This window comes from Alligator mississippiensis, chromosome 1 (assembly GCF_030867095.1).
Source record: "Alligator mississippiensis isolate rAllMis1 chromosome 1, rAllMis1, whole genome shotgun sequence".
Taxonomy (NCBI): Eukaryota; Metazoa; Chordata; order Crocodylia; family Alligatoridae; genus Alligator; species Alligator mississippiensis.
Window position 1 is genome coordinate 470,252,805 of NC_081824.1, and position 143,560 is coordinate 470,396,364.

The 143,560-nt window shown below is 48.2% G+C and overlaps 1 protein-coding gene, 2 long non-coding RNA genes and 1 other non-coding gene across 8 annotated transcripts; 2 read left to right on the plus strand and 2 right to left on the minus strand.

Annotated features, from left to right (window-relative positions):
- Positions 1-28,017: 28,017 nt before the first annotated feature.
- LOC109281105 (uncharacterized) lies at positions 28,018-36,316 on the minus strand. Of its 2 annotated transcripts, XR_002087655.2 has the most exons (4): positions 33,007-36,316; positions 31,695-31,821; positions 30,935-31,058; positions 28,018-29,382 (listed from the first exon to the last, which is right to left on the minus strand). It is a non-coding gene; the product is annotated as an uncharacterized LOC109281105 (long non-coding RNA). The 2 variants fall into 2 exon arrangements; XR_002087653.2 differs by having other exon boundaries at positions 31,695-36,316.
- Positions 36,317-57,537: 21,221 nt separating this feature from the next.
- Positions 57,538-85,872, plus strand: TSKU (tsukushi, small leucine rich proteoglycan). Of its 4 annotated transcripts, none has more exons than XM_014601499.3 (4): positions 57,538-57,644; positions 76,066-76,196; positions 80,375-80,530; positions 81,673-85,872. In XM_014601499.3, the coding sequence occupies exon 4, from the start codon at positions 81,681-81,683 to the stop codon at positions 82,737-82,739; it is 1,059 nt and encodes a 352-aa protein (XP_014456985.1). In that variant the 5' UTR covers positions 57,538-57,644; positions 76,066-76,196; positions 80,375-80,530; positions 81,673-81,680; the 3' UTR covers positions 82,740-85,872. The 4 variants fall into 4 exon arrangements, with proteins under 4 accessions (XP_014456985.1, XP_014456989.1, XP_014456988.1 ...); XM_014601502.3 differs by lacking the exon at positions 57,538-57,644 and adding an exon at positions 57,729-57,834; XM_014601501.3 differs by lacking the exon at positions 57,538-57,644 and adding an exon at positions 73,707-75,121.
- Positions 85,777-95,693, minus strand: LOC109281110 (uncharacterized). Its single transcript, XR_002087664.2, has 2 exons — positions 87,323-95,693; positions 85,777-86,067 (listed from the first exon to the last, which is right to left on the minus strand). It is a non-coding gene; the product is annotated as an uncharacterized LOC109281110 (long non-coding RNA).
- Positions 95,694-122,976: 27,283 nt separating this feature from the next.
- TRNAP-CGG (transfer RNA proline (anticodon CGG)) lies at positions 122,977-123,048 on the plus strand. Its single transcript has one exon. It is a non-coding gene; the product is annotated as a tRNA-Pro (tRNA).
- The last annotated feature ends 20,512 nt before the right edge of the window (positions 123,049-143,560 follow it).

The following is a 143,560-nucleotide window of genomic DNA, read 5'->3' on the forward strand; positions in this document are numbered from 1 at the left end:
CGGAGCCATGTGGCTAGGCGGCAGGCAGGAGTCTGGCCCCTTGCTGCCTGGGCTAACCAGGCACAATTTACGCCCGTGGACACTGTTCACATGTGTATTTTCTCACAGTTAATTACTCCACCATAAGACAGTACTGTCTTTGACCTCAAAATGGATCCCACGTCAAAAACAAATAGCTCCAATGTCAGTTGTGCAGTCTTTGCAGTGACCTGCGCTGCATGGAGTGGATGGCTATCAAGAGGGAGGAAAATAGATAATCATTAGATGCTTTAAAAAAAGGAAGACCCACAGACACCAAAAGGCAGAGCAGAAATTACTCCAAAGACAAAATAATTCCCTACCACTCCTCTGTCCCATCAGCAGTGAGATGACAGTGTTAAGGACACACTATGCATGAACTAGGCATTGGCAGTAGTGGCCTCAGGGGAGGGCAAACCAGGTGACTGCCCGGGCCCCACACTTTAGGGGGCCCCAAAATTTTGCAATAAATGTTCAACTTGCTTATAGGTCATCAAAATTAAGCCTCTAAGGGACCCCAAATGACTCTCTTGCCCAGGGCCCCAACAACCCTAAGGCCACCACTGGACTAGGGACAACTGCAATTCCTCCCCTGGAGGAAGTCCAAGGACTACTTTCAGGGCAGGAAGGGGAATAAAGTTCCCGAAGGAAGGAGGAGAAAAGGCTGGGAGGTGTCTCAATTTAGGCTTAAAATGTTTCAATCCAGGGCAATGAAGTCCAGACTCGGGACAAGAACGCCTGGGCTTTACCACAATGTGAATATTAAATAATAGTGCTGCACTGAGAGAGTGTAAGCTTCTAAAGGACAGGAAAGGGCTGTTGAGGTATAGAAAAGGCCATTTTTTCTCAGTGAATTGAGCACAGGCATGTAAATGGGACCCCCTGGGAGACAAGAAGCACAGAGCCCCTTGCTGCCATTTCAAAGAGTCATTTTTCAATGCCAGAGCCATCGCAAGGGTGGAAAGAGAGAGACAGAAAAGACAGAGCAAGACATTATTTGTGAAAAGGATGACTTGACTGTGTAGCAGGGGGGCTCCCTGGTCAGGAGGCCTGCGAACATGCCTCGTCCCCAGGGAGAGCTACTTCTGACAGGCCTTTCTGTAGAGTGGAGGCTTCACTTTTAAGACTAAAAGGACATGACGGCAAAAAAAAAAGCCAACCCTCCCCCATGAGTTTCCTGTCATGGGCAGAAATATCGTAATAAACATTTCAGTCTTTCTACCTCTTTGAAGTCTGACCATGCCTAGATTTTCTAGTTATTTTTGCAAGCATTCTGCAACCACTGCCATACGCTGCCCATATGGTTTCAATGTCTTTTTACCTAGTGCTGTATCTACCCACCAGCCACATTTCCTTGAGGATGGGCTGTCTAACAAGAACCTCAAACAGAAACAGACCCCAGTAAAAAGCACGTTCACCAGATCTTTCATTATTAGCCTTTTTTTCTAATGTGTGGTCCCTGGCTTGTTCAAGTGAGGCAAGATTTGAATGGGAAATGTTGTGTATTTTCCCAGATGCCCTCATGAAAAATGACTCAGGAGAAATTACGAGGTATCATGGGACCATCCAACCCTCACGTGAGTCACTTGGTCTAGATTATATTAGTCTTGCACAGATAAAGTGCTGTTATGGCTGGTATAACAGCAAATGTCGAGAGGCCCAGATCAAGGTCATGACTCCATCGCGCTAAGCACTGTAGACACACGGGGTGATTAGCAGTTCCTGTCCCACAGCTCTTGCAGTCTGAATAGGCTTGAAAAACAAAGGACTGTAAAGGGACATATCGTAATGTCTCTTGTACAGATTGGGAAAATCAAAGCCCCAAAACATGAAGTGATATGGCCAAGGTCACATGGGAAGTCCACAGCAACCCTAGGAACTGAACTCCGATCTGCTGATGGGGACAGGCTGTGACCTGATGTGGTAAAACCCATAGCAGAGAGCTAAGCTCCTTTAATGGCATCTCCTCCGTGTTTTTCCATCAAGGAGAGGGATAAAACTACAAGATCTCACAGAACAACCATCCAACTGGATCTCAGACCCCTGAAGTCTCCCTGGGATCTGTATAGCTCTCTGGTTCTCTAGTGCTCTCCCTAATCACCTAGGGCAGTGATTTTTAACTTGTGGTCCACAGACCCCTGCGGGTCTATACACTATGTCTAAGGGGTCTGCAAAAGATGACTATGATCAATCAAAAGTATGTGAAATACCACACTTACAATTCAAAGGGGTCCGTACCTCCATTCAAAATTTCCAAAGGGGTCTGCACCTCCATTCAAAAATTTTTAGGGGTCTGCAGATGAAAAAAGGTTGAAAACCACTGTCCTAGGAAATATGATAGGATTGCCTAGAACAGAGGAATTTAGCCCCACGTATTTGAATAGGAGCACAAGAATTACATACCACAGGAGACCAATGGTCCATCTAGTCTGTTATCCTATGTGCTCTGCAGTGGCTGGTATGACATGCTTTAAAAGAAAGTATAAGAATCCCTATTGTGTGTAATTACATGACATCTTGCCCACTGAGTAGTTTCTTTTGAACCCAGGACATTTAGAGGTTGGCTTAGACCTTCAGCACTCATATTCCATATAGACTTTGATTGTATTGTATGTCCATGTGGATTTTGCTATGGTATTTCTATAATCATCCATACTGTTTTCATTCTCCTAAGCTGACTTTATGCTGTAGCTAACGTGAAGTGGACCCAGGTTGTGCAGATTTACATTGGTATCAATCATTCCACTCCAGGGTAAAGATACCCCTCGGAGGGTGCATCTACACATGCACTTCACTGCCGAGTAGACTAATTAGCTCCGCAGTAAATCATCACCATCTACACGTGTGCCAGTATTAGGGTGCTGTAAATTAATGAACTCCACCATAAGATAGTACTGCCAAGGGCTTCCTAGCTGCTAGTTGTGGACTCTCTCTTTCCCTTACCGACAGAGGCTATCAAGGAAAGATTGTTATATCTTCAAAAACAATTTATTTGGAGGTATGTTACATGTGGGAAAAGGTGATAATCATGGAAGACAGGATATAGCCTTCCTTACAGAACAGGAAGGAAAAAGGGATGGGATACTGAGAATACTTCCTAGGGTGGCAGTAATTGAAGCAGCCAGGTTTGCTGAGGGCGTGCAAATCTAGCACTGTAAGGTCAGTCTTAGAAGAGAGAAGACAGAGGGTTAAACAATAATACACTAGGCTCCATCAACTGGTCCATTTGCTGTTCCTGAGCTGCATTCATTCCCATGGGAGTTTTGATTTCTACTATGAGGCCTATTGCTTTGGGTACCAACAGGCCAATAAACCCTTTGCTCTGCTCATTATCTAGTTGCCAACTGGAATTAAATGATTCTTTTCAACTGGAATATCTGCTTTGGCTCAGGGATTCCCTCATTAAGTTGGTAATGACCATAGATTCAACTTCCGTCAGCTTTTAGTTAGTTCACGCTATTGCCTTATGCACAGGATATACTCAAATGACTTATAGGACATTTAGGACCTCCGAGTTACTCCAGGTTAAAACAGGAGTGACCCTGTCATGAACGGTGGGTTTCCACCCATGTAAAACTGAGACAAGTGAGGGGACAATGAGGCCCAGAGTGTTTTAATGGTGCCTCTCCTTTTCAAAGAGTTTGCCAGGTATTAGTCAATTGGTCCTTACAAAACCAGCAACATGGTTTAAGTGAGTACTGTTACACTAAGAGGATCTCTGTCATTTACTGAAGAAGAGGAGAATCAATTCACAACAGCAGGAATAAGGTTTTTATGAAAACATTTTTTTGATAAGTCCAGTTATTGCCTGTTGTCATGCAATCATATTTGGGGCTGGATTCATCTTTCCCTTATTCCTGCCTGACTCCAATGAAAACAGTGCGGCTGCACTGGGATAACAGGAGTGAGGAACACTGGTCATTGGGTCTGTGTATCAGATACATGGGACTTCAGGAAGAAACACTAGGAAGTTTATAAAAGTAAAGCCCAATTACTGTGACAACTGAACTCCTCCATCCCTGATTTCTGAAATGAATTCAGTGTTCAGATGGAGAGCATTGATTGGAAAGCCACAGGGTTTGTGGCATCAATAAGAATAAGGCCTGCAGAAGGTCAGAAGTAAAGGAAAGGGTTACCAGTTGGTTTTCATATTGAAAACATTTATTATAAGCCTCCTAATTAGGAAGAGGAGGTGGATGGGGCACTCTTCAAGCAGGTGAACAAATCTATCCAAAAGCTATGGGATGGGACGGATGGGAAACTTCAATTTTCCAAACATCTGCTGGAAGAACAATGCAGCCAAACATAAAATGTCAAGTCGGTTCCTAATTTGTGTGCAGGACAACTGTCTCTTCCCAAAAGTGGAGGATACAGATAGGGGATCATCTTGGATCTTGTCCTGATCAAAAGGGAAGGTGATGGATAACTTGGGAGGAAGCAATCGCAACACGCCAGAATACCAGATCCGGAGACAGGGAAAGCATGAAGCCAGCAAAATTAGGGTGCTAGATTTCAACAACATGGACTTCATCCAACTCAAGGAGCTAATAGGCACGGGGTCATGGGAGGATAGACTGAAGGATAAAGGCACCCAGGAGAGCTGGGAGCTTCTAAGGGAAGTATTGGAAACCCAACAAGAAACAGTCCTGGCACAATAAAAGCACAAGGAGAATGGCAAGAGACCTGTGTGGCTGCATAAGGAGCTTCTAAAATGCTTCAAATACACAAGGAAAGCATACGAGCAATGGGAGAATGGGCGGTCATCAAGGACGCGAACCAGGAAATAGCAAGACCTGCAGGGACAAAATCAGGAAGGCAAAGATAAAGGAGCTGCACCTGGCAAAGGAGGTTAAGGACAAGAAGAAGGTTTTGTACGCGTGTTGGCCAGAAAAGCAGCACCGAGGAAGCTGTGAGTCCTCTGTTAACAATCCAGGGGCAACTCCTAACCAAAGATACAATGAAGGCGGATCTACTCGACAGCTACTTTGCCTCAGTCTTCACCAAAATATTAACCCACTAGACACCTAATAGTGATTATTTGAAAAGAGAAGGGGGCAGACTGAGGGAGGAAATAATAAAAAAGGCGGTCAGAGAGCTTTTTTGTTGGGTGTCAATGAATTCAAGTCAGCAGGGCCGAATAAACATCATCCCAGAGTCCTAAAAGAACTGGCCAAGGACATCTCAGAGTACTTGGCAATGATCTTCATGAAGTTATGAAAGATGGGGTAGGTGCCAGAGGACTGGAAAAGGGCCAATATAGTGCCCGTCCTTAAAACAGACAAGAAGGAGGACTTCGGAAACTACAAACCAGTTAGCCTCACCTCAATACCTAGGAAGTTACTGGAGCATCTCCTAAGAAAGGCCGTTTGCAAACATCTAGAGGAGGAAAAGCTGATCACAAACAGCCAGCATGGATTTATGAGAAAAATCCTGCCAGGCAAACCTGATCTCCTTCTTTAGCAAAGTAACCACTTGGGTGGATGAAGGGAATGCTGTGGGTATCGTATATCTGGATTTCAAGGCTTTTGAAAAGGTCCAGCACAACCTTCTCATAGGCAAATTGGAGAAATGTGGGCTGTATAAAACTACTACAGTGGAGATAGATAGCTGGCTCAGTAGCTGCTTTGCAAGGGGTAATTTTTAGCAGGTCCATGTGAAAATGGTAGGAGGTTCCTAGTGGAGTCCCACAGAGGTGTATCCTTCTGTTCATCATGTTTATTAACTATTTAGATGCTGACATAGGAAGCTTTTTGAGCAAGTTTGCAGGCAGCACAAAATTGGGACAGATTGTGGATACGTTGGAGGGTACGAGCGCAATTCAGAAGGATCTTGACAGACTGGAAAGTTGGGCTGTAGCTAACAGGATGAAATTCAATGTGGAAAATACAAGGTGCTCACCTCGGGAGGGATAATCAAAAACACACGCAAAAAAATGGGGACACCGGTTTGGATGGCGGCTCTTTAGAAAAGTACTCGGGAGTCTTGGAAGACCACGGAGTCAATATAAATCTGCAATGTGATGCAGGCTGACGTGGTTTTGGGCTGCATCAGTAGAAGTATTAGGTGCAAGGCTCGGGAAGTGTTAGTGCCTCTACTGGTTAGGTCTCATAGTTTCATAGTTTCATAGTTGGTAGGGTCAGAAGGGACCTGAGCAGATCATCAAGTCTGACCCCCAAAGTACTCATCTAGTAGTACTGTGTTTTATAAAGGACATTTTATAAAGGACGTGGAGAAGTCAGAGAGGGTCCAGAGGTGAGGAACAAAGATGATCAAGGGCTTGGAAAGCAAGTCATGCGAGGCGAGGCTGAAGGAGCTAGGCATGTTCAGCTTGTGGAAAAGGCACTTAAAAGGGGACATGACAGCTGCCTTCAAATACCTAAAGAGCTGCCCTAAAGAAGAGGGAAAGCACCTTTTCCCTCTTGTGCAGAGAGGAGGACGTGGACCAATGGCTTGAAGTTGCAACAAAGTAAATTCAGATTGGCTATCCGGACCAATTTCTTTGCTGTGAGAATAGTGAGACAGTGGGATGGACACCAAGGGAAGGTGTGAACTCTCAGTTACTGGAGGCGTTCAAGAAGAGGTTGGACAGCCATTGGTCAGGGATGATCTAGGCACAGCTATGTTGCACTTAGAAACCGAATTTCTAACCTAGTGCTTTATGACTTGACACAACACTCGGTTGATGAATAGCAGAAAGGCTTGCTTTAATAACTACCAACAAGTTACAAAACAAAATGACAGAAAAAAAGATTTGTTCCCAACATAAAATAAGCTATTAGTCCTTAGTATTACCTTAGCTGCACAGAGATTTTTACCCAACGCGGGCAGGAAGCAGTTCTTGTATAGCCTAACAGCATGAATCCTTCACTTTTGGCTGGGTGGCACAGGATAGCTTCTTGATCTTCCCTGGACTGCACCAACACCTTGCTGACAGTCCTTGTCTTGCTTTTTAGCCTGTTTTAATTGTATAGCTTCAAAGCATTCCTTCTTGATAGTTGGTTAATCAGAGGCCAAACAAAGCAGGCAAGGCCAGAATTAACCTATTCCAATTATAACTTGCTTGTGTCTGTGTTTGTGAAGTTTGCCAGCTTTTGATCAGTTTGGAATCAAATAGGATGGGTATTGATTGAATAAGAGACCTTCAGAACGTTGCTCACAGAATACTATTTTTCAGTAGCTATTTTAACAAGGGAGCCTAATAAATAGCTGCATCCAATGGCTCATGGAGATAGTGAAGATCAGAGACCACTGGAGACAACAGGTGTGCGTTTCAGGAGAATACACGCTGGTTTAGCACAGTAAGAATTTAGGGACTGACTGCATAGTCTCAGAAATATGCCTTAATTCATACATGCAAATGCGAGGTAGTGAGGATCAAAGGCCACTGGGGGCAATAAGTGTGAGTTAGGTTAGATGCAGTCACATATTATTATTTTGCTGGGATCCTTTGACCCCAGCTGACTTCCTGCCCCGATGATCTTACGAGGTCCCTTCCAGCCCTAATGTCTATGAATCGATGAATATTTATAGTCATGTTTTCAATGCACCTTGGCTTTTCTTGTCTCTTCCAGACTTTGCCTTGAAGTGGATATTTTAGTTCTTTTGTTTTCTCGAGTGACAGTGAGCTCAGTTGAGATGTAGACGTAGTTTGTAGGTTTTTCTGAGCCCTGCTACATCTATGTAATAAGTGTGCTAGGCCTTGGCCAGTATTTTTAATCACCACTTCTCAGGTGTGGTAGGAGGTTGAGGACTGTTATTATGACTGTTATTATCTTACGTTATGGGTCTGGTACGGGGTACTGCAAGCACTCCACTCTCTCTTATGTCTAATGGGTTGCAAGCCATTAGTGGAGTTTGATTTTCTTGGGGCAGTCTTGTTACCTCAACCCAGCCTTGCCCTAGCCACTGTCCTGCATTTTTGTGCCAAGCGTTCACAGTTTTCATACACAGAAGTTATGCCTATTTTCTACCATGGGTTTTTCCCATGCTTCTGGGCTTGCTGGTTGCTCCCACTCCCCTCCACCCCCACTTTTCTGCTACATGTGTCAGGATGTTTTTAAGCCTCCCCAGAGGCATTGGGTATTGGCTACAGCCAAGGTTGGGGACTTCACCTGGGGTATGCCGAATCTCCTGGTAGGATCAAAGCCAGAGGTTCCTGGCTAACGGGTCTTGCCTCTCTGCCCAGGGTCAGACCGATCCCTATATTTGGGGTCAGGAAGGCATTTTAGCCCATGGTCAGATTGGTATGAACCATATGGGTTTTGCCTTCCCATGTCATGGGGAGTGTGGCCCTCTGCCCAGGACCTCTTGAGCATATATTGACAACATTTTATAGAAGCAGGACGTTGGCTGCCGTGGGTCCCCTGCTTTACCTGTGGCAGGTCTGTGTTGTGCCAGGGGTCACTGTGATTTTGCTAAGAGGTTAGACATTGGATGTGTTTGGGATGGTTTGGATAGGGCTGATCCTGCCTCAGGCAGGGGGTTGGACTGGAGGTCCCTTCCAGCCCCACTTCTCTATGGACTATGCAGGGAGAGGGGTCTGCTGGAGGTGTTTTTAATTCATAATCAATATATTCCTGAGCCCCCTCTCTTAGTGAGTAGTTAATAAATGTCCCCACTAAGTTTGCTGGGAGGCACACAGACAAGGCAGTGTATTAAACCTCTGGAGATGATATGGATCATTGGAGAAACTGGTTTAACCAGAATGATACAATATAATGACTGTAATTGTACTGCTTCCTCCTCCCACTCACTCCCAGCCCTCCAAGATGCTCAGGGAACCCTAGGGCCAATTACATGTGCTATAAAACTGCACTTAGATGATTAAAGGTTGGTGAGGTGCCCAATTGGAAAGTCAAATACTGAGAAGAGAGTCCTAGTGGCCTTGTTAGGGGAAAAAAAGGGTGGCTGTGAAGGTTAGCCTGTGTATTTATGTAGAAGAGCCTCCGCTTCCTGCAGCTGTGATGCTCCAAAGGCCCGTTCAGCTGGAGGGAGGCAGACAGGAGAAGCTTGGAGGAAGCCCTCCAGATTGGGGGGCTCCCTATCCTCTGGCTGGAGGGTAGGGATGGCCCTCCAGATTGGGGGGTGCAGGCTACAGGAGGAAACTCATGGTGTAGCTGGGGTAGAGCAGGCTGAGCTCTTGGCTCTGGAGGGGCAGATCTTACTCAAGAGCAGCGCCTCTTTTGCACCTTCACCTCCTCGTGGCTGCATTTGGCAAGTGTCGAGCAGGAGCGTTGAGAGCTGCACCCTTGGGAGCGGTGGAAAACTACCCTGTAAGCAAGAGAGTTTATATTATGGCTCGACCCTGACCTTGACCTGAGTGCTGCATTCGGCTCTAGCACTACCGACTGTCACGTGTCATCCCAGGTCTCTCAATGCATGAGATTTTGCTGAAAGCCCCAGCTCCTGGACTCCCGTGATTCTGTGCAAGTCTCTACTTCCATTTACAACAAGAGCCTTAAATCATCCTGTGCCCCAGGCCTGATCCAGGCCACGGGGCTCTTCACAGGGCTCTTCACTCTGCAAGTGGGAGCAGCAGCAGCCACCTGCCACCGAAGGCCTTCCCCATCAGAGCCTTGTTGCCCCGAACTATAGGGCAGGCCTTATCCCATCTGCTTACCTCACCCCCCCAAATTCCCAGTCCCTGTGGGAACCCAGCGGGCAGAAGGAAATGGCTCCTTGGACCAGATCCATCCTACAAGCCATAGGTTTGACACCCTTGATTAAAGAGAGACGGTAAATTTCTAGCCTTGGCAGTGCAGATAAAAGCCCCAGGATGTCATCTGAGCGCTTCCTGAAGGCTGAAAAAAATGCCAGGAAAATGCATTATTTATTAAAATGTGATTTTTATGCTGATCTCTTGATTCTGCAGGGGCCTATCTCTGAATTGTGGCCGTGCAGGGGGTGGCGGCTCCGCAGGTCCAGAGACAGCAGAAGGGGTTCGAGTGCTTGCAGCCGAAGCAAGGCAAAGTCTTGAGATTGTGCCGTGCAAAAATATTGGAGAATTATCGAGTGCATTTGACCCGTAGGAATAACACCTCCGGGCAGATAACGCTGTATAATTACTTCACAGGGAGAGCCACAAGTGAAGGCAGAAGGCTGTTCATGCTAGTCTCTGTTGATAAAACAAGGAAGGAGGATTAAATTTAGCCTGGCTATTAGGAACAATTTCCTGAGAGGGAGGACAATCAGGCAGTGGAACTGTTTTGCCTGGTGAGGTAATTACTGCACAAACATTAGATGGGTTTAAGCCAAGATTAGATAAGTATAGTGGAAAATGTACTACAAGGTCTATTCAGATGGGCCCAGGGGCCTGGTTTTGATGGCAAAGAGCCCACTCTTGCAGTGTGTGGCTGGGTAAAACTTTTGCTGGAAACTTTTGCAGCTCGAGGACAGCAGAAGCTTTGCCTGGTTGGGGATTGTGGGGTCTGAGTCTATTTACCTGTCCTTTTAACGGTGGTGACAGTCACTAAGCCACATACGTCAGCAAAGTTAACTAAAGAGCCGCAACAACAGTTTAAGAGAAATATTGCTTGCTTAACCACTCTTACTACAATGGCTAGAGACAGATAGCTCAGGTGTTGCATTATTCATGAGTGCAGAAAAGATGTGCCCAATGAATACAATTTAAAAAAAAAGCTCTGTGATAACATTTTCTGTGAAGAGCTATGGGGGATAAGTGACAGGGACGCTTGTGGTTTCGGAGCTGTGCTCTGAATATCACTGGAAAGGTTAGGGCAGACATCATGCTTAGATTTATCTGAAGCACCTAAATCCCAGTAGGTCCTCAGATGCTTCAGTGCTTTGGAAACTTTTACACAAGATCTTGCCTGCATTCCCGATAAAGCATCTGAAATGTTTGCAGGGTTTCCAAAGGGCCGAGTTCTCATTTAGGCACCTGAATAAGTGGGCAAAAGAGCTCCTGAGGTTGTGTGCTGACCCCTTGAGACTCTGGCCCGCTCTGAATGCTTCGGAAAGGAAGAAGGCAAGTAACTTTTGCAGGAGCTGGCTCAGATGCTTTCCTTTGCAAGTATCCAAGCAATAAAAAAAAGCAAAGGACTGAGGCTCAGAGGATGCTCATACCCATCACCGTGCCAGGCTCTGACCTCTCTCCCAGACAGCCTCCCTAACACACTGCCATGTCTGACAAAATGCCATCACCCCCAGCACACGGTGCAAGGCTAGAAATCACTCAGCGGCATCCTGTGCCGTCTCCTCTGACTTCCCCAACCTCCATGATGACAGGGCCTCTTAGAAATCGGACATCGGAAGCTTTCTGGATGGAAAGTATTTTTGACAACAGGAACATTTTGATGGGAATGCGAAAGCCTGAAAGCCCGGGGATTGCCACTGCAGCTCAGACCCTGCTCCATGCCAGCTGCCTTTGGAGCCAGGAGCATCGTGGCTGCGTTCACAAGCGGATTGAACATGACTACGCTGCTTCCAGCTGGGGAGCAGTCAGTGGCAGGACTAAAGGTGGGAATGAGCCCTGGGCACTGAATTTGCATGGGTGCAAGAACGGCAAGTGCCACCGTTGCCAGTTTAACCCCTTCAGCTGCTGCCCCAGCCACTACTGATGCCCCTCTGCTACCCAGGGCCCATAACCTATGTGTTGTGCCTCTGAGCAGAGGGGTGCATCGAGGACGCTGCTGTTTGCAGTGGAAACAAGCCTTTTATTGACACACCCAGGGTCAGGGCTTCTGTTGGGAAAATGTCTCTCTTTATTTACCTTTGTCTTTAAACAGAGACATCTCCTGCAGGGATAAAGCATCCCCTGGCCCTGTTTTTCTTTTGCAGGGGAGTTCCTTTGGCTGTGGAAAAAGTCACAGCTGAGAAAACATGATGGACAGTGAGGAGGAGTGCAGAACTCAGAGAGAGAGAAAATCAGGCTGGGTTACAGTCCTTGCCTTATCCATCCGCCCAGGAGCTGGGAGTCAGGCCTATTTGCTACTTCCAAGGAATGGGCCAATGCCCACGAAGAAAAACTGTGATTCTGGGGCACATGAATTATGGAGAGAGGTGGAGGGAACTGGGCTTATTTAGTCTGGAAAAGACATGACTAAGAGGGGCTTTGATAGCAGCCTTCAACTCCCTGCAGGGGGTTGCAAAGAGGATGGAGCTGGGCTGGTCTCAGTGGTGGCAGTGAGAGAACCAGGAGCAATGGGCTCAAGTTGCAACAAGGAAAGTTTAGGTTAGATATTAGGAATTTTTTTTTATCACTAGGAGGGTAAAGCATTGGAACAGGTTATCCAGAGAGGTAGTGCAATCTCTATCCTTGGAGGTTTTTAAGGCCCTGCTAGACAAAGCACTTGGCTGGGATGATGTAGTTGGGGCTGGTCCTGCTTGGAGCAGGAGGTTGGAGTAGATGTGACCTCCTGAGGTCCCTTCTAACCCTCATTTTCTATGATTCGGTGATAAGCCTCCCTTAAAAAGGGAGGCCACTGAGAAGTAACAACTACTTTCTTGGGAACAAATGAAAAAGAAAGCAGGGAAAGGAATAAGGGCACAGAAAATAAGGGATCCAGAAGGGGACACTTACAGAGCACACTGGCCAGCTCCCACTGCCCCCCTGAAAGAGTCGAGGGAGCCTGTGGACTCCGACCAGCTTGGAGATGTGAATGAAGGAGTTGCAAAAAGACAGCCTCACACTCGCCCGGGTTTCCCTTGGCCAGAGTCTCCTTCTTGGTCTTATAGATGGCCACCTTGAGCAGGGCCAGGTGGAGATTGTCCAGCAGGTCCTGGGGGTTGGTGAGGCCACACCTGGGATGTGCATAAGAAAAAAAGGTGCAGGGGATCTGGAGGAGGCCGAAGAAGGGCTGCAACCTGGCACACTCCAGGCAGGTGTGCGCCAGGGTCTCAAACGATCAAACGATCCCAGCAAGGCGTCTGTCCAGTGTCCTCTTGAAGATGTCCAACGTGCCTCATGCATTGTTGGGAGACACTTACACATGCATGCCAAACCCTGCAACGTGGCAGGGAGGCCATCCTAACAGGCATTACTATGGCACCTCGTGCACCCCCGGTATCTAGCAGGTTGCCCCGGCAGCTTCAAAGCCACATTTGGCACGTGCGAGCAGAAGCAGGTGTGCAGGGTGTGCATGGGAGCACTCTTCCTCCAGAGCACCAAGACTGTGGTGTAGGCATGGCCTGAGCACCTTCCAGTGCCACGTGAAGTGACATCACTGGCATCTGTCACCCGTGGCTCAGGCTCTTGCTGTGCCCCCTCATGGGAAGGACTGTGCAGGCAGGGAGGTGCTGGGAGCACATAATGCCTCAATCGAACCAGCCTGAAGACCTCTCCATCTCCAGGGAGGGACCAGGGCCACCATCCTGGACAGAGGGCTGGGCAGGGCTCCTCTCCTTCAAGGGAGCACAGGAGAGACTGAATAAACACCTCTATTAGGAGGATTCAATCTCTGAAGTCTAGACTGTGATGTCTCCTGCTCTGACCAAAACCCTATAATGAGGTGCCTGATCCTCCTCTTGCTAGGTCTTACACTGGGAAAATCCCAAGTGTCTCCATTAGGCTCAGTGGAGTTACACCACCGTGCAGAAACAGCATGCAATCAAAACTAAACCACCTCCCCCACTACTTCTAACTGAAACCATCTTGAAATAAATTGCAGGCCAAACTCTGTTCCCAATTACTACGTTGCACTAATGGAGCGACTCCATGGCAGTACTTTTTTTCCATGGTGTTATTCTGGACTTGCGTCAATAGAGCAAATTCCAACCCCTTGGATGGAAATTGCACATAACAAAAACTGAGACTAGTTTTGTCATCCCAAAAGCTCACACTGTACAAGGTTCATCCGTTCTAGCAGCGCACGTTCAGATGGGGACTGACTGTGCTGTCAAGAGTTATCCTGGAGGAAAAGTCGCTCCTTTTCTCTAAAACCTGGGTTTAGACGGCAGTTTTGCCACAGCCTGCCCTGCAATCAGAGCTGTGAAAATTGCACAATACCAATTCTGCTGTGTATGCCGGCTACTCTGATCTGATGCACGCTAACAGACCTAAGAGATGCTGTCTTAAGTAACTGTTTACTTTATGCTGTATTGCTCTAGGAATGCAACCCTGCATCATGTCTGCTGTCTCTTTTACCCAAGCTATGGGCTGTTCAAACATTTCAGGGATGTTTTTACCATGATCCCAAATTCCTTTCCTGGCTAGCTGACCACTGCTGAGCTCTGTCATGTAGAACAGTTTCCGTCCTCTATGGGCTTTAATGGTCTCTTCCCCAGTCTTTATTCCCATCCATATACAATGGGCTTGAATGGTCTCTTCCCCAGTCTTTATTCCCATCCATATACAATGGACTTTAGTGATCTCTTACCCTGGGTACAAACTGGTGCAAATGGATGGATATGCATGGGATCACTGCCAATATCCATCCAACAATGGATGGATATTGATGGGATCATTGATGGGATTGCTGCCCAATAAAGCGTTGCAAGCCTTGTATTTTCATTTAGCTCAACCCTTGTGTTTTATTACATCTGGGAATGCAGGGGTGAGCAATTTGGGGGAGCTTGGGGCTGCTTTAATGAACTTAGCTCCAAGCCTGGGCCACTTCCAACCTGGTCCACAATGACACCACTACAGCTGTAGTCATCACTTCTCCCCCTGCCAAAACACCACAGAGGTCTCTGCAGGGTGTAGGCTCCTGATCCCTGGGCTACAGCATGTTTCATAAGCAATAAGGTGTTGTTGGCCTCATGTACACGATGACTACAGTATATCATGACCCATGGAAAGTTCACTGCTAAGGCTGCCCTGGATTGATCCCTCATGGCCTCTCAAGTGCACCAAAGACCAAGGCAGACAAGGATCCTTGGGTGAATTTGATATCTTTGAGAGTGGCCAGAGAGGTTGCCACGGTGTAGACAAGCTCATAGAGACTTACCCATCACATATACATCAAGGTTGCATCACCACTAAAATGCAGCTGTCTCTGGGGTGAAACCAAACCGCTGTTCAATAGCACACAGCAATACTAACAAAGTAGGATGAGCTGAGAAGAATGTACAAGCTTGCAACAGTGGCAAGTCACCTTAAAGCCATTTACAGGTGTAAGAAAAAAAATGCCAGCTCATCAGTAATCGATGATCCCAGCTTTGGTCACCTTTCACCAAGTGAAACTGTTGCACAGTTAATCTCTTTCTTTTTGCCATTCGCTAATTTTCAACCCAGGAAGCCAGGAGGGTGAGTAAGTTCATGATGTGAAGGGTCGCCTAAGTCAATACAGGCTGTAATGAATAATTAACAGAAGTTGTCATGTCGAACTGTCTAACGGGTGGAAGAGGGGAGAAAAAGAAAGCACCAGGCTAATAGAAAAGGAATGGTGTTCTGACCTTTACACCAAGTCAGAGCTTTGCCAGTCCCGTTTAGATGATGAGAATTGGTCGTGCGCAGAGTAAGGCGATGTTTGATCAGAAGCTGACAGCAATGTATTTCTACTTGGCATGCTTGCAAGGGGACCTGTCCTCTCTGCAGCTTTCTAGCACTTCTATGGCAAGATGTCTGGGGTGGGATTTCAAAACTGCTGAAGGGCGCCGGGTACCCAAATCCCATTGGCTCGCGTCTAAGACGGCTAAATCAGAATCCCACCCTGGATTCAGCGTGGCACGCGGAAGTGAACTTTAAAGCTAGTGCAGCCCTTGAGTTGGTACCAGTTGTGCTAGCCATTTCATTTGGAGCCCTTGAGTTTTCCCATGTTTTTTGTATCCCACTGATTCAGAAATGTCTATTCAGCACCAAATTTACTGCTGCTCCTGCAGAAATGGTTTGTAACCGTCATGGAGGAGACTCACGGCACGTGACGACCTGCCAGGAAAGCATCTCTTGGCTTCTTGCATCCTCTCTATCCCTGTGCTCGCCTCGTGACAGTCGCAGACACCCTTTCCCTCCGTGGAAGTCTCCCAGGGTTGCCCCGTCTAGTCTAGAAGACCTATGCAATTCCCTTCACTAAAGACTGCTGTTTCCTCCCGTGCATCCTCTTCAACTAGCTGAGCAGAGCAGACAAGCACTGACTCAAGAGCACCCTGAAATTCTGGTTTATCAAACCTGAAGCACCCCTTGTTCAACCCATGTGGAGGCAGCGATCCAGAAGATGTGTTTTAGTGACCCCCTTAAATGAGTGACCCTCTTAAATGTTAGAAGCTGATCCAAAGAGACCAACAGCCATGCTTTCCTAATTTCCTTAAAGGTCACTATAAATAGCTATCAATTAATCAGATAAGGTTCTTTGGGTACATCTGATATCTTTTATTAGATATCTTTAATTGATAGGGGCGTAGGTTATAGCCGTTTTGGTCTAAGGACATAGGCAGACAAGCTCGACCAATTTGAGTTGGTCTAATAAAATAATAATAATATTTGAGGTGGTGTAATAAAAGATATCAGATGTACCCAAAGAAGCTTAGATATCTTTAATTGATATGACCCATGGTAGGTTATAGCCGTGTTGGTCTAAGGACATAAGCAGACAAGCTCGACCAATTTGAGTTGGTCTAATAAAATAATAATAATATTTGAGTTGGTGTAATAAAAGATATCAGATGTACCCAAAGAAGCTTGTCTGCCTATGTCCTCAGATCAACATGTCTACAACCTACGCCGCTATCAATTAGTCAGACGTTGGTGACAAGTCATCAACTGCTTTCGCTTTGCTTGTATGCAAGGAAAAATATGGAGCTGTCAAAAAGGCCGCATAGAAAAATATCAGATCTGGGAATTAGGGACCGTGCAACTCCAGAATGATATTGGCTTCAGTTTTCTGTGTACAACACCAGGACTGTACCTAGACTTCCAAATGAAGGCAGGACTGTACCTAGACTCCTCACGGCCCTGGGCGAACCTTTAGTATTGGGCCCCCTTTGCCAGACATAATGCTAATAATAATCAGAAAAGAGGAAAAAAATACCATTTTTGGGCCCCCTTTCTGCCTGGGCCCCAGGCAGCTGCCTGGTTCACCCATGCCTGTGTCCAGCTCTACATGAAGGCCTAAGAACAGGGCAGTCTTTTTGTTTCTAGCTTGCTGCAACCTGTTCTGGAAGAGGGGTACACACGATCCTCCTGTGGTTCCTTCTTGCTCATTTTCCTATCATTTTCAATAAAAGGTGAACATTTTGTTCCATATGTGTGGCAGCATAATGTTGCAGGAGCCCAGTCTTCTTATAAGGAGCTTCACACGCTCTGCCCCTGGACCCATTATTTTGCAGAGACCGTGACGGCTGCAGCCAAGAGGATAAAGCAAACCACATGAGGGAGGGAAAGGCTGCCAAGCCGAATGGCTCTGGAGACCGTAAGAGCTTAAGGAGATGGACAGACCGGGAGGGTGGATGCTGTTGGAGGAAAGGACATGGCTCATTTCCCAGCTGGAAGCATGTGCTCTGTCATGAGCATCACATACAATGCCATTCCAGTACCAGGACGCAGCGCGTTTGCCAAGAGGATGAGCAAAGTGCTCTCCACACTGTGTTGAACCAACCCCATGGTTGGCTATCCCATCCTGGGCTGGCAAAATTCCCGGTTCCTGGGTTGCTTTTACTGCCGGCGTCTCGGCTCCCGTTCACCACCCACTCTTTACAGCACAAACCAGATGGCTGCTTCCAGGCACTGGCACTGCAGGACCAGCTGGCTCCCACCCACCCGCTCTCCTGTCTCTTTGCATGGTTGGCCAACGTCATGGACTTTTTCACCTCTTGAGAAGACTTCCTTGTGTCCATTGATGAGTGTTAGAAGCCAATCCAAAGGTACCAACAGTCATGCATTTGGTTTCAATCGGAGATGGTGGTTTTCTTTCCAGTGAGGTATCACTGGTGCCGTTCAGTAACTACCATCACTTTCCCTCCCAAAGCCAACTGGATGTCAGCAGCAGGTGAAGTGATCCTTGAATGTATCTTGCAGATCCAGAGCACCATGTAAATTCAGGATGAGAGGTGCTATCAATGATAATTACTACATGCTTCTCATCATCAACCCACGTGCTGTTTGACTGTTAGATCGTGCCCGGGCAGGGCTATGGGACTATAATGCAGGTGACTGGTCTCAAAATCACACGCCTCTACCAAACAGAACCTGGACTTTTCACTCGGGCTTGGTCTGTTAAAACACGTCTATTCAAGTAATGAGATAGTCTCATTATTCACAGTGTTTGAACACCTGACAGGCATCGTAGAATTTTATCCACGCACCACCGTCAGGCAATTTATAGACGGGAAACTGAGGACACCTATACACATGATGGACCTCTGCTCTGATGCATGCTAATTAGCAGGTGATGGAGCAGACTCAATCAATCAAGTCTATTAATTGAGTCTGCTGAGAGTCTGCTAGAGTGTGCTAATTAGCGCCCTCCAGCAACCTCCGTGTCATGTGTATTTAGCCTCCCCGTTTTTCAAAATGCGGCAGCGGCGCTTTAACTAAAATTCATTGAACAAGCTTTAATTAAAGCGCCCCTGCTGCCATTTTGAAGCGTGGGATGCTGAATACACATAGTGCCGCAGGTGCTATAATTAAAGCACCTCTCAGAGCTGCTCTAATGAAAGCTCCCTGCTCCAGAGCATGTGTATGGATGCCCTATGGTTAGATTTGCAATGAACAAACCTACGCTTATAACTTATCCAAATGCCTCACTGGCAAATGAAGTCTTCGGAAAACATTTCCCTCCTTGCGGGTGCTGAGTTCTGTTGAAAATTTGACTGAAAGGCTCCGATTCTCCAAGTTTATTAGGCACAATACCCACATTGATTTCACTGTGTGTTGGGCGCCTAGCTACCTTTGAGGACTTGGGCATAAATGCTGTGTAGAGAAAAGGAATCGGCTGGCATTTAGCACCTATACATTTGCCCGATGCCTGCTCCATCGCGTTTTAATTACAACTTTCCATGGGCCATGTGTACAGTCATGTGTATTCAGCATTGAATGAGTTTTAGTTAAAGTGCCCCCACTGCCATTTTAAAGCAGGGGATGCTGAATACACGAGAAGCTGCAGGCGTTTTAATTAGAGCGGACGTGGGATATGCCCATATCTGGTGCTGAAGATGAATCTCATTGCTCATTGCTGATGCCAGAGCCTGTATCGAATGCCACCTACATGTGGTGCCTTTTTAAGCATGTCTTTGTCCCTGTTTTGCTCCCTCTCGTGACTTCTGTAATCCTCATGTGGCTTGTGTTTAAGATACCGTGTGCCTCCTGGTTGGTATCTGGGAAAACACTGGAATACCCTTCCTCCAGGTTGAGGGCTACTGTGAGCCTGATTGACTCTCCTCTTTCTAATTCCCATGATCCTTGGATCCATAGGAAGTGAGGACACCTTGGCCAGATAAATCATGGCAGCAGTAATAAAAACAAGGACGATACATGGGATGGAAAGCTGGACCATTGAGGAGAAAGGAAGAAAAGTGAGGCAAGGCGGTTGAGATGGCTTCTGGGGCACAGCCTGAAGGACCAGGTAAAGAAAGACAGCATCAGGACACACTTGGGAGTTGTACAAAAAATCATTGATAAAGTCAGAGAAACTGGATTGAGATGGGTTGACCCTATGATTCGGCAGGACCACTGCGTGTGATTCACCTGTGAGATGGTCTCCATTGGCAGTAGGCCAAGAGGATGGCCAAGACTGAGATGAAAAGGTATGAGAGATGTGAGCATCTAACTAGAGGATGCAGCAGATAGCAACAAGTGGAGAACAATGGTCTGAACAGCTGACCCTATCCCTGAACCAGAGCCATGAAAAAGAAGAAGGAAGATGAAAACAGTCTATTCAGCATAGCTGATCTCTGAGCCAGCAGTCATATGTCCTGCTCTTGTCCTTCAGCTGACACTCAGCCTTTGCTGCATGAGATTTAAGCAATAAATTAGGCATCATCCAAACAATAACATGGGTGTGGATTTTCTTCCTAGGGTTGCTATGTAAGCAGTAGTGTGTGTGTGTATACTTTTTCTTGATCGTTGGGAGGTCTGAGTAATACCACGAGTGTCATTTTTCCTACTGAGGACATAATTGAGGGTTGAGCCGTACAGTGCAATAATATAGATGAAGTTTTTCTCTGTGGGGAGTGAGCTTTGGGTGTAATATAGGGGATGCCGTGGGTTAGGCCTTGCCTGCTAAGGCTATACCCAGGGTGCTGTTTGAGCAAGGATGTGTGCATGTGTTTCCTCCTGCAGTATGAGGACTTCTGTGAGACTTGCTCCCCTGCTAGAGGAGAGGTGTGAAGAAAACTTTGGGTGAGACTTCTTGCTGACCCCCAGGGCCAAGGCTCACCACTTAGGAAGGCTTGCCTTTACTGGCAGTAGGGTGACTTATTCCCGTGTCCCTGTGACCAGGCTGGCTAACCCATCACTGGTTCCCCTGGTCTATGCCACACAGCTGGACTTGTAGGAAAACAGGAGACGTCTGCTCCACATTTCCTGTCCTTGAGTTGGTGATGAAAACACTGTGCCTGGCACATCGTGCCTAGTCTTGATGGTGTGGGGCAAAGTTTTAATCACTATTATGGGTGTGTTTTGACCAACCAGAGAGTGCAGCTGAGGGTGGGGTTTATCCTCTCCTTTGTATGTGGTTTGAGCAATACTGTGAGAGGAGATTTCCTATGAGAAGCGAGATTTGAGCAATATTGTGGGGCCACTCGGGCTTTGGCCTCACTTCTGCATCAGGAGCCAGCTGTGGGGATGGTCATGATGCACTTCCCTATCAGCCTGAATCACACACTTGGCACTGGATCATTTCATCTACTGTAGGTTGCTGAACAACCGTCTGAAAATTACAGTCATTGCTCACCACCAACCGAGACTGTGCGTGTACCGGCAGTCCCGAAGTGGCAGGCTGCATCACTCGTTACTGTAGACTTCCAGCAGAAATACTCCTCTAGTGGAGTAGTGTGGGAGAGGCCATGTATTGAATGAAAATAGAAAATGAGTTGGTGTTTCATGCCAGGGCATTCATTCAGTGAAGAATCAAGGAGTTGTTTGGAGCCGTGCGGGGGAAACGCAGAGTTGAATGAGCATGGACAGTCTCAGTGTGCTGTCACTTGGAGGGGAGTTAAAGTGCATGGGTGAAGCAGCTGAGACGCCTCTTCCTGCTCCTTGAACTGGAGGCTAAATTTCCCTTTTGCTTGGAAGGAGGATGATCCCGTCAGCTCAGCATCGAGCACAATGAAGAAGCCCCCTATGCCGCCGCTGCAGTCCTTCCACATTTCTAAACCCTGCATTGATCATGAAAAGTGAACCAAGCAGGCGAATTTTGAATACCGTATCGTCTCACTTATAACATGCCCTCAAATGAAACACTCTCCATGCTTTTGAAAGGCAGAATGTGGAAAAAATACATATTTTTCCAGAGTCGTGGCCAAACAGGTGACATTGTATATGTCCTCCCAGGAACAGAGAGTTGTAACATCAGGAAGTTCCTGCTGCAGCCAACTATCTCCTGTGATGCCACACTTTCATGGACACCCTGTGTTCCCAGGATGATTTGCTCTGTGCCGCACAAGGCTAGGCACCAGCCCCTTGCAAAGGGCAGTAGCAAGACTGTTAGTTCTTTACTATACGTAGCTATTTATATAAGTTCCTGCAAATAAAGTCAGGTATCCCTGCTGTGGCCATAGTGATCTAGAGGCAAAAGCAATCAGCACTTGTGGTAGAGATGACATCTTTTCTCTGAGCCTAATCTGCATAAAATTAGCTTTTCCAAACAGGAGATTTTACCCCAACTTCGACCCTCCTATGAAATATGAACTTTCATGTCTACCTAGGAGATCTTTTACAGTCTTTTCTCCTGTGCCTGAAGAAAGGTGCCTGTTGCCTGAAAGCTTGCAAATAAAGAATGTATTTATTTATTTGCAAAAATCGAGTTGGTCTAATAATAGATATCACCTCTACCACGAGGTCTGATTCCTTGTAAACAGAGCAGACACAAGCGGCAGTCACCTTGGAAGCTGTTTAGTGTAGGCAATGCTTCTTTTCCAGCAGAGAAAACAGCTTCCCTGCTTAAAACATACTCACAAATTTGGGGCAGGGTGATTTGAGGGCCGGAAGGTGCACGTCGTATCTAAGGAAATACGGCATGTGTATAGTCTCAGCTGTACTCGGGGTGCGGTTTTCCTGCTAAAGCTGGGCCTGGAGCAATATCTTAAAGTACCTCAAGGAGATAAGGATTCAAAAATGCCATGGATGCAGCTTGAGCAACAGTTTGGGTGCCTTCTTCCCTTCTAGCGATGTGGGTTGAGCCGTGTCATAGGTGCAGCTGGAGCAAGACTGGGGGGGTGGTTTCTTCTGCAAGGCAAGGAGTCTGAGCAGTGCTGTGGGTGAGGTTTTCCTGTAAGGCTTGAGGTTGGGGAATACCATGTGCATGGCTTGAGTGATCCCACGATGGAGTTCAAACAATCACATGGGTGTAGATTTTCCTCCTAGCAATACAGCAATACAGTAGAAATGATCTCTTATTGCTATGAGCAGTACCAAAGTCACAGTTTCGGCAATTCCTAGGGTGCATTGAAGCAACACTGGGAGGGGGGCAATTTCTCTTGTAAGAGTGAGGTTTGAGGAATACTGTAAGAGGTGGTTGTGGGTGCCAAAGGCAAAGCATCCCTGCTAGCTGTATGGTTTGAGCAGTCCTGATGGGAGCCTGAGAAATCAGTAGGTGCAATCTTATCTATCTTGTGTGTAGGGGTCAAGCAATACCTGAGCTGAGGCTTCCCCAGAAAAGAGTGATACTTGGGCAATACAGTGGGTGAATTTTAGATAATGCCATGGATAACCACGGTCCAGCGTGTGAGCAGTGGTTAGAGCAGCGCTGCCCATTGGGAAGCTGAACCAGAATTGGAGTCATAAGGATGAGCCACTATGAGGAACCACTGATCTGCACCAGAGTCAGGGACCTGCGAGGAAGTAGGACGGGCCAAGGGGTGAGCCTGGAGCAGGAGGTCAGCCAAGGGGTGAGCAAACAGGCCGGGCTCAAAGGGTGAGCCTGGAGCAGGAGTCTAGGCAGGCAGGGACTAGAGGCAAAGCTGGGCTGCTCAAGGTCTGGAGAAGATGTGCTGAGCAGGAACTTGCCAGCGGTCTTCACAGCCCTTTTGGATGAGTCTGAGAAGGGAGGGCATGGCGTTTACCCATGGGTGTGGTTTTCCCTGCAAGGCTCAAGCTTGGAGCCATACTGTGGCTGAGGTTTCTTCTGCGAGGAGTCTAGACCTGGACTGCCCAAGCCGCAGCCTGCAGAGCCACTGACTTCAGCCCGCAGGGCTCCCCATGGGTCCAAAATTTTGACAGCAGGGCAGTGATGCCAGCGGTCATAGAAAAGGAGGGCTGGAAGGGACCTCAGGAGGTCACATCTAGTCCAACCCCCTGCTCAAAGCAGGACCAGCCCCAGCTACATCATCCCAGCCAAGGCTTTGTGTAGCCACAGCTTAAAAACTCCAAGCATGGAGACTCCACAGCTTCTCTGGGTAACCTGTCCCAGTGCTTCACCACCCTCCCAGTGAGAAAGTTTTTCCTAATATGCAACCTAAACTTCCCTTGCTGCAACTTGAAATCATTGCTGCTTGTTCTGTCATTTGTCACCACTGAGAAAAGCCCTGCTCCATCCTCTTTGCAACCCCCCTGCAGGGAGTTGAAGACTGCTATTAAATCCCAGCCCCAGTCCTCTCTTCTTCAGACTAAATAAGCCCAGTTTCCTCAGCCTCTCCTCACAAGTCATGTGCCGCAGCCCCCGAACCATTTTTGTTGCCCTCTGCTCCATGAACTTGCTTAGGGTCAACCGACCATCTTCCAGATGCATTAGTTGGCTGCTCCCCTGCCGCCAATTTTCCAGACCATGGGTATCCCATGGACCAGATAAAGAGGGCCTGTGTGCTAGGTCAGGGATGCTGGAGGCAGCACTGGGCCTGATTCAAGGTCTATGGAAGTCTCTCCTTTGACTTCAGAGGTATTTTGATCTGAGCCATAAAAAAGGTTTCAACGAGGGAAGGAGCAATGGGCTCATGAACTGATCTGGATTCAGTTCCTACCCTGTCACAGGGACTTTAGGATGTCACGTAGACCTGGGTTCACCCATTGAGTTCAGTGGTAAATGAGGTACCTAAATAGGACCCAGCAGCACGGGAACCAGGTGGCTCAGACCCAATCTAGTGGCATGGGCCCAATCCAGGCAGGGTGCGGACAAACGGAGGTAGCGTGAGCCCGGTTTGGCCTGAGGACCTGCCCTGCACCACTCATCCAGGCCACAGGATCAACAAGTGAGCACCCCAGTCTAGACAGAGCAGTGCCTGGCATACAATAGGAACAAAACCATAGGTGACAGCTTCTGCCTTCCTGTGAGAGGAGCAACCCTCGGCATATTGTCACAGGGTGGTCCCAGGAGGCTCTCCCACTGGCAGGAATGGGAGGAGAGGACACGCCGTGACTTTGGAGCTTGTTTCTCCCCTTCAGTTTAGCAGGATGCATCAGCTAACCTTCAGCACGAGCTGAGACTCAGCTCCATTTCCCTCGAGCATTGGTCACAGAGGTAGAAGGAAGATGGATCCTAGGAAAGTCGGAGGGAGCCAGGAGCTTTCTCATATTTATTCATAGACTTTCAGGCCATGGGGACCACTGTGATAACTTCATCTGACCTCCTGTATAATGCAGGTCACAGAACATCACCAGAGATTCTTCCAGGGAGAGGAATTAATGCTGATAATAACCCCGTGACATTTCCACATACAAATACATTATAAATAGAGCTTGGAATAGAAAGGGAAAACGAACCGTCACCCAAGCCCCTCAAGCGCGTTTGCAAATAAATACAACAGCATCTGTGTTTCGAAACCCAACACTTCTGGGAGTGCCTTAGGCCCCTGCTTGCACAGGGTGGGGTGACGAGTGTTAATGAGCTCATGTTTGCAAAATGCTATGAGAAGGAAAAGTGCAGGGCAAGTTTCTATGGAAACTTCTTCACAGAGAAGTGTCCGTAGAAAGCCAGGCCCAAGCAGATCCGTAGAAGTGTCAGATCCTCAATGGATGAGAGCTCCCTCCATTTTGGAGTTTCATACTAGCCATACCAATACAGAACAAGGAGTTGGGGGATTTAGACAGTCCCTCCAATGAGATAAGGATGTATTTGAAGTCAGGCCTCCCTTCCTAGAGACGGTCTGACTCCCTTTGGCAGCAAGATGCACAGCAGGTTGCTTTGTGCGTGCTGCTTTATTGAACTGAGTCACGACGAGGTTTTCCTTAGGAGGAAGAAGACCTTGGGCCCACCTTCTGGCTGCTGGTCTGGATTCGCACCTGCGTGACTCACACCAGGGACAAGACCTTGGTATTAGAGAGCGGGGACTAAGCAAGCCAGAAATAGACCCACCTGGTCCTATAGATCCAGAAATGGGTTGGCAACGAAGGCGTTTGGACAGAGTCTGCGCCTTTCATTAGATCCCTCAGTGTTACGTATTAACCCATCTCCATTACCGCAGCCTATGGCCACCTGCAACACACTTCACTATTGTAACGTACCTCACTATGCCCTAAGAGTTACAGCAGTATTATTATACCCATTTTACAGGTGCTGAGGAAGAAAGGGACGAAGAACCAGAATCACAGCAGTTTTAGGCGCCTTGATCCTATTTAGGTACCTCATTTACCATTGAAATCAATGGGTGAACCAAGATCTATATGACTTCCTAAAGTCCCTGTGGCAGAGTAGGAGTTGAATCCACAACATTTCATGAGCCCGTTGCTTCTTCCCTTGTTGAAACCTTTTCTATGGCTCGGATCAAAATACCTCTGAAGTCAAAGGAAAGACGTCCATGGACCTTGAACCAGGTCCTTCTGCTACCCACCCTCATTTTGGAGGGAATAAAAATCTTAAAGGAAAAAAAGTCCTTTTAATAAGGCTGGTTTCTCAATTTTGGCCTGCTGCTATTACCAGAACTGTACTAAACTCCATCTGCAATAGCGATTTGGGTGATTTTTCTTTCCCTACATCTGCAAGGAGAGGTGTCTGTGAGCCAAATGATTGTTCTTGGTATAATAAAAACTTGCAGCTGGAAAGAAGAGCCTGACTGACTCAGACAATAAAAACCCTGGAAGGACATAAGAAAATAAGAGACTGCCACAGCAGGCAGGGCTTCAAAATCTCTCTGGAGCTTTGGCTCATGATAAGCCACTTCTCCAGAATTAACACAAGTGCTTCCCTGCTGGATAGTAATTAAAAAACCCCACCAAGCTCATGGAAGCAAAACTGTACCTGAAATAATACAGGTGCCTTCAGAGCAATGAGGAAGCACATAGCACTGAGTGCACTTCCCCCCGGGAACCCATCTGTTGAGGGCAGAGAAAGAGAAAAAAAAACCCCCACAGCCCCATACCGTACAGCAAACTAAGGGATCTCTAGTGAATATTGATGCCTTGGTGTGCTTGAAGGCTTTGTTGCACTACACTAATCATTTGCTTGGGTGTGTAACCACGGCCCCTTCCACCCTGTTACTTGAGAGGAAGGGAAAGCAGAGGGGATGCAGCCTGCAAAGACCCCAGCTGAGAAGACTGCAAGGCTCAGCCTGTAGCTTGCAGACAGATGAACACTTGGCTGCTGAATAGGGGATGAGCGGCACCTGGGCCCCATTAACAACAAGGCAGGCCAGGTAACTGGATAAGAGAGGAGCAAGGGCCATATAAGTCTGAGCCTGGAGGCCAAGGGTTAAGTGGGCTTAGCCCCTCACTGTAGAAGGGGCTTGAGGGTTGGCTTATGTAAGTGTGAGCTCTGTTCTACATTTTGCAGAAGATTTGAACCAAGGACTGGAGAGAAGGGGTCATAGAGGCACTCTGTATTGTAAGGAGCCAAGGCCCAGACAGAGCCCTGCCGGGGTTAGGGACCTGGTGAGCAGCGAGAGCTAAAGCCCAGAGGGAGAGATGGGGTCAGGGGAGCATAGGTGAGTGAGAGAGCCTGTCATAATTAGGGATGAGCTGACTGGCCACCTAATGATAAGCAGGACAGGGGAAGGCACTGAAAACCAAACTCTGGACATCTGAAGGCAGCCTCCCTAAATAGATTGATTTGGACATCAAGGCTTGGTTGATGAGAGGAGTTGGCCTGAGAGAGGGGACCAGGTGTAGGGTGGCCCTTTGGGGGGGCTGCAGCCCCCCACCATGTGTCAGTGCTTGCTGCAGGATATCAAATCCTTAAACCAGTGATTCTCGACCAGGGTATGGCTGCACCCTATGTTGCCATGAGATCTTTTTATGGGTGCCATGCAGTGTACAAATGCCCATGCATGATTCACAAGATGAGCCCAGACATTTCAAATAGGAATCCAAAGTGTCAAAACCATGCTGACTTGGTGTGGGCTTCCTGAGCTCTTTGCAAGAGAAGGTTTGCTCGCTTATTTTTCTGTAGTCAAGACATGAATGAAGGTGGAGAACTAGCACTGTCATTAGGGTGCTTTGTATTTAAAGAGGTTGAGAACCACCAACTTAAGCACATACTTAAGTCTCTCCCAATTCAGCAGAGCATGTCAACATGGGCCTATGACTTCAATGACTTGAGAGATCCAGCCTACAGACATGCATATTCAAATCAGTGTAAACTTGAATACTTCCTCTCTGTTTTTTAGCCTAGTAGCAAGCTAGGCAAATAAACCAACAGTAATGTCATATAACTTCCCCATGCACTGTGATGGCAAGCATTAAACCAGAAGGCCACACTGTGAAAAGCTAGTAAATGTAAGAAACTGAAGATGAGACTTAAAGTAGAGAGTTAAAGATGGTATCTATGCCATCTACACATGCACTAATCTGCATTAACTAATCCTGCTTAAATTTTAAGGCGCATTAATGCACCTTAAGGGTCTACATGTAGACCCCTGCATAATGCGCCTTAAGAAGCATTATTTTTAAGGCGTATTAGGCTTAATCTCGCTTAAAACCACATGTATACATGCCCAAAATGGACAAAATAAATGACATCGTCACAGCACTAGAGACTTAGAAACTCTCTACATATATGTAATGCACGTACATGGAGGTTTCGATTCAGTATAGGAGGTTTATTGGTATATATAAGCACAGCTGGTAATGCAATGTATAACTTAACTGCGTGATTGGTTAAGGAGTCCGGGGTTGGGATGATGAATGTAGTGGGTGGACTAGAACTGGCTAGGTGAGAAGACTAGGATTTCAGTGAGGAGCTATGGTGGGATTAAAGAGGAGAGATTAGAATAGGGAGTTAAAGGTGGGAGTGAACCAGGATTAGGACAGGAATGGGTTGGAGGGGATGGGACAGAGGATTCAAGCTTTGGGGTTGTAGGCACATGGCCTGCGTCCACTGCAGCACAGTCCCTTCCAGAACGAGGACATGACTCTAGGATTCCTGTTTGTCGTGCTTCCCCTGCAAATCCCTATGAAAGCCACTAGAAAAGCATATCTGCCTACACAACCAACCTAAGAATTTGTTCCCGTTTGATTTTATGATGATTAGAGCCCCTCTCTCAGTCTGTTGTAATAAGATTGCAGCTGGGTCTAAACTGAGCTCAGAAATTAAGTTGCAATTCGGAATCAAAACCGCAGGGAGAGGTTTGGAAAAAAGGCTCGAAATCCAAGTCTAATGCTGGCATTTCTCCTGCAGTGCACTTCTGAATACGAACTTCACTGGAAAACTGGAATTTTCTGTTGTAGCAAAACTCAAGAATAAGCTTCATCCTAAAGCAATGAGGAACAGTGTTGGGGTGGAAAGTCTTAAGTGAAGGGTTATAAAATTGAGAGACTGAAAGAACAGTTATAAGGCAGAAAATGAGTGAAAATGGAAAGAGAATATAAAGAGGCCCGGAAACTGGAGTGGGAATATATTGCAAGAAATACTGTAACCACAACCCAAAGGAAAACCAGACATTTGGGTTCTATTTTCGGGTCTTCCTGGGGCCTGATGGGGACCTTGGACACAACCTGTCACCTCTGTATGCCTCATTTTCCTGTCTGTAAATGGGGAATCCTGGTAAAAATGCTCAGGTGTCTAGGAATAAAAAATAATGCTGCGTAAGATCTGGGTAGTATTGTCAGCTTGCACAGCGCAAGGGACAGAGTAGAGCTGAGAGAATCCATCACTGAGAATTCATTTGTTTCTTAGGGGTCTGCACAATTTAACCTGACTTTTCTTGTCTTTTTGCTCCCTTCACAAGTCAGCAAAGAAAAACCTTCCAGCCAAAGAGCAGCCTCTCCCCGATCCAGCATTCGAGTGGATATGACTTGGTTTTGGCTCAGATTTTTGGCTGATATTCCACTGTCTAGACAAGGCAGTGCTACTTTCAGCCTGAGGAGTGATTTTCCTGCGTCTTCCTGTGCACGGTGCTTTCTTAACCAGAAGTACTGACATCCATGGCATAGAAACCCAAGAGAAGTATCTGTTATACAAAAGAGAGCAAGTTTACAGCTATCAGCAGGAGGCATGGCTTAACAAGATGCCGGTAGATAAGACATTACCAGCTCTAGATTCATGGAGTCTCATTCTACCGTTCCAGCACCTTTACACTTGTGCAGCCCCGTTGATCTCAGTAATGATTTACTCCAATGCCCACATACAAATCAGCTCAGAATCTGGCTCATGCATCCTGCGACTCAAAGGAACTATCATATCTCCAACTAGGGGCTGCAGATTTCTAGAGGGCCTGCAATGGGACAGCAGAAAACTGCAAAGGGGAAATATAAATGGAGGAAAAAAGCCAGGTACAATTCTAGGTTGTTTGGGGAGGTTGCAGTGTGGTTGCAATGATGACACAAAATCTTACTTTTTTATTATCCGCTAATAAAATCCCCATCATGAATGAAAGAGGCGGGTGGGGGCGGCTGTGGGGATGGAAAACTGTATCTGGCCCTGTGCCCTCCATCTGCTGCCTTGGATCCACCCCTACCCCTCCTGCTGCCACCCTCAGTCCTGCCCTGCTTTACCCATCTCCCACTGCTGCTCTAGTTACAGCCCCACTCTACCCCACTGCCCCACGCAAGGGGGGCATGGCATGCAGCTGAGCGGAGGGGTGGCGTGCAGCCACAGGGCATGGTGCAGGGAGCAGCTACAGCGCAGGCAGCACCCACTGGTTGCACCCGTGTAGCATGGGGATTGGCCCTGGGGTGTGGTGTGGGGCGTGTGGGGGGCATGTTGCATGGCTGCATGGGGGGGTGGTGCACGGCCACAGGGCATGGTGCGGGCAGCAGCCCCAGGGTGTGGTGCTGGGAGGCTACAGGGAGGGGAGCACCTGCTGGCTGTGGCCGCATGGCATGGGGAGTGGCCCTGGGGTATGGCATGGAGCACGTGGGGGGGCATGGCGTATGGGTACGTGCAGAGGTGGGTGGCGCGTGACTGTAGGGAATGGTGTGGGGAGCAGCCATGGGCAGAGGGAGCACCTGCCAGCTGCTGCTGCATGGTGTACGGCACGGCCCTGTGGTGTGGCGTAGAGTGCACTGAGAGCGTGGCACATGGGCAAGGGGGGGCATGGTATGGAAACACGGGGGGGGTCATGGTGTGCAACCGCAGGGTTCTGCACAGGGAGCGGGCACGGGCGGTGCGCCCTGCCCCCCAGTCGTGTGCTGCAGCCAGTGGGCGCTGCCCATGCCCCCTGTGCCCACTCCCCGCATGGCACCTGGGGGCTGCACACCACACTCCACACCCCACACCACAGCCCGGGGCCACTCTGCCTGCCACACCCCACAGTGGGGAGCACAGCCTGGCCCCAACCACCTCCGTCCTCACCTCCGTCTGTGTGTCTCTCCATGTGTAACGCTCCAGACGGTGCATGCACAGTTGGCCCGGAGCATTACGGACAGACAGACACACAAACAGAAGTGGTAAGGCTTTTATGATATTAGAATTATAATGTAGAATCATAGAGGTACAGACCACTATAACAAGCTTAAGAAGGGAGATGCAACCTAAAAGTATCTGAGAACTACTGACCCTACCTCTCTATCCATCTGTCCATCCATCCAGCTTTATGCTGCTGCCCATCAGAATGCTTTCCATGTGAAATCAGTGGCGATAACCAAGTCCCCAGTGGACTTCATGGAGTTGCTGATGCTCCTGTTTCTAGGGTCAAAACGCAACATGGGGAGAGAGAGAGACTTTAGTAGAGAATAGAGGTTGTTTGCTCTCAACAACCTAAGTGGTTTTCAACCACTTTTTTCACTTACAATTTTGAAAGGAGGTGTGGACCGCTTTGAATTGTAAGTGTGGCTATTCACATACTTTTGATTGATCGTCATCATCTTTCATGGACCCTTCGGACATAGTTGGTGGACCCCAAGGGTCCACGGACCACAGGTTGAAAACCACTGACCTAGGTGGATCCAGGGGTGTGTGGGAACAGTGGCTGGCGCTGCAGAGGTCGCTGCATTTCCCATTTCCAGCCTCATCCCACCCCAACCACTCTATAGGGTGAGAATCCCCTGCCCACCCACACTTAACACCCCCTCCCTTCCCATCCATGCTCAGCAGCACCTCCCCTTCCCTCCCGTCCCTTCCCCTCCCCTCCCCTCCCATTTTCTCCCTCTTCTGCCCACCTCTGAGCCTGGCTCCCCATGCAGATCAGTTGGAGCAGGGCAGGAGCACCTCTGGAGCTCCCCCCACTTCTAGGTCATCTACAGACAGTGGGGGAGGGGGGAGGAGGGGAGGGGACATGCCACTGAGCATAGGGGGGAAAGCAGTGAGTGGGCAAATACTTACCTGTTTTGGGGACTTTAAAAAAAGTCCCCATTTGCTGCTCCCGCGACATGGTCCCAAAAGAGGGTGTGACCCCACCGTCGCACCCCTGCTTGGCAAAGAGCACTGCAGAATGATGCATTGGGGTCCTCTGCAATGGAAATGGGAGATGGGGTTTAGTACTGAGTAGCCAGGTGGACACCAAGTCTGAATTTGCCATCTGGGGAGGGGTGTCAGAATAGCTTCCCCCACACAGAGGTGTAGGGCTGTCTTAAAAAGACACTGGTTCCCTGTCTGAATAATTATGAGTTTGAACACCTGGAGACAAACCAAAATGAACCCAGGGTGCTTAGCTCCACCCTGAGAAGTAGACTAAGCTTCCTCCTTGGAGATGACAGAGTCTGGTGGGTAGGAGACTCAGCTCTGACACAGACTTCCTGCATGACCCTGGGTGAATCCCTTTGCCTCTGCCATAGCTCCCTATCTGAAAAGTGAGCATAATAGTTGTCCCCTGTACCATGGAAATGCTGCGAGGATAAATTCATTAGGCATGGAGGTGTTCAGATAAATTCCCTGGGTGATGGAGGCTGTAAGTACATACGGTGCGTGAGTCAAATGCCCTGTCTGGGCAGGGATGGGTTGGCCTAGGCTCTGCTACTTACTTCCCAGCTCTGATGCTATTATACACAGGCACAAACTGAGTCTTGGAGCACCTACAGGCAGGCCCCCATATCCTGTCCTTCACACTTTGTGCCCCTGCTGCCATCTTAAGGACCTCACCATGGGTTCTGGTGCACAGGGAGCATCAGGGCTTTGGGGCACAGTTTTAGGCCTCAAGTCAATTATGAAGACTGTAGAGGCACAGAAGTCATGCGTAGATCACCTGCTGGGATCCATTTCATAGTTTCAGAGTTATAGTTTCATAGCCGTTAGGGTCAGCATTTCAATCTGCAGTAGCCCCGTCCGTCTCAGTATAGTTGCTTCTGCAGGGAAATGGAGCTGGATTTGGCTTTACATCTGTGAAAGGTCTTGAAGAGCTGAGATTGTCAAAGGCCATCTTGGTATCTGGGCAGCTAAGGTCCCATTCGTGTTAATAGAAATCAGGCACCCAGATCCCACAGGCAGCTTTGAAAACCTTGGGCGTAAGTGCTTGCAACGGAGGCAGAACAATTATTGCTCGACCTGTTTCGACTTCCCGTGAGTCACAACCGCCATCATGCCCCTGTTGGCAGTCGAGCAGCTCAAGCAACCCACCCCCGGCTTTGTTCGACATTCCTCTATACAAATTACTGCTGTATCCGAATGCTCACTTGTATCTCCCAGCGCTGCTTCATACCTGGGTCTGCCTCTCTGATAGTTGCTTTTTAAGAAGTCAATTTAGGGAATAAGTTACAGCCCCAAACATGATTCTGCTTGCTTTATAAGCTTATGTTGGGAAAGAGTGAGGCTTGGAGCTAGTGAGTCTGAACAGAGCATAGTCTGGTTTGTGTCAGCCTTTCTCCCAGATGTATTTATAGACTAGGTAGATAGATAACTGGCTCAATAGCTACAAGCAAAGGATAATTATTAACGGGTCCCACGGGGATCTGTCCGGGGCCTGGCGTTGTCCAACGTGTTTATTAACAATTTGGATGCTGGTATGGAAAGCTTTCTGAGCAAGTTTGCAGACAACACAAAACTGGGAAGGACTGGGAACACATCAGAGGATGTGAGCACAATTCAGAAGGATCTCAACAGAGTGGGAAGTTGGGCTAGAGCTAGCAGGATGAAGTTCAGTATGGACAAATGCAAGAGGCTACCCCTCTTGCATATATAAGACAAAATGGGGGACACCTGGCTGGATGGTGTGCAAGAGTGTGCAGTGTGATGCAGCCGCACACAAGGCCGATGCAGTTTTGGAGAAGCATTAGGTACAAGACTTGGGAGGCAATAGTGCCTCTACTTGGCACTGGTTAGGCCTCATCTGGAGAACTGTGTGCAGTCCTGGACTCCACATTTTAAAAAGGATGTGGGGAAATTAGAGAGGGTCCAGAGTCAGGCAACAAAATGATCAAGGGCTTGGAAAGCAAGTCATGAGAGGTGAGGCTGAAGGAGCTAGGCATGTTCAGCTTGTGGAAAGGGTGCTTAAGAGGGGACATGACAGCAGTCTTCAAATACCTAAAGGGCTGCCCTAAAGAAGAGGGAAAGCACCTTTTCTCTCTTGCTGCAGAGAGAAAGATTTAGGCCAATGGCTTGAAGTTGCAGCAAAGTAAGTTCAGAGTGGATATCTGGATACACTTCTTCGCAGTGAGGCAGTGGAGTAGACACCTGGGGCAGCTGTGGACTTTCCATCTCTGGAGGCGTTCAAGAAGAGGTTGGACAGCCACTGGCCGGGGATGATCTAGCTGTAGCGATGCCTGTGCCCTACCATGGTATTCCCCATGTGTCTAAGCTTTGCTGGTTGTCCCCTTCCCCAACTTTTTTTCTGCTATATGTGCCAGGATGTGTTTAAGCCTCCCCAGAGTCATTGGGTGTTGGCTACAGCTAAGGCCAGGGACTTCAACTGGGGTGTGCCGATTCTCCTGGTAGGAGCGAAGCCAGAGGTTCCTGCATAGAGGGGCTTGCTCTTCCGGTCAGGGTGAGACCGATAGCTATATTTGGGGTCAGGAAGAGATTTTACCCCATGGTCAGACTGATATGGTGGGGTGGAGGGGTTGCCTTCCTCTGTAGCAGGGGAGTAGCCTTCTACCTGGATCTCTTGAGCATATATTGACAAGATTTTATACAAACAGGACATCGGCTACTGTGGTTCCCCTGCTTTACCTGTGGCAGGTTAGGGTGTTAGGCAGGGTTGACAGCAGTCTTATGTAGAGTTTAGGTTATGGGTGTATAGGATGGGCTGGATAGGGATGATCCTGCCTCCGGCTCCCTTCTCTATGACTCCACGCAGCACTTCACTCCAGTGCTGAAGGAGGGAGTGGAAGAGGATGCCCAGGAGGGGTACTGCAGCTCTAAGACAAACTTAGTGCATGTGTTGCTATCTCCTCGGATAGCATTGGCTTTTGCTGGTTATTATTTGCATCAGGACAGCTTTTAGTCTTTAACAAACTCTATTGCAACTAGAAGGCACATACGTGGACTTGGGCACCTGAGTGAAATTCTGTTCCATGCCGGGACTGTTTTATTGCGCATTAAGCATCATGTAAAAACATGACATGATGCTGCTGCACAATAAAATAGTCTACTGCGCATGAAGCATTACTAAAAAGTGTGCAAATGCACTACCCCACATTAGCACAGCCGAATACACAGTAACTTAGCACCTCACATTGGAGGTACTCACTTTAAGGTGCATTAGAAAAGGTGCGTTAATGCATGTGTAGACACGCTCGCCGTGTCTCTGCAAAGTGGCCAGTTCAAAAGGTGGGTGGGTGTTCCTCCTCCTCGCTGCTTTTCTGTGACTCAGCCTCAAGGGCCAGAGGATAGTGTATTGCATAATTCATGAATGGATTCTCTGAACTTGAACCTGGTAAAATGGAGTTGCACTTAGGTGTCTGAGTCCTTCAGAAATAAAAGTGAGAAGGAGTGCGCTGAATATAAAATGCTGTGCTAGGGACCAAATGCATCTAGAAGGAACTGATCTCAAAACAGGGCACACAAAGTATCAGAGTCTCTTTGGGCACCTCTTTGCAAGAGAGGAGGAATCTGCTTTCAAATCTGACTAGTCCAAGCTTGTTAGCCACGGAAAGAAAAGAGACTAGGGTGGAGCTGTGGATACCCATCTCAAGCAGGCTATGCCCTGGCAGTCCTGTTGCCTGGGTAAGATTGACTGGCATAACAAGTCACGACTTCCAAAATACACGGACAGAAAATGCACAGCAAACCAAACAGATTTGCACGGATTTCAACCCAGACCAGGCGAATAGACATGATCGTGGAATTCAGATAATGACTAAATGTATGAAGCATATCGCAAGCAGGAATGTTAGCAATGTGTTTGCTCCAGGACAGAATGAGCTAGGAACCAAGGAATTAAGGAAGTTACAGATTTCCCTTGCTGCCATCCAGGAGACATGTTGGCAGAGTACAGGAAAGAAATAACACATTTTTTTATTTTTTTGTCCAGACTTTTAAGCAGACCAGCAAAATATAGAAATGCAATTGCTATAGCCATGGAAAGGATGGTTGTCTCAAAGAACTGCTGGAAATGACTGTCTGAACAGATTGCCATAATTGAGGCTTCCTCCTGCCTACAATAAATTGCACATAACTGCAGTCTGCTGTTTTCCCACAACAGAAGCAGCAGAAGAAGAGGAGGAGGATGGTTTGGATCAACAGTTGGATAGCATTGGAGATGAGGCTCCAAGTTTTGATGCTGCACTGGTAATGGGAGACATGAATGCAAAGGTTGGAAATGAACATAGTAAAGAAATGGCAAGTTTGGGGCTGCACGGTATTGGGATGGCAAATCACGATGGGGCAGGGTAAGAACGTACTGTGAGATGCACAGTCTGATTGTCTGCCTGGAGCAGGGGGTTGAACTAGATGACCTCCTGAGATCCCTTCCCACCCTACTTTTCTCTGATCTGGTGACTATTGGGAGTACTTGGCTTCCTCACAAAGATCTGCCCAAGGCTATATGGAATTGCCCAGACAGGCACGTGAAAACCCAGATTGACCACCTCAGTAACAAGACGAGCCATATAGCAGTGATTGTGAACTATGTATAGGAACAGTTAATACTGCTGGAATAAGTCATGATGCCTCCTTATCAACAATATCATTTTCCATATTCAAGGCTAAGAAGCATTTAATAGTCAAGGCTAAGAAAAAGGCAGGTGCAAGCAGGACCGCCTATAATGTTGATAAGTTAAAGGATTGCACACAAGGTGATGTTGGAGGGTGTTTCATAACAATGAAGAAATTTCACTACAAAGCAGATGAGAAATGCATAAGGAGGTGACACAAAATTCAGTACAAGACAGCAGGGGTGTTTAAATGTATAGCCTGTGGGCCAAATCCAGCCTGAGGAACTATCCCGTTCACTGGACTACAAGCATGGACGTGGCAATAAGTGGCAGGAGGGAAAGCCAAAGATGACACAGGCCCAGTCACCCTCTCTAGCTGCTTTGCTCATCTACCATGCCTGGCCCTACCTCTCCAGCCACCAGTCCATGCCATGTGCTCCATGCTGGAGCTAGAGCTGCTGCTAAGCCACAGGGCACACATGGGGGGGACTAAAGCCATTGCTGCATGCCCTGAATTGCAGCCTCTGCTGCCTCTGCCACAGCCACATGATCCAGCTCAGAGCCCGAGCTGTCACTGCCATCACGATTTCCTCATTCCCCAGGCTGGATCCGGCCCACAAGGAGCCCCGTGGTCTGGGGCACAAGGTGAGTTTGACACCCCTGCAGTGCAGAATACATCGGAAAGTGTTGGTGAACAAGGAAAAGCCGGACAAGCAGCCAAACAGGAACGTTACAGGAAAAGCATGACCAAGCCAAGACTGCTAGAAATGTGGTAGTAAAAATATAAATGGGGAAAAAGGAAGAAAAAGAAAGACAGGTACAATTCCAGGTTGTTGGGGAGGTTGTGGTATGGTTGCAATGATGACACAAAGGCTTACTTTTTTATTATCTACAATGTGGAATCATAGAGGTACAGACCAGGATAACAAAACTGAAGAAGGGCTTCCTCATTGTGCAAAGCTGTGGAGAAACCGCCAAAGCCGGACAAAGCAAAGCATTTGGAAAGAAGAGGCTCAAAAACTAGAGGAGTCGGCATAAAGATATGAGACCAGTCTACAAAAAGGTCACATTGCATGGAGACACAATCCTGCCAATGATGCAAGCAGTAAAACAGGCTACTTGGGAATGGACAACAAATGCTGAAGAGGTGTTGGACGTACGGGAGGAGAGGAGGCTTTGACAACATGTTAACCTCTAAAGTCCATCCATTCTGCAGGTAGCGGCAGCCCAAAGTAACCGAGTATCTACCACCACTGGACTGCCAGTAGAAGAAGCAACTGAGCAGTGAAATAGCTAAAAACTAATGGGAGAAGCTTCAGGAATAGGCCAGATAGATAGATAGATAGATAGATAGATAGATAGATAGATAGATAGATAGATAGATAGATAGATAGATAGATAGATAGATAGATAGATAGATATCTATTCAAGGGCAAACTGGATGCTTATCTTGCTGGGATCCTATGACCCCAGCTGACTTCTTGCCCTTTGGGCAGGGGGCTGGACTCGGTGATCTTCTGAGGTCCCTTCCAGCCCTAATGTCTATGAAATCTATGAAATATAGAGATATATGGCCTATTTTATATATTTATATAGATATATATCTATAAATCTATAGATCTATATAAAGATATAGATCTATATATAGATGCATATATGTTTGGATAACCCAGCACTGTGAAAAGCCAGCAGGACAAGCATCAAGAAAGCATTAGAGAAAATATGTAAGGAGGTGTAGGAACAAGGGGAGGTACCAGATGACTGGCTAACAGCACCAGTGACACCGATCTTGAAAAAGGAGATCCCACCCACTTGCAACACTACAGAGGCATAAGCTTATTATCAGTGTCAGGAGACATCATGCTGAGAGCAATTGTTGGCAGATTAAGGGCAGTTTTAGAAGCAACGCGGGGCAAGGAACAGTGCAACTTCTGAGCGAGCTGAAGTTGCATTGATCAGACGTCAGGTCTCCGACTGTTGATGGGGAAAATGAGAGAGTGGGGATTAAAGATGCTGGTTGTTTTTGTGGCTGTTACAAAGACATTTGGAGGGGTGCAATATGGAGAACAGCAAAACCATATGGCTTCCCAGGAAAGTTTCAATTATGAAAGCGATGCTACTGCAAGGTAGTAAGAGGTGGTAGAAAATGAAACACCTGGTTCAAAGCAATGTTGGATGTAAAACAAGAGGTGGTGGAATCACTATCACTGCTAAGGGGACATTTGAAATATGTCTATGCCACATGGAGAGGAACACCCCCTGGCACACCCTGCCCTCTCACTGGCAAGTAACCTGAACATGCAGCAGTGAAAGCACGCTGTGGGCATCTCTTATGACTTCTCCCAAGCATGCTGGAGACAGAATCTGTCTCCAGAGAAACAGCTTTGGAGTGGCTTCACCACCACCCCATTTCTAGATTTGGCACCCGTGAGTGGACAGGTGGGTGAGGCATACTCAGAGGTGTCCCTGTCCACACCTACAAGGACATTAGACAGATGGGAAGATAGGATGTTGGATGACTTAAAAATAAGCTCCAACATTTATGCAGATGCCACACACAACTGGCAGATGCTTTTGAACTGATTAGGGCTCGCTTGGAATACTGGCGTATTCAACTTGCACGTATAGAAAACTCCCCGAGAAGGCAAAACAGTTGTTTGTAGGAAAAGGGACGGTAGATGAAAGGCTGCAATGCAGTTGCATCAAAGTCATAGAGCAAAGAGAGTCTTATTTGTGCCTAGGAAACATAGTCAAGGTTGACAGCTCATCAAGGTTGAGGTTAAAAGAGTTATTGTGCCTTTGCTACATGTTCTGCAGAGAAGCCGATAGAATTAGGACTGATAAAAATGTTGGGTTTCACATCAAAGTGCACATTTTTCAAAAGGGGCGAGTAACCGTATTGATCTCTGCACTGGAAGCAGCTGAAAACAGACGTTGGAGGCCGGCGGCAGTAGAGGTGAGAGCTCTTCAACGGAGGGTAGCCGTAGAGAGGAGTGAGTACGCGGCAATGGAAGACGCTGGAAGGAGACAAAGAAATGAAAACGAAGGTTTCAGATGAGCTACCGCTGAAAAATTTCCAGTGATTGGGACCCTGCAGAAAACAGAAATGACAGACAAATAAATCATACAAATGCAATCCAGGTCAGCTGGTGGGATGTCGTATACAGAGACATGACCAAGCTAGGCTTGATGGAGGTACGCGGCCTGGCCAACGATGAAGCGCAGCAGTTGACTCCTTCCCCTGTCCATAAAGATGCTCTGGAATGAGAGAGAGAGAAGTCACGCGCCCATTAGCTCTTGCTTAGCTACTTCATGCCACCATGGTGCTTTTGAACGTTTCCTACATCACTGTCCAGCCAAATAAAGCCAAATCCTCAACAAAATCTTGAGACTGGCTGAAAAATGAAACTGAGAGGGATTCATTTTATTCCTCTTTTGGTTTTGAGTGTGTGTCTATGGGGAGGGGGAGGGAAAAGGGTCACATCATTACATACCTGCAAGAAGTGGGGCTTTAAACGAACAGGGCATGTCCCAACTTTAAGATAAAAGACACGCAGAGCTGGTCCAATTGTTTTTTTCAGTACTGCCTCCAAAAAAATGCCAGGAAAGTAAATGAAACTGCTCACTGTCCCTTAGCCGCACACGAAATAACAAATGGGCTAAATCCCTTTCCCCCTCTAAGCTCAGAAAACAATCCAAATGATAGCACAGATTATCTGCATTTGCCATCAGTGACTGATCACCCCAGGGCCCCTCCAGGAGGCCGCAATCCATCCAAAGGCTTTCGATCTCATCCTATTGTTCATAGGACAGGACAAACAAAAGAAATCAAGACGTGTCTGGAGGCTGTTTTTGCTTCCTTCTTGACAAACGGACAGGAATAGCGTGTTCTAGCTAAGGGCTTCTCGGCACTCCCAAAACAGAGTTGTGTATATATATTTTTACAGTATAAATAACATGCATGAGCTATCCCAGAGTTAAGAAACAGAGAAGGCGGAGTGTGTGAGCTGTTTATGTTGCGGAGGTGTGGAGTCAATGTCTCTGAACCTGTTTTACAGTAAATCTAAGCTGCCTTGTCTTCATTGTGTTTTTGTACCAGGGTTCATTAGTTACCCAGCTCCTTATCTGCACCCTCCTGGTGTGCATCCAAACTCAGTTTAGGAAACAGCGGGTGCATGTACATGAGATGCTCACAGCGCAGTACCCTAACAGCACTGCACAGTAGCGTGCCGGGCAAAACCCATGCTAATACGCTACTTTGCAGTAGTATTAGCCTACTGCACAGTTAGCATCTGTAAAAACCCGTGTGCCAGTGCTACTGCGCAGTAGTGTTGGTTACTGTGCATTGATTTAGTACTTGTTCTCCATGTACTAAACTTAATGTGCAGTAACTATGGAGAAAAGTTTGTAAAAGTTCTCCTGGGTAGAAATGAAAGTTCATTTTTACCCAGGAGAACTTTTACAGTCTTTTCTCCAATGCCCGATGAAGGGTCTTTGTGCCCGAAAGCTTGCTATTAATGATTTTTTTTTGCAAAAATCTAGTTGGTCTAATAAAAGGTATCACCTCTACCACAAGTCCTGATTGCTTTTTCCTCGAGACCAATACAGCTACAACCTGTATACCACTAACTATGGCACATTAATGAATGTGTAGACACACACACTGGTATTTGGGAGGCATATAGGGAAGTGTGTTCATAGTGGGAATGGCTGCAGGTAGAAGAGAAGCAGTAAATGAATAAACCATCAAAGAAGGAGTCCAGGAATGAAAGTTTGTTAGTCAGGATTTGTCCTGCAAGTGTCTACCTAGAAGCATAGGACTAGAAAGGACCTTGAAGCATGTTGCCTGTCATTGGATGTAACCACGTTATATTATCCCTTTCATAGACTGCTCAAGCTCCATCTTAAAAGTAGTTAAAGTGTTTTGCCCCCACTATTCCTATGGGGATGGTGGTCTGGGTCCTCACTCCAGCCTGGGATAGGATAGGAAATGATCCTTCTTCTAAATTCCAGCCTAAATCTATTCACAGCTAGTTCATGCCCATTTGCTCTTGCACCAGAACTGTCCCTTCTTTTCCTTCCCTGGTTTTTAGCCCTCGATAGAGTTATCAAGAGCAATTATCCCTCTGTTCTCTGCTTTTCCAGCTCGGCAAGCATCTAATAATAAGATAACACCTGGAGAGAGAAGACAAACAAAAGGATGGCAAAGCAAATTAACCCCCAGTCCTAACGCTCAGGAGACCCCATGAACTATAGGGTGCCTATACACATGCAGCGAGGCTGCTGCGTCAGAGCAGACTCTATCTGGAGCGTGGTAATTCCCACAATCCAGCACACTCCAGTGTCACGTGTATCAATAACCTCGCACCGAAAAATGCTTTAGTTAAAGCACCCCCACTGCCATTTTTCAGCACGGGGACACTAATACACATGACACTCCAGGCACTTTAACTAGAGCCACTCTAATTAAAGCGCCCCCTACACACAGTCCCGGAGCACATGTCTAAACGCCCATAGAGCCTGACTGCACCTGAAAGTCGAAAACTACACTCACCAGGTGTAGGGCAAACTTGGTAGACCCCAACAGGGTTTGCACAGATGGAGCACATGCCGTATGTGACCTGTTTGTGCACGGGTTGTCATTACTACCAGTTAATTGTAGTATGGAAGCACCTGAAGGACCCGAATGAAGAGTGCGGCCCCTTCATGATACACACAGGACAAACACGTGGCTGGAGCAGGAAAAAGGAGACCCAGGTTCTGTCCCTAGATCTGTCACAGGCTTGCTTTTTGTGCCTCTGAATGCTATCTCCTCCTCTGCCTATTTCTGAGAATTAAGATAGTAAATTCTGGGATAGGGACTCTCTCACTGTGTCCCATTTCTGCTAGCAGTGGGGCTTTGACATTAGCTGCGGCTTCTGGCCACTGCTATAATACTAATTCTGGCCACTGCTATAATAATGTGGGCCCTCGTCTGTAAGGCTAGGCTGATGCTTGTCCATGGTATTACTAACTATAATATTGGGGTACTCAGCCTTTGCCCAACTGGTGGTCACAATAGCAGCATGGTAGATCTCTGATAGCCTAGTATAATTGGTGTAATAATTGGTATTTTTGGTGTAAAATGGTCCTAAAGGAACCATTTTCTAAAGGAGAAGCCTACTTGGGTAAAAGATCATGAAGACTATTAGTTGACTCTTAAACCTGGTGCTATTAGCCAATTTAATCGCATATGTATAATCATGCAATATTATAACAATAGGTAACGGTGGTACAACTTATCCACCCTTCACTGCAGAGTCCGGCTGGGTGTCAGTCCCTGCTTTTGTGCAGCTGGTCTTCTTCAAGGGTTTCACTTGAACCTATTCCTTTATAAGATAAATATAAAGTTTATACTTCAGGAGTTAATTGATCACACAAAAGTAAGTTGCATATGCAGAACAACTGCTCCAACACCCGGCTGTTGCTATTTCCCCCATAACAAAAGAGACGCCCCATTCTGAGAGCAGAGGGGACCCTTCAAATTAAACCAGTTCCCCTTTTGCCACCAATTCTGGCTAAGGACAGGATACTCCCTAAGGGTGGACCCATCAGCTCCACCCTGCTTGTTTCCTCCCAGCTCAAGTCTGCAGTCATAAGGCAAATGAATGGGAGCCGCATTGTGAGTGAGATGGAGGACTGGGCATCTGATGCAAACTTGCTGAAATAGAATATTGGTATCATCTGTTAAACTTTAATAACCACCTTGCCAAACAACACCAAGCGTGCAATAACCCTGTTTCTCTAGGCACTTTCATTTATCGGGTAATTATGCTTGGAGTTTACTTAAAAATTGTTTCTCTGAAAATAATGTGCTTGGCACGGCATGAAAAATATGTTTAATTAAGCCTCCGAGGAGCACATCACAATTTATGGCCTGTGCAACTTTTGTTAGGAGGATGATCCTTGGGATTTTGCGCAGCTGACTGGTTTGGCAGAGAGCAATGGATGTATCGCTGCTAACCACAAGCAGATGGAAGTCCACTGAATTCAGGGGGGCGACCAGACTTCGGAGCGTGCAGAAATGAATGAATAAGACCATCTATTCAGTTGGTCGCCTAAAGAATAAACGTGGGCACCTTTTGTCTGTGTTGCAAACAGTACTTAGATAGCACAGTGATGAACAGTATCAGTAACCTGAGAGCGAGCGAGATCAGTCACACACTTCTCCTCTTCAGAGGTCAGTCCATCATCTAGCAGACCTCCCCTCTAGCAAACTTTGCCTGTTTTTTTTTCCTGTGGCTTGCTGCTAAAGCTTCATACGTGACAAACACACGTGTGCCTAGCGCAGTGCTCCTGCCAGTTTTTTCCTTTAAAAATGCAACCTTTCAGGATTAATAGTTTAATCATATTTTTGTTTCTCCAGGCTGAAAGCTTGCTTCCAACACTTCGGCCCAAGAGTGAATTATATTTTCCAAATTAAAATGAGAAAGCATGTCATTTGGCCACTCTGGCTTCAACTTTAGGGAGAAAAACAAGGAAACAAGGAACTTTACGTGGCTTGGGACATGGTTTGGTGGGTTTTGTTGTTGCATCAGTCATCTGAAGACCTGAGTCAGCAAAGTACCTATGCACGTCCTTAAACCTATTTAACAAAGCATGAAACATATGCATAAACGTAGTCAGTAGAACTGAAGCACATGCTAAAATTTAAATTAAATATGTTCTTAATGCTTCCATGAATAGGGCCTGATCCAGTACCAGCTAAAATCAATTGGAGTCGTTCCATTGACTTTGCAAGGGCTGAGCCTAGGCATATAACTTGTGCCATACAGATCAGCAGGCCATCTAATCCGGTGCCTAGTCTCCGAGAGAAGCTAGGCAGATGCCTCAGAGGATGGGGTAATAACCCCAGAGGTGAGAGCTGTATGATAACTTGGCCCCCCACATACATCCTGGGAATTGATAAAGATTGGTTTAAACCCCAAAGTACAAGCTTTAATGTCCGTTCCAAAAAGTCCCTTGTTACCAATTACTGCAACTCTGGATAGTCTCACTATTCATATAGAGCTCCATTCCCCTTTTGAATCTTGTTATTTGATTGGCCTCAATGCATTTCTGTGACCGTGAGTTTCACAACTTAATTACACACTTCTCTGTCTCTTCGGTTCTTGGAATGTCCCCTTGTGCTTGTAGCGTGGGATCTATCTTCCCTACACCATTCATTATTATGCATATACTTTTATTATGTGCCTTCTGCGTTGTCCTGTTTCCAAGGAAAATAATCCTAGTCTCTTAAGGGATCGGAGAATCTGAGAATCATCTGCGAATATTTCCAGGCTCTTGGTCATTCTTGTGACTTTACTCTGAACTTCATCCAGCTCTGCACTATGCTTCTGAAAGTGGGGTGCGCAGTATTGCACCCAGTATTTTAGGCAAGCCTGCACCACCAGTTTAAAGCAAGGTGTTTGACTGTCTTGGGTATTATTCTCACCCAGTTCCTTATGAGCATGTCTACACACGCACACTCACTGCACAGTAATTTAGGGTCCTGCACAGTAACTATGGTGAGATGTGCCTATCTGGGTGTAAATTTGCTACCTGCATGATGAAGGTAGCAAATTTATGCCCGAGTAGTTACTGCACGGTAGCACACATGTAGATGCATTATTGCATAGTAACACTGTGTGCGAACTGACTTGGGACTACCTTTGCTCCCAAATTGGTCCACACAGTGTTACTGCGCTGCAATACCTGCACGTGTAGACGCCGGCTTAAAAACCATGTACTGTGCAGTAAATGAACATGTGGACACACCCTATGCATCCTACATGTCCGCTACCCTTTTGACAGCAGCTGTGCTCTGAGCATAGGCTTTTATCGGACTCTCTATGATGCTATCTGCAGGGTATGGGCATCCACCATGGTGTACGCCCACTAATTCCTTCCCAAAATACCTGTACTGTTAGTGCCAACCTCCATGGTATTTCATACGTTTCATGAGGCATGGGGGCTAGCATGCCTTCTAAGCTGTGTGGCATGTGTGGCCACGCAGGCAAGCCTGGCAGCCACATGCACCATGCAGTTTAGAGGGGACGTTGGTGGGGACTGAGTGGTTCAGGCATCTCCCCATGGCTGCAGCAGTGTGAGTTCAAGCTGGCTCCAGACTAGTATCAAAAGTCATCCCCAGTTGATCCAACTGTAAATGTGTACCTAGTCATTCAGGCTGGAGAGACAAAGGCAGCTGGATGTGATGCAGGTCACAGCACTCAGTTGTATGCTGTTGGCTAGAGAAGTTGGTGCCTTAACTTGGGAAAACCATTGGAGTGTGATGGAGGGCAGATTTTGACTCATGCTGACCCCGTGTAGAGGAAAGGTAACATCTTAGCCCCACTGATGTGAACGGGAGCTTGCCTTTGTTGGCCAGGGGACTAGCATTTCACCCTCTGCCTCCGATCCTGTTCAGGCAGTGCTCCCATTGAAGTTTAAAGCAGGTTTGCCTGAGTAAGGGTTGCAAGACTGGTCCCTGTGCAACTGTGTCACATAGTGCACAGACACTCCTTCAGATCTCAGCAACACCAGTATAAACCAGCAGTAACTCCTCTGACACCAAAAGAGTTAGACCAGAGCTGGGACTGCAAGCACCATTTACCAATATGCATGCAGCGCAGACCTCATGGCCTTCTTCTTCCACACACAGAGCAGCTGGGCAGCAAGGTAAGAGGGGCCGCCATCAGCTCCGCTAACACTGGAGCAGTGTGAGAAGAGGCAGGTTTCCTACAGGTTTCATTGGAAGCTGGACTGAGCCCCACGAGAAGACAGAATATATCCCTTTAGGTACAGGACAGTGGCACATACAAACAAGGCTGTTCAGGTGGGATTTCCAAAAGCACCATCCTGGTTTCATTGACCTCAGCCCAGATCCTCAGAGATATGTAGTGCCTGACCCTATTCATTTCCATGGGATGCTGGAATGTGAAACATTATCAGAGAGATCCCCCCACCCCCAACGTGTGGTGTTTAAGAGAGGCCTGCACCTATTACACACACAGTGATAATAGTGTCTTGGGTCCTGGTAACCTCCAGCTCATCATATCACATGCTGAATCCTGGGCATGTCTACATATATATTTACACACGCCTCAACTTAATGCACCTTTGCTTGAGGTGCATTCACGCAATTTAGGCGCACTTGTATACCTGGACGCGCTAATGCACATTAAGGTGCATTAAATTTAGGCACAAATACCTAAGTTGTATTAGCACGCATGTAGCTATGCTAATGCACATTAACACAGTGCGCATCTATTGACACACACTACATGAATGTGCATTAATGCATCTACACCTACGTTAATACAACTTAGCTTCACACCTAAATTTGATACCTGCTTTATGCAAGTATCAAATTGAGGCTCACATAGCCAGAAATTGCCATTTTTAAGGTGTATTAAGTGTGCACACGTGTAGGCACATGCCCTTAATGCACCTTAAAAATGTGATTTAAGGCTAAGCCCGCTTAAAAGAGGCATGTGTAGATGCCAACCTTGTGGTGTTACCACAGGGTGGGACCTTGGTGGGGTGGAATAACGTCAAGGTGATCAAGGGGGAAACTAGGCCCATTTCAAGGCAATGGATCAGACAGGTTAGCACTAAACGCTGGTGTGTCTCCCTTCAAGAAAGTAACATGGGTTTATGTAACTGTACCTGTGCATTACCAGGTAGAAAAACTGCTGGTAACCTGCAGTGCAACTTCTGGACCAGATCCTGTAAACAGTAACGTCCCCATTTTGAACAACTCAAACATATCAACATTTGCCCGATGTTTGTGCCAGAGCTTTCAACCGTAAATCTTCTGGGTTAAGTCACAAGCAATTGCAGAGTTCGCCTAGAGCCTATTGGCTTCTGTTGAAGTAAATCTCGATATTTATTAACCCAAGAGGTAAATATTGATTGAAGCAGAAGGAAGCCAATATTTACAGAGCAGAACAACAGAGCGCTGCAGGGGAAGGTGGGGGGGATAGCTGCAGTTTTCTCCCCAGCCTGCTTCCCAAGAAGAGCTAAGAGGTTGGGATGGGAGAGAAGTTAACCAACAGCTAAATAATGGCACCGATTCAGCAATGCACATGACACTTTAAGGCAGGGGGTCAATGATCCAGCTGTGAGCCAGAGCCAGCCTGCAGAGCATCTGTCCTGCTGGTTATCCAATGGACTACTGGAAGTCAAGGAGCATGGTCAGGGATGGCCAGAATACGGCCCCGGCTGAACACGGCTGCAAGTGAGGGCTGTGCTACCTGCTTCACCATCACTTGGCCTAACCACCACTGGGCGTTTACCACCACTGCCTCCAGACCCCCAGCTGCCCCTGGACTTCCACCACCGGCCCCAAACTCCTGCCACAACTGCTGCTGGCCCCATAGATTCAGACCAAGAGGAGCCTTGCAGTCCAGATCCGGCCCAGGATGAGTTTGGCACCCCTGCTATAAGGAAGCTCAGGCTGGAGAGTGATTAAATAAGGCCAGATGTCAGTACATGCTTAACTGTAACCACATGCAGAAATGCTCTGCTGAGCCAGGCCTCCCAGCATTTCAAAACCTCTTCATTTTGCATGGGAGAAACTTAGGAGCGTGGTGTGCAGGGCTATAGGTGCCCAGTACCTCTGAAGATCAGGCCAGGAGAGGCTTGGCCCAGGGTTTATTCTCATTGACTCAGTGATGCTGATTCAAAATGGGAACAGTTTGCCTTTAGCAAATACAGCTGCCAGGCCAGGGAGCAGGAGGGTAGGACAAAGGGATGGGAAGGGGTTGTGTATAAGCCCACCAAGGAGGGCTGAATTGATAGACCTCATGTCAGTCAATCACTAATTGACAGAGTTCAGTAAGCTTTTCACTGACCCTGGAAGATGGGAGCATGGTATTCAGGAGACTCAGGGTCCAGACAGATGACGCATTTGCACCGGTGCAACTTGCATTTGCACCGGTGCAACTTGACACATCTGCACCGGTGCAACTTGCATCACTTTGATACACCAGTATAAATCACACAGGCACATGGAGAGGACAGACATGCATCTAGCCCAGGACCTCTCCGCCAGGTGGAGGAAGCTAATCTCTTGATTCCCTTCAGCAAATGGCTACCCTGGGGAAAACTGCAGACAAATGATTCCTCCTATAGTATAACTTACACTGGTGTCATTTTACCCCCAGTTCTTCAAGAGGTAATTTTGTACCACCTTGGGTGCAGTCACCTTGGCTGTAGGGGTGCTCGTTGTACATCCACTCTCGCTTTGCGTTGTTGTAAAGGCAGATTACAGTGGTTCATATGTCATGTGTCCAGGCCCTTGGCAAGCCTAAGGGTTATATCAGTGAACCTTGCCTGATTACAGTCTCATGAAGCATCCCCAATGCTGCCGGAGCTGGAGCCTGAATTCTGTGAAACAGGCCCGTGAAATTTGGCACAAAAGCCGGCTTACATCACCAATGCCTTTCCAGAGAGACTAAAAGCAGAAAGACACTCTTGAGTTCCCAGTGCTGGAGGGTGGGGATCCACCTGCTTTCTGCTCTCTGGTCTGCCAGTGAGATCTTATTCTAATTTCTTGCCATACACAGGACTCCTGCAAGCAAAGACCTTCCTGGCTGCAGTATGGGCTGCTTTCTGCAGAGTCAGCCCCAGAGCTTCAGTCCAGGTCTAGCTTTCTATAAAAGATCTGCTGTAGTTCAGTCCCAACTTGCTGGTCTCAGCAGTGTTGCTTACAAAGCAGAGAAGGAGAATTCCCCCTAAGGCCCGTCTTCTGGGGGAGGTCGCACTAGTGGCCGCGTGTGTAGCATGCAGCAGATCAGGCACGGAACAGGGAGTAAAGGGGCATGGAGCAGAAAGCAGAGCAGCAGAACAGGCAGGAAGCAGAGGTTTAGAGGAGTCCAGGCCATGCGAGGCAGCTGCTGTCCTGAGGGGTGGAAGCTGGTGTTGGCGATGAAGTTCTTTAGCCATCGTTCTTGTGCAGCATATTGCCAGCTGCACTGATGGGAGGTCCATGCTGTAGGTGACATGTCATCTGCAGATTCAATGAGGTTATTTGCCTGAGTAGAGAATGGTTTCTGAGACTCCAGGAGACAGCTGGTTTCCTGGCTTGCTGCTACTAGACAGGAGTGCAAAGAATTATCTGGATTTTGGGCTTTGAGGCCTAGGGCCAGGGTAGCAGCAATCAAGCAGTCAACTAGGATTGACATAAAGCATCTGAAGATGGTCTTCCTCTGGAAACCACTAACTTAGTGTGTGCGCCCTGGCCCCATACTGGTGCACCGTACTCAGCAGGAGCATATGCAGCACGGGGCACAGGGCTTAACGGCACGAAAGGTTGGCCCCCCATTGCATTAAATAAACATGACTGTGCTTTGTGCTTTTAAAACCAGTGAACTTGGCAGGATGTTGTGAGGTGTCAGGCTGCTCAATGCACATTCAAGGCCCTCTCTTGAAAGTTCACCGGAAGAAAGGAAATGAGGTTATCCACAGCCCACCATTTGGACCGCAGTTGGCAACCGAAAGGTGTCATAAATAATAACGTTGGCTAACAAAGCTCCTCTTACTCAGCAAGAGAGCTTATGTCACCCCTGTTCTTTCTCTTGTATGTCTCTTCTAGGATTATGTGCGAGAAAGTCAAACTGACTCATGCTGGGAATTTTTCTCTATTTTCCCTTCCTGTTTGCTATTGGCTTTGGAACTGCCTGGATTTTTATCAAACCAAACCACCTTGCTAGACACAGGCCCAACCCTGGGCTCTTTGTCTCTAATCATGTCAAGTCCACACTTCCCATGTCTGGAAGATCTCTGAGGCCTAGGTCCAAAGTGAAATGCCCGGGTGAAATGCTGGTGTTGGGCTGCAAAGGCCTCCAAAGAAGGGCTGAGGTGGGGATTTCTGGGGATGAGGCTGCTAGGGACTTCACATCCAGGGATCAAACTTCATGCATAAGTTTGGTCTGTGTTGAGTGTTCCTCAAACTCTCTGACTAGTGCAGCTCTGCTGAGGATAGCGACCATAAGGGGTGCCAGCGTGGCATGCTTATCTTCTGGAAAACTTTTGCTGCTTCTGGAATACAAATTAAAACCTCCTGATCTGTATATAGTGCACATACAGAGGTGAGAAGGGAAAAGAGGAGAGCCAGGAACTTAGCTCTCAGCCCCTACCCCCAACCTGGTCTTCAAGCCTATCATAGTCAAGCCTAAAGTCACATAGAAATCAGAGTTTCTCGCTGATGTTGTTTGCCTTAATACCATATCCCCAAGAAAGAAAGAAAATCAAGGGGATCTTGGAGAAGGGGCAACTAATAGACAGAGCACTGGCCTGGTCATCTGGGTTCACCTCCCAGCTCTGCTTGGCTACATGAGTTTGGGCAAGCCCCCATGCCTTTGGTGCTATTCCGAATGCATGGGTCCAAGGAGCTTTTATGCTTTCTGTGGTGTTCAAAAGTTGCTGCAGGACTGCTGGCTCCTGCAAAATTTGCTGCTGTGCTTGATGTCTCAAATCCTGGCATTGTGGAGACCCATGAGAAACCCGGCTCCTGACTGTGAGGATGACCATGCGTTGGAGCAGGCTAGCTAGAGAAACGGTGGACTCTCCATCCTGGGAAGCTGTCAAGACCAGGTTAGACGGACACTTGGCTGGGATGGTTTAGTCAGGGATGATCTTGAGCAGTGGTTGAACTAGATGACCTAGTGAGGTCTCTTCCAGCCCCCCTTTCCTATGATCCTACGAGAATCCCATCTCCTTTTAAAAAGGGACTTGTTAGCTCTCATGGTGCTGACTAAAGCACAGAAGTGCAGCCCAAGCCTGCTCTGAAGATTTAAAAAAACAAAAGCAAGTCAAATGTATTGTGATTAATTTTGGGATTTTTAAGCCAGTCTTAAGATAAGGTTGAGACTCTAGCTTTGGACCATTTGGAGCTAGCAATGCTTTTAGTGTAATGCAGAGAGTAATGGTTGACATCAAGGGGTCATAGTTTGCAATGTTGGAGTTGGACCTCATTAGATGGGCAGGCAGGTGAGCATTTGGCAGAAGGTGCAATGATGGCACTATCCCTAGGCATCCCTTAGGGCTTCAGCCAGCGTGATATGGAGACATACTGGCACTGGGGACTTCAATCGGATGAGCTAAACTCTACGGGAACTCTTTGGGAAGGTATTTACAAGGGCAATCTGCAACCCAGACTGGGATGCTGCATGCTCCCTGGTCGCTGCCATTGTGCCAAAGTGAGCTATAGATGTTCCCACATGGTCAGAAAGCTGATGAGAACTAAGAGTGTGGGGGAGGAAATTCCCCTAAAAATGGCAAAGAAGGAATGGAAAAATAGCTTGGGAGAATTCAGCACCGTGAATGGTGATTCCTGTGTATAAATTGATGACTGCCTCCCACCCTAGAGGAGGCTGAATTTTACAGCCATGAGGTGTAGGCAGCCCAGATTCTTTGGGTAGATGTGATACCTTTTATTAGACCAGCTGAGTAGTTGGGGAAAACTTCTTAGCAAGCTTTTGGGCACAGTCACTCTCCATCAGGCAGAGGGAGTCTCTGCTGGTCTGAGACACCAAGGAATGAGACAAGCTAAAAGCGTGGCAGGATGTCAGTGAAAATGGAAATAGTCAGAGATAAGCAAGACAAAAGGTAAAGCAGGGAAGGGAGGGGGAAGAGAGCAAGGGGGAAAACAAGTCAGAAGGAGAAAACAAAGATAAAATCCAAGGTGGAAAAGACTAAATAGGACACTCTCATGGACCCAGTGGGACAGACTTCCATCTTCAGCTCCCTCTGTGCAAAAACAAAGTTTATTTCCAACCTATGGGGACTTTTTACCATCTTGTACCATCGACACTTTTCCCAGAGCCTGACGAAGGGACTTTGATTCCCAAAAGCTTGCAGAAAAGGACAATTTTCTTGCCATTTTCCAGTTGGTCTAATCAAAGGTATCATTTTGGAACCCAGAGTTCTAGTTTTTTGTAAGGTGGAAAAGAGGCAGTCTGTGAAAAAGAGAATAGTTGGAGATCAGGAAAGCAGGAATGGGAGAAGCGAAAAGTGTGCCAGGGTGTCGGTGAAACTCTAAAAGGGTAGAAGTAGGGAAAAAAAAGGTAAAGCAGGGGAGGGAGGGGGAAGAAAACAGGGGACCAAAAAGGCCAAAGGGAAAACACTACATCGTGTCACAATTTTCGCTTCTCCTATTCCTGCTTTCCTGATCTCCAACTATTCCCTTTTTTGCAAACTGCCTCTTTTCCACCTTATATTTTATCTCTGTTGTCTCCCTCTGACTTGTTTCCCCCTCCCTTCCCTGCTTTACCTTTTGTCTTGCTTATCTCTACCTATTTCCATTTTCACGGACATCCTGCCACACTTTTAGCTTGTCTCATTCCTTGGTGTCTCAGACCAGCAGAGACTCCCTATGCCCCACGAAGGGTGACTGCACCCAAAAGCTTGCTAAGAAGTTTTTCCCAACTACTCAGCTGGTCTAGTAAAAGATATCACATCTACCCAAAGAACCTGGCCTGCCTATATCCTTAGACCAACACGGCTGCAACCAAAACCCCAGCTGCCAAGGGATGATGCTTATACCATGTAAGGATCCTTCAGGACTAAACAAGTGTTGATTTGCCCAGTAAGTGCCGTCAGTAAGTGCCGTAGAGAGCACTGCAGCAGGGAGATAAGGGGTTCATTCTCTGCAGGGAAGGCTATGGAAAGGACCTGTCCTTGGGTGGTACCTGACATACACAGTCCCCATGCTTTCACCTGGGCCCAGGAGGGTGGATAATGAATTTGGATAATGGAAAAAATCCTCTCACTGCCCAGGGAAGGAGCAGAGCTTGTCTGGCACGAAGATTGCTTTCTGTCTGCTGAAGGACCTGGGATTAGGAGAGAGCCCCACAGATATGCCTGCTTTGCTGCCCTGCTGCGTGTGTCGTAAAAAGCTCACAGCAGCTTTGCAGTGAACAGAGTAGAGCCAAGGGTTGGAAGGAGCCAGCAGGTTACTGTGCTAGCCTAGGGGACCCAGGGTCAAGTCTCTGCTTTGCTATGGGCTGTCTCTAGGTCCTTGAGCAAATTGCTTTCGTGTCTTTCCATGCCTTAAACTCTGTAAAATGGGGACAGGAGCACCTTGGAGGAGCATTGGGAGAACAAATACAAGGAGTTCTGGGATCCTGTAGTAATGGGCCTGCCAATTATACACATCATGAATTTACCCCAAAGTAATGTCTCTTAGATTTTACTCCAGGGTCAAATTACACCAGTGCCTAGAGCAGATGCACAACCAGGCCTCGGCGGTACTTTTCTACAGCAGATGACATTACAGGACCTTGCACTAGGTGGGGAAGGAGCTAGTATTAGCTTATTTGCACTAAGCAAGCAATTACCCCAGGACAAAACTGAGTAGAGCTGAGGACACACAGAACACGAGCCTTGCATAACTGGCATCAGCGTACAATTCTTCTTCGCTTCCCCAGTGGTAACCACCATAGGCTGTATGTACATCATGTGTCTGCTCCATTATTCTAGCATAATGTTGTGTGCCCATCCTTAAGATACCTTATTAAGATTGGAGAAGACTTTTCTTCTGCACAGTTTGGCTCCCTGTTGTTCCCTGACACTATACTCCTAACGAGGCCTGTATAAGAGGCAACGGAGAACAGACCCATAAAACAGAAGAACCCCGGATTGAATAACATCATACCATGCAGTGACTTTCCCACTCATAGGTTGCTACAGAAAGCAACAGCAAGCTTCTTTCTCTTGTGAGCATTTATGCAATTGGTAAACCCACAAGGTCAAAGATTTCACCTGCAAAGTTCCTTGTGGGGGGGTTAGTTTTAGAGAATAACTGCGATTAGAAACAATAGCTTCTGAAAAGCACAACGGGAATGTGGTCATTCAAAGGAGGTTCATGGATGTCTCACATAGCAGCACCCGCATGATGAAAGGCAGTGAGGATGATCCTGCAGGAAATTGGACTAGGTGACCTGTGGTGGTCCTTCCAGCCCAACTTCTCTATGGTTCTGCTCACAAGACCAGCCTTCCTCTGCAATCTCAGCAGAGTTATCGTAGTCTTAAGAGTAGTTTCCCATTGGTCACATCTGGAGCACGACACTGTTTATAGCACTGTGAGATGAAGCCTACTATTAGTTCATAGTCACGGATATTTAAGACCAAAAAAACCCACATTGTGATCTGTTCTGACTATGCAAAACACAGGCCCAGAGCTTTTCGCTCAGCAATTCCTGCACCAAACCCCATAATTGGTGATTAAAGTCATGTAGGTGTGGGCTCGTGCTGCAGTTTCGCAGTACAGTTCCATTCAGGGCGCAGATTTCTGGCTCTAATTATGGAAATTCAGAGAGAAATCAATAGCAAAGCATTTAAATTGCCTGTTATTCTTTCACAAAAAGGAAAGTTAAAAATGCAAACTACAATAACACACATTGCACTTGCATAAAGAAACTGGAAAGATAAGGGTCTCAGAATAAACTGCACTCATTAACTTTACACATGAGGCATATTTGAAATTACTACTGCTATTAAAGGTAACCTCAGTATACCCTGGGCCTAATTATGCCCTCAGATACACATGCATAGCAAGCATTGCATTTATGTTTCTGAGCAAATGTTCTGTGGCAAGGGGGAGACTGTTAAGGTTATGCTGACATCTCTACCTTTGTCCCACCTGGTTTTGGACTGCTTTGAAACCCAACCTTAACTTCCACAGGGCGAGTGACGGTGAGATTCCCCGGGGCAATAACAGATCCCATTATTACATGCCTGTGACCATCTCCTCAGCACTTTGCACATCTGGCGCTGTTTCAAACACCGCAGGAACAGTTGAGGGGTTTCAGTCAACCACCATATCGCTTTGAATCAAGCCGCCAGAGAAATATCTCCTTTTTCCAAAATGTGGCCTTTCCCATCCAATTTACCCTTAAGACACACAATACTCGGTGCCTGGGCCATCCACAGGTTGATGCTCAGTATCTCCTGAACAAATGGAGCTCAGAAACTGGAGGTTTAGGACCAACGGAGTCCGTACCATTCCTCAAGCCCCAGGAGAGGTCCCAAATGTAAGACAGAAGCCAGGTTTCCCACTATTCATCCCATTGCACTCCATTAAAATCAGTGAAGTCTCTCCCATACGAAAAGGAAATAATACAATGGAGAATCCATCCTGTGGATACATTTTCATGTACTGAGCAACATCTTACTGACTGTAAGATGTTGTCTTTAGTGTCTTGGTCAGAGGTAGGAGAGGAGGTGAGGCATCTGGCTTTCCACATGGGAGGTGGACATCCACCAGACTGGTTCACATTTTGAACCTATTTGTTTCTATACTGGCATCAGGACCTGTTAGGACAGCGGGATGAAGGTTGGGACCCAGCTGTGCCTCTCTGGCACTACAAATCAAGAAAACAGCTGGATCCGACTAGCTATCATTCCTCCTGGGGGGAGAGCATTAGTCAATAGCTTCTGAGCCTGCTCTGACCATTCAGCCCCAGCATAGAGCAGGGATGTGAGTAGGGCTTAGAGCAGGGCTATCCAAGCAGTGGCCCACAGGCCACATATGGGCCATGAGAGCTTCAGATATCACCTTTAGGCTGCTGGCTTGGGCCCTGCTTCCCCTGCTGCTGCTGCCTGGGTCTCCAGCCTCCTCCCTCTTCTGGCTTCTGCTTCCTGCCCCCACCCCTGGGGCTAGGGGGGCCTGTCACCTGTGCCTTTCCTTTCCTGTAACCAAGTCCTGGGACTTACTGCTTGCAAGTGGGACCTTTTCCTCACTAAAGGGGCCCAGGTGCCTGGTTTTTGTTTTTTTCCAGGGGCCTCAAGGCAGAAGGTTTTACATTTCTTAAAAGGAGCCCCTAGAAATTGCCCCGTGCCCTTGCGACAGGCATTGTCCCAGACCATTGCAGAGCTTTGTAAAGCTATGTAAGGCCTTGAAGACCCGCTCCCACAAACTCCACAGAGCACAGAGCAATGCTTGCACGCAGCCCTGCCAAAGCCAAGGGCTGGGTATAACCATGCCGGACAGGACTGGGCCATCAGCGGATGGCAGCAGGGCCTGATTTTGCATGGAGTCTGCTGTAGTTTGGCCTGGCTGCCAGCCACAGCAGACCTTGCCCACACAGGAGCAGATGGGGAATGGGAGAAGGAAGCCAGAACCCCGGCTTTGCCAGCCAGGTGGCAGGGGGCACCCCAAACAATGGGGTTTGCCTCCTCTCCTGCTAGCGCTGCAACATCTGGAGCCCCAGAACTGAGAATAAAGATCTGCTCCCCCCACCATGCCTCCCAGCCCAGATGTTCCTCTCCCCCAGCCCAGTTCTTCCCAACATCCCAGATACCTTCCCCCCCCCCACCCCCTGCTCAGGTATTCGTCCCCCCAACCCAGATGTTCCCCATCCCAGGTGGCCCCCACAAGCCCAGATGTTTTTCCCCACTGGCCCAGATTCCCCCCAGCCCAAATGCCCTCCCCAGCTCAGATACCCCCCCCAGCCCAGTTCTTCACAACATCCCAGGTGCCTCCCAGCCCGCCCGCTCAGGTATTCGTCCCCCCAACCCAGATGTTCCCCATCCCAGGTGGCCCCCAGAAGCCCAGCTGTTGTTCCCCACTGGCCCAGATCCCCCCCCCAGCCCAAATGCCCTCCCCAGCTCAGATACCCCCCCCAGCCCAGTTCTTCAAACATCCCAGGTGCCTCCCAGCCCGCCCGCTCAGGTATTCGTCCCCCCAACCCAGATGTTCCCCATCCCAGGTGGCCCCCACAAGCCCAGCTGTTGTTCCCCACTGGCCCAGATCCCCCCCCCCAGCCCAAATGCCCTCCCCAGTCCAGATGTTCCTCCTCCCAACTCAGATGTGCCCTCCAAGCCCAGATGTTCTTCCCTCTGGCCCAGATGCCCCCTAGCCCTGATGTTCCTCCCGCCAGCCCAAGTGCTCTTCCCCATATCCTGGATGCCCCCCCAGATTCATACATTCATTCATAGATGTGGGATCTATGTCCCAGAAGGGGGGGATGTTCCCCCTTCCTGGCCCAGATACCCCACCCAGCCCAGCTGCACTTCCCCGCATCCCAGACGTCCGTCCCCCTTTCCCGGTCCAGCTGTTCCCGCCCCAGATGTTGCCGGCCAGCCGGGTCGCTCCACCCCGGCCGAGGGAGGAGGGGCAGCGCCGCCCGCTCCCGGCGCCGGCGCCGCACTTTGCAGACGCTCCCCGGCGCGGGCCGGGCTGGGCGGAGCGGGGCTCGGGAGCCGGAGCCGGAGCAGCGCGGAGGTGAGTGAGCGCCGCCCGCAGCGGCCCGGGGGTGCAGGGCACGAGCCCGGCGCTGCGGAAAGTTGTGTGCGGGGACGCCCCCAGCCCCGCGCTTGCATTGCAGGACCTTCCCGTGGGCGGCGAGGGCTCCCCTCCCAGCTGGTGCCTGCCTGCCTGCATCTGGTAGTGGGCATGCCAGCGAGGATATTGGGTAACACGCCCCTGGCCAGCTGTGGGGAGACTTTCCTAGCCATTGGGAGCAAGGGGGTCGCCCGCAGCGTCCTGGGAGCGAAGGGCTTGCACACTTGACCCTTGGGCACTAAGGGCTGGCGTGAGCCAGGCAGAGTTGGGCACGGGGCCGAACTCGGACGCTCGCCCGTGCATCCAAGGGGCGATGGGTCCGAGCGTGTGGGTCGCAATCCAAGCGCGCTTTGGTACAGGGCTGCCCTGGGGAGAGGATTTGAAGCAGGGGGGGTCAAACATATGGCAAACATATGGCTCGGATCAGACCCACGCGGCACACAGACCCTCCTGCCCCTTCTCCCAGCGCACCTGACCCAGGGGCGCGGGTCCTGGATGCAGCACCGTGCCACGCTCCCGGGTGGGCACCGCTTGCAGGGCAGCCGCCAGTCCAGCCGGAGCGGCCCCTCGTCCAGCTGCTCTGGGATCCCCGACGCACGCAACCCAGGTCCCAGACTGGCCGGAGCCGCCGCTGGGTCAGGTATGTTGGGAGACTGGGGGAGAGGAAGGAGGCCGCAGGCCCGAAGCAACCAGGGACCTGCTTTACTCCACTGGCCCCGCAGGGCTGGGTGAGTTTGACACCTCTGACTGTGTGACTCTGCTAGCGGGTGAAATAAAGGCACTCTCAGCTGCTGGGATGGGGGGGGGGGGAACAGAAAACAGCCAACCTCCGGGTGGGAAAGCTTGTTCAGAGAAATCAGGGGATGCCCTAGCGTTGCTGGGAAGTTGCAGGAGAAAACAAGCCTCCCTAATCGGTGCTCTGCCGTGAAGGCAGCGCTGAGATTTCTCCTCTCGCTCTCAGCACAGGGATGATCGTCGTAGGACGGCTGCTAGCACGCCAGCGCGCGGGAGGAATCGCCGTGGCAGAGAGCAAAGAAATAACCGGGAGGAAGGATGTTAGCCAAGGCTGGACCGTGGATGCACGGCATCTAACGGCCCTGCTGCACTTCCAGCCAGGAGCCGGGGTCTTGTGCTATTGGATGCTAATAGCACTGGTGGGAGCCTGAAACTGTAAAGCACCTTTCAAAAGGGTTTGCATCACGTCTTCTTGGTGCAGGCTGTATGACTTGGCCCAAAAGTCTGTGGCAGATTTGGACCGAAGTCTCCTGCCGTGACGCCAGAGCTCGGAGTTGAAGCCGTGCTCTGGACACCCGCTGCAGGCTGCCCTCAGCTTGGGGGATCCCTGGGAGTCCCTCCATAAGGAAGAGACCCCAGGCGGGGATGGGGTTAGGATGCCTGAGAGGGTGTGTGGTGTGGGGGGAGTACAGGCGAGCAGGTCCGTGTCTAAAGGCAAGGCGGAGATGGTGCATGGCAATAAAATGCTATGTGAAGCAGGCAGGAAAAACCCACGTGGGGACTTCTGTAAAACAAGGAGCGGCGTTTTGGGCTAGTTCCGGCAATGCACATGCCTCCCCTGCGAGGAAAAGCCTGGAGCGAAAGACTGGCTCTAGGAGGATTAGAGTTTGCACTCTCTCCCTAACCATTTCCCTTCCTCTAGCTCTTCTCCCTCCTCCTCCCTAGTCAGCTGGCTGGTGGAGAGAGGGGGGATAAGGGCTGGCAGCATGGGAAGGGGTCTCACCCTTGATCAGAGAAGAAATCCTTTTCCACCAGCCCTAGATGCCAGGTTTAAGGCTGAGTACCAGGTGGAGATGGGAGAGGAGTGGTGCGTTCTCCGTGGCACGCCCCAGAGCCAGCGGCTTGGCTGGTTATCAAAAGAAACTTCCGAAGAACTAGATTTCAGGGGCAGGAAGAGATAAACTTTGGCCGAGCAACAAGCAAACTCGGTCAACCTTGGCACCCAGTCCTGTCGGGGATGAATACAGCTGGTGGCTATTCATTCAAGTGTGGTTGTTATCTAGGAACTGAGAGAGAGAGAGAGAGTGTGTGTGTGTTTGTGTGTGTGTGTACACGTGTGTGCATTCAAGTGCAGTTGTTATTTTGGACCTGCTCGTGAGTGTGTGTGTGCGTGCGTTCAAATGCAGTTGTCATCTTGAAACTGATTGTGTGTGCGTGTGCATTCAAGTGCAGTTGTTATCTTGGAACTGATCATGAGTGTATTTGTGTGTGTGTGTGCATGTGCCTTCAAACCCGGTTGTTATCTTGGAACTGTGTGTGTTTGTGTGTGGGTTTGTGTGCATTCAAATGCAGTAGTTATCTTGGAACTGATTATAGTGTGAGTGTATGTGTGTGTGTGTGTGATGCGTGTGTATTCCTGTGCGGTTGTTATCTTGGAACTGATCATGACTCGGTGTGTGTGCGCGCTTGCACGCACGTGCATTCAAATGCAGTTGTTATCTTGGAACTGTGTGTGTGTACGTGCATGTCATTCAAGTGCGGTTGTTATCTTGGAAATGAGTGTGTGTGTGTGTCTGTGCACATGTGCATTTAGGTGCAGTTGTTAACTTGAAACTATGTGTGTGTGTGCATTCAAGTGCAGTTGTGATCTTGGAACTGATCATGAGTGTGTGTGTGCATTCAAGCATGGTTGTTACCTTGGAACTGTGTGTGTGCACGTGTGTGCATTCAAGTGCAGTTGTGATCTTGGAACTGATCATGAGAGTGTGTATGTGTGTGTGCGTGTGCATTCAAACACGGTTGTTATCTTGGAACTGAGTGTGTGTATTCAAGTGCAGTTGTTATCTTGAACTGATCGTGTGTGTGTGTGTGTGTGTGTGTGTGTGTGTGTGTGTGTGTGTGTGTCTGGAATGAGAGCTGCTTTCTCTTCCCCCTCGCGCTCCGGAGGGTTGAGATCCACAGCGTGAAAGTGTCAGGAAAATCTACCCGCCATGAATCATTCCCAGCTCCTGGGCAATGTATAATCCAACCTGTCTCTCTCCGCGCGGTGCCAGGCAGCTCGGGCTGGATCCGACGGTGGGTCAGCGGCTAATTGATGAAGCCTTTATATCTGGGCAGGGAGCGGAGTTGAGTGGAACAGATGAGAACACACAATTGTTGCTCCTCTTTCCTCCCCTGTTTCCTTCCCCTCCATCTCTCCGTGGCACCGATGGCTCTAAGGGACTCTTCCTTTCCCTTACAGCCGCGTAGGTGGCTTCTAGCCGAGGAGGGGAGAGATCATGCTGGTGGGAGCCTGCTGTGGTCACAAGCCTCGGGCGATGACTCCTAACCTACACCTGGGCTCTCATTCTTCAGCCCAGTGGGAATTTAGTGGCAGCCACGGCGAGGGTGGCGTCCTGCTGGGGTAGGCTGGCTGCTGCCATTTGGGCTCAGGAAGGATTTTTGTTAGCAGAGCAGGGCCTGTGGCACAGATCTTCCCTTTCCCTCCCAGAGGGGTTCATTGCAGCTCTCTTGGACAAGGACCTTCAGATTGGGGTCCTGTCTGCATCGACGGCCTCTTCTGTGCACTGAGCGCTCCTTCCCTCTTGTCGGGTCCATGCCGCTTCTCTTCCTCGGCTCTGCCCACGTGCTCCCGGGAAGGCACCGGTGGCCGAAGGAGTCCCAGCAGCCAGCTGATGGCACAGGCATGTCTATACGCAGCTGTAGCTGCGGGGTTGCAGAAGCCTTTTCTCGGTCAGAGAGGGAGCATGGCTTTGCCGGTAGAAATAAGGACTTCTGCTGCTGTGAGAAGGGACACAGGCCTGAGTCCATTGTGGCTTCCAGTGCAAGAGGCAGGGAAGGGTTGAGGGTTTCTTTGCAATCCAAAGCAAAAACCAGTCTAGCTTCTTCAGACCCGGCACACCCTTCAAAGTCAAGGTCACGCGCATACTACAGGGGCTTTTCCCCCCTGCTTGACTTTTGGAGTGACTAAGAAACCTGGGGAAAATCTTGGCTTTAAAAGTACCAGATCCCTACCCGCAAAAGGTTTGGCGGCGCAGTGTTACATGCATAAGGCTGTTGCTAATAAAAGACTCATGCCTTCCATTCAAAGACTGCGTAGATACTTCCTAATAATCCTGTTTGTAATGAGAAGCATAAGCTTGCCTGCGAAGGAATTGCAGCGTGTGTGTAATTTTCTCGTGTGCCTTTTCCATTGAATATAGGGGACTGGACTCCAGAGCCTGGGAGCCCCTTCCAGGCCGATGTTCCTATCTAGCTTTGAAACCATCCGTATAAAGGTATTTATGGCCTCTATCCAGATACCACCGGAGCAGCTCCCAGTATTTGTGTCCATGCTCACAACACCCCGCCCCACAGAAGGGGAATTCGGAGGCACGAAAAGGGTGGCTGTACACGATTAATTGAGTCTTCCTGAGTGGTAATTACTGTGCTCCAGCAGCCTCTCGCGTATTGGCATCCCCGCGCTTCCCAATGGTGGCAGGGCTTTTGAACTAAAAAGCTCATCGAACAAGCTTTAGTTCAAGCGCCCCCGCCACCATTTTTAAGCATGGTGATGCTGATACACAAGACGCTGTGCCATTTTAATTAATGTGGCTCTTGGAGCCCCTCTAATTAAAGCACTGCTCCCACCCCCGGAGCACTTGTAAAAGTGCCCAAAAGGGACTAGGTGTCTGAGTTAAGCCTGCAGTGCAGCTGGCATATGAACCCAAACCTCCTAAGCCCTAGGCTGGTATCCTAACTGCTGGGCCGTCTCCTCCCTCTGTGCTTAAATGGTTTAAAAATTGGCTGAAATAGAGGATGTATTTGTTATGAGCAAAAGGCTCTTAAAGGTATTAGCTGGGCTCCTGCAGATTCAGCTTTTGTTGTCACTGGCAAAACACACATCTCTTTCCCCCGATTTTTTCCCTCAAATAAGCATCCTCTAAAACCTGCTAATGCAGCTAATTGCTCTCAGGCAGTGTGCGCTGGACCGACAGGCTGGGGGAGCAGTCTGGAGGGCATCATTGGTATTCCACCGGGCCCCTGCCACGCTGCAGACCTCGCTCATTATTGAGGCTAATCGTGCTGCAGGAATTTTTGGGAGCCTGGAGCTTCCAGCTGTGCCGTTAGCAAAAATAACGGCCAGGATCGTATTCATTGTCTCCTCTGTGGAGGGTCTGCAGCTGCGCTCTGAGAGCTACAGGCGGTGAAGAGGCCCAGAGCGTAGCGCACTGCAAGAGTAGAAAGCGGAGCTGGTGGCTGCAGTGTTGCAGGGTATCTGGGACTTCCAGCTCGGGGAAAAGAAGTGAGGATCTCTGTGTGCATAGCATGCAGGGTGTGGGGAGGAGGCAAGCCCTTGTCGGCAGTACCAGGGTGAGCGGAGTGGGATATGCAAGCTAGCAGTGGTCCTAGACCAGGGAGATGGCCCATGGTAGTGACCTGACTTATAGGGCAGCCCTATAGGCAGCATTATATCCTGCCATGTTCCCCTTCCTCACGGAGGCTATGCTGAGCCTGTGCTCCCGTAGGGTTAGGAGGACAAGCCTGGCTTGCATTGCTGGAGAGGACACGGTTTGGATGAAAGAGAAGCCGTAGATTAGTCGGCATGTCCTTTGTAAAAACTCCCGGCCCTTTCAGTAAGAGCCGGGGTGGTCTCCGACCAGAGCTTGCCAATGCCTCCAGGGGGTGGCCAGGCTCTTCCAGTTGGATCCTGCATTCCCCGTTTCTCCTCTGCTGCCTTGTAGTTGCTTCGTGTCTTGGGTGGCAGCCGCGTCGGGCTCGGCATGTGGTCGTGCTGGAGTGAGGTAGGGCAGAGGGCAGGTGGGGTGGCAAGCGGGGGTTTTCTGCTGCGAGGATGGGGTAGTCTATTTGCAGAGCTCTTTTTGGGGAAGGTCTTCGAGAGATGGAAGAGAGCTGTCCTTATGCACGGCCAACACACTGGCATGCTCCACGGTGCTATTCCTCTTCTGGAGAGAGGCGACGACTTTCAGAGTTGCAGTCCCAGTGGGCCACGGCACTAGGAAAGAAGGTTTTGGGGATTACCTGCCCTGTCCTTCCTGCCGTCCCCTTTCTCCCCAGCCCCGTGACTTGGTTTGTGAAGCCTTCTGTGGGCATCTGCTCAGGGGAGGCCCCTGGTAGTCCATGAGTGCCAAGTCTCCACAATGCAGAGGCCGGAGAGCCTTATAAACCGGTGAGAGAAGATGCAGGACTCCTTAAACCTGCTGGCCTACTTCTCTCCTGCTTGACCTGCTTTCCTCTCTCACCTAGCAATCAGTTTGTGGTTTATAACTTGGGGCGTCTGTCTTACACTTGCTAAGCTCTTGGCCTCGCGGGTAGCCTGTTGCAATGGAAGGCTGTTTGTGGTTATCTTGGCCTCCCTACAACATGGTGCAATTTAACGGTTTACTCCTCGCTTTCAACGGTCACACTCCCGTCAAGACTATTGCCTCGACTCCGTTTCCTTCTGGTAGTCCCTATGCTAAGCACAGGCATTGATGCATGGGAGGGTAAGGGGGAAGACTATGCTTTAAAAAGGTGTCAAGAGATGCTTCCCCAGAAGCAGAGTCTTTGCAAGTCTATTGTGATGTAGCGGCTAGGAGAAAAGAAATCTTTGTGGTATGTAAAGCTATGGTGTTCTTATGATTGCAGTCCTCCTCTGCCTGTGCTGAAGTTAGCACAGACGTCTTCCACTGCCTGGCTGCATGATCAAATCCTGGAGCTGCTGGGAGTTTGCATGCAGTCTAGATCCAGGATTTGACTCTGTGGGAAATGGAAAAAAATTGGCCTACTCAATGCCAAAGCAGCTGTATTGCAGCGGGAAAAGTGAATTAGTTGGAACCTGCTGGTATGTCGGTACATGTCCTTGCAGGCTTTCTCCCTGTCAGATCCAAGAGTGCACGAAACCGCACATTGACTTCCCTCTAAATGCCTGTCTGTGTTGGGTTGCGGGCGAGGGAGGGAGATGAAGGAATTGCACAACTTGAATTAACTGGTGCTTGTATAAACGTTTAGATCATAAGTATGACAGTATTGGGAAGAGAAAAGTCGGAGCGAGCTTTCATTTAGCAGGCACCTCTCCCTTTAAGGGAATACAGTTTGCAGTTCTGCACACTCTCCTTTCCTTTTTTTAAGGGCAGTGAGGGATATTTCATCAGAGCAAAGGAAGCCACATAAGCTGGTAAAAGCAAACACACAGTCAGCCTTGCGGCTCTGCCAGGATTAACCCTACATGTCTGCACTGCAGTTCAGGTTTTGCAGGCGAAAGGGTGACTCCTTCTTAAATACTTCTGGCCTCCAGCTCTTCTGCTGGGCATTTGCTCTTACTATTTTTGTCATCAGGGCTTCCCCATAATCTATATACTAGTATAATGGAGCTGTCCTTGGAGCCAGGTTATTCTTTGTGGTGCATTGGTTAATAGTTACTTTTGTCAGAGCAATAAGTCTGCATCTGGAGCTGATGAAAGGGAATAACCGGAAGATCTGGGATAAGTCAGGAGCGAGTGTCAGCCTTCTTTCCCCCGGCTCAGGCCTCTGCGCACCCCAGCCCAGGCTCGCCGTATTGTCAAGCAGGGTTCATTTTTAAAGGAGAACGTTGCTCTTCATTCTTGTGGAGAAAGTCTGGAGACACGTCGCTATGAATGGCCTGATTGTCTGGTTCTCACAGCAGCCTGTATAGTTATGCGACTGGACGGGTGGTTGCAGTGCCGAGGAAAGCTATGGACACTAACCCCCTTCCTTGAAGACAAGGCTCCCCTCTTCACTTCCCCACCGATGAGTCTGACCCCCTCTTCACTTCCCCACCTCCTCTTGAAGACCCCCAGGGTAGGGGAGAGCACCACCTCCCTTGAGAGCCCATTCCAGACCTTGACCATCCTGCAAGCTGAGTCTTCTGCGTCGCACCGTTCCCCCAGCATCCTCCTCTTAGTTGGGACTGATACGGCAGCTGCTTCCAGTCCTGTAAGTAGGGCAGAGCCCCAGCAAGAAGGGCTGCATGGCGTGAATGAGCAGCTCCCTCTTTGGAGGACTTCCAGGACCACCCCATCTTCTCCGCAGTGTTCCCAGCCAGTAGAAAACACCAAGCTCAGGGTAGCTCTGAAATCCTGCCCTTCTCCGAAGGCCACACAATGGCACGTCCAGCCCTGGGGGATCGGGGCCCACAATCCTCCTGTGGGCAGGTCCCTCCTGTCCTCCATCCTTTCAGGGAAGGGACCGGGATGCTGGCACCGGAGCACACTTGACTATTGCATCCTGGTGGGTAAAAGTCAAGTGCTTGGCTGGGAAGGGAGACTCCATGCTCCTTCTGTGCCTTGCATTTGAGGCATTGCATAAAATGCAGACGCACTGTAGAGCAGGGTAAATTTGGGACGTTTACCACATCTGTCATGGGGAAAGCACTGACCGCTAGGCTGCAGAGTTGGGGATGTGCCCTCACCCTCTCGTGAATCTCCCATTGAGGCGGTAGCACTACCGAAAAGGGGTGGACAGTGCATCTTCAGGGCTCACTCTGATGGCTGTGAGGAGCTACAACCCAGGTCCCCTGCTTCCTGGATGAGTGCTCTAACCACTAGGCCATGATATGAGAGGTGTTTTCACCAGCTTTAAAAAGAAAATGGCTTTGCCTGTGTGTTGTGAGGCTTCCCATCCTGTCGAAGGTGGGTCTTGAGTGCCTACTGGAGTGGTCCCTAAGGGGACGTTAGCCAGAACCACATCTAATTTTGGGTTCTCAGGCTTAGGCTGGAGTTAGGTGCCCACATGGTGCATGCATGTGTGCATGCATATTTGTGCGTGTGTAGCCTTGGGCAGAACCGAGGTGCCGTGTCCTGCTGTAGACACCAGCGCCCTTTCTTGGAGGTCGCCAGAAGCCCCTCAAAGCTTGCTCTGAAGGATTTTTTCCAACTATTTGAGTTGGTCTAATAAAATAATAATAATATTTGAGTTGGTGTAATAACAGGTATCGGGTTTACCCAAGGAAGCTTGTCTACCTATGTCCTTAGACCAACACGGCGACAACCTACACCCCTCAAAGAGTGCGGCAGAGCTGGGTCTTCCAGATCCTAAGCGCATGACCCGCTCTCCTTCCTCGTGACTTCAGTAGCAACCGACACCGGCTGAAGAGCATCCTATAATTTTCCTTAAATCCCTCTCCTTCCCTTAACAAAACAGCTGTGTGCACAGTGTAGGATAAGCAGCCTCTTGAAGTTGGTGCCTCGCATGTCACCTGCTGATTCTCCTTGGATACCCTGGGCTTCCTTACGCCATCAGGTTCATTGCTCGTTAACAACTCCCTCTTTAGCCGCAAGGGTCCCGACTGAAGGCGAAATGGGTATTTTCACATCTGTTACTGCATCTCATTAAAGCAGAACGTCATTGCAACCCTAATTTTCTCCGATTCCTGGAAATGCATCTCAGCCTCTGTGGTTCCTTCTTATTTCTCCAAGGAAGCCGGGACGCTCGGCAGAGGACTTCATAGGTATTTGGAGAATGATTTCCATTTCTAGCCGTGTCCTTAGACTATTACCACTAAACATAAAGGACTCCTAATGGTTGGGTCTCAAGTGCTCACGCCTGGTCCTAGCGCAGTGATTAGTGTTAGACAGCAGACACCATCCCAAATTACCTGTCAGGAAGCAGAGAGAGAGAGAGGAGGGACCTGTGCAATTGCAGTGCAGCTTAGCAAGAAGACGCTTTACCCAGATAAAGCCGCTTTCGATGGCTGCTCGCATGCAAAGTGACTGTTACAAAGAGTCCTGAAAGAAGGATCGATTAAAAGCACCACCCTTTGCTAGCAGGATGGGCCAGATCACTCGTCTTGCTATCAGCGGTGCAAAGCCAGAGGTAACCCCACTGACCTCAGTGGGATGGTGCTGCTTTTTGCTTTCCCATCAATATGGGCAAGTACAGAACCAGGCCTAAAATGTCAGGTGGTTTCCCCGCACCCCTAAAAGTCTCTTCCCCGCACCCCTAAAAGTCTCTTCCTTACCAGTTGGAGCCATGTGCCAGATGCTCCAAGTGTCCGTGCCTTTCAAAGAGTTGCCTTTAACTCCCCCCGTGCGTCAACCTCCTGTTCTATCTTTTGCAAACGCCCCTCGGAGGATCCGGCTGCACTTTTATGCTGATCCACCTGGATCTTTCTTTTTAAGGAAGACCTATCATAACTCGGCATGAAGCAATACAGAGCAGGAGGGGGAATCTCGACTGCCCCTTCCCTTGAACTGATTACAAGAGGGGAAAAAAATCCCTCTCCTGAGTCCTGAGTTGCATCAACATTTCTGCAAAGGGAGTTTTTTTCAGGAGAGACAGATGCAAAGTTTCTTTTATCTTCAAAGATTTTTTTTTAAAGAGCTTAACAGTCTCTGCATTTAAGCTGGTTTCAGCCAGTTTTTTTGCTCTCTGTTTGCACTTGAGTATGAAACCTGGAGAGTTGGCTTTGGAAGCTGAATTGATGCTTCAGCGAAAAAACTCAAATCTTCAATCGCCCCCAGTGAGGAAAACAATGCTGGACAGTAATCACAGGTGTAGAGCCTGATTAAATGCAGGCAGGCTTATCCGGAGCACAGAAAGCCCAGGTGTGCACAGACCTTGGCAATCAAGGGGGATGTTTTCCAGAGACCGAGACAAGCTTGAAAGTGCTGCTGTTGTGAGAAAAGTGACTCTGGTAAAATAGTGTCGCGGGGGTTCCTGATAGATCTGCTCAAGCTGCCGTGTCTATTTAAAAATAGAAATCGCTAATGCTCTCTTCTTCCCAGCCCATAGGATTTTATTCCCTCTGATGTCCATTTGCAACTTGCTTAGCTTTCAAGGCATTTTCTTTCCAGCTTGCTGCCTGGGCACATCTGATATTTTGGCCTTTTACCTTTTCTTCTGGGTACGAAGGCTGTGCATTTACTTAATGGGGACAACAGATAAAGCAGAGGAGAATCTGGGTTTCTGCTTCTGATAGAAGTATCATGCTAGCACAAAGTTTCCGTATCCCTGCTAGAAAAAAACAGCCAGGCCTGGAAACTAGTGGCAAAGATCCCAAGTAAGCCTTTTATTTTATTTTTTTCCTTTTAAAGGTCATTGAGGTTAGAAAGTCCACCACCCTGTGATTTAAGCGACAAAATTGGGAAGTCCTAAACCATGCAGCGACTTGACACAGCGCTTCAGCCAGAGCTGCCACGGTTTGTAGAAAACCGGACTAGTCTGGGCTTCTGTCACGTGGGACACTTAGGATGGAGCAACCATACTTAAAACGCAAGGGTCCGTGCATTCAAGCAGTAAAACGCGTGCCAAGTGACATTGTAACTTAGCAAATCATCATTGTAACTTAGCTGGGGTCATCTAGACCCAGCACTCTTTCCTGCTTATGCAGGGGGTCGGACTCGATGATCTATTGAGGTCCCTTCCGACCCTAACATCTATGAATCAAAGGTAGGACTTTCTATCAAAGGATTGTAGACAATGAGGGTTGGAAGGGACCCCAGGGCTAAGTACAGATATTCAAAAAGCCTGAGGCTGAATTGATTCAAACTTTGCAGAGGGGAGCGTGGCCAGACCCCGGCCCCCGGCTGGCACCAGAGGGTCGAGCAGCGAGAGCAGGGGCATGGCCAGACCCCAGGGCTAAGGCAAAGGGGGGACGGAGGGGACCCCCCCCTTCACGCTGCCACCCCCACTCCTGCCACCCCAGCAGTGAGGGGGGCACTGCACAGCAGGGTTTCCCAACCCCTTTGCCACCAGCCGGAGCAGTGATAATGCCCCAGCTAGGGAGGGCAGGGGTGGGACAAACCCTGCTGCGCTGGAGCAGACGGCACAGCCCAGAACTGCAAAGCACCCTGGGATGCTGGGGGACTGTGACTTAACTTAAACCAGGAAGGAGTCTGGGACAGAAGTTCCATAAACCGCTTTGACCTAAATCCGTTACATCTGATAATGCATTCGACCAGGTTTATCTTAAACCAGTTTCAGCTATTTTGAAAGCAGCTTATGTGCACTGAATTTTGTGTTCTGTTACAGGTTTAAACCGGTTTCTGATCACTTAAACCAGTTTATGTGTAACTTCTGTCCCTAGCCCAGGAGGTGACATCTAGTCCAGCCCTCTGCTCAAAGCAGGACCATCCCGAGTTAGATCATCCCAGCCAAGGATTTGTCTAGCCAGATCTTAAACACCTCCAAAGATGGAAATTCCCCATCCTCTTTGGGTAACCTGTTCCAGTGCTTCGCTACTACCCTCCTTGTGAGAGAGTTTGCTCCTAGTATCCAACCTCAACTTCCCTTGCTGCAACTTGAGACCATTGCGCCTTGTTCTGTATAAGGCAGGGGTGGGCAAAATGTGGCCTGCGGGCCAGATGCGGCCCACCAGGTCATTCTATCCGGCCCGCGGGGCCCCTAAAAAATTTAGAAAATTAATATTTATCTGCCCCTAGCTGCCTGTCATGCAGCCCTTGATGTCTTGCCAAAACTCAGTAAGCAGCCCTCCACCCGAAATACTTGCCCGCCTCTGTAAGGAGTATCGCCAGATGATGTTAAGTAGCATGTCTTCAGCTATTGTTGGACCAGTCCACAGAGATAACATAAGCAATTTGTGGTCCTCAGCCATCCAGGGACCCCTCTGCTGCACCAAGCCTCTGTTGTTGGTCTCATCCCTGGCTCAAAGCAGGGCCAGTTCGAGACTCCTGTGCCGTGCTGGGATGGACAATCAGCGAGCTGCGCGTGTAAGAGACTGTAGTAAGCATTACCATGCAGCTGCTCAGACCATGCTCTAACTTTTACTACAGCACGGTATCGCTTACTGTGGTCTGAATTAAATGCATGTTAAGTGTCCCGTACCGCAAGCCTCTTTCCATGTAGCCCCCGGAGGAAGTGAGCTTGTCACAGGTTGCACCAGATTAGAAGAACTGAAGATTACATGCGGTGCCATTGGCACAGGCATGACATTGGTCTGATGGGCATGGCATGAATGAGAGATCCTGCTCCGTTCACTGTTATCTTTCCTTGGTCTTCAGCATGCTTTAAGACTGCTGTAGTGGAGAGAGCGGGGAAAGTGCAGCCAGGGGAAGTTTCCAGCTTGAAGGTGGTCACGGATAGCAGAAATGTCGTGGCCCTTCATAGGGCAGTGGTGACGATCGCAGCCGCAGACTTGGTCTCTTTCTCATGCACTTTTCTCTGTGGCAGATGAACATGTAATGGCAATGCTGCCCTGCACCACCCCGAATCCCAGCGGACGGTGGTGCCGTTATGTCTGCCAGCTCGTGGGGAAAGCAAGGAGAGAAGCCTCGATTACAGGCTGCTGAACTCTGCGGTAGCCTAAAATAGTCTTTTTTCTGTTTCCTGGCTTGCTTGCTTGCAGTGTGGCTTTGCAGTAATGCCAAAGGCAATCGGGGAGGGGGAAACGCCGACTAGATATTCCTTATCTGACACGTGGCTTTAAAATCTGTGTAGCTAAAAGCCCATTTCAAGTGCAGGCTCTGATCCAGAGGTACCCAGAGAGATCTTGTTGAATACCCTGGGGCAAAGCTAAGCATGGCATAGGGCATCACGTGGCAGGAGCGTGATGTGCATGGCCCAGCCCAGACAAAATGTACATCTCTATCCATTGTTTTGCTCTTGGGTTTTTTGTTTGTTTTTTTGTGGGGGGGTTTAATTACGTACCTGCAGAAGCCTCCTGGACAGCCATTGTCTTTGTTTGTACTGGGGGAGATTATGATAGAAGAACAGGGCTGGCAGGGCCCTTGGGAGGCCAGCTAGTCCAGCCCTCACTTAGGGCATGGTCATCCCTGTCCAAACCATCAATGAGAAGACCTCAATGAGCAGGGCTTGTTTCCAACAGGGTCCCTCAGGGATTGGTTCTTGGCCCTATAAGAGTCAACATGTTTTTCAGTTCCCTGGGCTGCAATAAAATAATTGTTGCAATTTTTTTTTTTAAGGACACAAAGATTACACAAAGGGAAGGATGCTAAGTGATCTTCATTTGGCCTAGTTAAACAAAGTCCAGAAAACAGGTTTAATACACCCCAGGAAATGCACCTGGGAATTGTGTGTGCAGGCCACGCTTATGGGATGCAACACTGTCTGCAAAAGCAGTGGCCTGGAGAACATCTTTGGAGTCATCTTAGGTGACAAGTCCTTAGGGCAGTACTATGGCAAAAAGAGCCATCAAATGATCCTGAGATGCATAAAGCAAGGAATGCCCAGGGGAGGTGGGTAAGCGATTTTGCCACTGATAAGGCTTTGACTACAGTGCCCTGGCCCAGTCCGGTGCCCATGCTTCAAGAAGGATGCGAAAATAGTAGCACGAGCTCCAAGGAGGGCAACGGAAATGTTTTGAGGACTGGAAAGCAAATTGGGGATGCAAGACTGAAATAATTCAGCTCAGCTGCTCAGAAGGCTGCGGGGTGACTGGGTTGCTCGGTGTGGATACTTGCATGCGGAAAAGCAAATCTGAATGGCGGGGACAGGACTTTGCCTTGCTGGCCAAGACACGGCGAGACCTAATGGCTGGAAATGAAAGCAAGAGGGATTCAAAAGGCAGTTTTCTAGCAGTGATTGTTAGTTAAGCACTGAAACAACATAGCGATGGAGATGGTCCCTAAGCCCATCAGAGTACATATCTTAAGAGATGCTTTAATCAAGCTTTTGGGGAGCAATTCTTCAGATGGCATGGGGTTGAAGCTGGGCTGGATGGTTATGTCGGCCCCTTCTTACCTTGTGAGCTGTGGATCCGCACACCTCAGTTTCCAGCCACCTTGCATGAGACGTGGAGGTAGCATTGTCCTAAATATGCTTGAGGGACTTGTTCACCATATAAGTATCAAGCAGAAGGTAGGGCACATAGAGACTCTGTAGCTTTGGGCCTGGAGAAGAAACAGTGGGAGTTCAAGGTTGACCTTGTCCCCGCCTTGCTGGGCATAGGGACCTCTCAGGTACACGAGGCTTTATCTTAATGCTGAGGGTAGCTGTGGTTCCTTGGGACATAGCACTTATTATAAGCATGGTTGTATGGTCTTACTACAGACCTGCAAGCATTGAGAAGAATTAAACCTCTTGCTTCAGGGCCTCAGCAGCCAGCTGCAGTGGTCAAGAAGGAAGCCATCATGATGTACAGTATGATGTATTTTGGGGGTTTTTCACCTTCTAAAGCGTCAGAAGTTTTCCACTGCCCTAGATGGTCCACCGCATGGGGTGGAGCAGTACTCTGAGCTGATCGAAGGGATGGTTTAAGGGCCTGGAGCCGGCAGCCTCCAGGTGCCTGATTGCGGCAGCCATTTTAGGCTTATATAAACCAGGCAGTTTGGCTGCAGGAGGGCAGGCAGCAACATCGCCTGGCCTTAGGGTTGTTGTAAACAACCTGGAGGTAAGGGAGAGCTGCAAGGGGTTGGTTAGGAGGCTCCTGGTCCTGACCTGGAACTGCACCCTGCCGGGAGTGGGTGGTCTGGTGGGGCTCTCAGTGGCGCGGGAGCCCCCAGGAAATGCCAGGCCAGTGATCACCCCAGTGAAAGGCGGGTCGGGGCGCCTTAACCCCTAGCTCCCACCAGCACTAGGTGGGTGACCCATGTGTTTGTTGAGGGCCGAGAGGGCCAGTGTTGTGAAGGGCCCAGAGAGGGCGGACCCCAAGAGTGGGAGTAAGGTGGGCTAGGTGCTGCGGTTGCTCCTAGGAGGAAGGGAGTAGTGGCACGGTGAGGCCCGAGGATGAGAGAGAGGGGCTAGAGACCCAGCCCGAAGGGGATAGTACCCTCGACTGGCCCATGCCGGGGCCAGGACCAGAGAGGGTCAAAAGGGCCGGGGGCCCACCGCAAGGGTCGCCCAAGAGCCGGGGGCCTGGGGTCCCGACTGGCCTGGAGGTGGGCCAGGGCCAGGTAGCCGAAGGTCCCGGGGGGACCACACCCGAGAGGGGAAGATAGCTTCGGAGGGGCAAGGTAGCCCGGATGACGGCGGAGTGGCCGCCTGATGGGAAGGATCAGAGAGGGGTCGTATTAGGACGATTCTGGGGCCCAGTTTGGGGCCGGTGATTATAGTAACACCTTGATGCCATCTGCGAGGCTTGGGCTGCGGTATTAGGGGAGGTCGGAGCCGCAGAGCACCCCTGGGCATCGGGGCAGTCGAAGGGCAGCCTCCCGCTTAGTTAACAACTTAATTGAACTAGTTATCATCAAAGGCGTGGCAGGCGAGATAAGCGGGCGGTTGCCCAGAGACAGGTGGGCGGGCCATGAAGAGTTCAGCCCTGAGTAGGCCTGCTGTCACGGTGACAGGCGGGCGGGCCACAGAGTTCAGCCCCGGGAGGCCCCCTGTCACATTCCCCTCTATTCCTCTCCATTCGGCACTGGGGAGGCCACATCTGGAGTCCTGTGTCCAGTTGTGGACCCCCCACTACAGAAAGGATGTGGACAAGATGGAGAGAGTCCAGCGGAGGGCAATGAAAATGGTTTGGGGGCTGGAGGACATGACTTGTGGGGGACCTGGGCTTATTTAGTCTTTGGAAGAGAAGACTGAGAGGGGATTTAATAGCAGCCTTCAAGTCTCTGAAGGGAGTTTTCAAAGAGTCTGGAGCGGGGCTATTCTTAGTGGTGGCAGATGACAGGACAAGGAGCCATGGTCTCAAGTTGCAGCTAGGGAGGTTTAGGTTGGATACTAGGAAAAACTTTCTCGCAAGGAGCATTGTAAAGCACTAGAACAGGTTATCTAGAGACGTTGAGGAGTCTTCATCCTTCGAGGCTTCACACAGCCTTGGCTGGGATGATGTAGTTGGGGCTGGTCATGCTTGAAGCAGGGGGTCAGACTAGATGTGACTCCCTGAGGTCCCTTCCCACCCTCATTTTCTGCGCCTCTATGGCTTTTAGAGCTGCTTGACTGATGTGCCTTGCTCAGAGTCCCCAGGTGAGGTTGGCAGGGACCTTACATTTTTTTTCGCCTTCCTTGGCCGCTGGAGGAGCGACTTGCCTACTGCAGTGATGCTCAGTCGTGGTTGGCTTTGGGGTCGTGTGAGCCATCCGTCTTACCGTGTTACCACCTACCCCCAATGTAGATCTTTGCTGGTATCTTTTCTTGCAGTTTGTCCTGTTGGTTTTGTTTGCTGCTTTTGACAACTTATTCTTTGTCTCACGACCATTTTAAATGTTGGTCCTGTTTTCCTAGGTACCCTTGACTCCCCTCCCTCCCGGGCATCATCTGTAGTTTCTGTGCATTGTGCACACCGTCAGTGAAAATACTGGTGCAGAACAGGCCTCTGTGAGACCCCAGTAAAAGTATCCTCCCACCTGAACAGCAAACCCTTGATAACTTCAGTGCAACGGGTGCACAAGTTGTTGAAAATCCTCAGTCTGTCAGTGATTTCATTGATACCTAGTTTGTTCGTGAGCATGGCACGTGAGACGGCATGGAGAACCTTACTGAGGTCAAAAGATGTCACGTCTGCCGCTTCCCTCTTATCTGCAAACCCTATCAAAGGAGGAAATTAGATTGGTTTGGTGTGATTTACTCCTGGTGGTTTCTTATCGGCTGTTATTCTCCAGGTGATTATACATGGATTGTTTGTTCATTTGTTCGAGCGTCTTTCCAATTACCAAAGACATGGCCTTAACTTGCCATGTCCTCCTTTAACACATGAAAGACCTGTGCTATGTTTACCCTTCTCCAGTCCTTCCGGACTGCCCCCGTTCTTCAGAAATTCTTGAAGATAATTGCTGATGATTTAGAGATTGCTTCGGCTAGCTTTCTTAATACTCCAGGGTGAATTTCAACAGCCCCTGCCAGCTTGAATGCATCCAGCGTATCTGGATGTTCTTTCCTTCTTTCCGCCTACACTGCTATCCCCTTGTAGAAGTTAATTGCATTAACTATCTGGTCACAATTAACCTTTTTGGTGAAGACTGAAGCAGAAGAGACCTCAAATACATCCATCTTCTGCATGCCGCATGCTGTCCTGTTCCCTGTCCCCGTTAAGCAATAGACCTAAGCTTTATCTTCCTTTTCCAATGTATTTATAGGCCCTTATTTGTTGCTTTTTTTATGTCCCTGGCAAGTTTCAACTCATTTTATGCCTTAACCTTTCTGATATTTATCGCTACCTGCTCACACTATTCCTTTTAGTCCTGTCTTTGTTTCCAGTCTTTGTACTTTTTAGGTCACATAAAAAGCTCCCGCTTTATCCACGTTGGTCTCTTACTGTATGCTCCCTATCTTGCCCTCTCTGTCGGAATAGTTTCTCTCTTAATGCCATCTCTTTCAGTAATTGCCAGCACTTCTGCACTTCCCCCCTCCCTCTATTTTCCCTCTTCTTTTTTTTTTTTCCTTAAGTTTGGTGAAGTCTCTTTAATTTTTTTTAATCTGTCATCCTTAGTCTGTTGCTGTCAGTCCTTTGGCTCATGAGCTCCACCACTTCCTAGCACGGGCCAGATGACATGCAACAGAAGTCAGACCAGATGATCTAACATCCCCTTTCTTCATTTTTTCATAGACTCTAAGGCCAGAGGGGAAGTGGTTCACCCAAGTTCGCGCAGCAGAGCAGTGTCAGAGCCAGCCACCGAACTCGGGGATCATTCGAGTTCTGGCCCCGCGCCCCCAGTACTGGACTACGCTGCATCTAAGGTAAATGGCAGCTGCACGGTGACCGTGCAAAACCATCCCTGTGCTCGTGGAGGTCAAGATGAGATGAAAAACAGGAGTCTATAGGCAATCTAATGCATGTTTGGGCTCCAGAACCAAGAGACCCAACTCGGTCCTAACAGCTGATCACCCAGCTGCTTCCCCTGGACTAAATCTGGGAATTTACTCTAGACTGTGCATGGGTGCGGAGGCCAATATTTGTCCGAGGTGCTCTCTTTACAGCGGGGGGAAGCAAAAGTAAACAGAGGCAAGTGTGGAGCAATATCATGCTCGCCTCAAATAATTTTTGTTGCCCTCCTTGGAGCTTGTGCTACCATTTCCACATCCTGCTTGAAGCATGGGCACCAGACTGAGCCAGGGCACTGTAGTCAAAGCCTTATCAGTGGCAAAATTGCTTATCCACCTCCCCTGGGCATTCCTTGCTTTATGCACCTCAAGATCATTTGATGGCTCTTTTTGCCATAGTATTGCCCTAAAGACTTGTGCAGGAGCCGTCGCCTATGATGACTCCAAAGATGCTCTCCAGGTCACTGCTTTTGCAGACAGTGTCGCATCCCATAAGCATGGCCTGTGGGCACGATTCCCAGGTGCATTCCCTGGGGTGTATTAAAAGAGTTTCCTGGACTCCAACCTTTTAACCAGGCAAAATGGAGATGGCTGAACATCCTTCCTCTCATGTCAACTTTGTGTCCTTAAAAACAAAAAATACCAACAACTATTTTGTTGCAGCCCAGAGAATTGAAAAATACATTGAATCTTGTAGGGCCAAGAACCAATCCCTGGGTGAGCCTGTTGGAAATGAGCCCTACCTATTGAGGTCTTCTCCATTAACACGCAAAAGGGTTTGACTTGCATGGGTTTCCTGGCGCATTCTGAAAATACTGTCGGCATACAGACGAGCAAGCGGCATTTCACCCCTCACGAACATTTCCTGTTGGATAGCCTTGCCCTTCACTCTGGAAGGATAACTTTGTTACTACGGGATCGCTTTGGCTCCCTGCCTTTATCAACAGAGCAGCTTGTAGGCAGGAGGCCAAAGGCAATTTGATGTGGTTTCTAACATACGCCATACACAAATGAACTAGAAATGCCTGTGGCATATTCCCTCCGCTCCTTAGAAATGTGCTGCAGACCGTGCCATCCCAAGATAAGAACAATGCACCTGGCTCTCTTTTATTCTTTGGCTAAATGACGACATAAATGTCTTTCCTTGGCCTGAAAGACAACCGTCTTATTTGTTCTAATTTTTATTGAAGCAGTTGGCAAACGAGATTGTTATCCCTCTAAAGATTTCATGTGGTTCGCTCAGAGAATTCGCACCTTGTAATAGTTAAACTGCATCCTGTTTACAAGGCAATTAAGAAGCCCAATAAGAGCAAATGCACAACAGCACCGATATAGGTTATTGCTCCCTCAGCTAGGGAGAGACGATAACTTGCATAAATAGCTCAGCTAGTCTTGAGGGTCTCTGTTGTGCACTCCATGTTATCAGCATCAAGCAAGTGCCAGCTCCCTCCTGGAAGGCTTGAAGCAGTCACAAGTCATTGGTACTGGAACAGAAACCCCTATTGGGTTGTCTTCTCTGCTTACTCCTGCCGGGTTTTTTTTTTAATGAAGTAGGGCAGGAAGGGAATTTGCAGATGCAGGCTGCTGAAGGCATTGAACTAACAAAAACTAGCACCAGGCCTGATTTTTTTTTTCTGCACACCGGTGTCATTCCAATAGAGCTGCTCCCAACTTCCTCCTGTGTGAGAGCAGAGTCACCGGCTGATTCTTGTCCCTAAGTTTTAGGATCATGGGAAAGTAGGGCGCATAGGGACCTCAGTAGGTCATATGGTCCAGGTAGGATCATCCTGTCATGACTAAACTATCCAGCCAAGTGCCTGTCCCACCTCTTGAAAACTTCCAGGGATGCAGATTACACAACTTCTCTAAAAGTCAAAAGAAATCACCTCTTTCATGAGTTTCGATTCATTTTGCCTCTGGACCAATACGGCGACAACCTGGATACCTGACAACTTGTCCCAGGGCTTGAGCACCCTCAGAGTCAGAAAGTCCCTCCTAATCTCCAACCTTAATTTCCCCAGCTGCATCTTGAGGCTATTGCTCCTAGACCTTTCCTCTAAGGTTACAATGAAAACTAGTTTTGTCATGGATTTCAGTAGATCTAGGATTTTACCCATATGGCTTAAAAACTGCATTGGGCAAATGGATCAAGGAGATTGCCCCAGCTCGCTTTCCACATCGGTGGCAGCTGAATGAGTCTTCGGAAGAAGAGAAGAGAAAATGTAGCAGTTAGCCAGCTTTTCTCGCTTGAAGAATAAAGCCGGAACAGCTGGTGAGCTGAGCTGTGAGAGAGGTCTTGAGTATAGTAAATGGGTGCAATGTCTGGAGGTGTCTCATAGGCAGGGTTTAACACTTCAAGAGCCTCCTTCCTGCAGCAGGCGGCTTTCGGTAGTAGAGAATCGCAGTATGTCCATACACGCATGTCTCGGTCCAGGGAACAATCCTGTTCTCCTAAATGTATGAGCTCATGCTAAATGTATGAGCGGCTGAAGCTGGAATGTACCTGGCAAGAGCTACAGTAATGCATAACATGAGACCAGAGGGGGGAACGGCTCCTTTTGCCTTGAGGTCATAGAGAAAGTCCAATTTGCTGCTCGTTCCTAGCTGAAAGTGGCAGCCCCCCTCCCCTTCCCCCTCATCCTCCCCGGTATCTCTCAGCAAATATTTAGTAGCTCTGTGCCCCAAGATCTCATCTTCCTCAAATGTGCTGGATTTCTGTTGGAGCAGACTGCCTGATGAAGGGGGTTCATGCCCAAAAGTTTGCAATTAAAGACTTTTTTTTTTTTTGCAAAAATCTTGTGGGTCTAATAAAAGATATCATCTCTGCTACGAGTCCTGATTGCCTATTGGAGCAGACTGCACTTTCTTCGACCACTTAAATTGCCAACTGTATAGGATCAGGCTGTGGGGTTTGTGTACTGGTTTCATATCGTGCTGAGTCCTGGCTGCTGCCTTAAACTCCTGGGAATGACCATGTTGCGGGGTTTTTGGTTGTAGCCATGTTGGTCTAAGGACATAGGGCGGCCAGGTTCATCACTTAGACATGACATCTTTTATTAGACCAACTGAGTAATTGGAAAAAAGTTCTTTGCGGGGCCAGAACTCGAATGATCCCCGAGTTCGGTGGCTGTCTCTGACACTGCTCTGGTGTGCAACCTTGGGTGAATCACTTCCCCTTTGGCCTTAAAGTCTATGAAAAAATGAAAAGAGGGGATGTTAGATCATCTGGTCTGACTTCTGTTGCGTTTCATCTGGCCCGTGCTGGGAAACGACGGAGCTCATGAGCCAAAGGACTGAGAGCACCAGACTAAGGACAGCAGATTAAAAAAATAAGAGACTTCAGCCAACTCCAGAAGGTACTCAGTTGGTCTAATAAAAGATATCGCATTTACCCAAAGAACCGTGCCTGGGAATTACCATAATACCCAAAAGTATATATGATCAGGGCATTTATGGTGATGTGCTTTCCTGTCTTTGTGTTTTGCATATTGGTGAGTAATTTGCAATGGATCTCCAGGTCCTTGGTGTGAAGTAGCCAGGAGCCACTGTTTGCTCTGTGGGGGGAAAAGGGGACTCACAAGCATGCCTGTGCGAACTCAGAAGTCAGTGCGAACTTCTAGGAAGTGGCTGGCAAAAGGTTTCTGAGCTGCAGAGGAGTTCAAAGGACAAAAATGGCAACGATGACACCTTCAGGGTGTCTAATTGCCTGTCGTTAGGGTAGGGAAGAGGTGATAATAGCATGTGCTTGGAAACCAAGAGGACTGAAACGATGGGAAGAGGATGAGAGATGCTATTAGTCATTGTCCGTCTCTACACCACATATGACCATTTGGTTTCACATACTTGTGCTCATTTGTTGTACTACGTGCAGCCTTTCATTGTACGTGTGCCTTCAACCAGCGGGCATTGCAGCAGGGGTTGCATAGTCTGAGGCCCTGTGCCACAGTCGTGCGTGGTATAGCCCCACTTCTTTAATTCCCTGGAGCATCCAACTCCAGTACATCGGCGGTTGAGACATCGCCCCGTTTGCCACGGTTCATCATCCGCTGCTGGTAAAGATTCGGCCACTGAAGCGTCCATTTTTTCACTGTCAGGTACTTTCCTCAGCCTCTCGTTCCACATCTGTAGCTGTGTCTCTTTGGATGTGGTATTGAAAAGGTTGGGTGAGGAAGCTCCTGCATGACTTGAGTCATTTGGACAGCAGGTGCCCCACGTCTTCAGTTTGTCTCGATCGCTCTGGGACCCATCAGGTAATACCTGGTAACGCCTGCAAATTCTGCTAACACGCCAAACCATGATTTTGACTATCAGTTAATACCTGATATTTTAACCTGTGGGTGGGGGAGGAGGGACGGGTTGTTAATGGGGCAAAAAGGAGTAGAAGAGCAGCAGCGCAGATGGATGGGTTTGTTCTGCAGGGGCATCTCTGCCGCAGAGCTCCCAAACCCCTTGTTTGAAGGATAATGAGAGAGCTCGTGGTGCTAGTTAGCGAAGTGCAGAAGCAGTAGGAATAACGAGCATTTCTCACTGTTCAAACGCAACTGGTGCAGGCCTGTGGGATGCCGGCCTGCTCGGGGGCAAGTGGGTTAAAGCTTTTTATCTGGAAATGGCGTTGTAGTTGCCTACAGTTGTGTTGGAGCCATTAAAACACAGCCATGAAAAGATCTAGCAAGGGCCGTAAAGCAGGAATCAGCCGTTTGGCTCCATTCTCTCGTGACCTGGGAAGATGGCAAGGTCAGAGGTTGAAAATGGGATGTGTTTACTTAATTGGCCGAATTCAGGGATCAGCAGCCTATAGCCCGCAGGCCGGATCCGGCGCCCAGTGATCGCATCCAGCCCATGAGGCCTAGATATGGGCAGTGGGCAGCTTTGGTGATAGGGAGAAGTGACAGCAAGGAAAAGCAGCAGCCAGTTTGGAAGGGCTGGCCAACTTTGGAGCAAGTTGTGTCCTTTCAGCATGCTGCCAAAAAGGTTGCTGATCCCTGGTTTAGAGGGCCCTGTTGTCAAAACTCTGAGGGTTATTATCAGTGTTGTAGAACGGCGAGACTGGGACTTTTAAAAAGAAAAGTTATGTGTTAAGAGATACTGGTCACTATTGTTTTTAAATAATAATAATGCAGTGCATCAAGGATGGGCTATGTCGTCCATCCCAATATACGGGATAGATACGTGACCACTAATGCACTCTGGATGTCTGCAGTATATCCAGGGCAGAGCATGTTGGGAATAATGAATGAGATTTAGAAGTGTGCCCTGGTCTTTTGCAAGGATATTACAAATTACTGTGACCGTGCAGTCCAAACTTGTTACCATCCTTGGGAACATTTGAAGTTGGTCTCACACTGTCTCCTTGGGTTCATGCACAACTTACATTTTTTTCTTCGTCCTACAGATTTGAAAATGCCTTTATCAGCCTGGTTCAACTTGCTGCTCCTCCTTCCTTGCATTGGTACGACCAAGACCTGCTATCCAGGATGCCACTGTGAGGTGGAGAGTTTTGGGCTCTTTGACAGCTTCAGCCTGACCAAGGTAGACTGCAGTGGAATAGGGTCGCACATTGTTCCTGTGCCAATCCCATTAGATACCTCCTACCTGGACCTGTCTTCCAACAAACTGGAAACCGTCAACGAATCAATGCTTAGCGGCCCGGGTTACACGACGTTGGTTAGCCTTGACCTTAGCTATAATAAAATTGCCAAGATCTCTTCTACTACCTTCTCCAGGCTCAGGTATCTGGAGTCTTTGGATCTGAGTCATAACTCTTTGGAAGTCCTCCCAGAAGAGTGCTTCTCCAGTTCACCATTGGGGGACGTAGATTTGAGCAGCAACGGCCTCTTGGAAATAACAATGGATGTCTTTGCATCCAAAGGTCAGGGGAAACCCATGAACGTGGATCTGTCCAACAACGCGATACGCAGAGTTGCGAGACATCGCAGCAGAAACATTCCCAACATCCAGAGCTTAAATCTTTCTGGAAACAAACTAACTACCGTGCCAAATCTTCAAGGGATTCCTCTCCGATACTTAAACCTGGATGGGAACCCATTGGCCAAGATCGAGAAAGGTGCCTTGGTGGGGCTGAAGGATTTAATCCATTTGTCTCTCAGCAGTCTGCCTGACTTCAGAGAGATCTCTCCCTACAGCTTCAAAGAATTGCCAGCCCTCCAGGTACTTGACTTATCCAGCAATCCCAGTCTTAAGTCTTTGAGTGCTGAAGTCGTCTTTGGTTTAAACTCCCTGCAAGAACTCAACCTCTCCAGTACAGGTGTACCATCTTTGCCAAAGACTGTGCTAAAATACTTACCTTCCATCAAAAGCATCACCTTGGGAAAGAATGTGCAGTGTTTTAAGACCATTAAAGAAGGGCAGTACCACCGACAAATGGGACACACCAAAAAAGAGGTCCTCAGTTGTCACGACAGCAATGGGTCTGTAGTGGCAGCACCCTATGTTTTGTGATGACACTCGGAGCAGGTGGGAGCGGAGGGGATTGTACAGCTATCCGGACAGAAATGGGCTGCAGCGTGCCTTTTGTAAAATTGTCAATAATTTATATATTTGTATATGCCAATACTTGATTGCGTGTGTGTTTTATAAACTCTGTATTACTGGCCACCATTTTCTTCCACAGTCCTTTGCAACCTCGTGATTCCCTCCAGCCATTTTCACATCATGCCTCCAGCTCAGGAGTTCAGGAATAGTGTTTTACTGTGAAAGGGGACCAAGCAATGTCGCTATTCTGGATGTTTAATAGAGGGAACAAATGCATTCAGACCAATTGTACTCGCAGCCCTCTCTGGTGCACATCAAAAATGCGTGAACTCTGCAATCCTTTACTTGCAAATCCATGTTTCATCTCCTTTCCTTTTTTTTTTATTCCTCAAGAAGTGCCTTCCAGATGTTGCCTTCATTAGCAGAGCCTTGCTCATTTGTCATGCACTTTCGGTCTGAAGAAACCATTTGGGACACGTGAGCAATGGGGTGCTGCTAATGTTTTTAAATGCTGTTTGCATAGAAGTGCAATGAACACTGGGTAACTGGGAACCATATTTTCCCCTCTGTCTTTCTGATTGCATTGGAGCCTCCATTGAGAAGCTGTCGGGATGCAGATGTGCCCTTGATCTTACTGGAGACAAAATGCTCAGATCTAGCCCTGTGTCTATGTCGCTCTTGCTTTCTTGCAGGCTCCTGCCTCTCGCTGTCCTCTATATACAGCAGGGTGGGTCTGCCTTCAATAAAGAGCAAATGGTCTGGGAGCTCAGCTCCCTGAGGGGCAAAGGAGCATGAGCTGTGAAGCAGAGGGAGTGTGTAAACTAGATTTGAAACCTTTTTCGGGGAATCTTAAGGAATGCCCATGCTCCTGCTTATCTTGACAACTTTATCAACCAGAGACAGGAACCCAAAGGACTGAGCCAAGAAACTTTTTGTTCCTCCTTTGCCTTCCCCTGCCTGGGGAGAGCTTGTGCAGCACAGCTGGGCCTTGTGAAGGCAGTTTCATGCTAGAAAATACCTGCCTACCAAGGGCAGCACGGGAAGGGAGGAGAGAGGCTCCAGCCCCAGCGCCTGGGGTGACATGTGCCGGCTCTCCAGCAGCCCAGGGCAGTGCAACACTTGCTGCTCTGTGCTGATTGTTCCTTCCCCACCTTGGCAGCTAACGAGTCTCTAATTAAGCCCTTGCCTGTAGAGCTTGCACGAGCACATAACCACATCCCTCTTCCCTCGGTTCCCTGCCTGACGAGCATGGCAATCGAGAGAAACCACAGAGCAAGGACAAAAAACCGGTTTAGGGAAGCGGGTAGCACTGGCTGGAACAGGAAGGCGGGGGACAATGTGGAGGAAGTGGGGGCAAGGCCTCTTGCAAAAAAAAAAATGGGGAAAGCTGCTCCATTGAGCTCAGTGGGGAATTTGGTATCAGTCCCCAAAGGGAGGGACTGAGGCAGTCAACCCCATCGGTGGAGGTGTCTCCTTCCCCGCTGGCTGAATTTGGTCCGCCGTCCCTAGGTAGGGAAGGGGAGGACAAGAGAAACCATGCAAGGCAGCGTCAGCTCTCGGCTGTATTGGGCTATGGTCTTGTAGGAGTAATAGCGGCCGTGTAACCAAGGTGTGTCCAGACTTACTAGAGGAGAAAAAGGGCAAGGTTTACCATGCACTAGCTGCTAGTGAGCACAGTGTTATCCCATGGTAAGGGAAAGCTACCCCTGTGGTTAATATAACTCCCTTTCCTTAAGCAACCTTTTCCTTCGTGGTTTCTCGGCACCGACCCAAGCTGCCTTTTTAACCAGCTTAAGTTGGTGTGTCTGCTCATTTCCGTTTAAACCTTTTTTTTTTTTTTTTTTAGTTTAGTGTAAGTCTATTAGGAAGGGTGAAACTAAACTGCTCTAAGCCACTATTTAAGGCCAAATCGGTACGTCTGCCTGGCCATTCGCATCACACCCGTATTGGTTCAGTTGACCGATGTGTAGACAGCGCTGAGGTTTAATGGAGTCAGAGTTATCCCAGACTTGAGCAGGTGCAAGAGGGATGAAATCAGGCCTGTCTTGTACACCGGCGCTGTGAATGGCAGCCCACAGTATGGGGTGATAGGAAATGCAGGGGCAGAGCCTCCAGGGACTCAGGACAAATGCAGTGGCCCCTGGAAGTTGGGGAGGAAGGTCACACAGAGTAGGTCAGGACACACCTGGCTATATCCATAACCGCTGAGTAGATTATTCTGATCTGCTGAGTAGAAGAAGGATGATCCATCAAAGGTGCTTTGCAATGGAAACCCACATCATGGATCCCAGGAAGAGCAACATCTTCCTGCTTTCATCCTCCAGAGCATTTTACTGCTGGAAATTACAGCTGCCTCCAACCCGTTCTCTGTGGGAATGGTAGACAACTCAGCAAATTCAAGCCAGCTGTTGTCTAAGAGGGGCCGATTCACAGCTGTAGTTTTATCCCAGCTCTGAATCCAGCATTGGCTTTCCAAATAATATTTCCCAGCAAGAGTTTCGCTCACTCTAGTACTAAACGGCTCGGTCCTCTCTCGTATCGAATGACAACCATTTCTGGTTGATTTTCCCCGTTTGCTGAGCCTTTTCATTGTTCAGCTGGCCTTCAGGGTCATGAGAAACCCGTAGATTTTCTTAAAAAGGCAACAACATTGTCTCGGGCAGAGGATGCCTTTCTACAAGCCTTCAGGAGAGGAAATGATGGACAAAGAGTTGTACTGAGTTGTCCTGTCTTTCTAATGGAGCTTGCCTTTTTAAGATAATTTTTCTGCTGGCAGAAAATGTAATTTTTTTTTTTAAGTTTAATTTTATAATTGTGTACTTAGATGGCGTGTTAGGGGAATAATAAAGGGCGACAGGAGGTCGGGCCCTTGTACCACTGTGGTAAATTTTTAATACCCGATGTGACAATCGAATTGAAGACTGCAAGATGAGCTCTTGTAATCTCATGCTAGCTGCTAGTTAAATGAGTCTCAGCAAGGGCTGGCAAAGACCTTCTCTGTATCTTTATTTTTTTTTTCTTTCTTTTTAAAAATCTCTGCAGCGTTGTAATGCTTTACAATTATTTCACAATATAATAAAGCGATTCGGAGAAGAATGAAGCTGCCTTTCCTGGTTTGTTCTTCTGATGCAGCCAAATGCTTGGTTGGTAACGATGTCGGAGGGACCTCGCTCCACCCCAGGTGGGGTTTGCAACCGTTGTTTGCTTGTGCTGTCCCCAGTGGTGCCAAAGTCAATGAGATGGCACCTATCTGCTCAAGGCAGCGTCTGCCCCACTACGGCACTTAAAGCTCTGGCTGGAAGGGAGGATGAAATGCTTTGTTTCAATGTGATGGCACTGGAAGGAAGGCTTTGGCTTTTGGACATGCAACAGAAAGAGCCACAGGGTATTCGGAGGGCATTTTCCCCCTCCAAGGTCTGCTCCAGAGTCCACTGGAGTCTCTTCAGCAAGTTTGGGGTCAGGCCTGCTAGTGGGAGATGGTCATAGCGGGGAAGGACGGTGGAGTAACAAGTCCAGTCCAGATCCTGGAGTCACTAGGATTGTCTGTGCCTGTGACCTATGTCCACAGCACCACTAAAATGACTGAGCTTGAGACACGGGTGCTCAACCACCGGCCCGCAGCCCAAACCCAGATTGCAAAGCCATGATATCTGTCCTGCAGGGCTCCCCATGGGTCAGGAAGTTTGGTGGCAGGGGGCCAGTGGCCCAATTCCCAAGCCCCGCATGGTGGGTCAGAGCTGGGCCATGCCTCCTTCCCTCCATGTATCTGGGTTGGGGCTGGGTCACACCCCAACGTGGGTAGATCAAGGCAAGCTACACCCCCCACACCTGGTTCAGGGCTGCCCCCCACTTACTCTGCATGGGCAAACGGGGCCCTGCCATACCCACCCCAGGTGCTGGATCAGGACCACCAGCTGGATCTGGCCCACTGTGCATGCGGTCCACTGGGCAAAAATGTTGAGCACCTCCGCCCTGAAACATCACTCGGCTTTGCTGCAAGTGAGTGCCATCTAAACACCGTCTGGCATGGAGGCAAAATGCTTCCAGCAAAGAGATGTGTGTGTGTGTGCGAGCAGGCGTTGCGGGGAGGGTGTGTAACCGCCTGGCTTTAGTATAGATAGACACAGCCTCAGCCTTCATATGCCTCAATTGCCCCTAACTGCATTGCCATCAAAGAGGTAAGCTTAACCGAGGTGCGTGCTGCTCGGTGTCCTTCAGAAAAGCGTGAATAATAAAAACATCCTGTTTTGTTTTGATTTGAAGTGCTTTGCCCCTGCCGAATGAGAAGCCCAGTACTGTTTAATTTAAGCACTTGGCAATTATGCAGGAGTAAAGCGAAGGTTACAAAAGCAATACAAACAAATCCTCTGTGCTCAAGGCAGCTTTCAAGCACCAGCCCCGATCTTTATCTTGCGAAGCTGAACAGCCATTGAAATATTAGCGGTAAAGCGCACGCTGTCCAATCTAGTTTCTTTGCACAACTCAAGTGACAGGGATTGCTCCTACGGGGAAATCATACCACATTTAATCTTTCCTGCTGGTGAACCTACCTTTTTCTTGTCCCATTACTGGTCCCATCACGGCAATTGGACATTTATCCGTTCCTTCTCCCCAGATACGCCTTTTCCTGGTCTTCTCTCTGATACCTTCAGCTTTGAAAGCTGTCTTCTGCTCACAAATCGCCCATAAAGGAATATGGTATATCTCAGAAGCAGTCACCCCACTCTTAACACGAAGCTATGATACCTGATTCTTTAGCCCACAAAAACACTGGCTTTTTTCTTCACGGGCCATGTTGCATTTGTAGCTCCATCGAGTTGACGGTCCAGTAGTCCCCACTTGTGCTTTTCCTTGGGCTTTTTCTTTCCCATAGTCTATGTAGGTTGGGTGGGATTTTTGCTCTTCTCATCTCCATCCTGGAGGTATGAGCTCTAGGCAGCTCCATGCTTTGTGCACAACTTTGGGCAGTGCCCTATACAGCATATCTGACTCCGTATCTGCCTCTCCCCAGGTCCTTCACAGAGCAGCTCTGCCCCAACTCGGGGTCCTGGATTGCATTAAAAGTTAGGAGTTGCAATGCATAACCTCTGTCTTTTATTAGACCTGCCCCTGGACCCCTTCTCCTAGTCTTCTGTCCTTGCTGGTGGCCGCAGCACAACCTAATTTGGCTGCAACTGAACTGTGCTAGTGGGGTGTTATTTTGGGGGTATGGCTGAGGCCATTTGCCTGTGAATATACTGCACAACGCTGAATCAGATGTGAATCAAAGCATCCTATGCAGCTGGCAATGGATAAGTCAGGGGTCGGGCTTCTCAGCAAAAAGCACACTGCTCACCTCTGATTAGACATCTGTTACTAGACTTCCACCTCTAATGTCACACAATGCTTTAACCATGGCACAGATACACTTAAGGGCATAGGATGACTTCAGTTTATTAAACTTCAAAGAAGCAATGATCAATTCTGCCTCAAACTTCTGTGTCTCTAATACCATGTTTTGCAGGCTGGTACAGGCCAGGTCCCTTCCCCGAGGACATGCTACTCTACCAAGGCATGGTACAAATACCATAGAGAAGGCTTTTCCAATAACAGGTGTTTCATAGGCTATGGGTGCGCTGGCATTTTAGTTGCTTTCCATACCACGTTCATCTGTGGATGCTGGGGACATGGGTCACGGGCACAGACTTGCATGGAGCAGCAAGGTGGCTACAATCCTTGGAGCATAACAGGAAAACCTCAGGCCAGATGCCATGACCATGATCACTGGATGAGTAGCTGTTCAGCAGAAGCAGTTGTGACCCAAATGCTGGAGGTGTCACTTTTCCCAACCCGAGTCATCATCACTTCTAGGGCTGGGCTAGCCACTCTGTTGGCCCCAAGGGGAGGCATAGCTCCGTTCCTACCAGGGCAGCCACTTCTCTCTTACTTTAAGGGCTGTCTCTTTGCCCCAGGCAAAAGGAGGCATTTCTTTCCCTGACCGTCAGCTGTAAGCGTGCAGGCTTGTGCTCTGTGCTGCATGTGTCCGAAAGCGTGGATGATCTGTAGCACTGGTAGGTGCTTTCAAACTGAGATGCCCATTCATTTCCAGCGTATTTGTTCCACAAATGTCCCTCGCTGGGTCACACTGGAAACCTTTGCCGCATCTTCTCCCTGGTAGAAAGTGGGTTACTCTGGGACATTACTGTCCAAACAGCCAAAAGAAAGCTTTATATATGCAGGAGCATGCAACCAGAGCCCAGGAGCCTCAGGTCACTCATGGGGCAGCAGTAGAAGGCCTTTGGCTAATGAGGTGTGTAAATCATCAGTCAGGCTACCTACACCTTGGTATGTGATCATTTGGTGTTGTGCCTACACCCAGACCCTGCCTTCCTATCTATGGTGCAAAGGGTGGGATTGAAGATAGGAGCTAAGTGACTTGCCAGAGGCCATGCACTACATCAGTAGCAGAGCTAGGCCTAGCCTACAGGTTTCCCGAGTCCTCGTGCAGCCCAGCAAGTGCCTTGCAACCTGGACTGCTGCTGATGGCACTGCCCAGCCTCTTCCCACCTGTTACTATCTGCCTCACACTTGCATGCCAGGAACTCCCTGCAACCTCTCCCTCCTCCAGGACTGCCGGTCCAGGAGCTCCGACTCCTCCGTTAGTGAAGGAGGTGAGGGTTTGAATTGCCTTCCAGAAAGCACCCAACAGCGTCTTACAAACTCCCCAAGTGCCTAGCATAGCCTGAAGAAGCTCCCTACTCCACCCCTCCATTGCTTCCTCACTAGCGGTACATAAAGCAGGTTGCTGGTAATGAAGTGGGGCCGTGCTGGGAATTGTAACCTCCGGGTCTGAAAGCACGACCCTCCTTTTTCTGCTCTTCGAACTGCATCGCTTCGCTACCAGTTCAGGTACAGTTCTGCCTGTTATATGGCATTGCCTCCAGCTTAATTATCAGTTATCAGTCGCCTGGTTGGCATCTGAATGGTGAAGGAGCACTGAAAGGTCTCTGAAGGTTTCTGTGGGCTTTGGACCTGAGGGCAGGCCCCTGTGTTTATAGGAAATCATGTGCCCACAGGGTCCCTTCCAGACCCTTTCACATACCCTAGCCAGAACTGTCCTATTAAAAACCACTTCCAATGGGCCCCAGGTGAAGAGCAGGAGAGACAAGGCCACCACAAATGCCTTGTCTGCTGCAGAGGCAGAGGATTTAAGTTGCATATGCTCAGATGATCTTAACAGCACCATGCTTCATAGTACCAAGGAAGGCACCCCTCCCAGCAGTCCTTGCCAGTCTGACCTAGAGGAAAACTCCTACCTGCCCCCACACTTAGTGATCAGTTGGACTCCCTGAACATAGGAGTGAGACCCTTCAGTCAGGTGCTTTAAAGGGCTCTACGTATTGGCAGGTTCTTCCTGGTCTCTCTAGTTGACCAGCAGAAGCCCTGAAGCATGGGACATAGTACTCATGATAGCATGAGACTCGACACCCTTTCCACTCCTATGTTTCTAGATGCTCAACCCCTTACAATCCCCTGATTCATCATTAAAATCCCACAGTAGGGATTGCACGGGGGGGTCCTCCTGATTTTTCAGGCCAGCTGCATCCAGTCTACATCCATTCATCCTGCTGGCTCAACTCCATCCAAACTTATTCTGTACTTCTTGCACATCCCTGTTCTGCAGAGCTGCTGTTTGCTGTTAAACAGCTGTTGTGTTTCACCCAGGCTGTGGCGGGTGAAGTGATTCTTCACATAGTTTATTTAAAGTGCTCTGAGATCCTTAGAGATGAAAGGCCTTATGTGAACGTGCAACTGTTTTTACTAGTTGGCCATATGGTAGCAAATCCAGGGCCACCTAGAACAGACTTGGTTATGACTATGCCGTATACCAAGGCCTTCCTGAATGTCACAGCTGCGGTGCAAAAATAATACGGTGCAAAAGTACTGAGTCCTATGATGCACACAAAAGAAATGCTAGCAGAATAGCGCACATGCTGCTGCATTTGCTTGTAGCGGGGATTTTTAACCAGGGTGCTAAGACTCCACAGGGTGCCATGAGATCTTGTAAGTGTGCCATGGGCTTCTGCACAATATTAGCACTATTAGGTGTACAAGTACCTACAGATGAGTCACAAGATAACCCCAGACATTTAAAATAAGAATCCAACATGTCAAAACCATTCTGATCTGTTTTGGTCTTCCTGAGTTCTTTGCAACAGAAGAATTACTCTAGTAATTCTTTTCCGTAGTCCATAAACAAGTGCAATCTAAGAGCTGGCATTTTCCAAGGGGGACCTTGAGTCTAAAACAGTTGAGAGCCAATGTCTTGGAAATGAAATGGGCCATTGCAAGTAATAACTCCAGCACCTGCAGGCAGGATGAGTGAGCAGATGAAGGTGCCAATGGGCTGGAAAGCTGGCATCCACCACCTGAGCACTCTGCACTGCTCAGCCTCTGTAGGCACTACCTCCATTGACTGTGCTCTGGTGTTGGCCACCCAAGCAATGCCATGCAGAAGTAGGATTTCCTTAATGGTTCTAGCCTCTGCAATCCCAGTTGGGAACCAGTCACTGCCACGCCTTTTAAGATGCCAGTGCTTTTGCAATGAGCGTCCCAAGTGAGCTACACCCTGTGCAAAGGGGCAGCAAGGAGTGGTGCGAGGACTTGAGAAGAAGCAGCAGTTCCTTGATTGGAGAAAGCAATTGATTGTAAAACAGGGCTACACATTGACCCAGAAAGATACCACGCAGGTGATGAGTGGAGATGCTTTCTGCACTCGCCATTGCAGCTGCCACACCTTGGTTGAACTAGAATTGTCTCAGGCTCTTGAGGCGCCAGACAGCTTCGGGGGAAGGCTAATGGTTTGGTAATGTAGATACTTGGCTAATTTGGGCTAACACTCCTGATCTCACTCCGAAGTAGTAGAGGAGTCATATTTAATTATAGTAGAGGAGTCATGTGTAATTATTAAATCTTCTCACGTATAATGCACACCTTTTTTCCCCAAAATCAGCTGGTGAAAACTGCAGTGCACATTATAATTTAGGAAATATGGTAATCGCTGGTTCTGCTGTGGAGGCATTTGCTGGAGGAAAGTAAAAGTAAGGCTGCAACCCATGCTGGGCTCCTTCCCTCCCTGCTGCTACTTGGTTACTTACTGCTATTTACCAGCATTTTCGAGGAAAGATCTTTCTTCCTTCGTTCTGCCTTTCAAAAACAAGGTGTGGATCTAATTTGGGGCATGTCGTATGCTAGAAGATATGGTACCATGCAAGCTAGGGATTTTTTTTTTCATGGTTTCATTTTTCCTATCTGCAATATGCATGGACTTCAAACGAGCTACTGGAACACTTCCAGGAAAAACTCCTGCACTCACAGTCGAGTCTTAACTTCGGATCAGGGACACCAGTATAGTAGCGCAGCAAGATAACAGCTCCGCCGCAGGAAGGAGACAGCTGCATCTGTGGGCACAGGGGCTCTGCACTGGTCGTTCCCATACACTGGATCAGGGCGTGAGTCCAGCTTCTAGTAACCAGTGGTAGAGTTCACAGGCACGCCAACACGTCCACTGCTTTCATTCGGAGCATTGATTTGCAATTGCTTGCACACTGCTGTCATTTTGAGATGAGTCTTGCACGCGCCATATCCAGCACCACCTCACAAGGGTCAGTACATGTTTGCAAACACTATTTGCTGTGTGCTGTGTCTGACCACAGTGGAGGAAGCTGGTTTGTTAGCTCAAACTAGGGGCTAGCACATAGGTTTGCAGGTTCTCATTTGGGTGACCTTCGTCTTGCCCCCAACAAGTCCTCACTGCACCGGTATTTCAGTGCCACTTGGACAAAAGCCCAGTGCAGCTGTCTACAGCAGCCTCCTGATCACTCCCCACCTCTCCAAGGTTGGGGGTTGCTTATTTGGAAAGGTCTTACTGGAAAAAAACACGGGGAAAAAAAAAAGATGTGCTCACCGAAGACAGAGAGAAAAGAGACTATGGTGGCAGGGACCTCAGGTGCCTTGATGAGGAAGATGCTTTTTGCCAAGGGGCTGTTGAGTTCAGCTGAAAACCTGCTAGCTCTTCTCAGGACTGTGCATGGGGAATTTGCTGCTTTATTGAACTGCATCTCAGAGAGAGTAGGGGAAAAATCCTCCACTGGATAAACACGATTTTATGGGCATCCTGTAACGCTCTGGATAACCTCAGTCCCATAAGAATCATTTTGCTGCATCATTCCCTTCTTAATTTACAGTAGTCCTTTAAATAACCAGGGGGTCTTCACTTCCACAGGATAGCACCTCTAGAGATCAGAGACCTGCATTCCCAGTCCTCCAGGTCAGCAGCAGTGTTGGGGTGTCCCTGGCAAAACTTGACCCTCTTCCGGTCTCTGTGTCTCCAGAGGGTCCTCATTGCAGGGCAACAGCACTGAAGCCTGGATGTCTCCTTCTGAGCCCTGCATGTTCCCCTTGCAAACAGCTCTGAGATCATCTTAGGACTCGGCCACCCTTTAAACAGAGTGCAAGGACCTGTTTGCTCAGCATCCAGCATCTGCATAGGCTGGAGTGCATGGAAACAATCTGTCCGGAGCAGGTCCACCGGGGCCAGCACTCAATCTTGGCGTGACAAGCAGGGTTTAATTGTAGAAAAAGCTGGTTTTCAGAGCACGTCCCCCCTGTGCCGGGCTAGATCACCTCCAAATGCATCCTTATCCCCTCCTCATCCAGGGCTGGGCTGAGCTCACACCCAACCCAGCGTTTGAGTTCTTCTGGATTTCGAAAGAAACTGAGCCAACGCTGTGGTGGCGATGACTCACGATCTCAGCCTTTCCTGGAAGAGTTCAGGCAGCTTTCTGTGCAAGGCGGCTAGACAGGATGACGCAGCGTGGACATGGCTAATCCCGCTGTTGCTCAGAGTCTTTAAATCCCTGCATCTGCAGATGGTTTAACCACAGGTATTATGCATGCAGCCCCTTCAGAAACCTGCACTGGGGACCTAATGGGTTAATGTTCATTGCAATGATCTGTCGGTATAGCTCAGCGTGTGAGACATCACCCCTCATAGCTGGCGTAGCCCTGCCAGCAAACCTCCTAGTGTAGACACAGCTCTGCCACAGGAGTAGCCTTTTACCAGCAAAGCCTCTGCTCTTACAGCTGTGGTAGCAGCTGCCCATCATGTCAGCAAGACGGATGTCTTCCTTTTCTAGCTGCTCCAGCTCTGTCTCAGAGGGCATATGTGTTACAAGTGCCTGGGTGGGCCAGATCCCAGTCCCACCTAGTTCAGCTTCATCCCTAGTTTGTTACACATGGTACTTTTAAGCTAAATGAATCCACACAGGGCCTTTAATCCCTGTCAACCCAAAGACTGGACCAGGGGTGTGCAGCCTCCAGCCTGTGGCCGAGATCTGGCCCCTGGGGCTAAACCACTGAGCATGCTTGGCTGAGACTGGCCAGCAGAGGGGAAGCGTCCAGGGGCTGCACATTTAAAGTGCAACAGAACAGTTCGGACTTGTGGTAGAGGCAATCTCTTTTATTAGACCAGCTAGATTTTTGCAAAAAAAAAAAAAAATTCTGTTGCAAAAATCTAGTTGGTCTAATAAAAAAATACCACCTCTACCACGAGTCCCGATTGCTTTTTCCTCTAGACCAATACAGCTACAACCTGGATAGCATAGGATGGTTACATTTTTCAGCCTTTATCACCCATTGAATAACTCTGGAGGCCGGTCGGCTTGCAGTGCTTGTTTAAGAAAACCCAGTTGCCACCCAGCTCTGCATGCAAGCGTCCCCTATTTGACTACTTTGCTACATGCACCAATTAGCCATCCTTCTTGTTAAACCTTCCTGGGAGGTATATTATTGTTAAACCTCCCGTCTTCCTGGGAGGTGTGTTGCTTGTCTTCCAGGTAAAATGTGCAAGGGCCTTGAAACTCCTTGTTCATTATATTTTTTGGCAGCCCAGCCAAGCCCTGGTTACCGTCCAGGAAGGGGGGAGGTGAGTGAGACTCACTGAGAAGCAGAGACTTTGTTCGACAGAGGAATCAGGGGGAGGGAGAGGAAGGATTATAGGGGAGGCAGGGAGCTCTGCTAGAAGCCGAGGCCTCGCTGAGCCAAGGTTTTGCTGACAAGACCGTGTTGGAGACATAGGGCGTCTAGTCTATCCAACAATGAGGAACTGTTCTTGCTTTCAGGTGCTTTGGCCTGAATAGAAATAATAGAAAAGTAGGGCTGGGAGGGACCTCAGAGGTCAGCTGGCCCAATGCCCTGCTCGAGACAGGATCATCCCTGTTGTCCTTGAGCTCTACCACATCATGCAGCTAGCTTCGCTTTGCCTCCGAGTCCCATCGGCAAACTGGAGGCATTCAGCAACGCTCAGCTTACCAGGGTAGTGCTCTGCCTTGCAGGGCTTGCAGGCTCCTGCCTTCTGGTTTTGGAGAAGCCCTTTAAGGAGGAGGAGTTTTCCAAGCCACGCTGGCTTCTGTCTGTCTTGCTCCAAAATGTCAGCGGCAAAAAACAGTGGCCCAATCCTGCTATTTTGCTGCTGCCTGAAGCGTCCATGTTTTCTCATATGCTGCCATTGCTAGGTTTTCTTCATTACCAGTTTCATACGGGGAAAGCTCACTTCATCGCAGCACTTTCCATTTGCTACGGCCGGCGGGAACTTGATGCTTTATTGCCTTGCATCGTAAAACCAGTGGAAAGTCGCCCTGACTCTACAGGAACGAAGGGGGAGATGAAACACAAATCCTTCCCAAAATGTGCTGGGATATGTCTGTTGACCCCTGCAATGACGGCGTGGCTCAATTTGTTTGAATGGTTCTAGTTTTATGATGGGCTCTGCTGAAGTGGGGCCAGCACCGAGCTGGGTCCAGCGCAGCGTATGGACACATAGCAAGCGGAAACGCCGGTCCCAAAGGGCTCATCATCTAACCAGGCAAAGGCGGAGAGAGGATGTAGCATTAACCCCCTATTGCAACTTACTGAGACACAGGGAGATTGCGGCTCAGATGCCCAGGGGCAAAGAAGGGCATTTTTACATGCACACATCTGCATCTGGTCAGAGGTCGCATCCAAACCACTCCAACCCAAGCCACGCAGCATCGGGACTGCCCTGAACTAAGCAAAGCTCCTTCACTTACGTTATTCTTCCGCCCAATTAGACATGGGTAGAACACTTTTTTTCCCCCCACTCTGCACCATTTTTCCCCTTTGCTCAATTTTAGTCTATGTAGTGCTGTTGCTGCATTAGCACAGACAGGAAAGGACAGTCATGCTCTTCCAACACCTTCCTCTTTGGAGCTGCATAAACACACTGGGAGGCACAAGGCGAGAGCTATTCTTAGGAGACAAGCAGGCTTGGCTCGTTTCTCTCCTATTGTCTTGGAAGAAGACTCGCAGTTACCCACTGGCCTCATTTTGCTCTAAATCTCCAGAACCTGGTTTTTTTTGGACTTGCAAAGCAAGGGCGACGTGCTCCACAATTAGGCCTTGTCCACCTAAGGGACTTGCCCTGATTTCAGCCAGCCAACGACGCTCAAAACAACCACTCGTGTGCATGAGCAGAGCCACTCTTTGTTGTGCAGGGATCCTGGTTTTCTCTGATTTAAAAAAAAATCCCCCGTTAAAAAAAAAAGGAACCCCAAATCCACCTTTTTTTCCATGATTTAAATGAAATGCTGCTGATATTAGTATTAGTATTAGTGGTGTTTCATTTAAATCACGGGAAAAAAGGTGGATTGGGGGCAAAGGCGGAGAGAGGATGTATGATTAACCCCCTATTGCAACTTACTGAGACACAGGAAGATTGCAGCTCAGATGCCCAGGGGCAAAGACCGGCATTTTTACATGCACACATCTGCATCTGGTTTTAACCGAAAATGGGGATTTTTTTAAATTGGAGAAAACCACGATCCCTGGTGATGAGTGTGTTTGAACCTGGCTTGAAACAACAGTAATGAAGTGTGGCAGGGCAACGCCTGGTTTTTAGAGTCTTTTCCTGTTTCTGGGAATGGGTAGAGCAGTCTGCAACGGGGGCAGATCCTTTGAACTAGAAACGAATCTAGCTTCAAACTCCCAAATCTACTTGTGCGCTTTGGGGGATGCCTGAAAACCTACGGATCTGGACTTTAATGAGCACATTTAGCCCAGAGCTGAGTTGTGCCGTCATCCCTCTTCTTCACCACGGGCCCAGTCAAAGCCCCAGTGACTCAGACGCTTCCCTTCAAATCTTAGTTTCATTCAAGCACTAGATCTTGACTTAGCTTGAGGTCGCCTCACTGTTAAGCAGGGACGGATGGGGCTTTTGGGGGAGCCTTTGCTAATCAAGGCCGTGAGCACCGCTGCAGAGGCACAAGCCTGGACGTGGGGCTGGCTCCCGCGTGTGCTGGTGGGGACAAGAAATTCCTTTTTCTCTTTGTATTGCTCTTCCCTCCCCCACCCCCTGTCTCACTCCTGCCAACAGCCAAGTTTCCAGCCCTGGGGGAAAGAGCTCGGATGCATTCAGTGATGGAATAATAGCCCACGCAAGCACAAGTGGGCTCGGAGCCAAACCCTGGGGCTCTCCGGGAGCAGTGGCGGAGGGGGAAGGACATTAGGAATCCAGATTAGGGGCCGAATAATATCTCCACTTGGTCTCTCTCCATCTGTAGTGGGCCAGATCAGCGCGCCAGGCCTCTGATCCTCAGCTGTTTGGTCCTGACACTGGTAGCAAGTATGCAGGGGCATGGGGTGTGCAAAGGTGGCTATAACCTGCCATTGCCTTTGTTGTATTCTGGGATCATACAGCTCAGCTCCTCGTTTAATTTAGAGCAGACTCAGGGCAGCTGTACTTCTATTTTCCAGCTCCTTCTTTGTGCCCAGGGATGCAGCAACCGGCTCCAGGCCAATAAAACTCATCCATGCCCCAGTGCACCTCTGAACTACTTTGCTCCTCTCCTCCCTGTCATCCCAGGCAGGAGGTCCTATGGACTGAAGTAGTGAGGGGCTGTATCCATTCCCTTTCTGCTGTCAATGCAGCATAAACCATGCTGGGTGTAACTGGGATCCTGACCCCGGGTTCAAAGGAGCTGGAATCTAAAGGTCTCAATCTAGATTGTGCTTCAGTCCTTTGTTAGTGCTTTGCACTCGCAGAGTTTTCCACCTGAAGGCTTCAAGGTACTTTACAGTGATATTGTCCCCATTGTAAAGGTGGGGAAACTGAGGCACGGAGAGGAGACGTGCCTTCCCCCAAGCTCATGCAGAAGAAAGCAGCACAGTGAACAGGTCAGAGAAGACAGTGCTACCAAGTGACCTAAAGCAAAAAGAAACAGGGCAGGCTGCGTCTCCCTTCCACCGAGCCCTCTTTCCTAGTTACGTTTCCCCCTCCTGCCATCGCCGAACCACCAGGCACAGCCAATAGAGCCTGGAGAGGGCTCGGTCCTGAGGAAGCACGGCTGCCTGTATTTAGCACATTGGAGTTTGCTTTGCTGCAGGAGGCAATTAGCAGACCCACACAGCACAGGGTTCGCCGGCTCCTCTTCACCCTGCCCTGAACGGCATCTCCTTGACTTCCTAAGTGATGCACCAAGTGCATCTTGCTAAAGCACTAGCTTTCCCCTCGTGATGCCTTCCCCGCTACTTCCTCACGCAAGCACCGTCAGCCACTCTTGCAGGAGTGTTAGCCGTGGCTAGCCCGCTGGAGCTTGCTAGCCAGTTTCCCCAGCCTTGGCCTGGATCTCATCACTTACCCCTGTGCAGGGCAGGCCTCAATCACTCTCATCTGGTGCAGGTAGAGAAGGACACTCCCCTGCCAAATAACTTTAGGGCAAGTTAAGGCCGCTAGCAGAAGGGAGTGGGGGTTTTGCAGTCCAGGTTTTTTCCATTGCCCGGCCGAACACAGGTGCAGGTGAGGCCACCCTGCAACAGTCGTGCATTTCTTGCACAACCGTTTCCCCAGAAAAGTGTTTCCCTCCCAGACCATTGACTCCCACCCCTCTGCTCTCCCTGCTCTCGCCTCGAACAATATCAAGGGTTTTCTGCAATGCAGGATGCACCGGCCAGCCCAAATCCAGCTGGGGATTCTGGCCTGAAGGGGAGGTGGCTCACAGAGGGGGACATGGGGGAGTGAGGATCCTCATACATGAACTTTGTGGGCTGAAAATTGTTCTCATTTCATGGCTCCCCTGGGCGGCCTCCCTGAAGGGGGGGTAGAGGTGGGAGGGGGATGCTTGCATTGCCAAGCATCAATCAGCCGCTGCACTTGGAGGGGTGCAGAGAAACCATGGGAATCTGGGGCAGTCCATTATGTGCATAAAAGGAAGAGCCTGCATTTTTTTTTCTTCCCTTTCCATTTCCTTGGGGTTTTTTTGCGGCTAGTTAGCAAGAGGAAAGCCAGTAGGATCCATTTTTAGTTCCCACCCACGCACCCACCTCCTGGGTGATCTTCCAGATGTGATCGCCACGGGCATGGAGCTAATGGAGAAACATCATTCTCTTATGAGCAAAGCAATCCTGCTACATCACAGTTGTTCCCTAGGCAACAGCTGTTTTCATCGGTGGTTGATGGCCCGCTCTCCTGGTTCCCCATTGAACAGGCTTGGTCTTTCTCCTCGTGCATGAGGAGCAGGGGGAAGGGATAGAAAGTCACTTGGAAATCCTACACTGCTCTCACCCAAATCTACTTTCAGGGGCTTCAAAGGAGTTGGGGTCTGGTTTTATTTCAGGCTACTCTGAAAGGAGCTATGCAGGACCAGAGAGTGAGCGAGCAAAGCTGAGAGCTGGGGCATGGGTCACAGCCCTGCCCGTGACCGTCTAGCGCAGGCCACGACTTAGGGATGCCTTGCCGGGGCAACGTCTTCCCTACTGTGAGGTCCCCGAGATCCTTGCCCCTGGTCTGTGCCCTGCAGCAGGATGGGCTGCATCCCGGCACGGCACGCCTGGCATTGGGCATGCGCCTCAAACATTAGGAAAGGGACTCACTGTGGGCTGGGGAGAGAGAAGGGAGGGCAAATAGATTGGAAAGCAGGGATGGGGGAGGAAGGTCATGCCAGGGAGGTGAAAGCATGGTAGCAACTGGGCCAGGGTTAGGCCTCTAATGGCCTGGGGAGGACAGGCCGGGTGCAGGAGGGGTTCACCAGCCACTCATTCATCCCAAGAGGAGGTTGGTAACCCCTGCAATGGAAATACCAGCTCATTTCCCCGCCGTCTGTCTTGTGTGGCTGTACTGCAAGCTCTGCCAGGCGGAGGCTGTGTCTTGCTTCCTTGTACGATGGGGCCTGTGAGCATGATCTCGTTGCAAACAAACCATGCATTAATTTGTGTGCAGCTGGTTCGGACTGGATAACAAATGCACGCTCTTCCCTCAGCATCTGCTATCGGATGAGATGTCGCGAGGTACCAGCCCTGCCCTGAGCCAGAAAGGGCCACATCTCTAAATACTGATACTGCCCTCAGTGTTGGGATCGCTGCGTCAGGAAGGAGGTCACTGAAATGCAGCCCCAAATTGTGACCCATGACCCCAGTCTCCCCGTAGCGACAGGGTGAAGACAAACCAAGCCAATTACCAATGCTGGAGGGACGAGCTACGCAATCATCTTTACTCCTCTGCTGCAGCAGGTGTTTGCAGAGGCTGTAGTTGTGCGTGATGGTTTTTAATCTAGTAATGTAGGCAAATTGATATGCAAATTATGCACAGCCCACAGGGGCAGAAGCCAGTTCTGGAGACGAAAGTTTTCACTTCTACTCCCTGCGCAACATAAGAGCTGCTGGTTCACAACCCCAGTGCCTGTGTGGGCATGGCCGCAGACTGCTACCCCATGGCGGAGCTGTCATTGTCACTCCCTCCGGTGCTCTGCACGTTCCTGGGACATGCTGCAAGGTGGCTTGTTCAAGCCCAGCCGAACTCACCCCATTGAAGCTGATGGAATAGGACCAGGAAAGAATCTGACCTAACACTCGCCGACGACTGAAATGCAACGGAAGATGGATAATAATAGCAGCCTTCAGCTCCCTGCAGGGGGTTGCAAAGAGGATGGAGCTGGGCTGTTCTTGGTGGTGGCAGATGACAAAATAAGGAGCAATGGGCTCAAGTTGCAGCAAGAGAAGTTGAGGATGGATATTAGGAAAAACTCTCTCATGAAGAAGGTAGTAAAACACTGGAAAAAGTTACCCAGAAAGGCTGTGAATCTCCATCCTTGGAGGTTTTGAAGACCCAGCTAGACAAAGCTTATGCTGGGATGATCTAGCTGGGGATGGTCCAGCTATGAGCAGGGGGTTGGATTAGATATGACCTCCTGAGGTCCTTTCCTACCCTCCTTTTCTATGATGCTATGATAGAAAGTCCAAACTCTGCTAAGCTACAATGTCACTTAGCATGTGTTTTACTGTTTGACAAAGCCTTGATTGGGATGATCTAGTTGGGGATGGTCCAACTGTGAGCAGGGGGTTGGACTAGATGTGACCTCCTCAGGTCCCTTCCTACCTCACATTTCTATGATTCTGCGATGCCAATGCTCTCATCCCTCCCTACCTTTGCATTGCCAGTATCTACTCTTGCTTGCACTTCTGTTAATAGATTTGGTTGAGCAAGAAGAATGGTCTCATCAGTCAGAACCATAGATAGGTCTCTGAAAGTGCAGGCCTTTAAGTTAAGAAAGTTGTTTTTTGGTTTTGTTTTTAAACTGATAGAGGACAAAGAGGCCCTTGTTAGGTTAGATGTGTGACTACATGCATAAGAAGCAGCAATGTTCCCGCCGATCTCTCTGCCCAGCATTGGGATGTGGCAGGAGGATGCATCTATGCCATGTGATGTTGGGGCCAGAACAAAATGTTAACCATCTGTAACAAAGAAGGCTGTGAGACAGCATCTGCTCAAAAAAAGAACCATTTTTCAGTTCTGCAGGCCTGGAAAACTTGCATTCAGAAGCTTATGCGAATTCATTGAAGAGTGATAGGGTATTTTTCAGCAAAATTTCCAGAAAAGTTTGGAAAACTGCAGAAATTCCCAAGCACTGGAGAACTCCTGGTGTCATTCCAGTATATAAAAAGGATCAAAAGGGTGACCCAAAAGCCACAGACTAATGAGCCTAACAACCATCCAGGGCAAAATACTTGACCAGCTATTTTGAGACCCTATCAACACCGAATCGAAGGCTAAAAAAGTAGTTAATACCAGGCAAGGTGTTTCGTGGAAAGTAGGTCTCGTCAAACACACCTGTTTGTCTCTTTTGACAAGATTACGAGTCTGGCTGACAAAAGTAACTGTACTGGAGCAGCATCCTTTGATTTCTCCAAGGCGTTTGACTTAGTCCCATGTGACATCTTGATTGAAAAATGTGATTATCTGGAATCAGCAGAGCATGCAATAGATGGATTAAAAACTGGCTCCCTGACAGATTTCGAGATGTAGTTGTTAACGGGGTGACATCAATGAGCAGGGCCATTTCCAGCCATGTCCTAGGGGATAAATAATAAATAATGTGGAGGAAGGGATGCTGTTAGAGTGATCTCAATAGCTGTGTTAAATGGACACAGGCCACTAAAATGTGTGTTTGAACTTCCAAATGCAAGGTTGTGCTGCTGGGAAGCAAGAGCACAAGTCTCTACTTACATGGAAGGAGACTCAAAAAAGCAGTGGCTCAGTGAAGGAATTTGGGGTCTATAGCCTATCGAAATATGAGCTCTGTGCAGTGTGGTGGCCCGTGTGATCTTGGACATGAATGCCTCATGCTCACTGTATTGAGACACTTGCAAGATACCATATTTTCTTACAAAGTACATGCACCTTTTTTCCAAAAAAAAAAGCAAGCAGCTAAAAATTAGAGTGTGCATTATACATGGGAAAATACAGTACCAACAATTTCTGCTGGGCGAAAGAGAAAGGAAAAGCTACACATTATCCACAGGGAGCCGTACAATGAGCTGGCTCGGGTCCCTAGCTGCTGCTATTCAGTTACTCAATGCAAGGAAAGATCTTTGTTTTGCAAAGGCAGAATGAAGAAAAAAAGTACGTATTTTATTTCAGGACGTGTGGCGTGGAAGCAATTACAGTGTATTTCCCATGGGAGAGCCGCCATTGCTCTGCTCCACTCCTATTGGGTGTTAGCATGTTTGCAAGCAGAAAATTCAACTTCACTTGTGGTCGTACGTGCAAATTAACCAATCTGGACACAGCAAGAATGTGGGAGTCATCATTTTGGGTTTCATAGTGATTTAATAAAGAGTTATGGTGGGTCACTGGGATTGCCCCAGCAGCGTATTGTGCACCCCTGACTGTGGAGGTGTAAACTGGGGGAATATAAGATACAAGTTGGGATGCAAACATTGCTCTGAATACAACTTTGGTAGAGCCTTTACTAGAATATGATCTCTGCTTCTGATATCCACGCTTCCAGAAAGATATGCAAATATTGCAGGGTCGCACAAAATGACCGGAGATCTGGAAAAACGAGCCTTAAGATATGAGACTTAAGGCACTCAATTTATTCTGCTTCTTTAAACGAAGGCTGAAGGACAACTTGATCGTTTTGTAGATGTGGAAAACCTCTTGGGGACTGGGGAATCTTCACCCTTGCAACGGCATGATAAGACCAGATGACTGGAAGGGAAGTTAGATGCAATCACCACTGAAAGAAGACGTAACTATGAGGGTAACTAAACAGTGGAGTCTCTTACTGGGAAGGCGGTAGACAAGCAGTCACTTGGAGTCTGTAAAGTGAGATAAGATAGCTTTCTAAAAGATATGCTTTAATCCAGCTTCTGGGAAAATTTCAACAGTCTGGGTGGGCAGGAAAGCAGCCTCGATGATCCTAGTGGTGCCTTGTGGCCTGACAAGCAGTGAATGAGTCAGGGAATCCATCTCCATTTGTTGGGTAAAATGTCATGTGCATCTCTGGTCACAATTGTCTCAGTCGCTGAATCAAGGCCATACAGAAAATGTGTGTCGATGCTGGATCCAGCACGCAGGGCTTCCCGTCTTCTGCCCCGCTGTGATGCTGAAGGATTGCAAATAGACTCCCGTGTTCGTTCAAACCTGATCTGAGTCACCGAACTGCTGGAGATTTCCATGTGCGCAAGCCTTATTGCGGTAGTGCCTCGAAAACTGAACCCCGGTCTCCCGAGTGCCAGCCCAGCGCTTCCACCACGAGAGCGATTCAGAGCGGAGCTGGGTGAAATTATTTTGATCAAAGTGCAAATTTACCTAAAAATGGAGTTTCAAGGGGATGGGGCCTTGTTTGGAAATTCAGGTTCAGTCTGGTGAATTGTTTTGGGTGAAGACAAAAAAAATGTTTGAACCCTTCCCGTTTCATTTGGACATTATGAAAAGGAAACGTTTTGTCCTAGCAATTTGAACAGGTTTCCTTCTAAGAAGCTGGTGAAGTACCTGTGTAGGAGGTTGCAAGGAAGCAAGTAACAGCTTGCTTGCCTTGAGCAAGCAGGTATCCCAGGATAAGTTATGTACAAGCAGCACTGGACAGGTATAATTTACACTGCTATAGTTTTATCTCTGATTCTTTCAGGGGTAAATCTCCACCAGATTGGATGAAGTAATCCTGGCATAGGGGCTTATGTTGGCTGGCCACCCCGTTCTCATACTGGCATGAAGATCAGTTAGATCCATATTGATGTGTCTTTTGTGTAGCCCCTTACTCAGGTGCAAGGTAAGAAGTGTGGGGTGTCCCAGGGGTGAGGGCACTAAGCTGGGGCTTCAGTTCCCTGCTCCTGGGCAGCCCTTCCGGTGTCTCTTTTAGCAGTGTCACATGTATGGGGTTAGCAGCCCTTCCCTGCTGCACAGGAGCACTGAAAAGCCATGCAATATTGCATGGAGCACAGGTCCGTGGGGATGTGTATGAGAGAGAAATAATTCCCTCACCTGATGCTTGGCTTTGCAGGCAGCTTAGGTCAGCAGTGGCCTAAATTCATTGTCAGCTGCTGACAACAAGCTGTTTTATCATGACTCTTAGTGGACATGTCCCATTACTGCAGCAGCACCCCAGGTAAAGCCTCGGTGCTGAGCAAGGCCAAGGTTTTGAAGAGACCTGGATTCTCCCCCACCCCACTCTCTCTTAAAAGCAGCCAGTTTGGATCTGGGTTATGTCACATACGTGCACCTGGTCGGCCCCAATTTTGGAGCAAACACAGGCCTTCAGTTCCCGAGATGGCCCACCTCCAGTAGCTTTCATCAGCTCTGAAGACACTTCCTCTCTGCAAGAGCACTCGGATCTGATCTCCAAAATCGTCTCTGCTCTTCATCTTTCCATAATACCAGCAGCCTCCCCTGTTGGTGTAGCGCACTGGGCAGCGAGGCTTCCTTTCCTGACTTTGCCCTCGGACTGTTGTCTGACATGGGGGGGTTCAAGGTTGCATCTCCCACCTCCCAGGACAATGTCCTAGCCACACACCTACCAGGTAGCCTCGCTGATGGGGGGACGCTGGTCACCTCCCCAGTTGTAAGTGGCCCACTGAGCTAAGACTGCAAGAGCCTTAGGTCAGGAGGACAGCTGCACAAGGATGCATGCCTCTGTAGCTTGGCAAGGAGGGTGTTCCTTTGGGAGGGAGAAGCCTGGATTTCAGTGCTACCCCCAGGACTCAGTCTGCATGTGCCACTGGTTTCAAATAAAACCCAGAATCCTAACAGCAGGGACTATGGAGGCGCTGGCTTAGAGGCAGGTGACACCATCACCACCACCACCACCATGACTTTCGCGTCCGAGTGACCACAGGTGTTGGAGTTTCTTCTGAACTTGAGCAGTCAGAGCGAGCTAGGAATGGCTCTGCAGGCACCACCAGACCTGGGACTTCAGTGGCCTTTAGACACCACCAAGCACTAATCTAGTTTCCAGCAGAGTTTAGGCAGGTGCCTCGCTGCTCACATTGGGGTCTTTCTGAGAAAGCCTAAGTGTTGGGGAATGCTTCAGGCTGAAATGGTCTCCCCAATAAATTCAGGTGCAGAAGAGGTCCTGGTCATGCTTGCTTCCTTAGGCATTTAAATTGCATCAAGGTCCCATGCAGGTGTCCAGCTGCCCAGTTTGGCTCTGTCCCTTAGCCTCATTGCCTAAAAGTCCCCATCTGTAGGAGACACGTGACAATACTTTCTTCTGAGATCCCTGAATGAGGACTGCTTGGTAATGCTAGCGTTCAGCTAGTGCCCGAACAAAGGGACATGCCAGGAGCTCTTCAGGTCTCACTTCAGCTCTGCCACTGACTTCCTGCATGGACTTGTCCAGGTTGTTTATCCTTGATTTCCCTGTTGACACTTCCTTTGCTTGCAGGGCAGTCATGAGGATTAATGAGTCACCGTTTGTACAACACTTTGGAAATAGAGTGCTGTGTAATTACTAAGCAGGGCGATTATGAATTCACATGTGCTTCCTACTGCCTGGTCTTAATTCACTCTGAAATATGTTTCAGCATGCAGGCTGTAGGGCGACCTGGCACAGGGGTACTAGACATTGCTATGATGGGCAGTCTTGGGAGGTACCTTTAAGCAACAGCTCTGTTGTATCTGACAACTATAAAGAGAAGAAAAATAGAACTGGATTCACAAGGGAGATAAGTCCCTTATCCACGTATTGCAGCTCGGCCCCTTGCAATCAGCAGGGCTACTCACATGAGTAGCCTTTGTCTATCTGGCTTAGCTCTTTGGGGCTGGGACTATCTCTTGCTATGAATGTGTGCAGCACCAAGGCAGTTGTTTGATCTATGCTGTATGCAGACCAGTCCAGCCCCTGGCTTCTTTACTTTTCATCCCATCCAGGAAGAGCACACACCAGCTGCTGACACCTCCTTAGCCTGACGAAGGGTTTTTGAACCCGAAAGCTTGCTTAATAACTATTTTCCAACTATTTGGGTTGGTCTAATAAAAGATATCAGATTCACCCAAGGAACCTTGTCTGCCTATGTCCTTAGACCAACACGGCTACAACCTACACCCCTGAAACATGGAAGATATCGAATTCAGCCGTCTGAAATGGAAATTGTACGACATGAAAAAGAAAGAAGCCAGACTCAACAGCAACATATATTTTCTAAGCCTTTGCAAGAAACACAACTTCATTCCCCGAGGACTAAACATCTACAATCCTCTGACTATTACACACAACTCCAAATATGCTGCACAGCTGTGCAGAAGAACTTCAGAGAAAATTAGAAATCATCTACTTCACCTACTCTACTCCAAAAGAGATCAACTCAGGAAGGAAATCACCACATACTACAACAACTTAAAAGACAGAAATCCAATCATCTTCCCTAACAATATACAGTGGATACAAAGAGACTATGAAAAACTTTCTACAGCATTCATCCTACATAAAAAGAAGAAATGGGACAAATGACTCCAAGAACAAGCTCCCTGGCCACAAAACAACCATCAGAGGAACAACACCAACACCTTCCAACCTTCCAACCTCAGACTCAATAAAACTGAAAACAGCAACCAACCCACAAATATTATCAATCTCTCCACACACACGCTTACCAAAACTGAAAAATCTGTCCTTTCTAAAGGCCTAAATTTCTGTCCAGAAAAATACCCTAATAAAATACTTCAATGTGGAGAACTAGAAGAATTCTTCCGACGCCTGCGCCTCAAGGAATATTTCCACAACCAAACTGAACGCGCTCCCAACAACTCCTCATCCTCTGACAACATTCAGGAAAAAATTAATGCCAAAAAGCCCCCAAAAAATCAGATTGGACACCTCACAGTGGACGAAACCCTAACCTTGACCGCTACATTGACTACTTCAGGGAAAGAATGAGCAATGAAATAATCAGCAACACGCGCCACCACAACAACCTCTCTCTACCAGAGAAAAAGGCCATTGAATCTCTAAGATCTAACCACCAAATAGTAATAAAACCAGCAGATAAAGGAGGAGCCATAGTCATCCTAAACCGTGAGGATTACATAAAAGAAGCCAAGAGACAGCTCTCTGACACCACCTACTACAAAGAACTACAAAACGACCCTACTCCCCTTTTCACCAAGAAACTCATCAATACCATCAAATCATTTCCAACAAGACTACAAGAAAAACTACAGACCTTGATCCCCTCACTACCTAACCCGGGGACTTTTTACATGCTCCCTAAAATCCACAAACAAGGGAAACCTGGCAGACCTATCATATCCAACCATGGGACCCTAACTGAAGAAATATCAGGTTTTGTTGAATCCATCCTAAAACCGCTCATCACCCACAGAGCAAGTTTTGTCCAAGACACTACAGACTTTCTATGGAAACTTAAAAACATAGACCACCTTCCCAGCAACACCCTCCTAGCCACCATGGACGTTACCAGCCTATATACCAACATCCCACACCACGATGGCATCCAAGCCTGCCTTACATCTCTACGGGAACAAGATTACAACCCAGAATACAGACCCAAAGATATTACTGAGCTTATACACTTCATCCTCACACACAACAATTTCACTTTTAATAACCAACACTTCCTCCAGATGATGGGAACAGCTACGGGCACCAAAATGGCCCCACAGTATGCCAACCTTTTTATGAGCCACCTGGAAGAAGACTTCCTCAAGAACTGCACCTGCAAACCCTTGCTATACTTAAGATATATCGATGACATCTTCATCGTTTGGACTGAAAACCTACAATCTCTGATTGAGTTTCATCAGAAATTCAACAGTCACCATCCCTCCATCTGACTTTCTCTTGAATACTCCAGCACCAACATCTCCTTTTTAGACACCATGATCAGTATCCAGAAGGGTAAAATGCAGACCACAGTGTGGAATCAGAAAAAATATATGCCTTAAACTTTGATTATTTTAGTTATAAGATGACATAACCGCTTTGTGTAGAATTGCTGGCTCGGTACAGTAGAACAGATAAGGGCAAGTGTTTGTTCTTTGTAACTCTTCTGCAAATGCTTCGCTCACCGCGGCCTTGAAGGTAGAAAAAAAAAAAAAAAAGTATGTACAAAGTAGATTTCCAGGTGCAAGAAGGAGGTTTGTGAACTAACCCTATCTCCCCCATAATTCCCATCCTGATAACAGCAAAGAAATAATGAAGTAATATTATAGCCGCTTTTCATGCTAATTTCACTATATGATCACGTGAGTTGTAAGCGACTGTTAAAAAGTATATAAGCCTCCTGATTTTGCTCTTGGGGGGGGACCCCTTCCAAGTGCTTGGGAAATCCATGTCACTTTGGAACTCCCCCTACAGCTGTAGTTTCTTTTGAATAAAAGCTTCTGCTGACCTGACCCAAAAGTACTCTGTGTGTGTTTCCACGACAATTCCTGGTGCCGTGACTCGGATCCAGAACACAGGCTGAGGAAGGAGGACCGCAGGCTACCCCCCCCCGAACCCTGAGGCGCCAAACTTGAGAGGTAAGAGACCTAATTCAAAATCTCTATTGGGGTTTCGGAGGAGGACTGCCTGTAGGCTCCCAACTTGGCCGTGGTAACTGGATCTGAACCTTGTTAAAACAGGTCAGTCTGAACCTTACTGCCGGCTAAAATTTTCTGTCTGGTAAAGGATCCCATTTTGTGTCTGGTAACGTACGTTTTAGGGAGAAACTGTTTGAGGCACCTTCATCCAACAGCACATCGGGCTTGCAGTTAATTAACTAAGGCGGTGTGGGGTAGGAGGTCTGGCTGACTGAATAAATGTGCATGTGTGTGTGTATTTAGAAATATGAGCCACTGACCAGGACTGAGACTACGGTTGGGCTCAGCCGCCCCAATTCTGCCTGACAGGGCAGTTTTGAAAGCAAGGGGGCCCAACTGGAACCTCGTGACCCAGTGGACAGGGCTTATTGAATGAATGTGTGTGTGTATTTAGAAATATGAGCCACTGACCAGGACTGAGACTACGGTTGGGTTCAGCCGCCCCAATTCTGCCTGACAGGGCAGTTTTGAAAGCAAGGGGACCCAACTGGAACCTCGTGACCCAGTGGACAGGGCGTCTGAGTGATTTTGTCTTTTCCAAACCCCTCGTCCCAGTAGCTTCTGCCGAAAGCAGGAGTGAAAGGATCCCTCTAGTGTTTCCCTCCCCATTTCCATTTTATGAGCCGGTGTCGGGTCAGAAGCCTTTTGTCTGGGCAGTGAAAAACTGCGGGGCAAGGCACTGAGCGGCCCGGACATCCTAAATAAGCCTCTCCTACGTCTCCCTGTGTGACTGAAAATGGGAACAAGTCAGTCTAAACAGGTTCCTGTCCCCCCTAAGGGGACTCCGGCGTACTTTATGTACACACACTATTCTCCCGAGACTTGCAAGTACCTGGATAAGTGGAACTGGTATACTAGGGATGATCCTGTGAAACATTTTCCACAGGAAGGAACATTTGATCAGGATAAAATAGTGCACTTGAGAGGGGCGTTAGAGTCCCGTGGATCCAAAACACCACAAAACCAGTGGGACGCGTTCTTTTATTGGTATGATGAGATGTCCAAAAGGCGGACAGAATCTCAAACTAGGAGCCTAAAAGACTCTCAAGAAAAATTAAAACAGCAGTTAAAAGCTGTTCGGGAGAAATTGGCTGCTCCCCCAAATTACACGCTGGCCACCGCTCCAATGTATCCAGCATTGCCCGGGGCGCCCCCACCACCGGAGCCAGCAGAGGATATCCTTGACCTTTGTTCGAACCCCGCTCTCCTGGGACTCCCACATCAGCAACAACCGGTTCAACATCAGGCTGCAGCCCAGGCTAGTGACCCATTAGCTGAAGCTCCTTCAGTAAATCCATCCACGGAGCTTAATAGTCCGGACTCATCCACCATATCTGCCACTCAATCATCACCAGTGTGGCAATTTACTCCTGGGTCACAACCCACCACAGGTGTATTTAGAAGGATGGGAATAGGCATGGAAAGATCTCCCATCAATCTGAGATCCCGAACTGCACAAGTTTACCCCCTAAGACAAATGCCAGGCATTGGCACCGATGGACAAAATATAGTAACTGTGCATGCACCCTGGACTCCAGGTGATCTCTACAATTTAACTCAAAAGTTCCCAAAAATCAGGGAAGACCCAGAAAAATTTCAGGAAGAATTGCAGACTGTTATAAATTGTTATAATCCAACATGGGCTGACATTAATCAGCTCATGCGATCCATTTTGCCCAAGGAGACTATGCTACGTCTGTACGCTGCCTGTACTTGGCCAGATCAAAACCCAGGGATTGGCCAAGACTTTATTGACAAGAGAAATGCTTTGGTTCAGGCAGTTCTCACAATTTGCCCAAAAAAGGCAGACTGGACCAAAATAAATACCTGTAAACAAAACAAAAATGAACACCCCAGTGACTATTTAGAACGCCTCAAACAGGCATTTGAACGATACTCAGGAATGGATAACCCAGTCGGAAATGCTAAACAAGCAATAGTGGCAGCATTCGTCCAGGGACTTAACCCTAAAATTGCTGAGAAAATTCAAACAGTAATTATTGGCTGGGAAACTAAAGATTTGACCGAAGTCCTTGCTGCGGCTAACCATTTTCATAACAAATTGGAACGGTCTAAAGACAGTGCCGAGTTTAAGTTAATGGCCTTACAGATTTCTCAGTTGCAGGGTCCAGGTAGAGGAAGGGGACGAGGACGGGGAAGGGGAGGCCCGGGTAGATTCAGGGGAAGAGATAGATCCTTGAGCCCACAAAACCCAGGCTATGGGAACCAATGTCATTATTGCAAGCAAGAAGGACATTGGAAATCAGAATGCCCCAACCGCCCCGGCCAAGGACCCAGACCCCAGCCCCCACCTCCACTTCCTGTCAATTTTCTCAGTGTTGAATAGGACAGCCTGAGGGACAGTGACATCATTGCTCCTTTGCTTGCTACTGACCAATCTGGTCCGTTTGTTGAATGCCTTATTTCTGGTAAACCTGTCTCCTGTCTTGTCGACACCGGAGCGTCCCGCTCCACACTAAAGGCTGCTGAGTTTCCTTTTCTACCTTATTCTCCTGAAACTGTAAATGCTGTCGGTATAGGCGGACAACCTATCCCACATCCCGTCTCTGAACCTGTCTCCATCTCTATTGGCCCTTTGTCTGAAAATCATGCCTTTCTTCTTAGCCCCTGTGCACCTGTCAACCTTCTTGGTAAGGACTTGCTGTGTAAACTGGGATGCGTGATTTATTGTAGCCCAGATGGTGTTTACCTTGAGGTACCGGAACAGAGGGAAACCGAGCTTGTGGCTTTGCTAACCCAGGAGTACTCTGATTCTGACACTTCCTTCTTGCAAGAGGAACTGTTGGCACGAGTACCTCCACAGCTGTGGTCCACCCATGCGAATGAAGTGGGGCACATGCTGAGTGCTGAACCAGTGCGTATCATCCTGAACCCTGCCAAGCCACTTCCTCGTGTCCCACAGTACCCCATCTCAAAGGAAGCTGAGGAAGGGATCAAGCCTGTCGTTTCCTCACTCCTTGAGCAAGGGATTATTGTCCCAATACGCTCCCCTTGCAACACACCTATCCTACCTGTCAAAAAACCTGGTAAAGATACGTATCGCTTTGTGCAAGATCTTCGAGCTGTAAATGCCGCTGTGTTACCCGCTTTCCCCGTGGTCCCTAACCCTGCCACTATTCTTTCCTGTATCCCTTCAGATGCTACATATTTCACAGTAGTGGATCTTTGTTCTGCTTTTTTCTCTATCCCCGTTCATAAGGATAGCCAGTATCTGTTTGCATTTACTTATCAGGGATTTCAATATACCTGGACAAGACTCCCTCAGGGATATACAGAGTCCCCAACCCTGTTTTCCCAGATCCTAAAAAAAGATTTGGATCCTATCACGTTCAAAGGGGGGTCCACCCTTGTTCAGTACGTTGATGATCTATTGTTAGCCTCACCCACTTTAGAGGCCTGTGAGCAAGATACTTTGACACTCCTCACAGCTTTAGCTCAGAAAGGCCACAAGGCCTCAAAATCTAAATTGCAGCTCTGCAAGTCTAAGGTACATTATTTAGGGCATGATATCTCAGCAGGAGAACGACACCTTTCCCCTAGTAGAGTTGAAGCTATCCTCAACATTCCCAAACCTATGACTAGAAAACAGATGAGGGGATTCTTAGGTGCAACGGGTTATTGTAGACAGTGGATCCTGGGTTATGCTGCTTTCGCAAAACCCTTGCAAGCATTCACTCATGATACCACCCCGGAACCCCTCCCTTGGACTCCTGAAGCCGAACAAGCATTTGTGGTCCTTAAGCAAGCCCTCACTCTTGCTCCTGCTCTTGGACTTCCTAATTATAAGAAACCCTTTACCTTGTTTTGTCATGAACGGGAAGGAATCGCTTTAGGAGTACTCACTCAGCTGCATGGTGAAAAGCATCGCCCAATTGCATATTACAGCTCTGCCCTTGATCCCGTAGCTGCGGGACTTCCTCCTTGCCTCCATTCAGTTGCAGCTGCTGCCTTGTTGGTTGAAAAGGCAGATTCTCTAGTTTTGGGACACTCTTTAACCGTTGCAGTTCCACATGCTGTGATGGCCCTTCTGCTCAAGGGCAAAACTCAGCACATTTCCAATTCCCGTCTTACTAAATATGAGAAGCTTCTACTGTCAGCTGCAAATGTAACCTTAAATCGCTGTTCAATTCTGAATCCTGCGTCACTTCTGCCTATTGCCTCTGATGGTGAGCCTCATGATTGCCTGTCTATCACAACTCAATTGTTAACCCCTTGAACTGACCTCAAGGACATTCCTATCCCGAACTCTGACCTTGTTTTGTTTGTTGATGGTTCCTGTCTTAGAAATGATGCAGGCAAATTAGTTGCGGGATATGCAGTATGCACTCAGTATGCTGTTTTGGAAGCCTATTCTTTACCCCAAGCTCGTTCTGCTCAAGTTGCTGAACTCATTGCTTTAACACGTGCTTGCATTCTTGCAAAAAATCAAACCACAACCATTTATACTGACTCTAAGTATGCTTTTGGTGTTGTTCATGATTTTGGACAAATCTGGAAACAAAGAGGGTTCCTCACTTCATCAGGGACCCAAATCAGTCATGGTTGTTATGTAAAAGCGCTCTTAGAAGCTGTTCAATTGCCTCTTGCTATTGCTATTGTTAAATGTAAAGCTCATGAGAAACCCTTTGATGATGTCACACGAGGAAATGATCTGGCAGACTGTTCTGCCAGAAATGCGGCCCTTTCTGGCCCACAGGCTCCTAACTCTGTTTTTGTGTGTTTTTCAGCAGACCAGTCTCCTTTGGCTAGCCTTTCAAGTCTGGCCCTTCTTCAAAATCAGGCCCCAAAAAAGGAAATAAATGACTGGCTGCGTGCAGGATGTTCACTGCACCCCGACTCTCTCTGGCGCTCCCCGGACGGCCGCCTGGTGGCGCCTAGAGAGCTTTTGCCACATCTTGCTCGTTTAACCCACTCTGTGGCCCATACAAGCAAGGGAGGAATGATTGCTACAGTACAAAGAAATTGGTTTGCCCCAAATTTTCCTTCCATGGCACAACAGTACTGTAGCTCCTGTCCCATCTGCTTAGCTCACAACATTGGGCAACGGGTAAAAACGACACCCGCAGCCCATCCCCCTCCATGGGGACCGTTTGTAAATCTGCAAATTGATTTTGTGCAGCTACCTAAGTGCTGTTCTTATGAGTACATTCTTGTTATTATTGATGTGTTCTCTGGATGGGTGGAAGCCTACCCATGCGTACGTGCTGATTCCATCACTGTAGCAAAGAAATTGCTCAAAGAATTCATCCCTAGATTTGGATTGCCTCTCACAATAGATAGTGACCGTGGCACCCATTTCACAGGACAGATAGTAAAAAACATCTGCCAAGCACTCAACATACAGCAACACCTACACTGTAGTTATCATCCACAGTCAAGTGGTGCTGTAGAACGTAAAAACTCTGATTTAAAAACGCGCATTTCGAAGATTTGTGCTGAAACAGGCCTCAAATGGCCTGATGCACTGCCCATTGCTCTTATGCACATTAGAAACACTGTTAACAGAAAACATGGCCTAACCCCTTATGAAATACTCATGGCACGACCCATGAGGATGCCAGCTACACCACCTGTTGCCCCTCACCAAACAGACCTACAATTAACTGATGAAACTGTACTAAATTATTGCAAGGCATTAATGAAGTATGCCAGGTCTGTTCATTCACAGGTCCAAGAAGCCTTACCTCAACCACCGGATGTTCCCTGTCACAACCTCGAACCAGGGGATTGGATCTACGTAAAGGTCTATCAATGGAAAAACGCACTTCAACCCAGATGGAAAGGACCTTTCCAGGTACTTCTAACCACTAATTCTGCTGTTCGTTGCCAAGGTCACCAAACGTGGACTCACGCCTCGCACTGCAAGAAGGTATCACCTCCATTGGACCCCGAAGCAGCTGTATTCCAACCAAGGTTGGGATCTTTCCCTGAGGCCAAGGACAAAGACCCTCAGGACCTCACTCAGGCAAGTGAGGAGCATCAGGGTGCAAGTGCTAGTAACCTCTCCCCTGCACCCAACACCTCAGCCCAGCCGGATTCATCAGTTGAAGAACGAAGATATCATCTTCGGCCTCGAAGAAAGTGAATGCTCCCATTCGGAAGATCACCACCTCGATCAAGACCAAGAGCCGACATTATCAGTCCTTTAGGTAACTTGAGCCCAGAGGACGAAGAAAGACTTTGGCTGCCATCCTGGGTTTGGCTGGTAGTGTTCTTTTTCTTACTGGTACTGGTTATGTTTGTTGTTAAGATTCTTTGTCCCTCCTGTATCTAAAAATGGCACTGATAGCCTTATATATCACACTTGGGTATCTCAGTATCACCCAAGGGGGGTGGGAGAAAAATTTGTATTTGCAGATCTCCCATGCGGTGGCTCAAGCTGGAAATAAAAGTGACTGCTGGATATGCTCTCACAGCCCAGCACACCTACACCAAGGAATCCCAATGATCGGAGTACCAATATCCCTCGAGCAATGGGGAACAATAAACGGCGGCTTCGTTAGACACTACTCGTTAGCTGCCCATCGGTCCGCTCCTAAAGAATGGAGGGCCGCCCCTGCTAACTGGATAATCTCCCCAAGAGTAGAGGCGCCTTTCTGTTACAGATCCAACAACACCGGAGCTTATAATAAAGCCACACCTGTAGGACACTACCCTCATTGCCTAACTACTCTAGATTATAGCCCTAGTAGCACCAGTGGAATCCTGTTGGGTAACGTACCCTCTCTCAATTGTACAGGATTCATGGTCTACAACTTTTCTAAGGAACCTCATGTTGCTCTCATTGCAAACAGATCAGAATTTTACATTCACTCCAATTTTACTTCTTGTAATATATCTCGGTCCAGCAGAATAACAGCTGAACGTGGACCGTCCTATACGATGCATATCAATCGAAAGTGCCGGATAGGGCACAACAACTGTCGAGATTTGAGTACCCTTTCTGCCCCAGGCCTTTACTGGCTCTGCGGAAACAGGGCTCATAAAATCTTGCCCTGGAATTGGGTGGGGGCATGCACTCTTGGACGTGTTATCCCTGGTTTCGAAATGCATAGTGCAATGTATGTGGAACAAGTAAAAAATGTCAACCATCACATGAAAAGGGCGGTTAACCCCTTAGCTACCAGAAACACAGGGTTCCATCGATTTGTGAGAACCTTCATACCGTGGCTTGGAGTAAGAGAATTGGAACTAGCCATAATTAACATTTCAGCCACAATGGAAGCTATGGGAAATGCCACTGCGGATGCAATTCAGGCTCTGCAAAAAGAGATCTCCCAGATCTCACAAGTAACTATACAACACCGCATAGCCCTAGATTACCTATTGGTATCCCAGGGAGGAGTATGTGCCTTAGTAAACTCCACCTGTTGTGTCTATGTCAATCAGGACATGCGAATAGAAACTGACATTCACAAAATCCGAAATCAGTTAAGGGTCCTACATCAAGTGGCCTCAGAAAATACTGACTGGGGTCTAGAAGAAATGTGGTCTTGGCTAATCTCCTGGCTCCCAGATTTCGGGGCCCTTGGCAAGAAAATCCTGTATGGAATATTGTTTGTCTTGATAGTTCTGATAATGTTCTATGTCTTAATGCAACTGATCCTCTGCTGCGTGAAAGCCAGCAGGGGAAGCTTTAGCAAGGCAAGAAAACCCACAGCAGAGTCTAGAATAATGGTGTTACAAAAGTGTGAGCAGATTGAAAGAAAACATGAAAGGCTGCATGATGAAATAGAGAGGCTCATGAGAATGGAAATTTAAGGCTAAAGTGAGACTAAATAGTCTCAAAGGGGGGGGCTGTGGAATCAGAAAAAATATATGCCTTAAACTTTGATTATTTTAGTTATAAGATGACATAACCGCTTTGTGTAGAATTGCTGGCTCGGTACAGTAGAACAGATAAGGGCAAGTGTTTGTTCTTTGTAACTCTTCTGCAAATGCTTCGCTCACCGCGGCCTTGAAGGTAGAAAAAAAAAAAAAAAGTATGTACAAAGTAGATTTCCAGGTGCAAGAAGGAGGTTTGTGAACTAACCCTATCTCCCCCATAATTCCCATCCTGATAACAGCAAAGAAATAATGAAGTAATATTATAGCCGCTTTTCATGCTAATTTCACTATATGATCACGTGAGTTGTAAGCGACTGTTAAAAAGTATATAAGCCTCCTGATTTTGCTCTTGGGGGGGGACCCCTTCCAAGTGCTTGGGAAATCCATGTCACTTTGGAACTCCCCCTACAGCTGTAGTTTCTTTTGAATAAAAGCTTCTGCTGACCTGACCCAAAAGTACTCTGTGTGTGTTTCCACGACAACAGTATACAAGAAACCCACAGACCAACATACATATCTGCACAGAACCAGCAATCACCCTGAACACACCAAAAAAGCTGTGATATACAGCCAAGCCCTCAGATACCACCGCATTTGCACTGGGATTGCCACCTCACCAATCTTAAAAAGGCTTTCACCCAACAAGCAGACTCATCCAGAGAGATACATCGCTCATTTGAAAGAGCCACCTGGATACCACATGAAGAACTGCTGCAGTACAGAAGAAACCCCCCCACAAATCGCACGCCGCTGGTTATAACGTATCACCCCTCCCTTGAACCTGTATGGAAAATCCTCAAACAATTGCAACCCATACTAGACAGAGACCCTATTCTTAAAAAGATCTTCCCAGAGCCACCCATCCTAGCCTTCAAACAAGCACCGAACCTCGCCAACTTCATCACCAGAAGCAAACTTCCTCAAGCCCAGAACACACCAAAAGGATCCAGACCGTGCCAGGACAAGAAATGCCAAACCTGCCCCCACATCTCCACCCCCCCCACTATTACTACACCCCACAACAGAGCCATCAGCATCCCTGGGTCTTACAGCTGCACCTCCAGGAATGTGATATACCTCATCCAATGCACCAAATGCCCTGATGGAAGATACGTAGGAGAGACCAAACAGCAACTGCGCACCAGGATGAACGCACACGAGGAATCCATCAAAGACAGAAATACCCAATTACCGGTGGGGGCACATTTCTTGCAAGAAAACCACTCTCTCTCCAATCTCTCAGTCCTGATCCTCAAAGGAAACCTACAAAACACTTCCCAGAGACGAGCCTATGAACTCCACTTCATCAACCTCCTGGATACTAAAATTCATGGACTAAATATAGACATTGGATTTATGACACATTATAACCTGCCTGACATCTGACTCTCCAGGTATCTCTCCACTTCCATCCCCCTTCTCTCTCCTCCACCCCCACCCCCACCTGTCTCTCATCCATTGACTCCTCAATCTACATTTTCACTGACTCCCTGTCTTGCATGCAGCCCAGCCCAGCCCCTGGCTTCTTGACTTTTCATTGCATCCAGGAAGAGCACACACCAACTGCTGACACTTCCTTAGCCTGACAAAGGGTTTTTGAACCCAAAACCTTGCTTAATACTTGTTTTCCAACTATTTGGGTTAGTCTAATAAAAGATATCAGATTCACCCAAGGAACCTTGTCTGCCTATGTCCTTAGACCAACATGACTACAACCTACACCCCTGCAGCACCTAGCGTACTTCGGCTTTCTCTCTGCTCTTGTCATACAGGCAGAATTATTAGCTGTATAACACCTGGCATCAGTCAGACCAAGGAAAGACAAGCCTGTATCTTTCCTGTGCTTACAAAAGCACAATCAGGTCTTCATGCAAGTGAACAGACATTCACTTTTGATTCTGGAGATGCAGTGACATACCTTGCAGTGGCTCAGGCCAGAAGCTGGGGAGTGCTCCCTGCTCAGCTGGAGCAGACAGCATGAGCTAAGGCTAGCCCACCCACCCTGCAAGAGGGGTGGGATTTGCAGGCGGTGGTGCAAAACATCCTGGGATGCCAGGGGACTGTGAGTTAACTTGAATCTGGAGAGGATCTGGGACAGAAGTTCAATAAACCTATTTAACCTAAATCAGTTAAGTCTGATACTACATCCATCCAGGCGTCTCCTAAACCATTCTGGCCTCTTGGAAAACAGTTTATATGCACTGAACTTCTGTTGTGTTGCAGATTTGAACTGGTTTCTGGTCACTCATACCATGTATGAGTGTCCCTAGCCCATGCAGAGCATACAAAGCCTCTGCCCAGGTATCGTAGGAACACGTGCTCAGGGAGGGACAATTTATTTAATTACCCACAGAATGGGGCAGGAGATGGGGAAAGTGATGAATTGGGTCTGCATCCCTCTTCCTTGTGTGTTGGTTTCATCGGGAGAAAAATCCCGTTTTCCCCCATCCCAGGACTGCTGCGGACTCCCCCGTGATTCCCTCGTCGTCCCGAGCTGAGCAATGCAGCTCTTTCTCCACCTGGGAAGCAGCTGCACAACCACTGCTGGTTCATTCGGTGGGGCCTTATCTACCGGCAAAGACAGCAGTTCAGTTCAGCTGAGATCACCTTTTATTTTTGTCATTTGTTTTGCTGCTATTTGTTTGCAGCGGAGCGATCGGGGCCAATGCTGCTCATGCAATGTCTTGACGTGGCGACACGCTTGTTTCGACACGGCTTTGGGGCCACGTTAATTAATTCCAAAGGGTAATCGTTATTTCATCGAGTTTCTTTCACTGCTGTCAGACCGCCTCTGCTGAGGCGGAAGGCCCTGAACTGAGAGGCAGAAGGAAGGGTCTGTGTTAAGCTGCGTGATTTAAATCACGCTTCGTGTGGCCTCTGAGCGGGGGCATGAAGAAAAGTGCAGGAACATTATGGAGCATTGCACAAATGTCAAAGACCTGTATAGACCCTGTATAGCTGTGTCCACCCCTCCCATTCCTCCATCTGAAGCAAAGAGACTAGGCAGCAAACTCTGCAAGCGCTGCTTGCTATGGCAATTATAGTCATTCCAGTCTTGACCTATGCCCGGTAAGTATTGAATACATTCAAGGTTCAGTATTGATCATGCTCCCAGCTGCAAATAACCAAACAGAATTTGTTTATTAGGAAAATGCAAAGACCATGTCTATAGGAAAAAAGTCTGTGACCCTTCTGAGAGCAAAGTCACATGAAATCACCAAAGGGAGCCATTTGATGTCCTGCCTGGTTTCAGCAAACAGGCTAAGGAAAATTTCTGTGTTCTTCCTGAACTGGTTTTGACCAAATTTGTCTGTTTTGGCTATGGTATCCTGAACTTGGGAAACAAAATCTTGCATGTGCTAACTCCTCTCTGCCATAAAGTATTTGTTTGGGATCGCAGTAGAGCTCTTCGGTGCCACACTAAAGTCTGAAGTGTGGGACCATTGCAAGACTAGCTTAGCATAAGTGAAAGGCATTTGGGGTCTATGGGTCACTGTTATGGAATTGAGCTTCTCTGAACATCTGGGAATATGGGCCAGGGACCCCATCTTATTTGGTCCCTAAACTGTGAGGCTCCCAAAATCACTAGTTGCCATTGACACCCCAAGTCTTACACTGCCCATAGCTCAGCTTTCCCAAGAGAAGAAGGGATATGATAGCAGCAATGCTGCGGCCATGGACATACAAAGCAGCTCAGGCCTGGTCTTCTGGAGCATGTGGACAGATCCATCCTTCTTCCCATATTGTCCATCTGTTGGGAACCTGTTTGTCTCCTGGGAGCTTTTGCTGGCTTCCAAGTGCTGAATTTAGTGGGCTGCCCATAGCTGGGCCCATACAGAGCAGACTTGTTAGCCAGCTGGGAGGTCAGGAGCCGTCTTTCGGTGTCTGTTTATGCATCTCCGATTCATGTAGTTGAAAAGGTGCACATCTGCCCTGCCTTGTGCCTGACTTGAGATGAACACAGCTACCTACCTCTGTCTCCTCTGCCTGCTGGGTTGTTTCTAACACAGGGGCTGTTGCTGTGTCCAAGGCAAATAGCCATCCCTGTTTATCCCAGGAAAGAGTCGTCTGCCTTGCAATGAAGAGCCTGGCAATATGTGCTCTTTTATGGGGCTCACCTCACCTCTCTACCATGCCATGACCCATGCCAGGTCCATTTGCTCCTGCTCCACACACAACAAATCCTAAAAGGGAGGTGGTGTGGAGGCACGGGAGGTGCCACACTGCACCCTGTGCCCCATGTTTGTAGCCAGCCAGGATCAGCCTCTGAAATCTGGGAGCATCCTGGCTAAAACAACCTATGATCACCCTAATCATGATCCATGCAACTGCAGGGTATTATAGGGGTATGAAAACAATAAGAGACCAGAAGCAGGTCTTTTCTATCTTCAGATTTTTTTTTATCCGTTCAGCCGGCAATTCTGTATCTTTAAAGAAAAATAACGTGTTTATCTAGCAAGCTTTTTTCTTTGCAAATCTGTGATGCTAATAGCACATGGGCCCATTATTCTAAATCAATGTGGCTTATTGCTCATTGTTCCATCACTCACACGTATTGTTAGCAGCTTGGTGGGGAAGGTGCTGTGCAAATGAATCGGCTTAGCTACGTGTGCAGAGCTGCAGAGTCCCAGCGCGAGAGAAAATCCACGGGACACCACAGACAGCCTCTTTGTTTCCTTCTGCATTTGCCACCCTTATGGGGTAGAAACATGGAGAAATGAGTGGGAGAGCCCCGTGTAGCTTGCTAATAGACATGGCTTTATAATAGCACAATGTGTGTTTTAAGTTAGAAAGATTAATTTTGCAGCGTGCGCGTCTCATTGACAGCGGCCGGCTGGTCTCAGGTTACTTATTGATACAATTCTACAAATTGGCATTAAGGTCAGTGGAAAAAGTGCAAAGATGCACATTATGGTGTCTTATAGAGATCCAGCCACATTCAACACTGGTTTAAATTAGATGCTGTCTGCAACAAGAGAGCCCTCCTGCTCTGAAGACCTTGCAATCCAAATAAATCAGAAAGGTCCAGGGAGGTTTGTTCGCAGACAGGGAACTGATACAGTAACTCCTCATGGGTGTCCTGCAACACCTTGGGCAGGGCTGAGATTGAGCCCAGGTCAACACAAGTAGCCTTGAGTAGCTAGGCTAGCGGTGCTCAACCCCTATCCTGCAGGCCAGATCCAGCCTAGAAGGCTCCCCCATGGGCCTAAAACTTTGGTGGTAGGAGAGTGATGGTAGTGTTAACTGCTGCCAGTCACTTTACCATACCCCTGGGGACCTCTGGAGGATATATTGACATTTTATAAAAGCAAGACATTGGCTGCTGTGGTTGCCTTGCTTTACCTGTGGCAGGGTAGGGTGTTAAGTCTATATTGTGTCAGGGTTGTCAGCAGTCTTCTGTACAGCTCATTCCTGTAAAATAAATAGCTAACTGTTTGATCTGACAACATCCACCCCCCAACACACACGCATGCACTCTCTATTTTATAATAAATAGGATTTCACCCTGGAGAATGCAATTTATCTCTGGCAAGCCAGGGACCCAAAAGTGCCTCATCTAATTAGATACATGTTCGGGAGCAAGTAAAAGGAAATAAATAGCCTCCTCATAAATCATTAGCAAGAGAAGGGAAAAAAAAGCCCTCTAATGATCTTTAATAGATACTCTGGCTCTTCTTTTAATAAGAAGGAACAGGTAATTATGTTGACCTTGCAGACTGCATTATTCTGCCTGGGCCATTGGAGAGGAAGGATTGAGAACTGCCTAGCGCTAGTTAAGGCTCGGATGGGCACTACAGAAGACTGACACAACTCCCTAGCTAATCAAAGAGCAGGCTGCCTGCTCTACCCTGTCTTCCTGCATGCCTTCCACTTCCCAAGCACATTTTTCCTGTGCTTGGTATGGGAAAGGGCTTTCCTCATCCTCCAGAGAAAAATCAGTTGCTAAGTCCTGCTAAGTCCATGGCTCATTAGTTTAGGATGCATGGCTCGTTGGTCTAGGGGTATGATTCTCGCTTCGGGTGTGAGAGGTCCCGGGTTCAAATCCCGGACGAGCCCTTTATGGGGGTTGGACTTGATGATCTATTGAGGTTCTTTCCAACTGTAACATCTATGAATCCTGGGGGGCAGACTATGGTCTTGGGGCCAGGTTCTTAGGCTAGGTCTCCACAATAAATTTACCATGGCTGGCTGTAGGGCCCTCAAGTGCACTGTCATGATTAGTTTCTTGATACAAAGATGACAGTTTCCAATTAAATAGTGACATTTTTGATAAGTCTGCAGGTGACTGAAGAGAGATCCACATGTTCAGCTGCAAGCATGGCAAATAGTTCAGGGAGGAAGGAGTGGATCCTGGTGATGTTGAGTCACAGTTCTTTCCCTTTGTCTCTCTTGTCTATCTGCCTCCATAATGAGATGAGTTTGCTCAAAATGATTGATGCCTGGTCATACATCACAGCATTAGTGGGGACAATTCAGTGCATGAGTGTCCCAGTTATTGATTTTAATATCACATTTCTTCACATTGGCCTTCAAGGTGTCATTGAATCTCTTCCTTTGCCCACCTCTAGAGTGGTGACCATCTGTGAGTTGGGAGTATAAAACCCATTTTGGGAAGCGGTTGTTAGGCATCCTTATGACATGTCCTGTCCGGTGGAGTTGGTGCCGTATAAACATGGCCTTCATGCTTGTGGCTTTTTCTTCAGCCAGAATTTGTTCTTTTGTCCTTCCAGTTGATACGGAGGATTTTCCAAAGACATCGCTGATGGTAACGTTCCAAAGCTTTCAGATACTTCTGACGCATGTTGTCTAACTTTCACACCTATATAGCAGAGTAGGGATGACAATAGCCTAGTAAACAAAATGCTTGGTGTGGGTATGACATCATGATCATCAAAGATGCCATTTTGCAGATGTCCAAAGACAGCACTGGCAGATTTTATCTGGTGTTGAATATCATTGTCTATGTCTACTTTTGGGGAAAGTGGCTACAAAGATAGGGGAAATGCTTGACATTCTCCAAGAATTGCCCTCTAATTATAATATGTGGAGGTTGGTTTGGGATGAGTTGATAAAGGATCTTGATTTTGCATGAAGGTGACAGTGAGTCCAAGCATTTCATACACTTCACAGAAGCAATCGAGAGGGACCTGGTGCTTTTCAGGTGAGTGGCACATGACACAGTTGTCTGCATATTGAAGATCAGTAATAGAGGTCTTGGTTATCTTGGACTTGGAATGTAGCCAGCTGATGTTAAAGAGATTTCCACCCATGCAATACTGGATGCTGACTCCCCATGCAAGCCTTTCAGCAATGAGATGTGGAATAGCTGTGATATAGATGGAAAAGAGAGTTGGTGCAATCGCACTTCTAATTGTGAGTGTATGTGTATAGCAGGGGCGCCTCCTTGGGGTCTGCCTACTGGTGGTCCTACCCGCCTTCTCGCCTGCCATGTCTTGTTGTTAATTGATTGATAGATGTAATTAAGCAGGAGGCTGCCCATTTCCTGCCCTGATGCCAGGGTGTGCTATCTCTGGCTCCATTCCTCCCCAACACCGCAGCCTAAGCCTTGCAGATGGAACTGACATTGTTCGGTCTAGGCCTTATTATAATTTGGCTCCCAGGTCCTACCTGGGCTCTCCGCTGCCCTGTCTCGCTCTGTGCCTTCACTGGCATTCAGGCTTTCCGCAGTCCTGTCTCGCTATACGCCTTCCCTGGCACTCAGGCTCTCCGCAGCCCTGTCTCCCTCTGCACCTTCACTGGCGCACAGGCTCTCCACAGCCCTGTCTCGTACTGTGCCTTCACTGGCACTCGGGCTCTCCGCAGCCCTGGTAACCAGCAGCTGTGGCTCCCCACTCACTGCTAGGTCTCTTCCCCTAGCAGTTTCCACTCTTTATAGGAGCCAGGCACCTGAATGCTCTGCGACACACCTTCCCCCTTAAGACTCGCACTCACCCGAGTGAGTCTTCACATTTTTGGGTATCACATCAGTCCTGGGCTTCTCTTGGCCTTTCTTCATTCACCCGGCAACTCAGGAACAGGAGGCAGAGGTTTTCAGGTGCCTCCTACTCGCCTTTTCCCCAAGGGCACACCATGTGGGATTTGCTGGGAGTTACCCCACCACAGGTAGTCCCCCCACATTAGCCAGCCTTGGGAGGGTGCAACTTAGGCCTCTCTTTTCTCCTCTTCTACAGCCTTTAGATGATAGTGAGGATGGCTCTGGGCAATGTGTTTTTCCAACCAAGACTGCAGGCACAGCACCATAGTCATTGGGAGTCTGCCTCTCTACTGCCCCTCTGCCCTTCTCCACGCACTATTTGTAAGGTCTTGGCCTTCCTCTTCCTGTCACCTGACCGGCTGGCAGGGCTTAAGCCTTAACTCCTACTTGACCGGCTGGCCATGACCGAAAGGTTCTGGATTTAAAGGGGCCACCCTGCCTCTTAGTAACAGGGTTAGGGTTTCCTGTTACAATGTGATTGTGTCAAACACCCCACACACAGCTCCACACAGCCTGCCCTCTACAGTGGAAGTAATGAGCTGTTCCTACACAACACCAGGGGTTGGCTAATTATCCTGGAACAGGATAATTGGCTTCACTCAGTTAGTCATTCACTCAGTAGTGGTAATCTACCTACCCAGAGTACAGCATAAAAGGTGTGTCTATACATGCAATTAAGGCAAAGCAATAAACTCTAACACAGTCTGCACCAGAGTTTATTGCTCCTGAGCACAGTGTTTGGATGTGTGCCTGGGCTCACAGCACATTGAGTTGGGGTGGAGCAGCTCTGGATGGCAGGGCCCCCCCAGGGGTCAGCCTGCCAGCCAGGGGCTCTCCGACCCAGCTGAACATGCTGCGAAGGGGCTGGCTGGGGCGCTACAGTTCAGAGGTAGCTGCACTGAAACACCCTTGTGTCCCAGCCAGCCCCATCACCATCTACACATGTATTTTGCCACATGTAACTACTCTGCCATAGGATAGTATATGTGTCAGGCAGTATTATCCTACAGCAGAGTTAGTTTACTGCAGCCTAATAGTGCCAGACATGTCGATGGTGACACTTTACTGCGGAGCTAATTAAAGCATCTTGTGTAGACGTGCCCAGAGGTGTCAGTGCTGGTTCTAGTGACAGAGGCAGCCAGTCTGGAGCCACAGGGCAAGTTATTGCTCCACTCAGACCCTTCCTACACGTGAGACACAGATGCAGAGGCAGAAGGTGGCCCTCTTTGCATTTCCTATGTTCTCGGACCATGTGGGCTTCTCAGTTTCTGGTACAAGTTAGAGCAGCCTTGTAGCTGGAGCCATGGAGATAACCTTTCTCTCTCAGACCTTTGTCTTCCAGAGCAAGCACATGTGTGCTTCCAAATACAAGCAGACATGTGCTTTCAGTGCAAATAGATGTGCACCATGAGAGCACCATGCTCTGTAAGTCCATTCCCTGCAAGGAGAAACTGTCTTGTCAAGTGGAGCAGGGAGAGAGCATTGCTGGCTTAGAACCAAGCGTCCCATCCCACACAGATGCTGACACAAATTGGTGTAGTCCTGTTAACCTTGATGGCACTACCGGTGACAGCTATGTAGAATCTGACCCATCATTTCATAGATTTCATAGACATTAGGGGCTGGAAGGGACCTCATGAGATCATCAAGTCCAGTCCCCCCGCCATAGGCAGGAAGTCAGCTGGGATCAAGTGACCCCAGCAAGAAATACATCCACGTGGAAGGGACGTGTAAAGCGGGAAGTCCTCCTTCTTGTCTGTCTCGCATGGTTACATCCCAGCAGGCAGACTTGTCTAGCAAGTGGGAGAAGACTGGGAATGGTTTCCAAAGCCATGTTGCTCCCATATACCCTCACTAATATTTGAGTGATCCACATAGTTTTTCCTAACAAGAAGGGCTTAGGAGAAAAATTAAAGAGGGAGTGAAGTGTATTTACTTCCCAGACTATCCCTCATTCATCATCATCATGGTAGTTTGTTGATAGTCATCAACAGGGATCCTGGTTTTCTCTGATTAAAAAAAAAATCCCCAATTTCCAGTTTTAAAAATGTAACCCAAAATCCACATTTTTCCATGATCAAGCTGAAACACCACCATACATACATACATGCACACATATAAGTGTGTGTATATATAGGCAGACAAGGTTCCTTGGGTGAATTTGATATCTTTTATTAGACCAACCCAAATGGTTGGAGAATAGTTATTAAGCAAGTTTTCGGGTTCAAAAACCCTTCGTCAGGCTAAGGAAGTGTATATATACACACACACACATATACAGACATCACATATATCTATATCTATAGACATCTATATATAGATACATACATACATACATACAGATATAGATATATTAGTGGTGGTATTAGTGGTGTTTTAGTTTAAAACGCAGAAAAATGTGGATTTTGGGTCACTTTTTTTAACCCCAAAATTGGGGATTTTTTTTTTTTATCAGAGAAAACCAGGATCCCTGGTCATCGAGGACGCAAAGCTGGAGGAAGAGCAACCTAGGAAGTGAAGCAGTGCAGCATTTTACTGTCTGGTCGCCTGACCTGGCAGGTGGCAGATCAGACGCACAAGACCGAGAAGGCTGATGCTTTGTACTGCTGGTTTCTGCTACGGGTTTTAATATCAGATGTCAGCAAAGAAAGATTCATTTGACAGCTCATCACACGAAAGTTTTGCATATCAGGTATCATCTGCCATAACAGACAGAGCCTTGAGAGTCATTTGCTGCCCCCATCATTAAAATATTACCGAGACAAGTGATCTGCAATGATCAAGACGGGGCCCTGGTGAGTGGCACGTTGAAAGGCTGCTGATGTGATGCAAGCAGCCGCTGCAGTCAGTGCTGGGGAATGTTCAAGCGCCGGGTCACTTGAGAGGTTGAATGGCTGATGCCGTCAAGGCATCAGAGAATTTGCTATTAAAAGACCTGCAGGAATGAGCAGAATAAACAGGAGTGGATGCCTGGCAGAGATGATCAACATCTGCTTCCCCCCAGGCTACCCCCTCAGTGCACCAAAGAGAGTCCCAAAACAAATTTCAGTGCAGGCCTCTCTAGGGCAGGAGCTGTCAACAGCAGGGCCACCATTGGGGCATTGTTTCATTCAGGTAAGTCTTTGCTATTCACTCTGGCCATATAATAATCTCCATCAAAGCAAATTAATTCCTTGTCTTGCCCAGCGGGTGCCTCCTTTTGCTCTGAATAAAGCCTCCACAGAGGTCATTAGGAACAGGAAAGGAAAAGTTAAACAAAGCTAAGCTGCCTCCAGGCTGTGAAAGAAAATGGGGGGGGTTGATGGTCCTTTGACCTAAGGCGTCCGGGTGGATGAAAGGATTTGGCTGTTTGAAGCATGGAAATGCCACTGGCCTCCATCCATTTCTTCTTGTCTTGCTTATATTCCCGTGTGGGGAATTTCTCGCTGCCTGACCAGAGGATACTTGCCTTAAGGGCCGTATAGGTTTGGGTGAGTTATTTAGGAGACAAGAACAGACTCAAACCTTTGTCCAAAATATGAACATGATGTGCAGGGGGCGTCAAAAAGGAGATTAATGAAAACGTGGGATTATGGTGCAGTAGTTAGAGCGAGCGGCAAGGAACCAGGAATCCTGCGTCCCACTCCCATGAGACCTTGGGAAACTTTCTTTGCCTTTCTGGGCCTCCGTCTCAGCAGCTGCAGCTTGGGTCTGCACCTCAGTGAGGGGCAAGGCTGTCAATTCATGAATGTTTGGGAGGTGCTTTGGTATCACAAAGGCAGACACGGTTCTTTGAGTGAATCTGATATCGTTTATTAGACCAACTTAAATAGTTGGAAAACAATTATTAAGCAAGCTTTCAGGTTCAAAAACCCTTCGTCAAGCTAAGGAAGTGTCAGCAGTTGGTGTGTGCTCATCCTGGATGCAATGAAAAGTCAAGAAGCCAGCGGCTGGGCTGGGCTGCATGCAAGACAGGGAGTCAGTGAAAATGTAGATTGAGGAGTCAATGGGTGAGAGACAGGCTGGGGAGGGGTGGGGGGGGGGGGAAGAGAGAGAAGGGGGAAGAAAGTAGAGAGATACCTGGAGAGTCAGATGTCAGGCAGGTTATAATATGTCAAAAATGCAATGTCTATATTTAGTCCACGATCTCTAGTATCCAGAAGGTTGATGAAGTGCTGTTCATAGGCTCATCTCTGGGAAGTGTTTTGTAGGTTCCCTTTTGAGGATCAGGACTAAGAGATTGGAGAGAGAGTGGTTTTCTTGCAAGAAATGTGCCCCCACCGGTAATTGGGTATTTCTGTCTTAGATGGATTCCCGGTGTGCGTTCATCCTGGTGCGCAGTTGTTGTTTGGTGTCTCCTACATATCTTCCATCAGGGCATTTGGTGCATTGGATGAGGTATATCACATTCCTGGAGGTGCAGCTGTAAGATGCAGGGATGCTGATGGCTCTGTTGTGGGGTGTAGTAATAGTGGGGGTGGTGGAGATGTGGGGGCAGGTTTGGCATTTCTTGTTCTGGCACGGTCTGGATCCTTTTGGTGTGTTCTGGGCTTGAGGAAGTTTGCTTCTGGTGATGAAGTTGGCGAGGTTCGGTGCTTGTTTGAAGGCTAGGATGGGTGGCTCTGGGAAGATCTTTTTAAGAATAGGGTCTCTGTCTAGTATGGGTTGCAATTGTTTGAGGATTTTCCGTACAGGTTCAAGGGAGGGGTGATACGTCATAACCAGCGGTGTGCGAATTGTGGGGGGTTTTCTTCTGTACTGCAGCAGTTCTTCATGTGGTATCCAGGTGGCCCTTTCAAACATGTGATGTATCTCTCTGGACGAGTGTCCTTTTTGGGTGAAAGCCTTTTTAAGATTGGTGAGGTGGCAATCCCAGTGCAAATGTGGTGGTATTTGAGGGCTTGGCTGTATATCACAGCTTTTTTGGTGTGTTCAGGGTGATTGCTGGTTCTGTGCAGATATGTATGTTGGTCTGTGGGTTTCTTGTATAATGTGGTCTGTATTTTACCCTTCTGGATACTGATCATCGTGTCTAAAAAGGAGATGTTGGTGCTGGAGTATTCTAGAGAAAGTAGGATGGAGGGATGGTGACTATTGAATTTCTGATGGCACACAATCAGAGATTGTAGGTTTTCAGTCCAAATGATGAAGATGTCATCGATATATCAAGTATAGCAAGGGTTTGCAGGTGCAGTTCTTGAGGAAGTCTTCCAGGTGGCTCATAAAAAGGTTGGCATACTGTGGGGCCATTTTGGTGCCCATAGCTATCTTTTGCTATCACAAAAGAAGGTGTGTAAATGCAAAATGGCCACCCCCCCACCCCCCTGTGTGTTACTCAGCCCCTAGACCTGCCCCCTCACCTGCAGAGTGACCTTCTTTACCCCCCTCTCTTTTTCTCTCCCTTGCTGGCTCTCCACTTTCAAATGCTGCTTCTACCCTCTTCCACCATAGACAAATTTAATCCCTTGGGGCCAAATTTTCTCTCGATCACTTCTGGGTAAGGCTGCAATTTGGTGCAGTGCTTAGTCAACTGTCCATTGTCTTGTATAAGTCTACTTCCATATTTCTAGCTAGGCACGTTCTTCAATGCCTGGCTGAATCTAGGCCTAAATGCAGAATAACACTTGTTGCTGCCACAGATGTTCATTCTGATTTATACCAGCCTCGCTGCAAGCCAAATGTGTTTCCTCATGCGCAAGTGCTGAACAAACAGCTCTGGCCCATGTCTCCATGCTCATGTTTTCCCATGGTCCCTTGATGTCATGGACGATGCCAGACTTTGTTCATCATTGTGTCCCCACAGGCATCTGGCCACAGGCAGCCCAGTTCCTTGCAGCTCTTTTTTAAGAACAAATCCCATGTCAGGAATAAGCTGGGTGATAAAAGGAGATCAATGCTGCACCTCCAAACCAATGTGCACAGCATAATTTTGCTCATGGGCTTCTTAGATTCAGGTGTTCATTACTGGTTTTCATCCTGAGTGGTTGTTGCACAGCAAATGAAGGGCACGGGGTGGCGGAAGGTTTCCTGGGAAAAGGAAATGATGATGGGAAGCAGCTTGAGGGACTCCATACAGAAGATTGGATATTAGGAAAAACTTTTGCACTAGGAGGGTGGTGAAGCACTGGGACAGGTTACCCAGAGAGGTTGTGGGATCTCCATCCTTGGAGGTTTTTAAGACCTGGCTAGACAAAGCCTTTGCTGGGATGATCTGGTTGGGGATGGTCCTGTTTTGAGCCAAGGGTTGGATTAAACGACCTCTTGAAAGCCATTCCAACCCTCACTTTCTTTTAATCTAAGCTGGGGAGCAGTCACCTAGCCCCACACAGAGGAAAGCAAACTCTGAGCCACTCACGCATTTGTCAAGCACGCAGCATAATGACTTGCCAAGTGCGAGCAATCATTGGAGATCCAATTAGAGAGAAGTAGTTAGCTGTGTTCATCTGAAGTCAGGCAGAAATCAGGGCAGAGATGCACCTTATAGGCTAACTGAATAAGATATATTTAGAGCACAAGCTTTTGTGAACTCGAGTTCACTTCATTAGATGCAGCAGATGAGGCAGATGAGTTCATGAAAGCTTGGGCTCTATATGTATCTATCTCATTTAATTGATCTTATTAGAGCCAGGCATGCAGCTCTGCTGAGCACACCAGCTCTGCTCTGAATGAGGTGCCCTTCATTCGTTCCACCTGACGGTAAGAAAAACAGAGGGCCAGATTTGTCAAAGAGCTCAGGAGCCATCCTCGAGGACCGACTTCCAAAAGGGATCGGTGTGTCAGGAGTACCTTGAAAACTTGGCCGTGAGGTCTGACCATAGGAAGTGCAGGATCCCAGGCACTTGAGGATGTGGGTTTCTGCTGTAGCAAAGGACATCGTAGCCTTCAGCATTTCCACTTGCGGCACTCATTGTGGGACTGTGCATGTGCGTGATTGCACGTGGAGGGCTGCTGCTGATGGAGGTGTGTTTCCCCTGGACAAAAGCTGTGCCAAACCTTTTGGAAACTGCAGAGCCAAGCTAGGCTTTCACCCACATGTTCAACCCCAGTGGTTTTAGCATGTCCTGGGGGAGAGCTGAGTAGAAATCGTATCACTTCCTTGGAGCACAGAGCTCGTACCGGGTCCAGGCACCACTTGAGCCCAGCAAGACTGAGACAAGACCATAAAGAGCCCTTGTGGGTGACACTACAAGATTGGAGCCCCTGGAAGATACGGGTAAGGTCTCCCATGCTCTTTAATTGCCATTTAAACCTCTTTTGGAAGAATCAAGCATCTTTAAATACCAGAGTACATTTTCACTCTGTGCTTCTCACCCAGGGCGTCAAGGCACCCTAATGCCTCGAGAATCGTTCAAGCATGGTGTGCAATGTTAGCAGTCTCAGGTCTGCAAACATGATTCACAAGATAAATCCAGAGATTTCAAACAGAAATCCATAGTGTTTAAACCATTCTGCCCTGTTGCAGGCTTTCTGAGTTCTTTGCAATAGAATAATTACTCTATTATATTTCTATAGTTAGAAAATGAGTGAAAAGTAAGAGCTGGCATTTTCCTAGGGGGGCCTTGAGCCTAGAAAGGTTGAAAACCACTGCTTTAAGTGCTACACGTCTAAGGCAAATGCGTTTTCATTCTTCCATGTCTCCAATGTTGCTCTTTAGCATCTGTGCAGCATGCGGAGGGGACTGTTTTAAAGAGTTTTCAAAACTGTCATGGATTTCATTACATTATTCTCTGCTAGAGAGCAGGAAATCCAAAAAAAAAAAATTGTTTTATCCAGCAGCAAGCCTGAGACTCAAAATCTACTCGAATAGGTCAGAGGATGTGGAGGCCAGGACTATTATTCTGATGGATGGACGGGAACTTCTGTATTAATATCGTGCAGCCTTCTTCAATGGCTCTTCCAAAGTCAGGATGTCTAGCCTGCATAAATCACCTATGATCTAATTGTCTCATCTCCTTACTAGTATCCGCCTTCTCTTTCCCCTCCTGATTTATTCTCTCTGATCAAATAAAAAAGAAAAATCCATTGTGTTCATTAGCATGATGGGCTAATTAGCACAAGTCTCCCTGTGACTAATTTACCATGTGGTTGTTACATGGCGAACCCTCCATTCATCCCATTTCTTTTCCACTAACGATTTAAAGAGCTAATCTTACAGGGGTTCAGCACCTGGCAGGATTAAGCCCTTGTCACTTCCTTCCTCATACCTTGCAGCCAGTCTGTGATCTGAAATGAGGCAGCAGTGGAAGAAGCAGATTATGCATGTGCTGCTCTTACTCCCTCCCTTATTCCCACTTTACAGGGGCATCCCCAAGTTATTGGGCTGGGGAAAAAAAATCCTTTGGTCTTTTGGGGGTCAGACTAGATACTCAAGGGGGTACCCAAAGGTATCTGGGAAAGTGGTGCTGATCATTAATCTCATCACCCATACCAGTGATCTCGTCAGGTTTTACCAGCTGACCTGGGATGACAGCACCTTGGGTGGTGATTAGCTGAGGGCATGCTAATGGATGCTGTCAATCAGCAATGCTAATTAGCCCACCTGATGCACTGTAAAGACTTCTGGTTTAGGAGGCAGCCCACCCACAGCGGGGCAGGATGCTAGAGGGCAGCACTGCTGGTCCTCATAAGCTGATTGCAGGCCTCATCTTTAGGGCGGTGGGCTGTGGTCTGATCCAATGTGCTGACGCCATGAGCCTAATTCCTGGATGCTCACCTTGGTGGGGTCATCTGACCCCAGCTGACTTCCTGCCCTTTGGGCAGGGAGCTGGACCCCATGATCTCATGAGGTCCCTTCTGGCCCTAATATCCATGAAATCAATGAACTCGTTTAAATAATTATTTTCTTATATTGATTTTGACAGCAGTCAGATTCCACTGAATTGCTCTTCACTTACAGCTTCAGAAGAAAATAAAGATTTGGGGGCACCTGTGTTTCTCACACTGAGCAAAGTTGTCTGCTGCATCATGCTAACGTAACCCCCATCAAAACTAGTGGCACAGCTCCACAACTGATGTGAGCTGGTGTAGTTGGCTGCAGGTGGTGGAGCCAAGTCAGTTTACGGCTGGCTGATGGAAGTACACTGACCTAAACGTGGTGTAATAACACAAAGGCCATTTAATACCATTGGGGTTTTCAGGATGGGATACATTATGGCAAAAATTGTTCCTGGAGTTAGGATTACAACAAAGGCATTTGTGTTTGGATCTGACTCAGCTAGGTCATGGATTATCCCTGGAAGATAAAAACTATTAATTCTGTATGCCGGGAAATGCCTGGTAAACTGACAGCTCTTTCTTCACTTACTGAAAATGCAGAGAGGGAACTTGTTCCTTACCTGAGATCTGGAGTTAAAAGAATTTCCGAGGAAGAAATAACTTGAGTTATCTCTCCCCAGTTCCTTGCAGCTCCTTTTAAGAACAAATCCCATGTCAGAAATAAGCTGGGTGATAAAACGAGATCAATGCTGCACCTCCAAACCAATGTGCACAGCATAATTTTGCTCATGGGCCTCTTGGATTCAGATGTTCATTACTGTTTTTCATGTTCAATGGTTGTTGCACAGCAAATGAAGGGCAGGAGTGAGGGGAAGCTTTCCTGGCAAACAGAAATGGTGAGAAGAAGCTAGAGGCTTGTGGGACTCAGTATAGAAAGGGCACGAAGCACTGGGGCAGAAATTGGTTGCTTACTTTGCAATGGATCACATGGATAGGTAATAATGCTGTTAATGGCCTGAAATGTAAGTTGGTTCATCTATTCCAAGGCAGTCCCTCTGGTGCTGAAGTTTGGTTCATACTGGGTGCGTCTACATGAGACAATCTGCTGCGCAGTTGATTAATTGACTGAGTGGTAAAGTGTCACCACTGACATGTGCCAACACTTAGTCCACAGTCAATTAGTCAACCGTGGGGTAGCAAATTAACCGTGCAGTAGTAACTGTGCAGTAGCCCACGTGTAGACGGCCAACCAGGAGCAAATTTGCTTCTAGTCAGTCTAGGCAGCGGGAGATGGGCAAACCATCTCCTCCCCTGGGAGCTGCCTGCTGCTGGGCCAGGCTCAGGTCAGAGCCTGGCCAGGACAATGTCCCCCTGCCCCAGCAGCAGGCAGCTCCTGACGGTGGCCCTGCCATCAGAGTGGGGGCTAGGAGAGTGCTCCTTGCCCCTGGGATCTTCCTGCTGCTAGGACAGGCTCCAAGCTCCTTGCACCAGAAGAGTTTGCTGCCCAGCCCAGGGCTGGCTGAGACCTGCCCCAAAGCAGGACAGGTCACAGCCAGCCGCGAGCTGCATGGGGTAGCCCTGCTGGGCACAGGGCTTGTCCCCAAGTGCACAGGGTGGGAGAGCTCTGCAACAGCAGCTTTTCTGCCCTGTGCATATCAGCACCGCTCCTGATGTGTACGGGGCCAGAAGACAGCCGTCTCTTGGCTCTGTACTCCCCGCCAGTCCCTGGGTTAGCACGGAGGAGGAGCCTGGAACTCCCCCTTGCTGCTGCGAGGGAGCAGAGGAGGGTGGGAGCAAATCTGCTCCCAAGAGGGAGCATGTGTAGACATACTCCTCCAGTAGGCTTACTCCACAGTATTTTTACTGCGCAGTAAGCCTACTTCGAATTAAGAGCACATGTGGACATGCCCACTGTGGATGGGGTCTTTAAAATAGTCATTCCTGCACTTACCCTTTTACCCAGGCCTGCATGGTAGCCAATGTCTTGTTATGTCGCTACCAAGGCTCTGGAGGCTATTAAAAGGTGATGTTTTTATCCATGGCATTGATTGCATCCTGTGACTTTTGGCTTTGCATTCATATGAGTCTTGGGCATGTATACAGTTGATATTCCCCTTCAAACCAGAAGCAGAACATCAGGTGTTGTAGTTAGCTTCATGCCATTGTTAGTGGGAACCTAAACCTGGGGGTATCAGCACTGGATCACAGTGCTGTCAGCTCTGGGTTTGTATTTCTCCTCTCTCTGTGCTCCCACAGAAGTGGGTTTGTGTTCAAAGCTCAAGGGCACAGGAAAGTTTGGACCAAAAAAACTCCATAGCATAGAGTTCAGAGCAAGAAGGGGGAGGACAGGGCTACCACTCTGGCCTGCTTGGCTGATTGTGACTGTGTCTTGGAAGACCGTGCACTCAATCTGGCTCAACTTGTACCATGGGGCCAGTCCCAAGTGGCAATATTAACATAGGAGTACCGATGAGGAGAATCACATGGAGACACAGGCTGCTTGAAAGCCGTCCTCTGCTTCAGGCGAAACTGCTATAAGAATATCTTGCTGTCAGCATAAATGATGATACCCCACCTCCCCACCCCTCTCTCCTCCTTGTTTAGCTGTCCTGCAGCAGTACACAAGCAGAAAAACCTAGCTCGGGAATGGAAGATCAGACTCAAGAAGCCAGATGCTGATCCAAGGACTTGTCTGCACAAGGATTTAAAGGAAGAAAGGTAGAAATTAAGTTGCAGTGTTTTAAGGCCACTTTTCTTGTGAATGAAGGTGTTCGGGCAGGGAGGCGTAAGTAGCTTGGTACCCTGGGCAGTGGCAGCACCTGGGTCGGCAGTGATGGTGCCCGCTGTTTTGTGCCCCTCTTAAGTCATTGCATAGGGTGGGTGTCCCCTCATACCACCCTAGTCACGATAAAGGCCGGTGTCCTTTAATTCATGCACTTCGGTCACTCCCCTGTCATTTTCCAATGCAGATGAGCCCAGTAACACTGGTGCGATCCCACTGCAGCCAGCAGAGCGACTCTGGGCTTACACTTGTGCAGATAAAGGGGACAATTTTCAAAAGCATCTAAGTGACTTGGGCACCTGCTTTTTTTTTTTTTTCTAATTCAGAAATCAACAGAGGGCCAAAGACTGTGGATTCCCAGGGCATATCTACACCGCATCCTCCACAACAGGGACCACCCTCTCCTGCTTGCCTGCACCAGTCCCAGAAACATGGTGGTGAAGCCCTAAGAGGTATGCTAAAAACCATCAGGTATGCTAAAAACCATAGCTGTGAGATCAGCCATGGGGGTAGGTCACCTTCAGTGCCATGTTTCTGGGTTTGGCACAGAGCAGCAGGAATAGTCATAGTCATATTCATAGGGAAGCAGGGTTGGAAGGGATCTCCAGAGGTCATCTAGTCCAACCCCTGCCTCAGGCAAGTTCATCCCTATCCAAACCATCCTATGCAAATCCATAATCTAAAATCTTACATGGGGAAATTTGTTCATCTGTCCCTGAGAGCACCAGGGGATGACACATAGACATCTGCTGCATGACTCTGAGAGTCAGGAATTTCAAAAGCAAGGGTGTGGGGCTTTGAAGGATGAGCTTCTACCATGTAAGCTAGAAACGTAACCGCATGTACCCATTTGTGACGGGACTTGTGGGCACAGAACTGCCTGGCACAATGGACACTGTGGCCCTTTGCTTCCCTTCTTCTCAAAAATAAAACAGTTTTGTGCTTGTGTTTCAGGGAACAGACATACACTTAGGTAACAATGCCGGTGAATTAATGAGCTTCATTTTATCCTCACGCATGTTTGATGTTGCATTGTCCTACGGTAGTTAAACTAATGACTAGGGGGGTGGGGGGGGTCCTCCCTGAGAAAAAGACATGTTGACTCTTTTTTCAGTCTCTGATTTCACCAAAGGGTCCCATTTGTTCAGTCCATTAAAATGCACCAAAGGGAAGCATTTAAAAAATATACTTATTTTGTGCCTACCAAGCACGTCCTCAATGAATTTCACAGGCCAGACTGCTGATAAACTAGGAGAAGAGGGTCTGTTTGGCAAGACCTCACTGAGATTCATCAGTTTAATTGGGGAATATTTTGTGAGTGTTAAAAAATAATTATTTCTCATATAAAGTGAAAATGACCAAAATTGCCTCATTAACGTTGATTTATTGTAACTCACGCATAATGAGCAGAGAATAGAGCCTGTGATGAATAGCCTTGCTTCAAGGCTAACATGTTTAGCATTTGTAATGGTAGAATATGATTCAGTCTGTTTGAGCAATGCAAGGATGAGGGGGGTCTTCTCCAGCCAAACCTGAGCAGACCACCCTACCCGAGCAGTGCAGCCACCCTCCAGGGCAGTGGCAAGTCTCTCTGACTTCAGCAATGGCTGATCTTGCAGTAAGTGACTGATTTAAGGCAACTGGAATGAATGCAAGCCTTCTGAGTGGCTGTGGGCTGTACGGCCCCCACAAATGGTGCCAGGAAGTGGAGGCTGCAGAAGGGAGGAGAGCCCAGACACCTGCACCAGGATTGATGGGGGAGAGGGGAGTGCAAGAAGCCAAGGAGGTAAAGGCATCAGGCACCTGCAGGCTATGAGCTGACCACTCTCAGGCCACCTTGGACAGCCCAGCCCTAACGGGAATGAGTGTTAAAGTGCTCAGCACCATTGGCTATCATATAAGCTCAAGGATCAGGCCCTGGATTGCCACTGCCTGTGTCTCAGGTGCACTGAATCTGCATTAACATGCTGCTTTGTGCAGGCAGCTTGAAAATAAGACAAGACCGACTTAGCACAGCAGGATCATGCTGAATGATCACTGCGCCACATCTCCCACTTGCCTGATAAAGTGCAGCTCTGCGCACAGGGGGTTGTGAACGCTGGGGCTTTCCTTCCTTTTCCTATCATTGTCCGAGGGTCCGTGCAACCCCCAGCAGTGGGAGTGCTGCTTTAGGGCCTCTGTTGCTCCCTGCCAAGCAATGGCAGTGGCACAGTCACAAGAACAGGAAAGTCTAGAGGATCTCAGTGGGTTACTCCCAAGGGACTGTGCTGATTCACACCAGCTAAGGATCTGGCCCTATGCTCCTCACTGCTGTCATGGGTTGTTACCTGAGAATTGCAACTGGCCCAGGGACATAACATGCAGAAAAACACGTATATTAAGACAAGATTGCAGCCTCTAAACAGTGAGAAGCAAACTTCTGGGAGGGTCAGTGTAGGGTAGACCCGACTACCAAAATCATATCAACTCTCTTATGCTGAGATAGGGTAGATGAGGATGCTCCATGAAGATTGACATGAGTGCTGTACTGCATATCTCCCTTTGACAGAGGTGCTAACTTGAAGTTCAGAGGGGTTTAAACAGGTGCATTAACTCAAAGTTTCACCTGAGATTGGGACTTCACTGGCCAGGCAGGATGCACGCACATTGCAAGAGGTGTGCCTGAAGAATTTAGTCTAATCAGCCAAGACAAATGGTGAATTATTATTATTATTATCATCTGTATTTTACAGAGAGGTGTATCAGGCCCATAGAACCAGAAATGATGCGTCTCTAGTGACACAAAGATGCAGCATTAAACTCTTAACTGAAAGGGAAGGACGATCCTTGGACCACTTTCTGGGGCCTCGCAGTCCACCGATGGCCCACGGATCCCAGTTTAGGAATGGTGGGGTAAGGGCTAGAACCCAGATCTCCGGCCTCCAGCCTGTCCTCAGTCCAGAAGAACAGTGCTGACCCCTAGTGGCAAGATATCAAAATTCAGTCAAATTCATAAACATCTGTTGCACTGTTTGCGAGAAGCAAGGATTTTGGTGGGTGATACCTTTTATGGGACCAACTGCATGGTTGGGATAGATTTAGACAAGCCTTGGAATTCAGGGCATTCTTCTTGTAGTCAGCTCTGTTCCACCCATGCAATTGGTCCAATAAAAGATATCATCTGCAAAAACCCTTGCTTCTCATATTTCCTGGACCATCCATCATGGACACGTCTACACATGCATTCATGTGCCGTAATTATGGCACATTAAGTTTAGTACCTGTACTTAATGTGCCATAATCAGCACTACTGCACCTATGCATGTCTTTTCGGTGACACTATTGTGCAGTAGATTCATTCTACTGCACATTAGCATGTTCACATGGTATTCACCATGACGCGTTAATGCACGGTAGAATTAGTCTACTGTGCTTTTAGTGTCTCGTGTAGACGCACCCTATGGCTATATCACTCCAGCACTGAGTGTTTTGCCCTGATAACATAATCTTGGGTATTGTAGGGATAGCTGTATATGAGAGGAGTAAGAGAATTTTACTAATACTACATAATGATTAGATAGAGATGCTCCTGCCTGGAGCAGGCTGGACTAGATGACCTCCTGAAGGCCCTCCCAGTTGTACTGTCCTGTGATTCCCTATAGATCACAGCAAAAGGACAGAGAGCAAATGGGGAAGAGAAGGTGGGAAGGAATCAATGTACTAGTGACATCGCCCTCCTGGGAAAGTGTTAGCGGTGTTCTTTCTAAGCCTGATAAATGACTTTGGTCAGACTGAATGTATTTATCTACTAACCAGTGACTGATTTGCAGACTTGAAGAACATCAGATATCACGGATGCCATGAAAATGTCACAGCAGGTGCATGACAGAAGTCGGAAAAAGAGAGAAGTGAGGCTGAGCTGAAAATTACAGCTCTAGTCACTCCAGTGATTGCTTCCAGAGCCCTTTGTAATTATGCCCCAACAAGTCTGAGAACATCCTCATGACATTTCATCCATGGCTGCCCATTTGTGTTATGGAAGTGTGCTGTCTTATGCTTCAGGACACTTCATGCCAGTTTTTTGCCAGCAGGTTCCTCAAGGCCATTTCCTGCACTCTGTTTCTCTCTGCTTAAGCTGGGTGCTCGGCCTGCGGCCAAGGAGTGTGTTGTGCCCCTACTCAGGAAGCGCGGGGCTGGCTGCGCAGGGTGGGACAGTTTTCTGTTAGAAGCCCAAACTCGATGAAATCAAAGTGTTCTGCAGACGCGCGTCAAGTCTAACGACACTTCATTTAGAAGAAAAGAAATCCCTCCTGTGGCCACACAACTAAATGCAACTCCTCTCGCAGCCTGGGTTGCAAAATGCCAGATCATCCCTGTGCAAAATGTTGCCGGGCCTGAAAAGCAAGACATTTCCTCCCCATCTGAATTAGCTGCTTCTTTCATATTGCTGGAAAGAGTAACAAAAGCTAAGTCTCAGGGAGAGTCTCCTCTGCCACAGGATGAAACAGCAAAGTAACTAACTGTTTGCACTTTACGAGCTTGTCCACACTGCAGTGACAGTGGGCAGGTACAGACATTGCACTTTTATGGGTATATATGATCAGAAATCAGTCTATACCTGTATCGGAACAGAAAGTTTAGCGTACAAACCTGCTTTATACCCATTAACAGAAGTTCGGTGCACGCAGACTGGTTTAAAAATGGAAGAACCTGGTCTAAGATTTGCCCTCCCCCAAGGGCAAACGTGTGTTCTGTTCCTTACCAATCTAAAGAGTACAGCATAATTTATATCGATTCCACCTCAAGCTTTTTTTTTTTAACTGTACCTAGCCCATGTCTCCCAGGTAGGAGGTGCTCAAGCATGTCCCTTTGCTGGTGAGGCCATGCCAGTCTCATCTCACTCTCATGCATGTCAGACACGGGGCTTGAGAGGGGCTTTAAGCTGAAGCTACTCAGCGGCTTCATTCCCTGGTTGGGAGCATGCCTGCAGGCATGGGTGGGATGTGGCGGGGCTGCCCTGTCCCATGCCACTGCAGCCTTGTAGATAGACACCTTGCTTAACAGCCAGTGGAGAAGCCCAGCGCGGCCTGCTGAACTGAGCTCTTTGCCATTCAGGGGTTTAAATAACAAATGAGGCTACTCCAACAACCCAAACAGGACAGGCCCCAACGAATGTAAAACTGAGCAAAAAGCACTGAACACAAAGAAAGAAAAAGTGCAAGGAAAACAGGCAAAGCTTCCTCACCAAGGTCTCCAGCTTCTGCCTTCTCTCTAGGGTCACAACCGGCAGTGGTGAGACATCCTACTTTTTCTTACAGCCTACAGGAGGTTTCTTTTTCCTGGGATCTCAGAGAGTAGGGACCCACATACACATTGTAATTAAGTCACCTAATTCACTAGGCATTACTGTATTAATATACTTACAGCTAAGCTACAGCGTGTGCTTTATAGATACCTGTAATTTTATTATCTGAAATATATGTTATCAGTCGCTGTGTCATCGCTGGCAGAGAGGACTCTGAGGGCTTGTCTACATGGGAAATTATTTCAGAATGGTTGCTCCTGGGAGCTCTTATTCAGAATAAGAGTCCCTTCCTCCAAATTAATTTAATAAAAAATGTAATTTAATTTGGGATAAGACATTCTTAGGCTCACCCAATTTATTGTGAAGTAAAAGGGCTTTTCACAGGCCTCGGCTGCTTTATGGTAACTGATTTTCTTCATATTCCTACCCTACAGTAAATGAAAGACTCTTTCATGGAAAGCAACAGATCTCTCACTCAGCACAATGGTATTGATGGATCCCATCCTGACACACGCAGCTGTCTCCATGCACTTTATAGGGAGCCCCAATGTCTTATTCATGGCTTTAGTTTCCATCAGAATGACCAGAAGGAAAGAATGCTCTGGAAATGCTGTCCCTAAAGAAATTCAAGCTGTGCCATGGTGTAAAAAACTGCACAGAGGCAGTTACCAATGGGTAACTGATGCAAAATGAAGTCCAACCTCCTTTACATTGTGATAATGTTTTCATATCTCTATTGTCCTATTCTGGTCTAAGAGCATCACACAGGGCACATCTACACATTCATTAATACATTTTTGCTATTGTGCATTGTTTAGTACCTCTAATATGAAGTACTACATAAAAGCACATTAGGCTGCCCTAATGGGCAGTAGCAAAAGCAAGCATCTTTTTAGTGATGTTTAATGTGCAGTAGACTAATTCTACTGCACATTAGCACTGTTTTTGGTGTGACGCTTTAATGCACAGTAGAATAGGCTACTTCACATTAAAGCTCATATGAAGACATGCCCACAGGGAGTTAATTAGAAATAGGTGTTCCTCTTTAAGTTCCTTACTCTGAACTAACTTCTGAGCTAAGCACTGCCTTACTGGATATGTCTACATGTGTAGTGAATGCGACTGAATAAACTCTGGCGCAATTTGAGCCAGAGTAAATTTATCTTGACATCAACATCTACACGTGTATTTGAATGCAATAATTCACTCTGCCATTGGACAGTACTTGTGTCTGATGGGACTATCTGACAGTGCAGTAAATTAATCTACACCAGCCTAATTATCACTCATGTAGATGGTGATGCTTTACAGTGCAGGAAATCAGTCTACTCAGTAAAGCACACGTGTAGATGCACCCCATCTGATCTAACTTCCCTGTGTAGACAAACCACAATAAACAGAAAGATGCATGACAGAAAATAAAAACATAACATAGTTTAGTTTCAAGCTGCATATACCTCACTTAAATGTAGGATGCTGTGTCTAGAAAAAAATGTTTTGACTCACATCATGGTCCTTGGAAAATGTCCTTGATGGAATAGCTCTCTACTGGCAGAAACACTGTCTGGGTGATCTTTTTTATCTCATCTGTGTATGTTTCCATTTTTATGCCCATTTCCACTAAGTGTGCAAGTCTATATGAGATGTTTACTGCAGTTGCCTACTTAATTCTGCAGTGACGTCTCAGCGCCTATACATGCGGCCCTATTAGGCTACAGTAAACTAATAAATGCTGCCGTAGGTTAGTACTTGTAAATACAAGTACTACCCTACTGCAGCATTATTTAGTGCACCACAGTGCACATGTAGATGC

Coding starts and splice junctions, on each gene's coding strand:
- TSKU (XM_014601499.3), top strand. CDS start 81,681: ATGCCTTTATCAGCCTGGTTCAACTTGCTGCTCCTCCTTCCTTGCATT.